This window comes from Dasypus novemcinctus, chromosome 18, assembly GCF_030445035.2.
Source record: "Dasypus novemcinctus isolate mDasNov1 chromosome 18, mDasNov1.1.hap2, whole genome shotgun sequence".
NCBI lineage: Eukaryota > Metazoa > Chordata > Mammalia > Cingulata > Dasypodidae > Dasypus > Dasypus novemcinctus.
The window spans coordinates 7,719,300-7,863,478 of NC_080690.1; the positions used below are offsets into that span (position 1 = coordinate 7,719,300).

Consider the following 144,179-nt stretch of genomic DNA (forward strand, 5'->3'; position numbering starts at 1 on the left):
TCATTTCAGGAGTAAGTCTGCAGGCTTCTTTGCAGCTTGCTGAACCTTAACACTAACGGTAGATTTTCAAGGCTCTTTGCCCCATGCCTTCAGTGGAGATCTGCCTTTGAGGTGACTGTTCTGGGCATGGCAGCAAGAAGAAATGACAGAGATGGAATTCTGTTTTCCACAGATGGAATTTCCCCAGTTATTGCTAAACCCTTGATATCAAGGTCATCTATTCCCGCCATGTCTACGTTCTCTCTTCCAAGAAAAGCAAGTTTGAAACCAATTTGAAGCAGTGAGGCTGTGTGGAGGCTCACCTTGGCAGGGTTGGAAGAGACTAAGGCAACGACTGGAGAGGCCGTCAAGGAACGGACCTTCCAGCACAAGCCAGGCACCCGGGTGCTGCTGCCCGGCCTGCTGAAGTCGTGACACAGCTGCCAAGTAAAAATGACACTATTCCATTCATAAATCAGGTCACCCTGTATCAATGATAATTTAGCAAGAACCAGTGTAAAAATCACAAACCATCAGAAGGCCTTTCCCATTAAACTGTTTTATTAGGTTAATGAGACAGCATAAAGACAGTTCATTTTGTTTGGTACCCTTCTAGAAAATATTTCAAATTTTAAATGAACTTCCAATACATAAAACAATTACTTTACCATACACAAATTTCAGGTCAAAATACAACACTCTGTTTCTGTTTTCTTACAGTTATAAAATCCAGTCAATACAAACTACATAAAAAAGATAAAACACTTTCACTGATCCTTGGTACAGGAGAACAGCACAACTGCAACATGTTCCCAGAGCACAGGTTCCGTGCTCATGAAGGGGCTGCCCTTTAGTCACCCCACAATATACTTAAAGCATGTCAACAAATAGGTGCTACTTAATTTAGAAAGTCAACACAATCCTTTCTGCATCAGCAATACTTATAAACCATAAAGCACTTTTGCAAGAAAGGTGACTAAATTTCATTTCTGACTTTGCTAAATTTCATTGTTGCAAAGGAATAGAAAATTACTCCACAAAACAAACCAATACACTTGGACCCCAGGATGTAAAACATGCTGTTTCAACTGAATCAAGTTAGCACAATTTCTCTACTCTCCCACTGAATTCAGGGAGTACAATTTTACAAGTTGCAACCTTCTGGGACTTTAAATATTTCAAACTTTCTATATAATTTCTTCTGTTGTCCTTTTTCTGTTACAAATCCCAGTTTTTCAGTAGTGTATATTTCTTTAAAGATTAGGATACTTAAATCACACACAAAATAACTTCATATGAATACCCATCTAACTAGGATTCTCAACTTGGGGATTTTACTAGTTAATAAAAGCTGTAGGAATTACATTTTAAAAACTAATATTCTGTATGTAGCATGACAGAACATATGTTAATTATGTGAAGATTTGGGTTCTATAGAATGACTTGCTTTTGTCTCAGAATATACTGTCCTGATGGTATTGAGTGCATTAAAACGACAAATCAACAGTCTGCTAGAAACTGACAGGGTGACGGCAGTTTGTTTAGGGCCAGGCACCTCGGGGACCACCAACGGCAGAGACGCTGGCCCTTCTGCTGTGCCACAGCCTGCTGCAGCGAGCAGCCCTGACTGTGGGAGAGGCAGACTGAATTGGCAAGGCTGTGCTAAGGAGGTTTCCTTGACAGTTAGTTCTCCCTCAGAGGAGACAGATACCCGTGATAGAAAACAAATGACTGTACATGTTTATCAGGGATTATGGATGGATCTCATTCACAGACAGATAAACCAAAGTCCTCGGCAGCAGTGACACTCAGGGGTAAACGCACAGTATAGCAGGCCTGCTCGTGGTGCTTGTGCAGCAGCCTCTGCCGTGAGGAGAGTGCATCTGGTAGAGGGGTGTCTGTGAAATCTGTTGCTCACTCCTCATTCTTTGATGCACCTCACAGAACTGGTTGCTATGGTTGTTCAAAATGTCTGCTGAGGCCACAGTGATTTTTTTTATGGATGTCACAACTCACAAATGGTATGATACAAAACAAAACAACTGTCACTACATCACTGAGGACCGAAGGGGTAGGAGTAGGGAACCAAATGGAAGCTGTTATTGAGTTCAAAATGAAGAGTCCCATCAGCAGAAAAAGGCCACTGATTATTTAATTCACCAAGTTTTGCTAAATAGCCTGTGCTTTTCTCAACTGAAGGCCACTTGATAGATTTTCCAACTTAAAAGTATCTACCCCATGGGATTTGGTTGATCTGTTTTCATGCAGATAGGAAGATGTTATAAACCCACATATACTGAAGGTTTCTTAAGCTGATGATACTCTACCCTTTGTCCTATCTACCAGACTCTACATGACTTTTTACAAAGCCTAAGAGTCTAACACAATGATTATATGCTAGATTAATAATAATACATTTCTTTTCTGGAGTTTCTTCTGCACAAAAATTCCTTCGGAAAAAAATATGAGAAGATGGTGTCATTATTGTAAGTAGGCAATTCAAATTTCTGATTTTATTCACAAAGTGGATTGCAGTATGTTTTTAAGAGCTAAATAGAGGAAAGGAAACAAAGGCCTTCCTTTCATCTGTGCTAATAGAAGCTAGAGTGGTACAGAATAGAGTCCACCTGGAGATGTCCTGAAGTGGTTCTGCAGACAGCGCACAGGAAAGGGGGGTTTATACCAGTTTCCAGAGGCTCCCTGGGCCCTGCTGCATCTCCCTTGATCACTGGGTCTGCCCAGGGCCATGGATGGATGCTGAGGTAGTTTGCTGGCCTGGCGCCCCCTGGGCAGGCCCGGAAGGTGGGACTGACCTGGGTCGGAGGTGGGCTGCTCTAGTCTAGCCTGTGGGAGGCACCCAGGACATGGTGATGGGGCTGGTTCCTCGGCAGCCAGTGCCCCTGGCCATGCAGAACGCCAGCCACAAAGGCGCCCGTTAGGGGCACCCAGAAGAACGCGTTGCTCAACAAACAGGTCTACAGATCGAGGCCTGGACAACGAAGTCTGGGCCACCAGAAGTCTCTTCTTTTTCCTTTTGGTTACACAATTCAAGCAGTGGGAAAGCCAGGCTAGGGGTAGAGAGGGGTGGAGGCCCAGAGGGTAGGGTGGGAAAGTGACCGCCAAGAAGAGGGGACAAAATGTGAACATGACTCAAATTACCTCTCCCCATCTTGACTAAAGGTCTCCCCAAACTGGCACAGAAAGAACTGTCAGCTGTGGGAGGGGTCAATTTTCTCAAAAAGATCCCAACTGGCAGGATCCTGGGTAACCAGAAGACACAGGCAAGAAAACCGACACTGGCTCAAACAACAGGCTATTAATAAGTGAAGATGACTTAGGAAACGGGAGAAGACAGAGTAAGAAAAACTGGCAACTCCAGACAAGGGGGCTCGTGGCGGCCTGGACCTTCTGCCCAGTCTGTAAGCTTGAGCACTGAGCGCCTGTCCGTGGTTTCTGGGCTCCTCCTTCCTAGTTAGGGGTGTCAGGGGGACACACAGGTAGCCACTGAGATTTGCCTGCAACCTCCAGAGTCAGAGTGAAACTGCAGTGAGCTCTCAGAGGAGAAGATGACCCGATCAACCCATGAGAATTAGAGCCTTTGGAAATCCTTCTCAAAAGATGGCAAAACCATCCACAGCAAGGCCACTGACACCCTGAGCTGGAAGGCTGGAAGAGATGAGCCGCTCCAGCTCCCCCGTGCAGGATGCCCCTCGACAGTGTCCCAGGCCATGGCATCCAGGCCCTGTGTCAAGGGATATTTTTACCGAACTCTCTTAGATCTGTAGATGCACTGAGATTAAAAAATATGTAATGCAAGAATCACTATTCTAGCTGACATTACAGTTTTAGGAAAATCTCTAGATATAAGGGTATTTCTGAGAGTTCCATGAAAATCAAACACCTACGTGCAAACGGCAAGGATGGCTGTGGCTGTGCGCCTTAAGGAGCAGTCGGCAGAATGAAGTGGTAATGGGTGGGGGGGGGGGGGAAGAACAGCTTAGAGAGGGAAGGCTAAAAAGGAACAAGTCTTGATGGGAGTACCACGGAAGGCCCATGTTTTATCATGAGGCAGCTATCTGACGGTCCTAAAATTAATTTAAAATCTCTCTACAGGTCAAGAGTCCCACCAGGCTAGCCCCCCCTGCCCAAGGCCTCCAAACTTGCTGAGGTCCCTCCAACAGCGGTACCTGCAACGAGCTGCTCAATACAGAGCTCCAGCGCCCGTCCACTGGGGCACAGGGAGGAAAGTGATGTAACTAGAGCCCAGCCCCCCCACAAATATGCTCATTTTTTTCCTTCAAACAGCTGGCTATGTTCAAATTATTGATGACCGCCCCACACATTTTTTTCAACTTCATGTGGCAACTACCCTTTTTGAACCTAGATGTAAGAATTCACATTTAGCCATTGTAGTTGAATGTAAATCCCCACTTCTGTTTTCTACATTTTCATGAAGTTACTGATAAAAACATTAAAAAGCACACTGTTAGAAACCCTCACTCCAAGCTAACAGGGATCCATTCCCATAACCAGCGGTCAAGCTGAATGACCACGCAACCAGCTCTAAGTCTTACTTCTCAATCTTTTCCCAACCCTATTTCTAAATTCTCTTTCTTACTTTATCAAATATCACATTAAGATAAGCTGGGTATGTCACATACTGCTAAGTCTACTGGTCCCATAATCAGAACTGGGAAGGAAATGATATCATAGAAGGCTTAAGTAGCTCACTTTTGTATCACTTTAAGTAAGCTGCCTTTGTCGAAATGTAGAAAAGTTCTTCACACACACTTGTAACACAAATTGTTTGTTTGCTTGTTTTTAAGTTTCACATAACATCCAAGTTAAGAAAGCATAGTTGAGGTCTCCTAATCTCAGAGATTTAGAAAATGTCCAGTTTATATGACCAATATAGATTACTTCACCTTTGATATTTTATTGAAAAAAAGAAAAATTCAACTTTGGTAAAGTTAAGCATTATTAGAGAGCTTAAATTAGGCAAACTATGAACTCAGACTTATTTATAACAATTCAGTATTCTTATTTTTTCCAGACACATCTCCCTCCTGGCCAGGATAGTGCAAAGCTCAATATTCGAACTATGTATTTTGGAATGATTTTAGCTATCTCGAAACAGCCTACATTCAAGTATTAGAGATGTAAAGGGCAGTGGCAGCACAGGTCTAGAAAGTGAATCATTTCATCAACATAAACATACCTTTCCTTGAGAACACGTGGAGGCTGAAGGTTTCACCATGCTGTCTACTCCCAAGGCTGCACTGGCGCCTTCTACGGCCCTTTCTCTTCCTACGTCCAGGGCTGGCAGCTAGATTAATGAGCCCGAAAGACAACACAGACAAAACAGAGGGTCAGCAGTCAGAACACACAGTCCGAGAGCTGTGGACGTCGGGCAGGCAGCTGAGCCTCTCACAGCCTCAGTTCCTTCCTGTAGAAGGAGGAGCAGGACACCCATCTCTACTGGGTGGAAGTAAGGACGAGAGGGACGTCCTGGGCCACAGGGGTCGTCCAGCAGATGAGCTGACTGGGCTGCTTTCTTCCTTCCTCCTTCAGATGCACAACAAACTAACCAAACTGTCAACCTCCTCAAAAGCTGTGGGGCTGGGGTCCAAAATCATCTGAACAAAATCTAAACCTACACGGTCTAGATTAAATAGCTTTTTTGAACTAGGTAGTTCCCCCCCCCCCAAATTACTAATTTTATAGAACTATCACAATATTTCCCCCTCAGACCAAGAGAGGAAAATACCCCAGTCACATACATTATTTCATGTATATCTCCCCACTACTAAACTTGTGCTTGAGGAGTTTTTCTAGGCAGAAAAATTTTCAGAATTTAAAACAAGTTAATTATTTTCAGGGTATCAGCCAGGTCTTTCTTGTAAACAAATAAATGATCCCTTACATGTTAAAAGTAAAGAAAGAGAATGGCTATAATTACTATACAAAGGGCATTTGTAAATGGGGATGCTCTTGAAAAATCCCTCAACCAGCTAACCCTCACACTAGAGTTGTATCTTAAAGTGCTGGTAGAGCCTCACGTAGCTAATGACAAGGGACTGGGAACAAAGACACAGTCTAGGAAGTAAGCAAAAGGCCCAGAAACAACTAAGATTGGTCTTCTGAGTCTATACAATTTTACACAGCCTGATACTCATGGGAGAACCCCTTATATTTCAATTTTAGGCTTACTAGTTTCAGACCAGATTCTAATAGTCCTTGGGTTTTTCAGTAAAAGGATATTGGGACTTACAGTGAAGGAGCAGAGAACCTAAGCGAGCGTAGCCATCATGGAATCCAGTGAGGGGACAGACCCCACCCACCAGGCCTCGAGGTGCCTCTGCGTGCAGAGCAGGGGCTGTTATAACAGCAGCCACCATTTGTGTGCAAGATACTCCTCGAGCCCTCACATTCTTGTCTTTAGTTAACCTGCGCAACAACCCTAAGAGGTAGCTTCCCGTTATCTTATTTCTACGGGTAAGAAGCACTTCTGCAGGCCTCCAAGCCCTAAGTGGTAAGGCTGCAAACCCAGGTGGGCCGACGTGGAAGCCCGTGCTCTTCTCCACGGGGCGCCCTCAGGGAAGGATTTGCAATATGTACAGAAATTGTCCTCAGAATAATAAAAATAAGAGAGTTGGAGTTTTAAAGGCTTAGGTAGGCCTTGGTTCTCCTGGAAACTACTTACAGGAAATGTCTCGTGTCCTGCTGCTAGATAAACATGGTGCTAATGGACTGCCACTTGAGGGGAAGCTGCCACCCCGCGCAGGAACAAGCCCTTTTCTCTAAAAAGCACAAGCATAAAAATTACATCTTACCAACGCATGAGAAAGCAGTTGGTTTAGAGTTAACCTGGCCCTTGCGCTATTCCTTGTATGACAGGTGTAAAACTGTAAACTGGTGCCTGGAAGGGAAGAGCCTCTCCCAGAACCAAGGCTCGCAGCCTCCTCACCTCCTGAGCAGAGGCGCGGAGCTGCCGGCAGAGCCAGCAGTGCCAACCTGCAGCAGCCCGGCCAGGAGGAGGCTGCCCGGGCCGATCAGATCCCGTGCCCTCAGGTCCAGAGCAGGCCTCTGTGGCAGGGCCAAGCCCATGCTTAGGGGACACTTTAAGAGCTCCCCCAGGAACTAACAGAGAGGAGGAACTTAGTAATGGCTCTGTACTTTCACCAAAATTAAAGACTACTGGGAAATAAATTCTTAAAAAAACACTTAAAAGATCCTTAAACTGCTATAATAGCACCTCAAGAAAAAGAAAAATCAGTAGCCCCAAATATCTAAATTCCAAACACTGGATCAAATTACAGATAGGCAAGCTTCCCAGTCTGATCCTAACAAGGATGGAAATTAAACCCTCTATTTTCCACAGCAGTTGTATTTAAATATATTACTTTTCTATGTTATGAAAACACAGCCTTGTAAATACTCTTTAAAGTTCAAGTTGAGTTTCAAGTAATCACTTAGCAGCAGCGCTAGGAGAATAATTGTTCCTCCTGATTAAAAGTGCCTATTTTTTAAAAAAGTAGTAAAATGGAAAAAAATGCCTCAGAGAATTGTATTCCTCAAGGCCGCTTACTGCTTGCTTCCAGGCTTTTGTTAAAGGACAGAATGTGTTGCATTCTTCTAAATTGGCAGGAGATCAAGCACAACACTACATAATGAGGTAGGTGAGAACAGAGCTTTTCCTATAAACACAAAGAACAAGGGAATAAATGCATGTAATTCTCATTACATTAAACAGGAAACATGATAAAGCAAGCTACATATAGTTATATTTAAGCCTCGTTCACTGGTGTAACTTTAAAAAATTTAACCCAAAGTTCTAAGGTACATTTGTAATAGATGAATAAGAAAAACAAAAATAAGGTACTTAACCTAATTTTTGAACTGAAATGCTAAAAGTAATAAATAAAAATAACTCACCAACAAGAAAGAAAGATGAAACCACAATCATTTACTTGTGATCTGAATTATTTAAAATAGTCATTTATTTTCATGGGTGTCTGGGAGGGGTGCAGGGGGGCTCCCAGGCTCAGTGGCTGTCATTCTCTCAGACTCTTCCCCACCCCCTCACCCTGTCCCTAACTCAAATCACAGTGATTTAAGAATTTACAAGGCATGGCTTGGTTATTACAGGTAGGAAAGAAAGTTCCACAATTTTGTTAGCCAAGAGGACCTCGATAACAAAAATTATAATTTTGTCCAAATTTCAGTTGTACTGAAAGTTAATAAGAGTAGCTTTTACCTCAATATAAAAAAGACAAACATCAACTGTAGCAAAGATAGCACACCAATGCAAAATGTTAATAACAGGGAAAACTGAGTGTAGGGGGTGGTATATGGGAAATCTGTATTTTCTGCATGATTTGTCTGCAAGTCTACAATGGCTCTAATTTTTTTTTTAAAGCTGCCTATAAACAAAAATACAGGGTCAAAAATTAAAAAATTAAAAAGACAAGAAGGCAACAGATTTCTCACTACAATATTACATTATGCAATGTAATTTTATTTATTAGATATTAAAGGGAAGGAATTTAATAGTCTAATTACTTACAGAACTCCAATGATAGAAGTGAAAAAGAACAAACTTTCCTAAACTGTATACACTTGACCAAAGAATTTGGAATCATGATTGAATTCATGAGACAAAGGTGCAGATATTTTAAAAATAAGGTAGTAATGTAATTACTTCTGAAAAATACAAAACTTTAAAAGGTTTTATCAGGTGGCTTGCCAAAAATATGAAAAAAAAATATATAGTTTAATGCTACTGAGCTTTCATAGCCAGCAGGCAGGGCAAACACTCGACTGAGGCCACGCCTTCTCAAGTTTGGACAAGGGAGTCACTTCACATCCTTACCATTAATTTCTATAATTTTTTAATCTGCTGTAAAGAATACTTAAAGGCTGATATTGCAGGGACAGATGCAGGACATTCTATATCCTGTCATAACCCACTGAATGGACTGGGAGAGAGTGTAAACTACAACATAAACTATAATCCATGCGGGGTAGCAGTGCTCCAAAACGTACTCATCAAATGCAATGAATGTACCACACTAATGAAAGAAGTTGTTGATGTGAGAGGAGTGGGGGGTGGGGGGAGTGGGGTATATGGGAAGCTCTTATATATATATATATTTTTTCTCTTATATTTTTTAATGTAACATTTTGTGTTATCTATGTATCTTTAAAAAAAAGGATAATTTTTTAAAAAAAGAATACTTCAAGGATTACTATTAAAACCAGCAAAATGTTTTCCTCAACTTTCCAAGAAAATTTCTTTTCCCTCATTGGTTGTATGTGCTATAGAGGAAACTTCAACTTCTTAAAAGTAAAAACAGCTTCTCTTTCAAACACAAATGCTTACTTCAATTCTTATGACCTTAGGAAATTCTTAAATTTCCTATAGCGAACTGAGAAAGAAAACCAATGGTCTTTCAGTTTTTATTGGTACAACTTGCAAAGATTATTTTGGTGGCTTACTCTGCACTACAAATGACGATTTTGTGATTAATAGGAAAATACTTGTACGCCTAAAAAAATCAAGTGAGGGTCTGGTGAGCTGAAGAGTGAATTGATAATCCAGAGACATGAATTCTGCTCCTGGCTTGAACTTGAATCTAAAGTGAGAAGTTAAATGATTTGCCTGGGCCTCAAAAACCGCTATATAAAGGGGATTGTATCTGCACCCCTCCCAGAGATGGGAGGAGCAAAGCATTCACCTTCTGGATAAGATTTTGAGCCCCACTTGAGGAAAACAAGCAGCCTTAAACGCGATCACCACCATTAGGTGTGCCGAGTTCTCAAAGCCCTTACAGAGCACACGGCGACCACGTGGCTGTGCATCATGGGTCAGGCACTTACAGGATTCAATACCACTTCCCATGCTTGGAAGCCAGCCCAGCTACGGACAAAGTTTTCTCCTTTAAAATTCCATAAAACGAGTCACTCCCAAAGAGCACTTTTTAACATCACAAATACACTACATTCAGTCATCAAATATTTACAGGCTACCTACTACAAGCCGGGTGCCAAGCTTAGTAGATGACTAAAATAGAGCCTGGGCACACAAGGAGTTTACCGCCCAGGGGCAGGGAGTCCCTCCTCGGGGTTACATTCCCAGGAAGCCACACACGATTCCCTGCCCCGTCCTGGGTGCTGATAAACTCTTGTTGATTAACCTAGGGCAGGCATGACTGCGCCGACCAGTCACATCTCTTGCCACTCTTCCCCCACTCATCTTCCTCAAGGGGAAGCGACAGATGAAGAGCTGCCTCACCTGTCCCTTCCATGGGTGCTTTTTAAGGGGCTTCCAGCACCTTTTAAGTCCATACAGTGAAAAGTCCGCCCATTCCTACCCCAGCTAATCAGATGTCACTGTTTGACCACTGAAGACGCCTCTTTTATCAAGAGAGCCACCGTTCTGGAAGGCAGTATTGTAGTGTTTTCGGCACTCCTTGGAAAATGCCTTGGGATCCCTGGTTCAGGACACTGAGTAAGAATGTACCCAGTGGAACCTGAATGAACCAAAGTAGTTTATCTGTATCTTTAAACACCTAACTTACTACCCATGGGTAACTTAGGTGCCACAGCAAGAAGAGTCCTATCATTGCCATGTCTTGATATAAGGAATTTACTACCTATGGATTATCTGGGCAACTGCCCAACCCCCAATTTATAAATTATAAACATGACACTTCCAAACCACCAGTGAGGAAAAGATCATTAAAGTGGGAGTGCAATGTAACAGTTTAATACATACAATATACTGTCCGACACACCCTCAAATATCCTTTTTTGGGTGCTGCATAGTTTGAAAAAAGCTTACTGTGAGTTTTCAACTCTTCAGAGCAATAAATTAAGCTAAACATTGAACTGGAGCATTTCTTAGGTCAAATCTTTATAGCATACCAACTACTAGTTGGTCAACACTGTTTTTAATCCCACTAAAGAAGAGAAGTGCAAAACACCAAGTAAAACTTATTACAAACTACACACATTTCAATATTTATACTCAAAATGAGTTTAATACAGTAGTATAAACTGAAGGTCAGCAGGCTCAGTTTATCTGATGTACCAAAAAAAGTAATATATGTAGTTTGGAATGACAATTCAAAAAGTAAACATATATACAGATCCACTAAGCACACACACATACACACACATACACACACTCACTGACTCATTTGTATCCAGGATAGAAACACTATCCAAAACAAAACATAACTTCATTTTAAATTAAACACCTAAATCTTTGAAAAATCTACATTTGGATGTATTAAACAAAGAAACAAACAAACAAACCTACTTTACACTGTGGTCTAGAAGAGATCCTTTAAATATTCACTCACTATAACCTGAGACAACTTTCCTTCTGTTGATGAAATAATGAAAATATAAATTGCACTCCCCCAAAGATATTTATAGTTAAAATTTTAAAACCTATCATCAGCTGTCAATTGCAACATACACCTGGTGAAAGTGCCTTACAAAGAAAAAAAATTAAAAAATGTATCTAGAAACCATGTTTCAAGGCATAAGTGGAATGTTAAAACACAAACCTGCATGAAATGAGTTAAAATTTATTTCACGTTACTGAAATAATTTACAAAAAAAGTCATGATTTGGGAACATAATAAAATTAAATACACCCCTATACTTCAACACAATATTTTTATATTTATATATAAATATATAGTAAGATAACAGTTTGGCACTTAGCAGCTTTTACTGGTTATTGCATCCCATATTGTGTGGCAAATTTATTTTATAAAAACATTATCTAATTTCTGCAGCTACAGTGTCAATGAACTGAGTTAAAAAAAAACAAAACTATTTTTATAAAACGATTTTACCAAATTACACAGGCACTGATAATATTGCAATAGGAACCCATTCACTCCAACACAATGAATTGACTCCTTTAAGGGGGCTGATGTAGACTGGGAAGAATTTTAAACTTCAGAAATTAAAAAAGAGAATTGCTGACTATCATGGTTTTAATAGATTATCTGTTATTACTTTAAATGTACCTCAAATGCAGCTTCTGAATGAATGTACAGGGTATTTCACCAAGGAAAACTCACTTTTTGAACAATTTGTTTCTTCTAAAACGAACAGCTAATTGTAAAAAGAAATTATTCTTTCTTTGCAGTGGCCAAGAGGCTTGCTATAATTAAAAGATAAAGTCTCATTGGGAGAATGTGCAGAAAACAGCTGACTGACACCTAATAGAAGGGAAAACACCTGGCTTTGCTATACACATCAACTCTGACTGTAGTACCTGAACGTACAGCAAACCTGGCCTCTGGTATGCGAATGTGAAACCCTCACAGCTCTCTTTCCAAGCATCTTTGGGCCAGAGTGGAGAGTTAGGTGCCCACACGGAGCACCTTCTGGACCCTGTGGGCACGGCCTCTTTCAAAACAACTTTTGTAGAATTGTATTGACTTCTAACAGTTGGTGGATGGGAAAAACAAAAGCAATGTTTTATATGCATGTAACAGCATATAAATATTTCATACAGGAAATTTCTAGAAGAAATTCCTGTTCTTCAATTTACAACCAAAGGATACACACATACATTTATTAATAAATCATTAAGACAAAATGCTGCCTTGTGTCACTATATTCTAAGAGAAAGAAAAGCTGTAGAAACAATTAAAAAGTGAAGTATTGTATATTAAATTGATTAGAAATTTGATATTGCATAAAGTTCAAATTATGACACAATCAAGCACTTTGAAGTCCCTGATTTCACACTGAGGTGGTATAATTTGAATGAAAAACAGCGGTATCGTACCAGAGTAGCTCCACTACCAAAAGGCTTTCCCCACCAACGGGAAGTGGAGTAGAGTGGGCTGAAGCGGGAGCGAGAAACAGGAAAAGGAGGGAAGAAGGGCAAGATTCATTTCCTCTACTAAGAACAAAATGAAATTAAGTGAGGTAGTTTATTCTACCAGCCAAACTTTACTTGTAACATAATTGGTCTAAAACTCTTACCAGGAAACACTGGGAATATTCTACTATAAAGGCTAGATACTTAACAGAGATTTGCATTCTAAGACAAGTAATAAACAAGACTTTGTGTGCTTTCAGACAGATTATTTAAAAGGTTTTGATCCCCATATATTTTGTCTGGACCTTTTTTTTTTTTTTTAAGTCATGGCAAACCTTTATTATTTGTCTGACTCAGAGCTTTCTTTTATAAAATTTCCTACTCACTAATGTCTTCCTACTTACAAAATGATTTTGATTAATTGAAAAGGAAGAATGGCACTGCATGAGATCCTTCACAACCCCAAACGTCCTTCCTCAGAAATTACGGAGTGACATATCTTAATCTAAATTAACAGAAATTAGCAGCTCCCTTTAAATTCACATGAGGACTGCAACCTGACTCATTCATCGAATCTTTAGATTCCTAAGACAATATTATAAAAGAGAAATTTTGTTATCTTAGTTTCAATCCATCATAATATGATTAAAAAAAGATTCTTAGGACAGAGCACTGGTAATAAATGGAGACTAACTGGCACATAGTCCAATCTAATGCTTTAGGCACAAACCTTAATTTGTTGGGCAGAGGGAGGCATAATATTTCCTTCCAAGAGCAGTAGAAAAGCTATCTTGGTATGTCTGGTTATGTTGATTTGCATATATGAATTTTTTTTGTTTTTGTACCAAAGTCAGGTACATGACCACAGCAGTCAGATAGGAGGTCCCTTCACAGCCACACCTTAGTATTTTAACTTTGCTGTTTTACACTGTACCAATTCCCACTTCCCTTCTCCTTTTGACATTTACTAGCTTCCACTTGTCTGCAGACACATCTAACCAGAGGAACTGATTCCTCCCAGGTATTTCTCCAATAGTTAAATGTTCTCACAAACAAAAGCTGAGACTCAAGCTTTTTTAAGCATTATAAAACCACCAAAGAAGTTACCATCCAAAGCACAGCACAGTAAGTTTCAGCTGCTACTCTGAACTCCGTTATGGAAAGCTACGTTGTGGCGCACATGGGCCAGGATCTCTGATTCTGCTCTGCTTCCTCTTCAAGGTGAATGAACACGGATACGGAATAAGCCTTGCTGAAGCTGCAGGCGGAAGAGCTTGCAATTTGCAATACGTAAGGCTGCACAACCAGTGCGGCGGAGGTCGGATGGAAGAAGTGGTTTAGTGTGGTGCCAGGTTCCTGTGCTTCTTTTAAACTCACGCACATAGTCATAATTGGTACCTAAAACATGAAAATAAGCAAAGGTGAGACAATATGCTGGGAAACAGTTCCAGCAAGGTCACCATAATATTCTTACCTGTATCAAGATCTCCAATAACGTATATACTAGCTCCTATAGGTACAGCTCCATAGACGAAAGAGGAACTGGCAGGGATGCATAAATTCTGGTCATTAAGATAGATCCACCTGAAAACAAAAAAAGATAAAATTAAGGAAATCAAAACAATGGCCATGCCATCTAGGAAGATTGAGACAGCGAAACTTAATGAGCCACAAACAAGTACTAGGCACTGTGCCAGCCACTGATGGCACTTCCTTGAAACAGACAAGATGCTGGGGGGAAGGGGAAGAATGACAGAAAATTACTAATAAAAGGCTCCATACAATGACAGGTGCTCACAGGCAGCAAGACAAATTTGGGAGAAGTTCCCAATGTGTCTGAGGTGCAGGGGCTGAAGCCACAAGAGTGGCAGGAAAGAGGCTCGGCCTTGCTGCGAAGGGACAAGCCAAAGAGCTGAAGGAAACGAGGAGCCACAGGAGGTCAGCCGTAAGTGGAAACAATTCTGAGGAGGATCCTCTGGGCAGTCCCACCGTGGTTGTGCTGGAGCAAGGCAACGCCAGCAAAGACCAGCTAACGGGATTCAAGAGTCTGGATGAGGTGAGAACTGAAGACCAAGGCAGAAGCAACACGGACGGGAAAGATGGGCCAAAGGCAGAGAGCTTTCCAACGGAGAAGAAAAGGACTATTTTTCCCTGGATTTGGGGGCTGAGACAGAGGGAGGAGTCAAGGACGACAAGGTTTCTAGCTCGAAACACGGACTGGATGGAGACACCATTGTGGAGGCAGACAAAAGAAAAGGCAGAGGAGGGAATAAAGGGAAAGAAAACCACTCCATCTACGATAGCCTAAAAATTTAAGTTGCCCATGGGACAACCAGGTAGGGTCTTATTGGCAGGTGACGAGACAAGTTTACAGGTCAAGGCAAAAGGAAGCCAGAGAAACAAATTTGGTAATCTCAACCTAGAGATACCTAAAGTCAACAGAATGGTTGGCAACAAGGAGCCATGCTGAACAAGGAGGACCCCGGGGAAAACCAAGGCTTCTTTTTAAAGCTGTCAAAGAGTTAATACATTACATGGTTCAAAAGTATAAAAATCCAAAAAGTTAGAGAGCAAAGTCTCTCTCCCATCTCATCCCCATCTGCTCAATACCTGCCTTCCCCCAAACAGGCAACAATTGTTATTCATTTCCTGTATATTCTTCCAGTTTCTTTATGTATATGCCAGCAGGTACTAGTTTTTAATTCCCCCTACTTTTTAAGCAAACATTTAACATACCATACACATTGTTCTATTCTTTCCTTTTTGCCCTTGTAATTTATTATATGGGCAAAAGAGACAGAGAAGGAAAACTAAAAGTACCAGGACCAGGAGAAGTGAGATTATAGAAGCCCAAAGGTGAGTTTCTGAGAATTAAGTTGTTAACAATGTCAAATCTGCAGAGGTCAACCAGGATAATAATGAAAATAGGCTGTTCCACTAGAAAGTGCACGCACGCGTGCACACACACACAGAGCACAATTATGAGGCCTAACACTGGTCTTAGGGCTTCACTGCTCCTAAGTCCTGATGAGGCAGCGATTAGTATTATGAACCCAGGAAGGATGAGGAGTTGTCCAGAGCAGGTCCACAGCTAAGGTTCAAAACTAGGTCTGAGACAGACCTTTAACTTTATCCCCAACTCACACACATGGTTTTCCATATTATTAACACTTTGCATTAGTGTGGTACCTTTGTTACAATTGATGAAACAGTATTAATATAATTTTAACTTTTAACTACAGTCCATACTTTACATTAGGGTTCACTGTGTTGTATGGTTCTATGGTTTTAAATTTTTTTTATTCCAGCAACATCTACACAACCTAAAATTTCCCTTTTCACCACATTCAAATATATAATTTGGTGGTGGTCACTATATTCACAATGTTGTGCTACCATCAACACCACCCATTACCAAAACTTTCCCATCACCCCACACTCCCTGCAATACCTAAATAATTCATACGAGGTGCTAAGCACCCATTCTGCATATACCATCCAATGTGTTTTGGCCAATGTATGTAGCACTATAACCAACAACAAGAACATGTCATCATGCCCAAAAGTTCCCTCCTGCCCCTCTGCAGTCAATCCCGACCCCCACACTCCACTTCCAGGCGACTTTATTTGCTTCCCATCACTACAAACTACTTTAGCCTGTTCTAGGATGTCATATATATTGAATCACAAATGAGAACATACTTTTCAATTGTGTCTTTTGCTCAGCAGTGTTTCTGAGATTCATCCGTGTTGCTGCTTGTATTCTGTTATAGTGATAAACCAGATTTTGTATATTTATTTACCTGTTGATGTTTATCTGGATATCTACCAGTTTTTGGCTATTATGAATAAAGCTGTCATAAACATTAGAATCCAAGCCTTTTTATGGCCTTATATTTTCATTTTTCTTGAAATGGGATTGCTGGGTTATATGGCAAGTGTATGTGTTGTTTAGATAAGAAACAGCCCACTGTTTTCCAAAGTATTGTGCCATTTTGCATTCTAATTAGCAACATATGAGAGTTCTGATTGCATGGTGTTACTGCCAACTCTTCATATTTTCAGTCTTTTTTATTTCAGCCATTCTGGGGGTATGCATTTCCCCAGTGACTACTTACTGGTCATTCTGTATATCTGAAATATCTGTTTAAAGACTATTTTTTAAGTTGTCTTTTTGTCTTATTGTTGAATTGTAAAATTGTTCATATTTTGTGGGTACAAGTCTTTTGTCATAACATATGTATTATGAATATGTTTTCCCAGAATGTAGAATGCCTTTTCATTTTCTTAATGGAGTCTTATGAAGAGCATAAGGTTTGAATTTTGATGAATTCCAAATTATCCTTTTTTTTTCTTTTCTAGCTCATGTTTTTGTGTGTCCTTCTAAGAAATCTTTGCCTAACCCGAGGTTGCAAAGATTTTCTTCCTATGCTCTCTTCTGGAAATTTTATGGTTTTAACTTTTACATTTAAGTTGATGATATATTTCAAATTAATTTCTGTGCATATGATAGTTCATTTTTTTTTCACTATACAGATAGCTAGTTGTCCGAGCACCAATGTTAAGAAGACTTTCTTCCCTACTAACTTGCCTTGACATCTCTCTTAAAATCAACTTAATAACTGATAAAAAGGTCCAAGGTTCCATGAAAAAAACAATTGATCCAGGGCTGCAGCAGGGAAAATACAAGATACCTTGGAGCATTTGTGGTGCCAGAGAGCAAGTACTCAAGAAAGGATGCGGCCATGTCCAGAAGACACAGGGGTCAAAACAAAGTCGTTCCCAATGGCGAAGTGGGAACAATTTGAGCAAAAAATTAAAATTAATGACTCTACTAAGTCCATTATTTTTATTTATGAAATAAAATAAATATCCATGAGTCTATACCTAACATAAATAATTGAATAAGTTAAAAAAAAAAACAGCAAAGAGACAGCTCTTCTTTACAGAAGAATTCCAATTAATAAATGTAGAGGAAATGAGGGAAATACAAAATCATTGCATATTATCTCCTCTCAAAGATACTTATTAATTGCAAAAGGAAAATCAGCAACTTTTTGTGGAGAAGCCCAACAGATAACACCATAACCCAACGATCAGGGTTATCACCACCAGGGATAAGACACACCCCAGCAAGTTCACCCTGAAACGAGGCAGCGCAGGGCACAACCTCAAGGTGTAGTCACAGGCCAATCGTGAGAAATCAGTAGGCACGCGTAAGTTAAGAGACATTCTACAAGAAAACTGACCAGTATTCTCCAAGAGTTTCAAGGTCATGAAAGACAAAGAATGACTGAGGCACTGTCATAGATTAAAGGAAACTTAGGAAATTCAACAACTAAATGCAAAGTGGGGTCCTGGACTGGATCCTGGAACAGAAAAAAGACAGAGATGGAAAAATTGGTGAAATTTGAATAAAGTCAGCAGTTTAGTTAATAAAATTGGGTAAATAATGTTCACCAATGCAAATGTCCTGGTTTTAGTAACTGTACTAAAATATGTAAGATGTTAACATTACGAGGAGCTGGGTGAATGGCAATGAGAATTCTATTGTTGCAACTCTTCCACAAATCAAATTATTTAAAAATAAAAGATTTTTTGTTTTGGTTTAAAGTAACTCTAGGCCCTTCTAGGCAATAATGTTCTCTCAGGGTAATAAGAGCAAACAATCCTCCAAATAGCTAATAGGCACAGAAGGGCCCAGCAGACCAGGGAGACCTTGGGACGTAGCTAAACAGCCTGAAGAACTACCCACAGGCAAGCCTACACTCACTGCTGGCACACATGGGTACACTGGTATTTTTTGTTTGTTTGTTTTTTTGTTTTTTATTTCTCTCCCCTCCCCCCGTCCCAGTTGTCTGTTCTTTGTGTCTATTTGCTGCATGTTCTTCTTTGTCCACTTCTGCTGTTGTCAGCAGCATGGGAATCTGTTTCTTTTTGTTGTGTCATCTTGCTGTGTCAGCTCTCTCTGTGCACGGCGCCATTCCTGGGAAGGCTGCACTTTCTTTCGCAATGGGCAGCTCTCCTTACGGGGCACACTCCTTGCGTGTGGGGCTCCCCCACGCGGGGGACACCCCTGCAAGGCAGGGCACTCCTTGCGCGCATCAGCGCTGCACGTGGGCCAGCTCCACATGGGTCAAGGAGGCCCGGGGTTTGAACCGGGGACCTCCCATGTGGTAGGCGGACGCCCTAACCACTGGGCCAAGTCCGCTTCCGGTACACTGGTATTGATCCCATAACTAACTCTAGCCCACGAAGCACCCAGAAAGCCAGTGGCTTAAGCCCAGAGCATTTTGATGTTAAATACAAACATAAAATTATTTCACCAAAAACACCACAAACATCATTTCAATGAACACTTTTCCAGACTCTCATAAAGTACGTAGCTTCCATATTTTGAAGTCCAAGAAATATGGAAACAAAATGATTTGTTCAAGATCATATACAAACTCAGAAACTAAGCTAAGCTGCCATACTTCTAATATATTTATCTAACATTTTATCTGTCTGACATTTGAATGTTGATTGGTATCAGGCAGTTTGCTGGAGCTGGGAATACAAAGATTTTGGCCCTGCTTCCCAAATGCCTCTAATGAAAAGGAAAGGGAAAAACCTACAAGCTTTCACTGAAAAGAAAAAATGGTGACCTGAATAGGCCTTTGAAAGAAAGTTTGAAAAATGCCAAACCACAATACAGGTTTATTTGCATTATATTTCTTCAGGGCTAAAAATGAAACCTTGGCATCTAAGTTCTTCCCAGATTCTGAATAAAAAAAAAGCTGATGAGTATCACTACATTTTGCTTCTAGCTGAACCAGAACATCCAGGATCAACCGCACTGGAAAGATATACACAACTCTTGTAAGCAAATCCATTAACTATAGTTCATGGCTCTCCTAAATTAACTTGTATGAGTGATTATCTACTGAAAAAGCACATTAGAATCCAATGGCATTGCAGAATAATTTTGTAGAATTGAAAATTTAATATGATCGATCCCTAGAATAATTATACAATGCTGAAGAAACTGGCTTATATAGATGATCTACCAAATCTGGTCCTAACTACATCAATAATTCAAAGTTCCTGGGTTTCAGAACTATAAGGCTAGATGATCTATCTGATTTAATTCTGCTAAGATCTCTAGACCAAAGATTTTTTTGGCTAAGATTTTCTAGCCAAAGGGTGGATGTCTATCATCAGATGAATGGATCATCAAACCATGGTATATATATACAATGGAATATTATTCATCTGTAAAAAGGAATGAAGTGCCGATACATGTGACAACATGAACCTTGAAGATGTCAGATATCATGGTGAATGAAATAATCAGACACAAGAGGACAGATATTGTATGATTTCATGTACATGAAATAACTAGAATATGCAAATTCAAAGACAGAAAATAGACTACAGGTTATCAAGGGCAGGGGCAAGGAGAATTTTTTTAAAAGATTTTATTTATCTTTCCTCACCCCCTTGTTGTTTGCACTTGCTATGTCTGTCTTCTTTGTTTCTTTAGAAGGCACTGGGAACCGAACTCAGGACCTACCAATGTGGGAGGAAGGAGCCTAATTGCATAAGCCACATCTGGTCCCTGTTTTGTGTGTCTCTTGTTATGTTTTTCTTCTGGTGTCTTGTTATCTTGTTGTGTCAACTCACTGTGCCTACCCGTTGCACCGGCTCACCATCCTGCTCATCCTCTTTAGGAGGTATCAGGAACCTCTGCTCCTGGCTTTGTTGGGTCTCTCATTGCTTTTTTCTTTTCTCCTTGTGTCTCTTGTTGCATTATCTTGGTGTGTCAGCTTGCTGTGCCCAGCTGGCATGCCAGCTCGCTGTTTTCTTTAGGAGGCACTGGGAACTGAACCATGGGCCTTCCATGTGGTAGGCACTTGAGCCACATCCGCTTCCCAGGAATGGGGAATTAATACACAATGGGTACAGGGTTTTTATTTGGGATGACAGAAAAGTTCTGGTGCTAGATGGTGGTGATGGTAGCACAACATTGTTTTTTTAAAAAAATTTATTTATTTTTAAAAATTACATTAAAAAAATATGAGGTCCCATTCAACCCCACCGACCCCACCTCCCACTCCCCCCACAGCAACACTCTCTCCCATCATCGTGACACATCCCTTGCACCTGGTAAGTACATCTCTGAGCATCACTGCACCCATAGTCAATGGTCCACATCGTAGCCCACACTCTCCCATGTTCCATCCAGTGGGCCCTGGGGGGATCTACAATGTCCCGTAATTGTCCGTGAAGCACCACCCAGGACATCTCCTCGTCCCGAAAATGCCTCCACATCTCATCTCTTCCTCCCATTCCCCAAACCCAGCAGCCACCATGGCTACCCTTCCCACACCCATTCCACATTTTCTCTGTGGCCATTGGATTGGTTGTATCCATTGCACAACTATGTCAAGTGGGGGCTTAGATTCCACATGGATACTGGATGCACTCCTCCTGCTTTCAGTTGTAGACACTCTAGGCTCCATGGTGTGGTGGTTGACCTTCTTCAACTCGATGTTAGCTGAGTGGGGTAAGTCCAATAAATCAAAGTGTAGGAGTTGAAGTCTGTTGAGGCTCTGGGCCTGGGTGTCATATTATCAGTCCAGAGATTCAAATCCCCTAAATATATCTAAAACCCCAGCACCAATTACAATTCCATTAAAGTAGCATGCAAGTCTTGTGAAAAGAGATCCCCTCTGAGTTCAATTCCATCACGCAGAAACAGCAGCTCCAGAGAAGGGCCATCTGCCATGGCAGTGAACCCCATCTGCCATGACCATAGAACCCGTGGGTCTCTTTATTCCTCAAAAGAACCAACACCTGGGGTTGTATCTACTTTATCTGTCTCTCAGACTCTGCTCATTTGTGCATAAGGGCATTCCTTCTGACAACCTCCAGACTCTTTTTAAGAGACTCATAGCCTTATATTCTCATTTCTCCTTTCCATTTCCCCCTTACATTAGGTCAAACAGCATTTTGAAGTCATGTTATTATATGTAGACAGGGATATTCTGCTGATCCGTGTTTAACCTTTAATTCAAGGTCCTTTTCTAGTTGTATCTTCATTGTTAATTTAGTTAATCACACTGAATTGCATGCTTGGGAGTGGTTGATATGGGGAAGTTTATGTTGTATGCATGTTTTCACAATTTGAGAAAAGAGAGACTGAAGAGAAAATGACAGTTTGTACAATAAAAAAATTGAAAAAAAAAAAAAAGGGATGGGAAGGGAAGGAAAAACCACCAAAGAGACAATGACAATTAAATATAATACGTGATCCTAGGAGGCGATTTAATAATGGAGGAGAAGGAAGCAGACTTGGCCCAGTGGTTAGGGCATCCGTCTACCACATGGGAGGTCCGCAGTTCAAACCTCGGGCCTCCTTGATCTGTGTGGGGCTGGCCCACATGCAGTGCTGATGCGTGCAAGGAGTGCGCCCCGTAAGGAGAGCCGCCCAGTGCAAAAGAAAGTACAGCCTGCCCAGGAATGGCGCCGCACCACACGGAGAGCTAACACAGCAAGATGACGCAACAAAAAGAAACACAGATTCCTGTGCCACTGACAACAGAAGCAGACAAAAAGAAGAACACGCAGCAAATGGACACATAGAACAGACAACCAGGGCGGGTGGTGGGAAGGGGGAAAAATAAATTAAATAAATCTTTAAAAAAAAATAATGGAGGAGAAAAGGCTCAAAAGTCATTATTGGGACATATAAAAAACTGGAATACAGCATGTAAGCATCTTATCAGTATTAAATTTCTTGAACTTGAAACTGCACTTAAGATGGTTATATAAATGAATGTCCTTGTTTTGAGGAAATGTACAAGGAAATGTTAATGTGTTCAAGGAGTATGATGTGTGCAACCTGCTCTCAAATGTTCAGAAACAGAAAGAGGATTTATGTATGTATGTATGGATGGATAGACAGACAGATAAAACAAATGTGGCAAAATTTTTAAAGTTGGTATATCTGGGTAGGGTGTATATTGGAGTTCTCTGTATTGGTTTTATATTAATTTTGCAACTGTCCTGTAAGCGTGAAATTACTTCAAAATAAGGTTTTTTTGTTTTGTTTTCAAAAAGACCTCAAGACCAGCAAAGCATACAGTTGCAGGGACAAGACACTGAAATTTTGCTAGAAGATAAATGAAGGTGGAAATGGGGGTGGCACCACATATATTACCCACTAGCAAAATGTGTGCTTTCCGTCCCTGCAAACTTAGGCTCTGCTAGCCTAGAGGTCTTCATTCCAAAGGAAGGTGCTTCCACCAGGAGACAAAACAATGATTCCACTGAACTGGAAGTTAAGACTGCCACCTGGCCACTTTGGGCTCCTCACACACCTCTGAATCAACAGGCAAAGAAGGGCGTTACAGTACTGGCTGGGGTGACTGATTCTGATTACCAAGGGGAAACCGGATTGTTACCATACAGTAGAGGTAAAGAGGAGTTTGCCTGCCAAAACATGAGATCCCTTATGCTGTCTCTCAGTATTACCATGCCCTATAATTACAGTCAATGGAAACCTGCACCAACCTAATCCAGACAAGGCTGCTAATGGGTCACACTCTTCTGGAATGAAGATTTGGGTCATCCCACCAGGCAAAGAACCACAACCAGCTGAGATGCTTGCTGAGGGTAAAGAGAATATGGGATGAATAGTGGATGAAGGTGGTCATAAATTCCAGCTACAACCATGTGACCAGTTACAGAAAGGACGTAATTCTTGTATTTCTTAATTTTGTTATGAATATGTGTATGTGTACATATACATTGGCAGGTATCTTTCTTTCCCTCCTATTCTTATCTCCTTAACACATAAGTTGTATTAACTTTACATTGTAGTATTTAAATTACAAGATATCATGGATAAGAGTGACGATCACCTGAGGACTTGCTGAGTGCAGATACTAAGTTAATCATCACAGTCCACCCCTCATCAACCCAGTACCCATACACATCTCCTTAAGCCATTCTTAATCTCCAAATAAAGACAATAACAGTTACGGTTCTGCCTAACACGATACAACTGTCATGCATACAACCAGAAATACACTAACCCTTTGCCCAGAAAGTTAAAATATTGAAGCAGCCAAAGAAAAGCAACACATCAAAAAGATAAGATCCTGAAAGTAGCCAGAGAAAAACAAGGTACTACAGAGAAATAATGATGTGAAAAACCACAGACTTCTGGTCAGACCTAGGAAACCATGGAGGCCAAAAAACAGTGGAACATTTTCTTAAAGTCCTGACAGAGAAAGAAACAAACTCCTGCCAATCCAGAATTCTAGCAAAAATATTCTTCAAGAAGAAAATTGTAATGAATGATTTTCAGGAAAAGGAAAACTGAGGGAATCTACCAGACCCACATTTCAAGAGAGGCTAAAGGAATTTCTTTAGACTGAAGGGAAATGACTCCAGAAGGAAAATAAAAATTATGAGAATGAAAGAAGAGCATCAAAATGTAAGATATGGGTAAATACAAAAGATTAATTTTTTCTCTCAATTTTACAAAAAGACATGATTGTTTAAAGCAAAAATTCTAACACTGCCTTATGGGGTTTGTAATGTACATAGATCTAATGCATTTGAAACTACAACAAAGGATTGCAGGGGCAGGTAAATGGATCTACATGGTTTTTTATGTATTATGTGAAGTGGTAAAATATTAAGTAGTCTGTGAAAGATTGAGAATGTATTTTGTAATCCCTAGATCACTAAAAAAATAATGCAAAGAGATATAGCCCAAAAGGTTGAAAGTAAATGGATAGAGAAAGATACAACATGCAAAGGAAGCCTATGAGAGTTGGAGTGGCTATATTATTACTGGACAAAATTTTTATCAACTTCAAGACAAAGAGTATTAGCAACGGAAAAAAGTATACTTGACAATGATAAGAGTCAATTCATCAGCAATATATTATAACCAAATGTGTATGTATATAACAACAGAACCTCAAAATAAATGAAACAAAAATTTGACAGTAGAGGGAAAAACAGATAATGCCATAATCTTAGTAGAAGCTTTTAACCTTCTTCCAGCAACAGATTGAACTAGAAAAAAACACAGCAAAGCAAAAAATGACAGTAAAACCATGGGGGGGCGGGGTATAGGGGGTGGAGATAGGGTTACCTGAATAACACTATCAACTACCGTGAACTGATATTTACAGTGCAATATACCAAACAACCACAGAAAACATTCTTTTCAAGTGCACAAGCTCTATTCATCTTCTGGGCTATAAAACTAGTCTCAATAAATTTAAAATGACTGAAATCATATATATAGTATATACTTTCTGAGATCAGTAGAAGTAAATTAGAAATTGACACTGTCAATAAGATATTAAGGAATAGTTTAAATATTTAGAAATGAAACAACATACTTCTAAATAATCCATGGGTTCAAAGAGGAAATTCTTAAAAATACATTTTACACTGAATGACAATAAAAATAAAAAACAGAATTTTCTAGGATATAGCTAAAGTGGTACTCTGAGGGAAAATTAAAGTTTTAAATGTGTGCATTAGGAAAAGTAAAAAAGGTCTAATATCAGTGATCTCAAATTCTAAAAGAAGAAGCTAGAAAGAACAAAATAAACCCAAAGTAAATAAAAAGAAGGAAATAATAGAGATAAGGGCAGAAATCAATGAAACAAAATGATGGAGAAAATTAACAAAATTAAAAACTGGTTCTTTGAAAAGATAAACCAAATTCATAAATCGCTAGTCAGTCAGTCAAGGAAAAAACCAAACCCACAAATAATCCATTTCAGGAATTAAAGAAGGATTATCATCATAGATCTTATAAACATTATAAAAGAATTTTAAAAAGATAAAAGAATATTATGAACAACTTTGTTTTAAAATTTCAACAATTTAGATAAAATGGAAAAGTTCCTTGAAAAATACAAACCACCAAAACTCAAGTTTGAAATACATGACCCTAACATCTTTATTAAGTCAGAATTTATTTTATAATATAAGGGTAACCTGGCCTTTTAAAATAAGTTGGAAAGTATTCTCTCCTCTTCTACTTATTGGAAGAGTTTGTCTAAAATTGGTATCATTTCTTCCTTAAGTGTTTGGTAAAATTTACCAGTGACTTCATCTGCTTCTTTCCAATCATGGTCATCTCTATGCACAGTCCATATAATTTTCACCCCCCTGAAAAGCCACCTAACTGGCTTCCCTGATTTTGTTCCGGCACCTCTAAAAACTATTTTCTAAGAATGGCCAGTAATATTGTCCCCTGATAAAAATAAAATCCCTTAAATGGGTTCCCACTGCATTTAGAATAAAATTCAAATTCTTCCTACCATAACGGCTCTTACTGGCCAGAGAACCAATATGGGGATTCTGCCAGATGTAAGTATGTTTATTCCATTTTATCCCAAGTCCAGTTTACAGTGGCCCAGCTGGTCCATGGCCCTACCCTGAGGTTAAGACTCCAACGACCACCTGCCTACTATAAGCACCCTCTGTGCCAGGAGGGCCACAGAGACATTTTGGGTCCCAGAAATTAGAATGCATTCGAAAGCCAGTGCCTAGTAATCTCCAAAGTTCTGGCTATTGCCTCTGGGGAAGGCTTGAAAGAGAAGCTGAGGCCCACACTGAAGCCCGGCTGTACAGTCCTTACTAAGGGGACCTGCCTCCCGTTCGGTCAAAGGGCTCGGGATCTGGGAGTGAGCCTACGTCTGGAAACTGGGTGACCTTCCCTGACCATCCATCAGATGTGCCCCTCCAGTGCTCCCCATTCCCCTTATCACCCTCTATCACCTCATCTTGCTTCATCTCCATCTTGGATTTATCACTATTTGAAATTAGTTATTTGTGTAGTTGTATGTAATAAGGGGAAGGACCACGTCTGTCTTTGTTCCCTGCTGTATTCCTAGCACCAAGAATAGCAGTAGGCACTCAATTATTTATTCAATAAAAAGAGTTGAGGGAAGCAGAGGTGGCTCAAGTGATTGGACTTCCACCTACCATATGGGAGGACCCAGGTTCAATCCCCAGGGCCTCCCAGCAAAAAAAGAAAAGGTGTGCCCGCGCGGCGAGCCACACAGCACGATGATGATGCAACAAAAAGAGAGATGAAGGGGAGACTCAAGGCAAGACACAACAGAAACCAGGAACTAGGTGGCACAAGTGACAGGGAACCTCTCTCTACATTGGAAGTCCCCAGGATCGAATCCCAGTGAATCCTAGAGGAGAAAACGGAGAGAGGACAAAAAGAGAAACAGACACAGAAGATCACACAGCAAGGACACAGACAGCAAAATCAAAACAAAACAAAACCAGTAGGGTGGGGGGGAAGGAAAAAAAGGTTGACACAAAGAGTGCTAACTCTATACCAAACACTGTTACATTAAATGCTTTGCATATACTGAATCTTTACAACAATCCTATGAAATAGATAACATTATTTTCATTTTACAGATAGGGAAAATGAGACACAAAAAAACCCTTTCCCAGGATCACACTATGAGAATAAATATCCAGGAAGTGTGGTTCCACAGCTCATCTGCTCATATGCAGATGCTCTGCTTTCTCCTGTATTTGTTAGAAGAATAAATGAAGGAGAGTGATTAGAAAGAGATTTCAATTGTTCTATGAAAAGACATTAATGGTCTAAACCAGAATAATGTCAGTAGGAAAATAAGTGGAAGGAATGGATCTGAATATTTACTGAAGGTCTACTATAAAGGAACAGAAGGGTTAAAAACCAGTTATCCTGAACAAATGATATTCCCCATCCACTCAGTAGAGTAAAGGTGCTATAACAATTTAACACTGTGACATTGTTAAGGTATTGAAAAGGGATGTAATTTCTTAAACCACAGAATTACACATCTTTTTTCTAGAAAGTAAATTACCAAAATAACAATAGAAATTGTACTTGTTCACATTTTATTTTTAAGGAAAAACCTACAAAAGGTGAGAGAGTTAAAATACACCAAAGGTTATTATTCTATGTAGCACTCAAGTTCAATTGAGAGCAGGAATTGTAGACTAACCTCGCCTATGACTTTCAAGTTCTGTAAGCACTCGTCCATGCCATTAACAAACACCTGTAAAAGTCTACGTTAAGCATACTTTGGGGCTCAAAAGATGAGAAAGACAGCTCTTGACACCAAAGAACAGTTAACATGATTTACATCTATAATAAAAATGGGGAGGGTTCTGGGCTGAATATACAAAGGGCAGTAAAACACAGGATGGTTAAAAGAAGTGAGTTGGAGTACAGGACATATGAAAAGAAGGAATAAAAAAGCTAAAAAAATTTTTCTTGACTTCAAATTATAGAGGACTCTGAGTATAAGGAGAAAGACTATTATCTGAATTTGGAAAGCAATGGGAAAACAGTGAAGAATTCTGAGTAGGAGAGTGAAATAGTCAATGTTTTGCCAGATTAATCCTTCAAAAGCAGAAGCAAGTAAAAAGTATTAGAGAAGACTAAGGATAGAAGGCTCATGAAATTACACATATGAAGGGGTGTCTACATTAGGGGAAGAGCAGAGAAATGAAGGTGAAACACTTTTACAGAGTTTTTTTTTTTGAAAAAAGACAGACTTGGCAACTGATGAAATGTGAAATACAAGAGGGAGTTAAGGGTGACCCCTTCTGAGTGTGGATAACTGCGAGGGTGAGAGGAAGAGGAACTCAGAACAAATAGACATAGTCAAGCTGAAAGATTTTATTAGCACTGAGTAATAATTTATGGCAATTTCTTTACTTTCCTTCTAAGTTTTGTTTTTAGTCAGAAACAGAGAAAATAATAAGATATGGCATTTTTCCAGGAAAGTTTTCACCTAAAAATAGGGAACAAAGACAGGAAAGACGAGATTACTTGAAAACAATTGAAATGGTCTCCAATCTAACACAGATTGCTCATCTGGCAACAGTTTCCATAGTATGTAAATATTCTTGGAAATATCTGATCTATGAGTTACTTCAATGTTTTTTCCCTACAGACAGACATGGGAAAACCTGTTAGGGAAATACAGCACGGTAGTTGAAAAGTTGGATTCTGGAGCCCGACTGCCTACATTCACACGCGGGCTCGTCCAGCAGCTACCTGCGTATCCTCCCCTTGCCGCATTTTTTAACCGCTCTGTGCTGTGCTTTCCTCCGGTGTAAAATAGGAATACTGCTCCTACTTGTCCCTCTTAGGGTTGTTCTGAAGATTAAATGAGTCGATACATGGCACTTAGAAGCACTGTAATGTGTGTTTAGTGTCAGCTAAACAAGCAAGAATGCTATATATTAAATTGACAAGAGAAATTAACTTATAAACCAACACTGGAGAGGTTAGAAATAAGGAAACTAAAGATACATGAATTTTATTTGGAAGTGCTTTTAAATAACAAGGATGGCACAATAGTCTTACGTTTAATAGTTATGAACTTAGAACAGTAATACACTTATATTTAAAGTCTATCAACTACAAATGTGAAATAACTCAATAGAAATATAAAAGGTCCTAAACAATCTATGGCACATAAAAGGCAGACTGAGAATCTTTACAGCCAGATTTACATATTACTCATCAAAATTGGGAAAGAAAATGGTAAAAATATAAATGAATGATCCCTTCAGCAAGAGAAGTTCAAGCTCCCTAGCCTATACTGTCTAAACAATAATTCAGTCACAATGAAAAAGGTTTATATAAACATTTTATCAGAAACCAAACAAATTAACCACTGTTAATGAAATTGGGCAGTATATCTCAAGACTCATTTGGCAGGACATTAATATACTACTTCATACCTTGGGCAGTCAGGCCTTCCAATGCTATTTAAATTAAGGAAAGAGAGATGAAGAAAGACTGAAATTCTGTCCTCACCATAGCAAGCATCCACTAAATTGCTCTAGCAATTTTTCCTAAGATAGCTCTAACCCTATAATTGGGGAAAAAAACAAACAAACTTAATTCCATAATACATTAAAAGTCAAGTAACATTTATATGTTTTTCTAAAATCTTAGAAACTCCTTATTGTTTGCCCCATTGAAAATAATATAAAGTTAAACATTACATTATAGCACCCCCTTCTGGTAACATGACTGAAATACTATTTATCAAGACTAGCTTGGCAATTTTCCTGTAGGATTCAAACAAATCAATGCAATAAAGATACTATTTAGCGGTTATAACAATAAAATGTGTGTTTTTGGGAGGTAGTTTGGAGGGATATCAAGTACTCTATAGGACAGAACAGATGATCAGATGCTTTCAGAACCTCCCACATCATACTTCATTTAATCAACATTTTATTAAGTGTTTAACCCTGGCGAGGTATGATGCTGAAAACCAGGATACAAGTTGACCAAGTTGGACCTTGCCTGAAGGAGTTGTTTTTGTTTTCCTTTTTCTATCTGAATTTAATCTTTGAATAAGGGTATCACATAATAAAGGAGGGCAGAGGACAACATATTTCTACCCAAGTAACTAATCTATGATTTCCCTACTAAAATAATTATTTTTCAGGAAATATTTGGGATACTGGATAATTTTAAGATGTATCTTATGCGGGGACAGTAGCTGGGGAAGCTTCTGGTGTGGCAGAATCACTTTTGAGATTTTCTGGTGGGTCCGCACGTGTTGGTGGTACGTGGATGATGGCAGTAGCTTTCTTTGCAAAGGGAACACACTTAGGGCTTATCTCCAAAATGGATTCTCTCATGAGCTAGCAAGTTACTACATTCACGTAAGTTGGCTGAAGGATCTTTCACACAACTGCACCTAAAAGGCTTCCCTGCCATGTGAATCTTCTGGTGCACATAGAGGTCTGATGTCTAGAAGAAACCTTAGTGACACTTGGCGCAAACAAATGGTCTCTCACTCATGTCTTCTCTGGTGGGTGTCTAGCTGAGAGGGATACCTAAAGATCCAGGGACAGTTCTCACACCTATATGATTCTGGGGGACTATGGACTCTTTCTTGGTTTATCTCACACCTGGAAGTTCCATCATTGCTATAGTTGGTAAGGACAGGCTTAGGGCTGGCTTGATCTGTCCTGCTGAGAAACTGTGCTTCCACCTCCACAGGGACATCTTGAGAAGAGGATTATCCTAGGATCCTTCTTGGGATGTGGGGGAGCCGAGCTCTGCTCTTCTGGAGTTATGCAGGTTCTTCCAAGAACCACTCCCCTCTTTAGGCTTAAGGCCATCACCTTCCTGAATAATAACCAGGGAAGGTACTTTATTGTCTCACCTGGTAATACTGACATTTATTTGATTACATTTCACAGAAATGTTGCTGCCATCTCTATAGTCATCTCCATGTCCTGCTTGAAGGGGACTATGTTGGGGACCTTGGAAGAGTGTCCTCATGCTCTCTCCTCTTGGGGTTCCTGCTGGCATTTATTCCATAAGGGCATATTCTCAGAGAAGAGGGCTTCCTGTTCCTGCATGTGGACATGGACAAAATCAGGTGACTTCATGAAATGATCAGTCAGCTCTTCCATGAGTTTCTCCAGGTTTCTTTCACTTAAATCCCATTTCTCTCTCAAAGTGGACCTCTTCCTGCAGTATCCATTCATCATAAGCTATTCCAGGACCAACTGAGAAATAATTTCTTCCTTGCTGTGTTTTTATGGCTACAGCCACAAGTGAAATAACTTATGAAGTCTTCTTAGTTCCTGCTTTGCAAATGAGTCATTGTTGGTTTGATATAAGCTGAGGGCCCTGAAACTTTGAGTTCTCCTCTTTCCTCTGGACATCAGGTTCTTGGGTGGGTTCAAACTCTAGATGGTCTGACCCAGGACAATCACTCCTGGATGAGTCATGTCAAAAGGAGGTTCTGAGATCTAAAGCCATGCTTAGTAAGACTTCTCAGAGAGACTCAATTTCAAGGATTCAGGCTCTTCTGATTTGTATCCCTGGGAATCTCTTCTAATAACTGGGGGACATTTGAAGACTGCAAGCTCTTTCTGGGTTGACCTTCAAGGTGGTGATCCCAGGCTGAACACTGATCAGTGTGGGACCTGAAACCTGCACTGGATTCATCTGAAGGAGTTTATAGTTAACAATTACAACCCAAGAGAAAGACATGCACAGGGTGCTATGAGGTCATAGAGTAAGGTTTCTAAATCAGACTGGGATACATGAGTCTGATAAGTAGTGTTAATTAAGCCGAGTTTTGGTAGAGTTCAAATTAACTAGATAAAAAGAAAGAAGGGAAATTTTAGGTGAGGAATGACACAAAAGAACAGAGTTCAGATAATCATGACATGTTTGGGGGGAAAGGCGGTTTCCCCTTTCACTTCCTCAAGTGAAACATCTGCTTTGGAAAGGAGCAGAAAAAATAAAGGCAATATTACAAAAGGCTATACATGCGAAAATGAGTTTAAACTTTTTCTTAAAAGATATATGGATGGGGAGCAAATGTGGCTCCAACAGTTGAGCACCTGCTTCCCACATGGGAGGCCCCGGTTTCGTTTCCAGTGCCTCCTAAAAACAAAAATAAACAACATGCAAACAAACAACTCAGGGGAGCCGACATGGCTCAGTTGCTGAGCATCAGCTTCCCACATACAAGGTCCCAGGCCCCCCCCCCCCCGGAAAAAAAGATATGGAGTCAGTGAATGATTATAAGCAAGAGTCCAGACCTGATCTACATTTTAGAAACATAATTTTTATGTGGTTTTCCTTTAAGTTACCAGTACTTCTGAAATAAATGATTAAATATTTAGTAAGCATTAGACATATCTCTTAAACAGATGAAATAATTTAATGACATCACTTTAAAACAAAACTAAATAAAGCTAAAACATGATGTTAAAAACAAAAAGCAGCAGCTATAAAAATGAACTCAAAACCACTCACAATTACCTTTTAAACTCGTCATGGTAGAATTCAGACTTGCAAGTGACCATCTCACTACCCTGGATGTCTTCACGACTTCTGACTCCCCCAAACACATAGAGCTCCATGGCAACTCCACAAGCTACAGCTCCAAATCTTAAAAGCCACACAGAGTATGCATTAGATATTGGAATTACAACTCATGACCTGATTCCCTAATTACCTCTTATGCTGGTTTTAACTCTGCAACATTCAATCTTCCATGAATATGTGAGCCTACCTTTTACAGGAAATAAGATTGTTCACTTAACTTTACATAAACCAAATGCCAAGTCAAATAAAAGGTTAGTTTGAAAGAAAGAAGCAGCAAAAGGCTCAATTTTCCTGTGGCATTAGATTAAGTAGAAGGCATGAGCAATCTGACAAAGGCTAAATTCTAATAAGCCTAAGGGCATAGAGGGACAGAATGAAGACAGGGATGAGATGGACGGCTCTAGATACCCAAGAGTACTCAAAATTTCATGGGGTTATTTCATACAATCCTTTGTATATGCACTGCTTACAAGATTCCTTTTTAAAAAGCCTTATTTGATCTGGAAAGTGACATGCCCTGGGAGGAGAGATTAGCCTTATGCCAGACTACAGCTGAGATTGGAAGGAGCTGGGACCATGGAGCCTTAAGAGTCCTGGAAGGCTGAGCCCTTGTAGACATCTCCTGCCATCTTGCGTCAACATGTGGCAACAGACTTTGGATGAGAGAGCACCTCTGATGGTACCTTGAGATGGACTCTTTAAGGCCTGGTAGTAACTGTAAGCTTCTACCCCAAATAAATACCCTTTATAAAAGAAAAAAAAAAAAAAGTCTTATTTGCTTTATGGCAAAAACCTTAAACTTCCATATGGATGCACAGAGATTCCAAATGAAGGTGCTACTGGCCTCAGGATCACCTGCTTTATTGGTGTGTACAAAGGTTAGATGCTTTAAAGGATGCAACAGTTTCATGGACTACTAAGAAATTCAGTGAGGGTGGAATCAAGATGTGAAGGAATTAAAGCAAATATGGGAAATGAGGGCCATACGTCATAAGGGGGTGGGGGGCTTTTCATACCTAAATGTACCCCTTGAAATTTAGCTAAGTTGCTATAATAATTTTCTTCCCAGGAGAAGCTATAATTACAAAAACATTTTGACCATCTGCCTCATTGTCTAATAAAATTTCAATTATTCCTTATTGTACCAAGAAATTTTATTTCTGCTTAAGGCAATTTTTTTTTCAGTGTCACCTTTGTGAAGAGTGATTGCAATGGCTTTTCCCATCTAACTCCAAAGATATCCATAAACTCAAACACAGTTTTAAAAATATGAACTCTAGAGCTAGGCTGCTTCAGTTCAAATCCTGCCTCTGCAAAGTGAACTTGGGCAAATTACTCATCCTCTCTGTGTCTCTAAAGTGGGTAACAAACAGTACCTGCCTCCCAGAGATATAGTGAAAATTAAAAGACTCATGTGTCTGACACATGGGAAGAATTTTCCAAGTGTTTGTTATTATTGTGAGGTTTCTCTGATTTTCTCTTTTCTAGAATAACTGCTTTACCTTCCTTAATTTTCAATGATCTTTTGTGGAACTTTCAATATTTTTTTTCTAGTTTAAGGTAAAATATGACTTATTTTACTGTTCTTAAAAAAGGCAAAAAGTGTTAATATATCTAAATGCTCAAAATAAGTAATCTACTATATTCATGTAAGAACTGTATTTAACACTTCTTTAAAGCACACACAAGTTCTCATAAAAGGACATTTAATTTAGAAGTTTATCAAAGTTAAGGGGCTTCAGACCCAACGAACACATAAGGAATGTACAAAATCCATATCCACACTCATTCACCTTCTCTCTTTCAGTGGGCAAATAGCAGTCCATTGCTGGGTCCTCGGATCATAACATTCCACAGACTCAAAAAGCTTTCCATACGACCCACCACCCATGGCATAGATTTTTTTTTTCATAGCTGCATAGCAGCCAATCTGAAAAAAAGAAAACAATGTTGAGGAATGGCGCCATTTATTGTTAAAATTTGACTAATGAAAACTAACTTGTCTACAAAGAACACTTTAAGATATTTATAAAAGGATTTGACTTCTAACAGTAAAGCTAAGGTGCTTTCCAATATTAAAACACAGGATTTTAAAAATGAGAAGAACAATGTAATCCACATATTGTTAATCCTCAGAACAGGAGTTCTTATTCCATCTAATACTATTTCACTAAGTGAAGTAAATAAATATCCTAATTTTTAAAAGAGATTTTCAGTCTCTATTACACCAAACGAAGATTTCAATTCCATGGAACAAACTGCCATGCAATGTCTGCCCAATATAATTTAGTTGAAAGGGCACATCTAGTGAGCAAACATAATATGAGTATATCCCACTACCTAAAGATGTAAAATAACCACAGTGCTGGACAAAGAAAGCTTTGGGTTGTTAGTGGATGAATTCCAAAGACATGACAGGGAATGTAGACAAAGAGACACTATAATATCCAGTGTGAGCCATTTGTTTTCACTCTACTCAGTGAACAAAGGTAGTTCTCTACCTGTAGATTACTTTTTCTCCCCAAATCCCAATCCTGCATAAAACGATTAAGAATATAACATTTGGAAGATCTGGTTCCTCACTAGGTTAGTGCATTCAAAAGCATTTATCAAGTGTACAACTTGGGAGAGGGCTTTGCAGCATTCAGTCAGGGTAAATTCTCACACACAGTTTTCTATCTTGGTGCATGCCCTCAGTGAAGGCAAGCTACCAACACAGAGAGAATTCTGTGATGCTAATTCTTTTAATACTATCAATAGTATTAAAAGGTGTATTTAGGAAATGAAGACACATTCACTTTAAAATCCAATTTTTAAAAAAACTAGCTCTCACCTTCCTAACCATGGTCAAATCAGGTTGCTTTGTCCAGGTTTTAGAATAAATATCATAACATTCCATGGATATTAGTTCCTTTTCACCATCCTCTCCTCCTAAAATGTACAGCATTCCATCTATCTCCACAATTCCAAAGTTATGTCTTGCCTGTAAAGACATTAAAGATCTTTGTACACAAAACACTATCATTTTGAAAGGAGATATGCATATATTTTATAAAATTGTAATTTTGTTCCAGTGTTCTAGCAAAGAAGTGCCATGCTCAAGACCACTTAGGGCTTTTAAAAATATTTCTGATTTCCCTAGCAGCTTATCCTTCCATCCCAACAAAGAATAGACATCCAGTAATTTCTCAGAACAAGAGAATTACATACTTGGTGAATTCACCAGCAGAATCTTTACCTTTCACTCACAATAGCTCACAATAAGAAAAAAATAAAGTATCACCTTCACAGTCAATGAAATTATTTTTGTGTGGCAATGGGCAACAAGTTGTTTCCACGCTGACATGTGAAAGACTAGACCAGGGCCACAAGGCAGGTCTGTGGCTAGCAGAGGCAACGGGATGACTTCCTGCAAAGGCTATCTGAAATTACACAAGTCTCGGGGTTAACACTGGTTCATCAACAAATATTTGCTTGGTGCCCTCCCTATGCCAAGCACTATTCCAGGCACCCAGAGACAGAGCACCAAACAAAACAGGCACAAGTCCCTGCCTGCACAGAGCTTGTGTAAAAAATTTAAACTATCTAATGTATGGAAGATGACCCCTGGCATGATGAGAAAGGAAGCAGGGAGGGAGACAGCAGAGCTGAGGGACAGGAGGGAAGGCCTTGCTGGAAAGGTGCTAGAGGCACAAACACTCAAAGGAGGCAAGAGGGGAAGATCATTCTAGACAGAGGAAAAGGGCCCCAAAGCCAGAGTATTTCAGGACAGTTTGAGAAACTGCAAGGAGGAAAGGATGAGCAAGGGGAGGGGAAAGGGAGAGGAGGCTGGAAGGGCAGGCAGAAGCATGCTGGGCAGCGAGCCCTGGCAGGGCTGCTACTTCTCTTCCTGTTCTGAAATGCAAAACAGACAAAGGTGCTCAAGGGTAAAAAAAAAACAAAAAAAACTATGGAACACACAAACAATGCAGTTTGGTACCTCATGCATTGGCGGCAATGTAGTCCATGTATTTAAATCTGGGTCATACTTTTCTCCTGAGCTCAGTGTCTGCTTATTTTCATCTTGGCCTCCAAATACAAACAAAAATCCTTCTGCAAAAATCAAGGGAGACACAAAAACCTGAAATGTAAGTCATTGACACCTATCTCCTGTTGAATATAACTTTTATTTATTTATTTTTAAAAAAGATTTATTTATTTATTTCTCTCCCCTTCCCCCCCGTCCCCTGCCCTGGTTGTCTGTTCTGTGTCTATTTGTTGCGTTCTTTTCTTTGTCCGCTTCTGTTGTTGTCAGCGGCACAGGAATCTGTGTTTCTTTTTGTTGCATCATCTTGTTGTGCCAGCTCTCCATGTGGGTGGCACCATTCTTGGGCAGGCTGCACTTTCTTTCGTGCTGGGTGGCTCTCCTTATGGGGTGTACTCCTTGCGCATGGGGCTCCCCTACGTGGGAAACACCAATGTGTGGCACAGGCACTCCTTGCGTGCATCAGCACTGCACATGGGCCAACTCCACACGGGTCAAGGAGGCCCAGGGTTTGAACTGCGGACCTCCAATGTGGTAGACGGATGCCCTAACCACTGGGCCAAGTCGGCTTCTCAAATATAACTTTTAGAGATAGTATGTGGACACACCTTCCCACGAAAACAATCTTTGCTTAGAACTTGGGATCCTAAGCACATTTTATTTGATGGTTGGTGCCAAAGGCAACACGTTGAGTCACTCTGACTTAAACTACCCGGCGCTTCCCACTGCGGTCACCAGGCAGCTCTGGGTTATGTGAGCTCATCTAGTCTATTCCCCTGGCCTCTGTGAACCACTGCCTACATGTTCAGTCAAGACCCCAGGAACATTCAGATCTGGGGCACCTGTGTAAAGGCAAAACTGAAGGGAAAAGCAAGGAAACCAACTGTGATCTGAGAGCATTTGCCAAACTGGGAAAAAACTGCAATCTTCTTTTAGTGGTTTTCTTTGAGGGGAATGAAAGAAGCAAAAATCTAAATTCCTAGATCACAAAAAGTGGGGCTTCTGGCAGGAGATCCTCCCAAAAATTCTATACATTCAGGATGAGGACCAATCAGAATTAATATCCAGATCTAAACCTCCTTGCTTGTGGAGAGAATCTCAAGCCTGAGATTATGTACATAACCTCAGATAGTAGTGTCTTCAGGCAACTGGCAGAAACAAATGCAAAACTTCTGGGGAAGAAAAGAATCTTCATCTAAACCTTATATTTTAGAAATTCTAACATTTTAAAGGCATCAAATTATTCTTACAGATAAATTTTTAATAAAACAACCAACACTCAGCCAAAGATAATCAGGCATACAAAGAAACTAGACTCTCTGGATTTAAAATTAAAAAAACTTCTAGAAATTAAAAAAGGGAAAAAACGGATAAAATGAATAATTTAATGAATGGATTCAATAGTAGATTTGTGTCAGTTAAAGAGAAAATTCATTAAAAGGAAGACAAATCAAAAGAAATTATAGAGCGCAGCATGAAGACACAAAAGATGAAAAATAACCCAAAAGAAGGCAGGCAGAGGATAGAGTAAAAAAAGTCTAGATAAATGCAGAGAGAGAAGGAAAACTAGAACAGAGGCAATACTTGAAGAATGGAAAAGAGTTTACCAGAAGTGATGGAAGGCCAAGCTACAAAGACAACAAGCCCAATAATTTCAAAATATGATAAAAAATTTTTTTAAAATGCAGACCTAAACACAGTAGGGTGAAATAGCAGAAAAACAAAGACAAAAAAGAAATCTTAAATACAGCCCAGAGAGAAAAGGGCGATTTTAGACTGACAACTGACTTAACAATGAAAGCCATAAGTCAGTAGAAAGACTTCAATGAGCTGAAAAAAATAAATATAGCCTAGAATTCTATACCTAGCAAAAAAATTCCTTTAATAAACAAGACAAAATTAATGACACTTTTAGACAAATTTGAGAGTTTGTAACCAGAAGATCCACATTAAAGGTATGAGGTGTGAGAGAGAAGAACGAAGAAAATGGTAAATATGGGAGTTAATATAAATGAACTTTCTGTCTCTATTTATATACATTTAAAAACATACATATATAACCTATATTGATTGCATATATATAAAAATTTATTTATTTATAAATTACAGTAAGACTGTAGTACATGAAAAGATGCAGTTAAGCTGTCCTGAAGGAGAATAAATATACTGATGAGTTTGACAACTGAAGAATGTATGCTTAACTTCAAAGGCAACCGTTAAAAAAAAAAAAGCTTTGAAAATTAGTGACATAGAAACCTGTGACAGATTTGCATGGGTGAAAATTATGACGATGTATAATGTCATGGGAGGAAAATCTAAGGGAGCTAATTCTGAGAATACAGAACAGGGAATCTTGATCCATATCCTGTTGCCCACACCATTCTGTCCAGCCTTTATTACTGGCACTCCCTTAAAAAATGTTGGAACCCACAAAATGAGTCCATCTTCATAATACAGCATAGTGTTAGCCATTTCCATCATATGGTGTAGTCCTGGATGAGATGTGGCAGTTTTCACAATTTAAAAGGTAATGTTAGTGGGCAGGCAAAAAAACTTAAACAAGAAGGATTCCAGGAGAACTGCTGACAATCACCAGAATCAAATGAAATGGCCTTTTTGGGGTGAATCGAAGGGCAGGACCAAGGTGAAGAGAAAACCAGTGAACAGTGGGGAGGCACCAATGACAATCTTCCCTCTCATCACGTGAGCGCCTCAATAATGAGGTGCCATTTTCAAACTTGGAAAGGTCAAGTAAAAGATACTGTCTGTAATAACTAATTTTAAGCCATTACTAATTTAAGCAATAGTTTGTAAAGTCTCATATGAAATGCCTGCTTTTGCATAGCACTTTTATTTTTGAAATAGCTACATATTCTAATTCTAAGTTGCATGAATTTCAAAGATGGGAATATCACGGCTCAAAGAAATTTTGTGTTCCAGGTAAGTCTATTCAGTTAACTGATGGTAAGAATCACTGACTTTTGCTCTTCTATCAGTTTAAGTCATCAGGTAAATGTTCCATTATTAAATCCTTAAAAATAACTATATATTAAAGATTTGGGAGCAACAACAACTGATATAAAACACTCTTTCCCTTACCACAGTCTTGAAAAGCTAGACATGTGGTCTAGACATGGAAAATGTCATCACGTAGCGATAAGAAAAAATGTATCTTTAAAAGGTTCTGCTGCATACTGTACAACCCTGAAATTACATGACTTGATCTTGTGCTTAAGTAAAATTTACCACAGAACGTTACCTGCTGAGAGAACCCCGTGGTTAATTCTTGGCTTGCTTAAAGGGGCCAGTTCAATCCAAAGCTGCCTGTTAGGATCGTAAAGAGGGCACATACATCGCATCGCCGCTGTTGGTTTCCGTGAACTAAGGAAATAAATAACTGATTAGCAGTTCTGCACATAATAACTATTACTAATTTTATTGCCAGTAAAGAATGTATAATAAAAGATTTTAAAAACTGATTGCTATTATACTCTAGATACCAAAAAGTACTATGAATTTTTGTTGACAGGGAAATATTTCTTCTCTTACATCAATTTTCAAGCAACTCACTCCCATACTTACACTCTTTCTTCTCCACCAACAGTTACAATACACTCAGAATAACCCCGGGGTTTGAAATTTGCTAGCATTGCCTCTCCTTGCTGTGGTTGGCTGAGTGGTATATTGCTGCACTCTTTGACAATTTCTCGTACCAATGGTTCATTCAGCATCTGTTCCCGTAAATAGCTGGAGTCTAACCCGGAGACCCACAGTGCTGACATAACATCCTTCATGTGGACCTGAGGACAGAGAAGAAAGGATGAAGAGGAAAAACGGAGAATGAAACAGATCTTTAGAACATATATTCTCCCACTCACGGAAAACTAAAATTGCTCAAAGTCAGATTATTAACAAACAAGTAATAAGTGCCAGTATTTCTCGAATATGCTTCACTGATCCCTTACCCTTCTACTTCCCATAGCCTTGATAAATAAAAGTTTAATTTTTAAAAATCATGAGTTTGGATTTATATTTAATCTATCACTGCAAAGTTTTAAGCAGCTTTCTTCATACCCTAAAGCATTCCCACAAATAAAGCCTTTGCTTTATTTCAAGTATTTGGGTGGGCTGTGGGTTAAATCACATTTATACAAATATGTATAGTAATATCTCAGTACAATATGGTAAATTTAGAGAATTTAAATGCTTCCATGTTAAAATTACAAGAGGAATATTAGGAAAGCCAAAGTTCAAAATAATCCAGAGTACTATATAGTCATTTCTGCTATAATTTCTGTTCAAAAATATCTAACATGTATAATAGAAACTATACAATCTGCTACTCAATTTGCACCAACTAGAGGATTTTACATCTATAAGGCAAAACTCTTTAATCACTATTTATTAACTGGTATATTTAGGAAATTTTTCTTGGTATCAAAATAGCTATTTTTTAAAGATATACTCTTACATTCTAAGTAATAAGAGCCAACCAGTTCTTAGCATAAAGTTCAGATTAACCAAAGGGAAAGAGCTGCCTCTTGTTTCCCTAGCAACAAACTGACTTTAAGGCAAGAAGTTCAAGGAAGAAGTACCTGAAGAGCAATGTTTCCCCAACTCACACGGAAAACAGAATATTCAGCTTACTCTGCTAAGACTACAAAGGTGACTTCCAAATGTATATACTCACAGGCTTACAGAAGTATAAAAAAAAATTTACAAGATAATCATTAAAACATCAATCAATAGTTACCAAGAATAAAAACCTAATAGAATAAGTATTCTGAATACAGAAACCGTAGCTAGTCCATTATTTATAAATATTAGATTTAAAAACAAAGTGTTGTGATTTTACTTCCTTCCCCAATGTATCAACAATTTGGGTCTAAAACCTCACATTCTCTAAGACCCTTCCTTCCCAGGTTGTCACTCCTAGGAATCTCCCTTTGGAACTAACTGCACTGCCACAAAAACTCCAGAGGGCTCTCCTGCTCCACCCTGCTCTCCTGCTGGTGTTTACTCTAGGGGACCGCCCACTCCGGGAAGCTCCTCAGGATGAAGGCTCCTTTACCCCTCTGCTAGAGCTTCATCTGCCACCCTCTCGCCTGCCATCTGCATCAGAATCCCCGAAGGAATTAGCCCAAAAGGGTGCTAAAAGTAAGGGTGGGGGCACTGCATTTCTATAATCCCCAGTTTAAAGGTAGAATGCATTTCTCCATTAAAAACAATGTTTGAAGGATAGCATGATCCTTATAAGCATCCATATTTTAGCTGATATATTAGGAGTTAAATAGGTTTTTGTGGAATGGGCTAGAAAATTAACCTCTTTAATGATTTTAGGGGAGACATTTTACAAATACTTTTGAGGTCACAACCTTTTAAGTCAAGTTGAAATAGAAAGATAAAACATTTATCATTTACATTTTAAAATAAAGACAAAATTTGACTGTGTTATAAACTATAGGTACCTTTCTTATTTCTGAATCATGTGCTATCCATCGAATTACTGCCTCGAATACATATCTTTCATTGCCAACATTTAATTTCTCAAGAGAAATCACTTCTTTAAGCTTTTGAGGATTCAGTTCTAGGAATTCTTCTGTACTGCTGACATCTCGGAAATGAGTTTCCAGGTATTCCGTAGCAAGGTAATGTACGTGATGGAGGCAGTAATGCAGTGCAAAGTCACGGATCCCAATGCAGTTCTCGGCAGCAATACAGCCTTCCAAAAACTCACAGCACAGAGTCTTAAGATCTGTTAGCAGTAGCAGATCTGCTGCCTGTACAACATCTTGGATTGTATCTTCATTTAGTCTGATCTGCAGGAATATCACAAGTATTTCATATTTGAATTTAAATATTTAAAACCCAAACCACAGATCTATTAGGTTGACCACATGAAACTTCCATTTTTATAGGTCAAAGATGAGTGAACATTGGCAACTGTGCATGGTTTGACCGAATCAGGTTTTTCAAGAGTCTGAGGGCACCAAAGATCCTGTGAATGACACACGCAGTGTCCGCTTAAGCAGTGCATGCCTGAGCAGAGTACACTGGTCCACTCCCTGGCTCTAACGTGGTCATGCTGCTCACTTCTAACTGATAGAACCCTGGATGGCTGAAATGCTTGGGAAATGTGTGGTTCTGAATTCTATGGGAAACAAAGGATGGTTTCTTTAAATACTAGCACTATTGGAATTCTTGCCTCCAAATACTTTAAATTCACTTCTCTGCCTTGGTAAAAGAATGGTTTGGTGAACTGAGTGTAAGCCCTTTGAACAGAGAGGGTCTATGTTGCCTCAGAAGCCTCATTTTGAACACCAAAACACTGTGCACAAAGTCCTAGGTACAATCTGGTCTTAAAACTACTTTTTGAAATAAATCCCTAACAATGGATTTTTTTTCCTCTCATTTTGAACGTTTCCTTCTCCTTACTTTTCTTCAATTTTCTTGGTGCTTTTTCCTCTACCCACTTAATGTTTTTTTCCATAAAACAGGGAGATAACGTAAAGAAATCGGCCTACAATATATTTCACAATTATAAGAAGTCCAGGCTCTCGCCCCAACAATGGGTACTTAACCTACATTCAGAAATATAAAGAAGAGATTTCTTGGATAGTAGAGCCAAAAAGATTTTTACCATTTTTCTCACATATACAAACCTAAAGTAAAATTGCCAGTCACCTTAGAAACTGGGCAACAAAAGTGTAGAAAGAAGTATATTGAATAAGCCACAAATAAGGAGAAACTTGTTTTTAAAAAATATGACATTAAATTTAACCAAAAAAGAGCAGATAGCTATAGACTGTTCAAATATAGGCATATGAAAAAACACCAAACTGCTTCACAATAAAACTATACCACCAATTCAGGGGATTATTATAACATATGCTGCAACTGTGGTTTTACATTTAAATTGGAAACAAAAGAAGTCAATCTGTAAACAAGGTTTTAAGTGTCAAATACAAGCCTGAACATGAATATGTTCTTATAATATTACATTAATCACTGCTGAATTGATTTTACAAGTTAGACAAGAGGTTGGTCCAAAGCCTGGTGAGGTAATACTAGAATATCTCCAGTTATGTTAAGGGCAGTCCCCAAATTAATTTAAATTCATTTATTTCAACAATCATACACATACACATACCCTTACACCCATACACCCACCACCTAGCATTACCAAAATCTTCAAAAAGGATAATAATCACCAAGTTTGACTCCAGACAGAATGAAAACATTTAGGGAAAGTAAGCAATATAACTCAGAATACTTAGAAAATACATAAGAGAACTAGCCCTTACAAAATAGAAACGGAAAAACAAGAAGAATGAAGAAGGAATAAAGGAGAGAGTAGGAAATAAGATCTCAAAAATAGAGATCAAGCACATTCCTAAAAAACCAAATGTAAAATACACTAACCTCTTTCTCCCTGGTGTAAAATTAGCCCCAATCCATGCTTAAGATTTTGTTAACACCTAGGATTTTTCTTACGAGTCCTCATGCAATACTTTAGATCATATAATAAGTAGAGGGTAGAAGGAGAGCAAAGGGAAGAAGTCTAATTCTGTATCACTTTCTTCCCTGGGTATCAATAAGTCCCCAGAAATGTAAGTAGGTATAAGGAGTGAAGGAAAATCTGGAAGAAAGAATGGGGGTAGGAGAGGGTGCTGGTACTAGTGAGGGTGCCCTGTCATTTGCATGGATCCCCTTACTTGGGAATGAGCTACAGGGAACTCTAGTTCTACAAAGTAAACCCCGAAGTCCAAGGAAGCTCCAGGCCATGGAGACTTGTTCTAGGTTCCACAATTACTATGGGTACAGAGCAAGATGGGATGCAAAACTTAAAAACCCAAACCAAAAAGAGAGCAGTGAGGGGAGATCCCATATTCAAAGCTCACGCTGGGTGCTAGAGCTACAAAACCTGGGATTCGGGTCTAAGATCTTACTTAGCCTGCTTCTCTTTTAAGAAAAAGACACCAGAAGAATGCATTTGGGGTGCCACTGTCAGCAGGAGACAACAGCCAAGCACACAATGACACAGGATGAAGATGACAGATGACAGTAACTGAGTTACTTTGTCATATAATGGATGAAAGGAGACCCTCACCCTGAGCTTGAGAAGTCTCTACTTAGCGCGTCCTTCCTTTGTTTCTCATCATACCTGCCCACTGAAGATGTAATCCAGGATCTCTCTCATAACCATTACCGATATCCCTTCAAGTTCAATCTTATAAGTTGATCCATCATCTTTTGGAGGATTATAGTTTAACTTTGTCCTAAGAAAGGGAAAAAAATGTAAAATTTCTATGAAAGAACTTAAATAGCTACAGATATTTATACACTAAATACTCTAAAGTATATGGCACTTATAGTGTATGAATCCCCACCTAGAAATTGAATTTTAGATCAATATATTTTTTATAATTTTTAACTACAAAACATTTGTTCCAGAATTTAAACTACTACTTCTCAAAAAACAAAACAAAACAGATTCAATCTCTTATTTCACTCTGGAAATCCCATCCCTTTTAGGCCTTTTTCTCCCCTCTCATATTTGATTACCTAATTATTTTTGATAATATAATAAGGACTTAACAAACTTATCACCCAAAACAAAAAGCTAGGGCCTTGAAAATACCCTGCTTCTAACCAAATGGTCCTCCCTACCAAACCATTCCTCAGCCTCCCCCCATCTAAGATAACTGTTGTCCTAATCCCATGTGCAGTCTTCTCCTGCTTTCTTATTACTGTACCCATGAAATACTTTTTGTTTTTAGTTTTATAAAAAAGTGTTTCTTTCATGCTGTATGCCACCTTTTAGTGCTGACTTTTTCATTTAATATTATCTTGCTAAGAATCATCCACACTGTTGCACATCTCACTGGCTTTTTTTTTTTTTTTAAACTATTGTATAAGATTCCATATTCTTGCAGATGGGCCTGAGATTTTTCCAGGTTTTTGCTATCGTGAACAGTATCACAATGACTATTCTTGTATGTCTTCTTTTGTACTGTGTAAAAAAATGTCTTGGTTATACCTCCTTGGAAAGGAAATATTCCATTTTTGGAAGGTGATACTAACTTGTTCTCCAAAGCAGTTGGACCAGTTTTTAGCCTCTTCTGCAATGAGTAAGAGCATCTATGGATCCACAAACTCAATGACATCTGAATCTTCAAACCTCTTCATTTTTGCCAAATAGGTGAAATATAGTATTACATTGCTGTATGATCTGTATTTCCTTTATTGCCAAGGTATTGAACATCTCTTTATGTGTTTGTGGCCACTTGCATCTCCTTTTCTGGGAAACACCTAGTCAGTTCAAGTGTATTGCTATTTTTTTTTTTTTAAAGGAGGTATAGGGTATTGAACCCAGGACTTTGTATCGTACATGGGAGGCAGGTGGCTCAAACCATTGAGCTACATCCGCTCCTCTCATTTTTTAAATTGAGTTCATTGTCCTCCTCCTATTGAGGTATAGGAATTCTTTACATATTCTTAATACTATTCCTTTGGCAAACTTTACACTTTTTAAGGTGATAAACACTTTGATGAACAATTCTTCATTGTTAATGCTTTTTGTGTATTGCTTAAGAACTCTTACATTACCCAAGGTCTAAAAGGTTTAAACTAAGAAAGTTTAAAGTTTTTATTTTTAATTTAAGTTAAATTTTAAAAGCAACTTTGAAATATGCTGCTGATATGAATTATAAATCTGCTAAATTTCACCGATGGTATCATGTTAACTGCTAACTAATAATCAAGCTATCTAAGAAAAGCACACCAAAGAATGCTAGTAGAAAAGTAGTAACACACATCTATTTTTATTTTAATAAAATACCTAATGTTAAGGTAGAACATTTTAGAAACTAAACATTTAAATTCATCCTTTGTATTCAGACTTTTCTAACAAAGTCAATAGAAAATCAGACTTTTGATAGATGGACTAAAAAGAGAACAAGAAACAATATTAACAAAATTTCATAACCTAGACAACAGACAGGAATAACAGACTTGGAAGATCTGGAGATGCTTAATCCTAATACAACAGTGAGGAAAGCAAGACACAAAATAATTTGTACCTAAGAACTCTCAGCAATTGACTGAGGTAGCTGTGGAAGTAGGGGTGAAAGATGAGCTAAAAATAGAAGATCTGACTGACAAAGTCTTAAGAAACAGCTGAATTCCCAGATCCTCCTTTACTGTATATCTATAACTTCACTGCACAGCTCAGTAAGGCTCTCCCAAACCCTAGTGGAAGATAAGCACTTACACTCTGAAGAGTATAAGATTGAAGGGTAGGGAAGCAGAATTGGCCCAATGGATAGGGCATCCATCTACCATATGGGAGGTCCATGGTTCAAACCCCGGGCCTCCTTGACCCGTGTGGCGCTGGCCTACACGCAGTGCTGATGCGTGCGAGGAGTGCCGTGCCATGCAGGGGTGTCCCTGCGTAGGGGAGCCCCACGCGCAAGGAGTGCGCCCTGTAAGGAGAGCTGCCCAGCGCAAAAGAAAAGTGCAGTCTGCCCAAGAATGGCACCGCACACACGGAGAGCTGACACAGCAAGATGATGCAACAAAAAGAAACACAGGTTCCCGGTGCCGCTGATAAGGATAGACACGGTCACAGAAGAACACACAGCAAATGGACACAGAGAGCAGACAACTGGGGGGAGGGGGATGGGGAGAGAAAAAAAAAATTAAAAAAAAAAAAAAAGATTGAAGGGCTTGGGAAGCGGACTTGGCCCAGTGGTTGGGGCGTCCATCTACCACATGGGAGGTCCGCGGTTCAAACTCTGGGCCTCCTTGACCTGTGTGGAGCTGGCCCACGCGCAGTGCTGATATGCGCAAGGAGTGCCCTGCTACACAGGGGTGTCCCCGGCATAGGGGAGCCCCATGCACAAGGAGTGCACCCCATAAGGAGAGCCGCCTAGCACGAAAGAAAGTGCAGCCTGTCCAAGAATGGCGCCGCACACACGGAGAGCTGACACAAGATGACGCGACAAAAAAAGCCACCGCAGATTCCCAGAGCCTCTGATAAGGATAGAAGGGGTCACAGAAGAACACACTGTGAATGGATGGACACAGAGAGCAGACACCTGAGGGGGTGGGGGAAGGGCAGAGAAATAAATAAAAAATAAATCTTAAAAAAAAAAAAGATGGAAGGGCTTTAGACCGGAAGACATGGCACACATTTGTGCATGGGTATACTACATACCAAAAGCAGGACAACAAGTAAGTGTTTACATACTGAATGCTGAGATCACCAGTCTTCAGAATTTATTTCCCAACTTCACTTCTAAAATGCTGGAAGCCAGACCTATATCCTCCAGGCAAGAAACTGGAAGACTTTTCTGGGAAATTTGGTTAGCCCAAGAGGAAAGACCTAAAAATGTAGATATCTACCCTAAGAAAAAGACAGCTTGATCATGTTACAGTGAAACTCACAGTAACACACCAATCCTAGAGGCTCCAAGCATCCAATACCTTTTGGAGCAGCACTTTTGATGTCACACCACATGCAGAAAATATAGTATTATTCTGGGATAAACAGGTGAGGCTGACTGTAGGTCTGAGGCTAGACCAGGGCCACAGCTTCCTCAGATGCTACCTAGTCACTGTGGGCTGATGCCATCAATATCTTCACACTCCTGCAATGCTTCTTTTTTTTTTTTCTTGCATACTGATTAAGAAACACTGATGTTTTAGATCCCCATTCTTACAACTGAGCAAACAGGAATCACTAGATATCTGAGAAAGAGAAAAGATAAAAATCAAAACAAAGAAAACCTCTTGCTAATATTCCCAGAGAGAAGAGAGGATACTGTACCCACGAAAACAGAATAGGATACTATAAAAGGGCACTCTGAGAACAACAAAAATTAAATAATTGTCCAAAATTTTTTTAATGTTATAAAAGGGTCAAAATAAAAAGTTAAGGAAATCTCCCAGAAAAGAGAAGAAAAAAAAAGAAAGCTAGAAATTAGGAGAGCTAAGTTAAGAAAACTGGAAGATTGATCCAGAAGGTTGAACATCTTAAAAAATAGTAATGAGAGAGAGAAGACTATAAAGTAGTGCCCATAGCCATGGATGTAAACAGACCCACTCCAAGGCACACCTTCCAGGCATTTCAGAATACGGAAAGAAGGGGAAACGGACTTGGCCCAGTGGTTAGGGTGTCCGTCTACCACATGGGAGGTCCACGGTTCAAACCCCAGGCCTCCTTGACCTGTGTGGAGCTGGCCCATGTGCAGTGCTGATGTGCACAAGGAGTGCCGCCCCACACAGGGGTGTCCCCTGCATGGGGGAGCCCCACACGCAAGGAGTGCGCCCCGTAGGGAGAGCCGCCCAGTGCAAAAGAAAGTGCAGCCTGCCCAGTAATGGCGCCGCCCACACTTCCAGTGCCGCTGTTGTCGTCAGCGGACAAAGAAACAAGACACAGCAAATAGACACAGAACAGACAACCGGGGGGGGGAATTAAATAAATAAATCTTAAAAAAAAAAAAGAATGCAGAAAGAAGAAAACAATTCTTAACTAACTTCTGGGAAGAAAGAGAAGTGCATAGGAAAGAAAAGGAATCAGAATGGCTTCATACTTCTAAACTGAAGTCAGTAGGTGATTCTAGCAGATTATTCTTTCAGAAAATGAAATTGATGGAATATATAAAGTATATGAAAGTACTGAGAAGATACTTAGGCAATTTTGACTTCTCCCTACTTTTCACATCTACTATTTCTATCTCTACATTTTCTTTTGAAGGTTTTGATTTAAAAGGCATTTCATTCCTGCTTGCTGCACCCTAGGTTTATCTATATGTCTGACACTTTTATAAGATCTAAGAAAAAACTTCAGTTAATTCTCAATCAAGAAAGAAGTAATATAACGGGTAAGAATGCTACCCGAGGGGAGTGAGGCTGATTGTAGGGGAGGGAAAAGAAGCAAAAGGGGATGATTCCAAGTATCAAAAACTTCCTCCTGGGATGAAGCAGCAGCACTCCCAGCAAGGGCACCTCTGGTGGGGCAGAAGGTGATCAAATTACTCAGATATGAAGATCATCCTCTAGATTTTGTTAAAGGCCATGGATAGTTGAAGTGGCCATTTTGGAATTACAATGGTTCTGGATAGGTTTGCCCCAGAAGTTTTTAAAATTGGTATGATCATCCTGAAGTAAACTGATAATAGTGAACAATTCAACAAGCTACTTAAAAAGAGACTCAGGCATGTCTTCAGTATTTTGGTTCAAATTGATTACATAACTGGTGAAAGTATTTCAGCTGGTGGAATTTGTCACCCAAAACTTTAAGATATGTTTATCTGTGTACTGAGTAATTTCAGCAGTTTCAAATTACTGTTTAAATACTGCTGAAGTTTCGTGGCAGTTTTTTTTTACATTTATTAAAAGTTTTAGGAATTTTTAATTTCAACCCTGTTCATATCACAATGGGAAAATTTTTCTAAATGAAGACATTGAAAGAGTACATTTTTCCCCCTTTCATCTTTTTTTTACATGGAAATTTAAGATGTTACAGTTTTCCAGCAGCATGGTATTTTTTTTTTTTAAGATTTATTATTTATTTCTCCTGCCCTTTGTTTTTCACTTGCTATATCTGTTTGTCTTCCTTGTTTCTTTAGAGGCACTGGAAACTGAACCTGGGACCTCTGATGTGGGAGGGAGGTGCCCAATTGCCTGAGCCACCTTCTGTTCCCTGTTTTGTTGTGCCTCTCATGTTTTTTTCTCCCCACGTCTCTTGTTGCATCATCTTGTTGTGCAGCTTACTGCGCCTGCCTGTCACGTCAGCTCACTGTCTTCTTTAGGAGGCACTGGGAACCTCTGCTCGCTGCTTTGTTGTGTCTCTCATGATGCTTTTTCTTTTTGTGAATCTTATTGTGTCAGCTTGCCATGCCTGCCGGCCAGGGAAGCTCTCTATCTTCTTTAGAAGGCACTGGGATCTGAACCAGGAACCTCCCATGTGGTAGGCAGGAGCCCGGTCGCCTGAGCCACATCTGCTTTGCAGCAAGGTAGTACTGAGATAGCTCTTTGTCTCCCTGTATATATTGATATTTAGGAATGCTTTTTAGACGTGAAATTTTCTTTCTGTATTTGCTTTTTGACTCATAAACTGGATATTTCATCTGGAGTGGATAAGTATAAAAGTGATAAGTACATGGAATAATAAAAAAGACAGGCTTCTTTAGACTTTATAATCTTAAATTAAAGAAATTTGGCTAATTCTGGAGACAGACATATTAAAACTTTAAAACATAAGAAAAATATACTATTAGAAAAATGAAATAAAAAAAGACATAAAATTACTCTGAAATTGCTATGAGTTTCTAAACTCTTCTCTATTTTTCTATTGACATTATTCTGGACTGGTAAACAATTAGCAGACCATGATCAGTCTGCAGGATACCTTTTGAGTATCAACAGGCTAGATGATCATCTGTCCGTTAAGCTGAAATAAAATGAAAGTTGGGGGAAAAAAAAGATCTCTATTTTTTTCTAATCTGAGATTGTAAGAGCCATTCAAATCTTTTTTTTTTTGAGGTACCAGGACTGGAGATTGAATCCAGGACCTTGTATGTGGGAAGCTGGCACTCAACCACTGAGCCATGCCGGCTCCCCTGAGTTGGTTTTTTCATTTGTTTGCTTGTTGTTTGTTTGTTTTTTTAGGAGGCACTGGGAACCAAACCTGGGACCTCCCATGTGGGAAGCAGGTGCTCAACCGCTCCAGCCACATCTGCTCCTTCTAATCTATTTTTAAATTATCTTCCTTCATAGCCTATAGTCATTCACAGCTTCTATTTCTTTCTTTCATTTCTTGGGTAGTTGCCATTCCTTTTTAATTCTGTAACTTCATAAATGTGTCTTACTCTCCCTTTTTAGTCTTTGTATCTCCCCAACTAAAATTTCAATATTTCTTTAGTTTTGCATTTCTTTCCTTCAGCATACCCTCATTTTTCTACCAATCTACTGTCCTTCTCATTCCTCGAGCCCAAAACATTTTTCTCCTTAGCTTTCCCTTTTTTCCTCCAGAGTTTTCTCATCTTGCACATCATTCCTATCACCTTCTGCCACACAGCACTGAGAATTCCATGAACTGAACCGAATGCAAAAAAAAAAAAAGAGGCTAAACTAAATGGTTAATGACTGATAATTCTGTTTCTAAAGTTAGCCCATGTTAAATAGGAGGTGAATCAACTATTCTTTCCTATGTTCTTTATCTCCATCCTTGGAAGCTAGAGTCATATGTAAATTTGTTAGAAGTCACATCATCTGTGTTTGTGATGTCAATTTACAAACTCTGTCCAAGAATATGGAGCAGGCTTAAAATATCACTTTGAGAATTTCATAACATTCTTTGAAAAAAACTACATTTGGGAATATTGTAAAAAGTGGGCTTCAGGTGTTTAGATACAAATATTCATGCCTCTCACATTCTTCTCTAGTGTTGTTTCCAAGGTGTGGCAGTTTGAGATTATTTATGAATTCTGAAAAGAGAGATTATGTTTTAAACTGGTCTGTTCCTCTGGGTATGATATCCTTTGACTGTATTAGATTCAGCTGAGATGTCTTTGATAAATTATGTTAAGATTAGGGGTTTGATTGAACCATGACAGTAGGGTATAACTTAGGTTAAGTCCCTGCCCCCTTGGTGGGCTGATATAACTGGGCACTCAAGAAAACAAAGAAGAATGTATATGAGAAATAAGAAAGCGCTCCACAGATTCCAGAGGAGAGAATTTTGCAATGGCAGGGAAGAAGAGAGACCTCTGATCCTGCAGCCCAGGGAAGAGACGAACCCTATGCTGGCCTAGAGCTGAGATCTGAAGAAGCTGGGCCCACAGAGTCTTAAGGAGAGACCAGGCAGAGACCGCTTGCCATTCTGCTTCAACATGTAGCAAATGACTTGGGTGAGAAAGTACCTCTTATGATGCCTTGAGATGGACTCTTTAGGGCCTTGTAACTGTAAACTTTTCCCCCAAATAAATACCCTTTATAAAAGCGAAGAGATTTTTGGTACTTTGCATCAGCACCCCTATGGCTGACTAATACACAGGGCAAGACATTTCCCCTCTCTGGTCCTGTTTCTTCATTTGTAAACAGAAGGGGTTAACGGAAGTGATTTGTGATCTTTTCCATTCCTAAACATTTCTTGACTAAACTACTGAAACAGGCCACAGAGTTACTGCAGAGAATCAGCTCTGGAGACCCATAGTTGTTGAGCCCTGGAGGATAAAACAGCCATCTAGGGTTTATAATATGTCTTTTTGTGGATTCTGCAGTGTAACTTTATTTTTTCCCCAATTACTTGTCCTTTGGGCAATCATTTCTTATAATTTGCTCTATTAAAGTTGAACAGGAAGTGAAACAAAAATAATTTTTTTTCTTGACAACACCGAAAAAAGGTTTCATAAGACAAAAATTTGGCTATTAGCTAATAAAATAGTGTGTATTATTCAAATCATTACATCCATGGGAAAGGTCTACAACTTTTACATAACTATAATAGGGCCAAAGTAAGCTGTTCAGTATAGTCTTGTTTTGATCAAACTGCTGAAAAAGTTCGCTGTGTCTAAATGCCTTAATGACCAACCCAGACAATCTGGCCTGGTCTACTTCCAAGAATCATTTTAGACATTACTGAACAGGATTTGATGTAAGACAGAGTAAGTCTAAGTGACTTTTCCCCCTCTGATGTAAAAGCTTGTGGCCAATAAAAGCAAGGAAACACTCCCAAATAGAATGTAATGTTCAAGAAATCAAGATTTACTGAAATTCTGGGATGATTCATGGGCGTGACTCATCTGATTTCAAGTGATATTCACATCACCTCAAATTGTCTGGCAATCAAAAGCAAGCTCTCTGAGATCTACGCAGAGGAGCTTGGGCTTTCCACATCCCTTGCTCACTTATACCAAACTAACAATTCATGTCCTTTTGGGGATCTTGTTTTACGAGTGTAGATGGTAACTCCTCCCCTTTTTGTCTTCATAAGCTCCTAAATACCACAGGAGTAAAAAAATGGAACTTTTTTCTTTCCATTCAACTTAAGCATACATTCGCAGTTAATATTTGCATCAATAGATGGCATTCTTTCACACAAGGCCTTTCATGGCATACTTTCATGGGTGGGAAAACAGGTGCCCATCTATCTCACAGTTCCTGCCATCCAAGAATTCCATCTACATGGGAAGAAAAGCACTTACCCAGATTTACATATGCGACCAGAGATCCCAGAAGAAAGCCAAGGAAACCTTCAGGCAAGTGGTGGGATCTGAGCTGGGTGCCAGAGACTGTATTTAAGCTTCCACTTTTATGGCACCATGACCTAACTGGCTAACTCACAAATCGGCGCAGTGCTCTCCCAAGGTGACAAGGTAGGGGGAGTAGTGAGGAGAGCAAACAAGAAAGCACAGGGATGGCACAGCAAGGCCTGTGGGATAGCTGCCAGTCTGAAGTATCATGGAGAACAGAGAACACAAAGCAGGAGGTGTGCAAGAAGGAGAAGCCACAGCTGGGCCACAACCCTCCCAGGGCTGGTCTAAGCTGAGCTTTACGAAGAGAGTGGTCTTCTCAGAGCTGCAGGACTTCTTCTTTTCCTTCCTTATTTACTTTATTTTCCCTCTATTTATTTCTCCCTCCCCGTCTTCTAAGTAATTTTTCTTACTTACTTTAAAACTTTTTACTTCACCTATACCCTGAAACGATTTATAATTTGAATAATAATAATTTTAAGAGTAGTTCCCAAACCTGGGCTTTCCAGAATCTCCTGGGGAACTTTTATGAAAAAGCAAGTCCCTAGGTCCCACCCCAGACCAATCAAGTCAGGACCAATGTTATTCCAAGACATTGCCTCCTGCCTGGAAAGCTCTCTCTACTCCCACTCGCCTATTCACATGGTTTAATCCTTCATTGAGGGCAGGCCTCTACTCCAACAACATCGCTGAAAAACAGCCTCTGTAACCATCCATGGCAACTTGGTACTGTTTTTGTATCCCAAAAATTGATATTGGCACGTGTTTGTAAACTGGTCTGTTCCTCTGGGCATATTAGATTGTATTAGACTCAGAGGTTTCATTTATATTTTATTAAATCAAGATTAGCACTATTATTTGACCATGTTATGTGACTTGGTTTGAGCCCCTGCCTACAGCTAGACTACAGCTGTGGGCTATATAAATGGATGCTCAATAAAGACAGGGAAGTAGGGAAGCGGACCTGGCCCAGTGGTCAGGGCATCTGTCTACCACATGGGAGGTCCGCGGTTCAAACCCTGGGCCTCCTTGACCCATGTGGAGCTGGCCCACGTGCAGTGCTGATGCGCGCAAGGAGTGCCGTGCCACACAGGGGTGTTCCCCGCATAGGGGAGCCCCGCGTGCAAGGAATGCGCCCCATAAGGAAAGCCGCCCAGCGCGAAAGAAAGTGCAGCCTGTCTAAGAATGGCGCCGCCCACACGGAGAGCTAACGCAGCAAGATAATGCAACAAAAAGAAACACAGATTCCCGTGCCACTGACAACAACAGAAGCGGACAAAGACAACGCAACAAATAGACACAGAGAACAGACAACCGGGTGGGAAAGGGGAGAGAAATAAATAAATAAATCTTTGAAAGAGAAAAAAAAGACAGGGAAGTAAATACATGGAGAAGGAGAATACAGAGTTTAGTTTTGGATGCTGGAGCCCTGGGGAGAGAGCTGAGCTGTTCACCTGATAGTCTGCAGCTGAAAAGACCAGTGCCCTTGAACAGCTGAGAAAGCCCGGAAAGAAACCAGCCTCAGGAAGAGAGAATAGCCTAACACTAGCCTATAGCTGAGATCAGAAGGAGCTGGGACCACCAAGTCTTGGGAGGAAAAGGAAGGCTGAACCCTCACAGACATCACCTGCCATCTTGCTCCAACATGTGGCAAAAGACTTCAGAGAGGGATTTAACTTACACTTTATGGTCTTGTGATTTTAAGTTTCTACCCCAAATAGAGACCCTTTATAAAAGCCAACAGATTCCTGGTACTTTGCATTGGCACCCCTTTGGCTAAAACACCACCCATCTGAAATACCACCCCTCCTGCTTTATTTTTTTTTTCATAAAATTTATCACCGTCTACTAAACTGTACTTGTTTAATGTCTACAAACATAAAAATAGGGTCTTTGTTTTGTTTATTGCTCTATCCCCATACCTAATAAAGTATCTGGCACTGAATGGGCACTTAATTGATACTAATTGACAAATTTTATTAAAGGTGTGAAGAGCTTTGAGTATTCCTGGACTACATCCCACTGATTTATCCACAAGGATGGGAAGGTGAATGCTTTCCCTCCACGTCCAATTTCCTAGGTTTGCTGGGCAGGCAGCAATTCAAGGATTTATGTAGGGAAACGGACTTGGCCCAGTGGATAGGGTGTCTGCCTACCACATGGGAGGTCTGCGGTTCAAACCCCGGGCCTCCCTGACCTGTGTGGAGCTGGCCCTTGACCCGTGCGGAGCTGGCCCATGTGCAGTGCTGATGTGTGCAAGGAGTGCTGTGCCACGCAGGGGTGTCCCCTGCGTAGGGAAACCCCATGCGCAAGGAGTGCACTCCGTAAGGAGAGCCGCCCAGCGCGAAAAAAAAGTGCAGTCTGCCAGGTGTGGTGCCGCACACACGGAGAGCTGACGCAGCAAGATGACGCAACAAAAAGAGACAGATTCCTGTGCCGCTGATGACAGCAGAAGCAGACAAAGAAGAACACGCAGCAAATGGACACAGAACAGACAGCTAGGGCAGGGGCAGGGGAGGAGGGAAGGGGAGAGAAATAAATAAAATAAATCTTAAAAAAAAAAAAGGAAAAGGATTTATGTAAAAATTTTCAACTATTCCACAGCTACCCCAATGATGCAATAATTCCCCTTGTGCTGAGGCACAAAGGTAAGCTGTGCTATGTGGTTGGTGAGTGAAATGACGTTTTTAGTTTGTGAACAAGGCTGCCCAACTGTCAGTACACCTACCTCACCTTACTTCACTGTTTTTTACCATTTATGGTTTCATCACAGTTCCCAAAACGGGAAAATGAGAATGGGCAATGGCATATAAAAATGTGAACATTAGGAAAGGTTTCAAGAAACTCAAGAAATTACTATCATGCCAAGCAAAAATGTAATAATGAAGCCAAAGCAAAGCCACGTTTACAACAGAGGATGCAGAAACAGCTCAGGAGAGGCCCCAACCACAGCCCTGTACACCCCTGACAACCTCCTTTCCCCAAACTATGCAACACAGAAGCATTCACAAAAATTTTTCCAATTTTTTCCTAGATAGCACACCATCCATTTTGAAGATAAAATACAGCATTTTGTACTTATATTATAAGTAACTGTGTCCAATTATGAGTATCTGGAAGAAATCAGAAAATAGCAATTGTATGCCTTGGATACTTAGGCGATTTGAACAAAGGAATGTTATCATAGGGTAGATTATGCTTTCTGAAAAGAGAACTTGGAGAGTGCAATTTTATACTTTACACACGGGTAACTCAAGGAAACTTCTACAGTGTATGTAGGTGTGTGGAGGTGAGGGAGGAAAAGGAGGCAGAGAAGATTTCAGGGATTGTGGAGATGCACTACTCCAAGTAGCACTCACCAGAAATGTGGCAAGCCCCAGAGAGAAAGATATAAAGTGTGACCAAACAGGTGAGGGTTGATCCTGATCCCCAAAAAGACATGGTCAAGTCTTGTGGGTGTGACTCACTTGGAAAAAGGATCTCAGAAGAGCCTGCTAAAATGAGGTCAAACCGAATCAGGGGAAAGGGGGTGCTTAATTCAGTATGATTGGAGTTCATAAGCAAAGAAAACTTGGACACAGAAGTGGAAGCCACAGGAGAAGACAGAAAGTGACAGATGGCCATGTGATGGAGGCATAGATTGAGATACGGATTGCCAGCAAGCCACCAGATCATTAGACTTCTGAGAAAGCATGGACTGTTGATACCCTGATACTAGACTTCTAGCCTCCAAATTGTGAGCTAAGAAATTCCTGTTGTTTAAGCCTACCAGTTTGTGGTATCTGTCATGGCAGCCTTAGCAAACTAAGACACAAACTAGTAGAAACTATAGTGGTAGACAAGTGGGTTTGGTTTGATTAGCCAGTCCCTTCACTGTAGCTGTCACAGTATTAGGTACCAGGTATGAATTGTGAAATCCTATTTCAACTAGTTGGTAGTTCCTGCCCTTGAGGAACTAACATATTATCACTTCCAACCATGGGTTTAATGTCAATAGACTGAAATGTTAGAAATCATTTCTAGGAGTTCAGGGGTTATCCAATTCATTTGAAGCCCCTGGCTTTATATTCCACAACACGAAGAATCCATGTTTTTCCAGCCCACTCAAAGTCTATTCCTCCCACAGTGGCTGCCATCTTGGTAAATGATATTATTTTCTACTCAGTTGCTTAAGACTAAAATTTAGGAATCCAACTAATAAATACAGAGGGAATAAATGTGTTACAAGATTGAATCATCATGATGCTAAAACTAGTGGGTAAAAGTCTGATGAAGAATGAAATATCTACATAGTTTCAAAGTATTTCCTCACAAGTTACTTATTAGTAACAAAGAGGAAGATGGTGGAGAAACTTGGTGGATGCAACACTATCTTTGACCACGGATCAAACAGAACATTATCAGTGTTGGGACAAATTAATATCACATGCCTCCTGATGTGAGACACCGAGGAGGACAAAACACATCACACAACACATTACTTCTGTGCTGTTCTTCCCAAAAATGCATAACCTGAATCTAATAATAAGAAACCAAACAAACCCATGTGAAGGATATTCTATTAAAAAAAACTGGCCAGTGATCATCAAAAGTGTCAAGATCCAGACAGACAAGGAAAGACTGAGGAACTGGCACAGATTAGAAGGGACCAAGGAGACATGACAAAAAAATTATTATACATGCTGGGTAGCAGGTGCTACGCTGAGTACAAGAGTGGGCAAAAAGCCAGCTCTCTCGGGAGAGCTGTCAGAGAAGACTTCTCAGCAGAGGCACTTCAGCAAGCCTTAGTTAAATATTTTACAGGCACATTAGGAAGGAGAAGCGAGTATACCAGGAAGAAAGACAACAAAGACAAGGAACAGTAGAGCACTGTACATTCAAGGAAAGAGAGAATACATGCAATTCCTAATTCCGTAAGGCTGGAAAGTAGAGTGTGCACCTGCATATGGGGGGCGGGGAGGGTGCAAAGGGAAGGTGGAGCAAAGGCCAGCTCTAAGAGGGACTGTGCACAGTACAGAGGAATTTGACTTCATGGTGATAAATTCAAAGTTCAAAAGTTTTCCCCCTAATTTTTGTCCTCTGTTCTGGGACCCAATCTAGGGTCCCAAACTGTATTGAGTGGTTTTGTCTCTGTGATAGTTCTTCAGTCTTTTCTTACCTCTCATGACCCTAACCCTTAATGAGTTCTGGTCAATTATTTTCTACAATGTTCTTCAACTTGGGTTTGATTTCCCACAATTAGACTGAGGTTATAAACTTTGGGCAGGAACACCAGTGACGTAAACTGTCCCCTTTTTTGCATCCCATGGGGGGAGGGGGGGAGGATGCCGTGGTGTATCCCAGCACTGGTGACAGGAACCCTGCCCACTGGGTTAAGGTGGTTTCTGTTGGGTTTCTCCTCTGTAAAGTTACCACTTTTCCCTTTTTAGTTAATAAATACCTTGGAGGAGATAATTTGGAAATATGTGAATCTCCTCTCTCTCCTTAACTGTTGTCCACCAATTTTAGCAACCACTAGTGGATCTTGTCTGCAACCATTATTACTCTGGTGTTTCAATGATCATTTTCTATTTCCCTCATTCTGTCTACATTAATTTATTTATATATTTAATAATTATACTAATTAAGTAGAAATCTTCTGTAAGGAAGTTAACTCTTTTTTCCCTTTTAAAAAAAATTTAGTCATACATAGACACATGGATGTTTATTTTAATCTATGAGTTATAATCCAGTATTTTTTTGTTGCTCAAATTGTTCCATCCTTGGTCATTGAAAGCTCTTTCAGGTTCGCCTCTGTGCCTTTATGAGATCCTCTATCTTCTCTTGACCACCTCCTTACTTTCCAGCACCTCAGACGCCCCAGGATCTTGTTGTATTTTTCCTGCCACAGAACTGGAATCAATCATGTCTCAAAGGACATTAAAGTTTTAAACACGATCAGATTACATTTTAGAAAAGTCACTTTGGTAGCACCAGACTGGAAGAATAATGGTAAATGAGCATAGAGTTAGGTAAGAGACTCCTGTCACAATTCAGGAGAGAAATAACAAAAGCTACAGCTTGACAGAGGCAGTGGTAAAGAGGAGACAGATCCCAGAGATTGGAGAGGTAGAAATTTCAGGTCTCAGCATCGATTACCTGAGGAACGAGGGAGGAGGTAGCATCCCAGAGGGGTGCCAGGTCTCTCTGCAGGAGTATGGTGGTGTATCTGCCAGAACATCAAATGATGGACAGCCTACCCGAGGGGAGAGGAAGCTGAGTCTCACTGGGCTCCAGGCAGCTACGTCGTAAGTGATGAAGTAGACCTGGAGCTCAGGAGAGAGGACAAGTACAGACTTGGAGCTCAGGAGAGAGGACAAGGTAGCAGCATCACTGCAGATGTAGTTGTTGTGGGAGAAAGCCAGGGTGAGGACAGATTCTTGTCCAACATCTGGGTATAAGGAACAGATGGGAAGCGGAGTCAGAAAAGCAGACCAGAGTGGAAACAGGACAAAAGGAGATCATGTGTCACTGAAGCCTAGAGAGAATGAGTATCAGAAAAATGATCATCGTGATAAATACAGCAGATAAGCAGATAGGTCAAATAAGATAAACACTAAAAAGCTTTCACTTGATTTGGCAAATTATACCATTATTAATTTTTTCCTATATTCCATCTTCTAAAAATATATATATATTCTATTTTTAAAAGATACTTAGACCATACAAAATATTACATTAGAAAAATAGAGGCAATTCCCATATGCCCCACTCCCCACACCCCCCACTTCCCACAACAACTTCTTTCATAAGTGTGGTACATTCATTGAAACCGATGAATACATTTTGAAGCACTGTTACATAGCATGGATTATAGTTTACATTGTAGTTTACTCTCTCTCTCAGTCCATTCAGTAGGTTATGGTAGGATATATAATGTACTGCATCTGTCCCTGCAATATCATTCATGACAACTCCAAGTCCTGAAAATACCTCTATATTATACCTCTTTTTCCCTCTCCCTGCCTTCAGCAACTCCAGTGACCACTGTCTCCACATCAATGATATAATATCTTCCACTGCTAGAGTCACAATAATTCTGTAGTAGAATACCAGTAAATCCACTGTAATCCATATTTTATTCCCCAATCTTGAGGACTCTGGGATGGTGATGCCCACTCCACCTCTTAATTGAGAGGGACTTCGATCCCACATGGCTGACAGATGGGACTCTCCTGCTTGCAGATGTAGACTCTCTTGGTTCCTTAGTGTGGTAGCTGTCCATCCTCACCTCATTGTTAGCTGTCCTAGGTGAGTTCAATGAACTGGAAAGCAGGTGTTACAACTCTGCTGAGGCTCAGGGCCCAACTGGCACATGGACAGTCCAGAGATTCAAGTCTCTTGGACCTACACCTACCAACTCCAGCACTAATCACAGGTTCAATAAAAGGTACAGAAGAGGTATGTGTAGAGAAGTCACATCTGAGTACAACTCCATCACACTCGGGAGCACAAACGCCAAAGTAGGGCCCACTGACAAGGCACCAAACTCTGGAGCCATCTGCTATGACCATAGGACAGGGTGTCTCCGTAGCCCTCAGGGGCACCACTACCTGGGGTTGTATCTACTTTGGCTGTCTCTGAGATCCTGCTGAAACATGCGTAAGTGCAACCCCTCTAATGACCTCCAGACTCATTTTGAAGACTCTTAGCCATGTAAACTCATTTGTCTTTACCATTTCTCCCTTCTTTCAAGGTTCTTTTCCAGTTGCATCACCAGCTGGTGCTTGGTAGTAATCCCTTAGTGCCAGGGAGGTTCATCCCCAGGAGTCATGTCCCACGCTGGGGGGAAGGTAATGCATTTATTTGCCAAGTTTGGCTTAGAAAGTGGCCACATTTGAGCAACATGGAGGGTCTTAGGAGGTAACACTTAGGCACCCTGCAACACTAGGCCAAGTTGAAATTTCAAGCACAAAAGGTGCATAAGCAGAGTCATCAGTATCATCAATTAATTTTTAAGACAACTTTTAAAGGAGTGATAAGATAGCCACCCAAATGCAGAGTAAAGAAAACACAGGAGGTGAGACTGTGGACATAGTAAATAGAAACTATCCTTTCAAGAATCTCAGCTGCAAAGGAAATGCAATTGTACACTTGTTAGAAGAGGATGCAGCTTGCTTGCTTTTAACAGATGCATTTATTCACTATTTGCATCTCCCATACACTTAGCACTGGAAAAGACTTAAGCATACTTTTTTTTTTTTAAAAGGAGGTACTTGGAATTGAATCTACTTCATTAAGGCATTAAGCCTACTTTTATGCTGGGAGAAAATGTGCCAGATGAGTAGAGAAAAAAATAAAAGTTACAGGAGAAGGAAAAGGACATAAGATAGAATGATGTTCTAGAAAAAAAGGGAGAATAGAGGGGACAGGGAGAATTAAGACTTGTTCGTCAATCTTCTCTAGAAGACTGGCACACAAATAATCATTATATTACATTTAAACAGCATTAAAAGTGATCTTCAGAGTTAAAAGTTTGTGTGTCTGAATTGTAAAAAATCAGTGGTCAGCCTGCAGCTGGACCTGCAGCTTGTTTCTGTATGGTTGCAAGCTAAGAGTGTCTTTTTCATATTTTTTTTAAGGGTTGTTAAAACTAAAACCAAAACAAAGAAGATATGTGACAGAGACCACATGTGGCCTGCCAAGTCGAAAATATTTACATTCTGTCCCTTTACAGAAAACATTTGCTAACCCCTATTTTTTTTTTTAGCAGCAAATAGGACATTTTAAAATTTAGTCTAACAGGTACACAAAGAAAACAATTTTGAGAGATCATGTGCAAAAATGACAAAGCAATGGTGAAAGACCAGAAAATAAAAATCAGATTCACACTGTCAGGGTTTTCAATAACTCAGGCTTCCTAGACAGTAATCTGGTTTCATGTGACAAGAAGAACAAATGTGTTTCTGTTCTCTGACCCGGGATGATAGAGTATCAAAGTATGTTTACCTACACTCACAAAAAAAGCACAAAGAAAAAAAATAAATCTGTGTTTTCTGGTTTGTATATAGAGCACTATATAGAAGAAAAAAGAACTGGAGATTAAAATGTCACACAGTGGGGAAATGGATGTGGCCCAAGCAGTTGGGCTCCCCTTTATCATATAGGAGGTCCAGGGTTCGATGCTCAGGGCCTCCTGGTGAAGGCAAGGTGACCCACATGGTGAGCTGGCCCACGCGGAGTGCCAGCTCACACGGGAGTGCCCCCCTGCACAGAAGTACCGCCCCGCAGGAAGTGCTGGCCAACGCAGACAGCTGGTGCAGTAAGATGACGCAACAGGAGACACAAAGGAGAGATAATAAGAGATGTAGCAGAACAGGGAGCTGAGGTGGCACAAGAGAATGATTGCCTCTTTTCCACTCTGGAAGGTCCCAGGATCGGATCCTGGAGCCACCTAATGAGAATACAAACAACAGAAGAACACACAGAGAAGAGACACAGAGAACAGACAACAGGCAGGAGGAATAAATATTTTTTAAAAAATGTCACACTGGGGAATGATGAAGCAATGTATGTGCAACAGCAATATGATGTCATAATAAAGCTATTAGAAGTGATTATTATATCTTATTACATTGAGATGTAAGGAAATAAGGATATGAAATGACTTCAAGTGAAAAGAGGAACCCTAAGTATTTATATATAGATAAATCAAACAATTTACTGAAAACACTGTTTAGAACCAGAAATTAATTTAGTACAACATAAATAACTGAACTCTCATGTGACTTTCTATAGTTTTTTGTGTTTAAAGTAGTTTTTAAATTTAAATCTAGTTCTTATAATTTTGAAAGTAAAGCAGACAAAAAAACTGCCTTAAAAGACAAGGTTTGAAAAAGCATGTTAAAATTTTAAGATGAGTTCAAAGACAGAACCATATGTAGCAACCTGTGAAGCAAAAAATTCTTCTAGAATGAAACAAGTCTGGTTCCTTGTTCTGGTCACACCCTGACCTTTTGGAAACACACATGAAAGAAATTCATGCCACAACCTGTCAAACAGTTCCAGATTTTCTGCTTATGTATTTTTCAAATGTTATTTAAAAGAGGCTCCTTCTATAACTTCAAGACTCCATGTGAATGATCAGAAAGCTTCAATTAAAAACGAGCTGAGCTGGTTCTTTTGTGCTGCAGTAGACAAATGGTGCTAAATACTACAGAAGCTCCGTATTTCAGAAAGAGCTCCATATTTCTACTCACTTTCCATCTTCTCTTTCCTACAATAAAGAGGTAAAAGGAAGGCCTGTGCCTTTCAAAGACAGAAAAAGTGGAACTTCTGAGTAAATCCAAACGGAAAGTAAGAACTTTATATTAATTTAACATCCTTTCAAAATAGTTCAAACCAAAGCATTAAGTGAATGTAAAGAAACTGCTTCTTTTTTCTTTTGTAGAAGGAGATAGTGGGAGCTGGGAAAAAACTTTGGCCTCAAGCACAGCCCCTTCCGTTCAGTCCCCTTTAATAAATGAAAGCCATCTCCAGGATGAGCTTTACTTTAGTATCTTTAAACTCAATCTCAAAACCACCTTTCCACTTCTGGTGCCTCCTTAATGTATAGTCCTCAGATAACCTTTTCCAAACAACTTGAAACTGAAAATGGCTCCAAAATGCTGCCAGGGAAATGAATACTTCTCAATTCTTTAGTAATGTTGGAACAAAAGCTCTCTCATTGGAGCTACTAGTTCTGAATAAAGAATTTGGTCCCTTCTTCTACTGCGTTTCTTAGCACCAGAAATGGACTTTAATGGAATGGATCATACTAGGTAAGATGGCACAAAATTAAAGATTCTCTAAAACTATACTGTAAAATGGTTTATTTCATCCCTCTCTCCCAGCTCCCAATACATATTCAGAGATACAGTAAAATACTATAGCAAAAAGTTGACTCTTATTTGAAAGCAGTATATACAGCCTCCTGAACTCTGGTCTGTTACTTCTTCAAGAGTACTTAGAGGGAAACGGACTTTGGCCCAGTGGTTAGGGTGTCCGTCTACCACATGGGAGGTCCGCGGTTCAAGCCCCGGGCCTCCTTGACCCATGTGGAGCTGGCCCAAGCGCAGTGCTGATGCCCACAAGGAGTGCCCTGCTACACAGGGGTGTCCCCCGCATAGGGGAGCCCCATGCGCAAGGAGTGCACCCATAAGGAGAGCCGCCCAGTGCGAAGGAGGGAGCAGCCTGCCGAGGAATGGTGCAGTCCACACTTCCCGTGCCGCTGACGACAACAGAAGCGGACAAAGAAACAAGATGCAGCAAAAAGACACAGAAAACAGACAACCGGGGTAGGGGAGGGGAATTATATAAATAAAAATAAATCTTTAAAAAAAAAAAGAGTACTTAGAGACTGAAGTTAACTCAGTTCCCTTATGTATGGAATTTCTACTCAAAGACTTAGTGCCTCTGCCCTGGAGATAAAAGGTGATAACCTTTAAAAGCACCCAGTCCACTGTTCTGTTTCTCCCAACTAAATAAAAGATAAATTTCAGTGCATGCTATGCTGATGGTATATACCATAATTAAAGGATTCCTTAGATGGGAGTAATTAAGAGTGAGCTGGGAAAAAAATTGTTATACAAAGGATATTGGATTAGACTTTATTTTAGAAGTTCTGGATCACAAGTCACAGAGGGATTCAACTGTGGCAGGGGAAGAACACTGATGTGGGGTATCACTGATGAGGGATGCATGGGTGGAAGGGGGTCCTCCAGGGCATGCATATAGAATATATAGATATGTTCGTTGGGTACTGACATAGGGGGTAGAGTTTCACGTGACAACTGAGGGAGTGCTGAGTTCCCATTCTGGGAAATTCCGTCACACTCCCCAAGGGAGTAGCAACAATCCCCCAAGTACAAGGGCAAAAACCAGTGAAGAAGGATGGTCCAATGATGGGCCCTTGATACTGATGATTATGCTTATGAGCCTGTGTGCTTGAAATTTCAACTAGGCCTAGAGCTGCAGGGCACCTAGGATTTTCCTCCTGAGAGCCTCTATGTTGCTCAAATGTGACCACTCTTTAAGTCAAACTCAGCATGTAAATGCATTACTTTCTCCCCAGTGTGGGACATGACTTCTGGGGATGAGCCTCCCTGGCACCAAGGGATTACTACCAAGCACTAGCTGGTGATGCAGCTAGAAAAATAACTTGAAAAAATGGGGAAATGGTAAAGACAAATGAGTTTATATAGCTAAGAGACTTCAAAATGAGTCAGGAGGTCATCAGAGGGGTCGCACTTATGCACGTCTCAGCAGGATCTCAGAGACAGGTAGGGGTGCTCCTGAGGGTTACGGAGACATCCAGGTCCTCCAGTCATGACAGATGGCTCTGGAGTTCAGTGCCTTGTCAGTGGGCCCTACTTTGGAATTTGTGCTCCTGAGTGGGACAGAGTTGGACTCAGATGTGATCTCCCTATGCATGCTTCTTCTGTCACTTTTACTGAACCTGGGGTTGGTGTATGCTCCAGAGACTTGAATCTCTGGACTATCTATGTGCCAGCTGGGCCCTGAGCCTCAGCAGAGTTGCAGCACCTACTCTCTGGTTCATTGGATTTACCCAGGTCAGCTAACAGGAAGGTGAGGATGGTCAACCACCACACTAGGGAACTGAGAGAGTCTACAGCTGCAAGTTGGAGAATTCCATCCATCAGCCATGTGGGATCTAAGCCCCTCTCAATTTAGAGGTGGAGTGGACATTGCTATCCCAGGGTCCTCAGGATGAAGGAATAAAATATGGATTAGAGTAGACTTACTGGTATTCTACTATAGAGTTACTGCAATGCTAGCAATGGAAGAAATTGTATCACTAATATGGAGACAGTGGCCATGGGCATTGCTGAAGGCAGGGAGAGGGAAAAGGAGGTGTGATATTGGGGAATTTTCAGGACTTGGAGTTGTCCTGAATGATGTTACAGTGATAGATGCAGGACATTATATATCCTGCTATGGCCCACTGAATGGACTGGGAGAGAGTGTAAACTACAACACAGACTCTAATCAAGTGCAATGAAAGTGCCATACTAATGAAGGAGGTTGTCGATGTAGGAGGAGTGTGGGGGTGTGGGGAGTGGGGTATATGGGAACCTCTTATATTTTTTTTTTTCAAAGATTTATTTATTTATTTAATTTCCCCCCCCTCCCCTGGTTGTCTGTTCTTGGTGTCTGTTTGCTGCGTCTTGTTTCTTTGTCCGCTTCTGTTGTCATCAGCGGCATGGGAAGTGTGGGCGGCGCCATTCCTGGGCAGGCTGCACTTTCTTTTCACGCTGGGCGGCTTTCCTCACGGGCGCACTCCTTGCACGTGGGGCTCCCCCACGCGGGGGACACCCTTGCGTGGCACGGCACTCCTTGCGCGCATCAGCACTGCGCATGGCCAGCTCCACACGGGTCGAGGAGGCCCGGGGTTTGAACCGCGGACCTCCCATATGGTAGATGGACGCCCTAACCACTGGGCCAAAGTCCGTTTCCCCCTCTTATATTTTTTAATGTAACATTTTGTATGATCTATGTATCTTTAAAAAAAAAAAGAGAGAGATAATAATATTAATTTAAAAAGAAAGGATAATGGAACCAGGTCTTGAAGGATGAATATGAATTTACTGCAGAAACATAGAAGGTTAAGAAAGGCAAAGACAAGACACAGAGGCAAACACAGAGGATGAAGATCAAATAAGAAGCCACACGCTTGAGAAGCACTCTATAGAACTGTGACGTTCTAAAAGAGCATAATTAAGGTGTTTCTGCAGCACTGTTAATTCAAACTCAACACATCTAAGACAGAGTGCTAAAATTCCCACTTCTTAAGCAGCCAAGCTCCAACTTGCTATCTCTTTCTTCTTCTCCCTTATAAACCACATTCAATTACCAACCAGCTGATTTCATCCACAGTCCCTGGTATCTGCCACTACTGGGTGCCTAAGCCATGGCCACTGTGTCCTATTCTGGATCAAATTAACAACTCCAGCTTCATCCCCCATCCTATAAACATCATCAACGAAATTGCCTTTTAAAAGTAGAGCTCCATCATATTACCAATACTACTATTTAATAGTTACCAACTGATGACTGAAAATCTAAATGAGTTAACCTAGCACTCCATACTACTGTTCTTTCCTGCCATCCATCCTCTCTCCCACCAGGCCTAGCCACACCCTGAAGTCCAGTCAAATCAGTCTGCTCCCTGACCTGAGCACAGACCTTATGTTCCCGCATTTATACCTTTGCTCTAACTGAATGATCCTCCTTGGCCATTCTCCTTATCACCAAAATCCTACTAGCCCTTCCAAGGCCTTGCTCAAACATTGTTTCCCCTATAAAACTTTATCTGATCATCTGAATAGTTCCTCCTTCTCAGAGCCAGAAGTAGCTATACAATTAAAATAGCTTTTATTGTACACTTGGCTTTTCACAACAAAACTGTAAACTTTGAGAAGAGATGCTGCTACTTGATACCTTTTTAACCCATCCCTAATGCTCATAGTAACTGATAACCACTGTTTACTGATGATAATGAGGATGTCCACAGTGAACGTGGAAGTCATCCTTTTCCTCATCAACAAGTCCTATTGCCAAAAATCTTCAATCCAGTCACTTCATGCCAACTCCAAAGCCAACTCTTAGTCCAGGTCATCCTTATTTCCCACCAGAACAACTGTAGCATCCTAATTGGTTTCTCCTCCATTCTTGGCTCTTGTAACCCACTTTCAACGCTGCAGCCATAGTGACCTTAAAAGAAGTATACAAATAAGACTGTTCATTTCCCCTTCTTAAAATCCATCAATGCCTTTCCATAACCCTTAAAGTAAAACCTAAACTCTCTATCAGACACTAAACTACGTTGTAAGGATTTTTTGTTGTTGTTCCCACTCTTCCACAGCCAGCCCCCATACACGTTCAGGGAAATATTTAACTTTATTTGGAAGCAGTATAAAAATAGAATTCAAGGACTACAAATCCCTGCCTACCTCTTACCCCCAAGAAAGTCAGTTTCCACCACTCAGGACTCATTATCTCCAATCATGCTGATGTTCTTGTTCTCCAAATATGCCAAACTGGTTTTCCTCTGGACCTTAGCACTTCTGTGCCCTGTGCCCCTGGCCCCCATTCTTCCCATGCCTAGTGCATTCATCCTTCAGCTGTTAGAATGACACCTCCTAGAGTGGTGTTCTCTTTGCCCTGTCTATAGCTGCAAGCACTCCAGTGCCTCCTGTTTATTACATTTAGAGCTCTACAACTCTGTAATTTGGATTTTTCTTTACTGCCTGCCTCCCAGTGAGACTCCACAGATGCTGAACTCTGTCTATAGTTTACCACCATAACACAGTGACACACATAAAAAAAATTCAATGAATGATTGAGCATATTAGAGAACCTTGACCAAGAACTTGCATTCTCTACTTAAAATTGTTTCTGTACATGTGATTAATTGGAGTCACTAATATAGCAGTGAATGTTGGAATGAGTCAATTAAATATATATATACATATACACATACATTCATATATATATACACATATACATATATAAAAGAATGTATCAGTCAGTCAAAAGGGGTACTGATGCAAAGTACCAGAAATCTGTTGGCTTTTATAAAGGGTATTTATTTGGGGTAGAAACTTACAATAACATCGCCCTAAAGAGTCCAACTCAAGGTACCATAAGAGGTACTTGCTCACCCAAAGTCATCTGCCACATGTTGAAGCGAGATGGCAGGCATCATCTGCCAAGGGTACAGTCTTCCTTCTTCCTCTTAAGGCTCCATGGTCCCAGCTTCTTCCAGTCTCACCTGTAGGCAGGCATAAGGCTTTTCTCTTTCCCTTGGGCTCATTTCTTTCCGGGCTCAGCTGCTCTGCTCTTTTCACAAGGTCAGCTGTGGACTACCAGGCTCATCTCTCTTCCCAAGGCCTCTAACATGTTTAATGGAGACGTCTCTTTTTTTTTAATGTATCTGTTTCTCTGTGTATCAACTTCCGTGAGAGACTATGTTTTACCAGCCCACCAAGGGGATAGGGACTCAACCCAGCATGCCTTAATGATGTGGTGGAATCAAGCCCTAATCTTAACATAATTTAGTAAAAAACAGCTCAGCTGAATCTAATACAATCGAAGTGTATCACACCCAGAGGAACAGACCCATTTACAAACATAATCAAGTATCTTTTTTTGGAATTCATAGATACTATCACACAACACTAGAATACACAGTGTTGAAATATTAAGTGAACATTAAAAAATAATTTAAAAATCCTTAGCTTTATGTTTATTTCCTTCACCAACAACATAGATGCAGGAAAAATAAAATGACTGATTAAGGTTCGCAGGTATTCAGGCTTAGATCTGGAAACTGTGGGAGACTATGAATATATGCTCAAATAGCATGCAGCAGACAGACAAGAAGATGGTAGTCTGGGAGCGCTGGGTCCTAGATAAACTACTAAAATGGAAGCTCCATGACAGCTGTGGCCTGGCCTATCTCATTCACCACCATCTCCCCAGCACCTAGCAGTTTCTGATATTTATTGAGTATCCACCATGTATTTGCTGATTGAATGACTAAACTGGTAATTAATCCCCTGAATAGTCAACACTAATTACATATAAGGTCTCTTTGCTGTGAACTGTATCTGTGATAAAACACAGTTCATAGTAAATTTCAATACTTTTAGACAATGCTAATTCTTGAGCTGTAATTTATTATGGTAAACACAATCCCACAGGCATATGAGCTAAGGTGGTGATGACATTTCTAAAGAATACAGCAAGCTAGCAATAGGTGTGTGACAGTGCTGAGTATTTTCATAATCCCCTTTCCTATTAATACAAAAGATGACTCTAAATAAAGGAAGCATAACATCTACTTTATTCCTGTCCTCATAGCAGTCAGTGAAAAAAATCAGAGATATTTTATCCCCTCCCTGCCAACAACAGGGATAATTTCTAGGCAGAGGACAAAGCTGGTAGCTCTGCTCACATAGGGCAATAGCTATTAAGGAGGCCAGGCAGGAAAACAAACAAACCAGATACACAAAGACAAGTCTCGAACAATCCCACAATAGCTTTAGTGTAGAAGGAAAGCTGAAAGTCTGGGAAACTTATTTCTTTTACTGACCAAACAGAAGACTATGCAAGAAGACAGTGGGTCCTGCTGGCTTCCAATTCTATCAGTGGAGTAGAAGGTGGGTTACAGCAAGGAGAGAAGACTGGAGAGCACAATTATCAGTGACCTTTCTTTCTAAGGAGTCTCTCTGCTCTTCAAAATCCCATTTTCCTCACACTTTTGGTTACGTCTAGTGAATGTACTCTATGTGTTAAAAGAGACCCCTACCAACCTCACATTCCTAAATGTGAGGTTTCAAAATGAGTTTCCTCCAGTTTAGGGCCTGATAGATTCAACACAGTGACAAAAAGCCTGAAAACATTTTGAGCCCAATAATAAAAATGTATAATTATTCATACCACTGCTAGGGAAGACTTGCATAGGCAAGTGGTTACCAATGAATGCTGAGTTTCAAAATATTTCTACTTTTTTGTGTGATCCATGCATCTTAAAAAAAGAGAGATAATAATAAAATTGTTAAAATTCTACTCATCTTACCATATTAACATTAAAAACACAAGCACGAAATGATCTTTAAAATTGTCCTAAAACTACAGAATACCTCACAGTTCAGAGAATCCAGATACTACAAAACACCTACAAGTAAAAATATATTGTTTATATGCCCATTAGCACATTACTGCAAAAAGGAAAAAAAAGATACCTTATGTAGCAGTTCAATATGGTTATGAATTCCAAAAATAGATACTGGATTATGTTTGTAATCTGGTCTGTACCTGGGCATGATTAAGTTATGATTAGGGCTTTGATTGGGCCACATCATTAGGGCGTTGAGTCCCCACCCACTCTTGGTGCACTCTTGGTGGGTGGGGACTCACAGATAAAAGGCATGGCAAAGGACAGAGTTGAGGGTTTTTGATGTTGGAGTTTTGATGTTGGAGTCTGATGCTGAAGTCTTAAGCTGGAGCCCCAGGAAGTAGGCACACAGAGGAAAGAGAAGCAAGCCCTGGGAAGAGAGGACCTGAGCCAGGAGAAGAACACAGAGGAATAGAGACAGCTCCTTAGACACAGCAGAAACCCCAGGGAGAGAAACAGAGTTGTTCACCTGATAGTCTACAGCTGACCTTGTAGAGAGGGGCAAAGTCTAGAGAGGCTCATAGCCTACAGGTGATCTTGTGGAAAAAACAGGAGCTGTGAACCCTCACAGACGTCGGAAGCCATTTTGCTCCAACATGTGGAAATAGACTTTGGTGAGGGAAATAACTTATGCTTTATGGCCTGGTAACTGTAAGCTCCTACCCCAAATAAATACCCTTTATAAAAACTAACCAATTTCTGGTATTTTGCTTCCCACTCCTTTGGCAGACTAATACACCTTTATTATTCTCTATTCATTATTCAACGGTCTATTTTTTAAACCCAGTACTTCCCATCTTCCATTTATGCTACACACTGCCCCCTCAAAGCTTTATTGCTTGAAGGATAAGTCTCACCTAAAAAAATATTTCACCAGGGTTGTATTTTCCCTGGAGTATTCAATTTTTCTAATGTTTTTCAACAGAGGAAAAAAGCAAACTATGTAAGACTTCTTTTCTTTGAAACTGAACAAATCTAATGTTACAAGATGTTAGTATCAGGTTAAAAAAAATTATGCAAAGTGAAAGAAACCAGACACAAAGAACATATTATATAATTCCATTATATAAAATGTAAATATAAATCAAGTTATATATATAATAAAAGCAAATTACCAAAGTCGTAAATGACAAATGCTACATATTTATACTTCACATTATCCCTATAATAATTCTGTGACAAGTTAGGACATTCACATTTGTTCCAGTCGAGAAATGGAGGCAACCATTACAGTAAACATTAGACTATCATTCTATGTGTAAATCAGTCTTTGGCAATAAGAATTTGGAAGATGATTTAACTCTCCCATTTTCTGTACCACAGGGGCCAAGAACTCTGAATGAGTGTCAGAGGGCATCTTAGTGGAAACGCAACTACCAATCCTTCCAGGAGCTACAGCTGACCTCTCTACCCAAGACGTTGCTTTCCTTTCTTCTTTGGACTCCTCATATATTAGAAGGCAGACAGCCTATGGAACTCAAGGCTATAACCACAGCCTGCCACTTGCCACACCCAACACCCCCACATCCCCACCCTTAACCCAGAAATCTAGCTTACAAATTATTCATTTATATTCCAGCTTTGGTATACAAATGATACCCTTGGTCCTGCAGAAGGATGATGCAAGCTCCCTAAAGGACTTACTGCATGGTCCTCATAAGCAGAATGACTCCGTATTTGTCCTAATTATGTCTTCATTATGGATTATAAATAGATTTTAAGCATCACTTTGATATCATGAGAAAAACTGATGAACACTTTAAACAATGGATAATGCTTAGCCTATACTATTCAAATCTCAGTCCTAAGGATCCAACATTTCTATGTGAAAAAGCACTTCACTTGAATCTAAATTATGTAATAAAGATTACCTAAAGAACACTTAAGGGAATTTACAGGGGAAAACACACAGTATAAGATTAGGCAGAATGCAAAAGGGTTTAGGAAAAAGAATAAGATCTTATCAAATACATGGTATTCATTAAAGCTAGGTTATACCTATAATACATTACTATTACTCAAAGTAACAACAAAGAAAGCTTTGTAATAAATCTGAACTCTCAACACTTCCCTTTTTGTTAAATTCACTAGCCTAATAAGAATCTTATTGCTTTGTCCTCATTATTTGAAACCTTCCAAAACCTCTCCAGAATTAGAGCATTTGCTACTACTGACAATGGCAATTGTTATCTTGTATAAACAAACAAATAATTTTAAGCTGAAATGAGTAATCAGTGTTAAACAGCGCTCCAATTTAGAAGTGCTTAGTTTCTTTAGAAACCAAGACAAAGAAGATCAAAATATTTCTCTGATCTTCTGAAATGGAACACACTTGAATATCACTTTTGAAAACTCACATAAGAGCAAAGTTTAATCAAATAAAATCGCAAAACTTACTTCCCATAGCCATAAGAGTACAAAAGACAGGTGGAGTCACCTTGATTTAAGAATGCTCGAAGGTTCATTAAGGAGACCCAGAACCTGGGAGGTTCTAACTGAATCATAAGGTATATAGGTGTCTACTTACTGAAAGCAAAAGAAAGATTTTTGAAAATATCTTAAAGAAAGCAAAATGCTATTAACTGAGAATTACTCTGAAATTGCTCTATTCCAGAGCCAGATTTTCATTGTTACCAGGGAGAACACTTAGTGGCTGCTACTGCCTAAGTAGCATATCTCAGCACCCAGTAACAAAGAAGCAAACAATCTGATACAAGCTTGTTCAGTTATACACTTAAATTATTCAAGAAAAGGGAGCCAGGGACTTGATAGCGTGCCCTACACACAACAGACAATACTAAGAGACTGAAGCACCCATGTAGCATTAAACTCTGGGGCAAATTTCAGGTATCCCAAGAAAAAAGAATGACAATTTCTGTGTTATTATGAAACCTGACCTTCTACAGAGATACTAGTCTCAAGTAGTTTTACCAGCACCATCTATGAGTCAAATTTTAGATTTAAATGGCAAAACAGACTCATCAATAATTAGGCCTTGGAACATACCCAGATTAAGAGCATTAAATGAATGCTTGTTACAACACACCTCTGCTGGGCTGGATTTATACAGCATAATACCCAACAAAGTCCTGGAGGACAGAGGAAAGGAAGTCCTTTAACATCATAGTACAACAAAACTTTAAATGATGCAATAAAGCTCTAAAAACAGAAACAGACATCCTCTACCTCACCCCACATAAACAACATCTACACACGAAGCACAACAAAAACAGCATAGAACCACACTATTCAAACTCAAAGGAATTTGCTGTTCATGTAGCCCAACCATCTCACCTCTAGTGAGGATACTAAGTTACAAAGAAGTTGTCCAAGGTGACCCAAGCTGCACTCTAGGCCCAAGGTGTCCACCCCACCTTCACTAGACCGGGTTTCTCTAAAAATAAAATAAAATAAAATAAAATAAAAGAGAAAGGGCCATTTGACTTTTTGTCATACTCATCAGGGGATCCAAATATTGTGCAAATCTTTCTGTCCTTGACTTTCCAAGACTAAAAGCAAAACAGATCAATCATCCAAGAGGTTCCTAGGAAAACCTAAGCTCTCCAAAGTGAATACAGGCCTGGGAATCTGTAAGAGACCCGCCACAATGTCAATGCAGAAGCATAGCAATTCATTTTCAAATCCTTCTCTTTACTCCCCAAGAACCACATAGCTGATGAGAGAAAGGGGTCTGAACTCTGCATCAAGTCAATGGAATTGTGCCAGAATGAGAAGAGTCTCAAACACGAAGCACATCAAACTTAGCAATATTCAAGAGAAAGGGAAATTTCCTATATGCCTCAGGGAACCTTTCCCAGAAGATCTCAAGGTTGCTAAAAAAGGAAAGACTGCATCACTGTATCTGTGATGCAGTTTCACCATTCTTAAAGATGGTCAGCTATGTTTAGATTTAGTTTTCCCAGCAAAGCAAAGGAAAAATGTCACCCAGGGATCAGAATGAGAAAAGGCTAGGAGAAGGGTATGCTGGCCACTGACTGGGCTAAAAGATAAATTATGGAAGGCCCTATCTGCCTTCCTATAGCATCTATATCCTAAATCTACATGACACATACTCTACACAACCCAGAAATGCCAGCCCTTTTTCAGGTTACCATCAGAAGCTTTCGTTGCTGAAGTTGAGCTTTCTGGCTTTTTCCTTTTATATTGAAGGTCTTTCTAATGTGTTAAGATTGCTAAGACTATAAGGAGGAAAACAATTCCTAACCCAAAGATAAAGCACAGATAAAAGCACAGTAAAAGATCAAACCAAAAAGTTAAGGTGAAAGGCTTTTCTGAATTAAAAAGAAACTCATTTTATTAAATAAGTTGCTTTAACTCCAAATGTGACAAAGCTAGACAGGCTTCTTCTGGTTGTGTATGCATACAGCAGTATAAAGTTGCTTCTAAAGCATACAGCTTTAGATTGTTTGTGACAGTTATTAAAATGAGACTAATTAAAGATATAAAACAACTCAGATTTTTATAAAACTTCAGAGATTACCAAACATTTGAATGACATAACAAACCTAATTGCTTAACCTTCAAAACACCAACTTTTAAAACATACCAATTTATTTTGTTTCAATATAATTCTTTAAAGTTTCTTTTAAACAGATATATTATAAAAAGCCCAATATTACTGGAATCAAAAATTACTAAAGTGTTGCCAAGAAGTCATACATATTAGTCAAATTAACTGATAACTTTAAAAGAATCCCAAGAAGACTCTATCACTTCAATAGTCAAGTAAAGTTAAAGCAAGTAGTCACTGAAAAAACTTTAAACACTTAATGACTGAGATGTTTATCTGTAAAATTTTAAAAAATCAGCCCTACCCACGTAAGGTGGATGAGAGTGAAAATAAACAAAGAGACATGCCCAATAAACATTCAGTTATAACACAATGTAAGCCAGCAAGTGGGAGAGTTTTACACAAAGAACAGTTAAATACAAGTAATGCTGTAGCTTGATATGATAAAAAGAGCATGAAACTAGGCATCATTATCCTGGTAGGAGTCTAATTAATCTACTTCAACTACTAAGTACTAGTAACCTCATAACATAACACAAGTCACTAAAGTTCACGGAGCTGCTGTTGTCTTATTTAAAAAGTAACAGGACTGGAAGAGAGGAGATCTGAATTCCTTTGGGCTCTGCTACTACGACAGTATTATTTCGTACCTAAATTACTGTTCTTATACATAAGCAACATTTCACATGACTAAATTTTCTTTTTAAATGCCAGCATGTCATAAGCAGATACCTGACTTTTCCCAGCTCAGGGAGAGAGCAGAGGATACCACTGCTTTTGTAGCCCTACAGGTAGGCCTATGAGTTGTTCAAGAGACTACTACCCTATACCTTCACAGGGTGGGTCAAGGATTAAATGAGATAAAGACACATGTTATCCTCCATTTACCAGATCAGAGAACCCAAGTTCAGATTAAGTCATTTACCAACAACTCAAACCAATAAGAGTACAAGCTGGATGCAGAAAGCAGGTCTTCAAATGTTGAGTCCAGTGCTTTTTTCAACTAGGTATTGTTGAACTCAAGAATGGAGATGCAACAGCCAATTCTCACTAATGTCCATGTCCAATTTGCTGGGGTAAAGAGGAAGGCAGTCATTTGTTCAACACATTCATTAAACCACAAGGCACTGTTCTGAGTGCTAGGAATATAGCGATAAACAAAAGAAAAATCTCTGACCTCATGGAGCTGACATTGTAGTTGGGGAAGATGACAAAGCAAATGAGTAAAATATGGGGTCTACTGTAGTGGTAAATGCTATGCACAGTACTTTGGCTGATTTTCTTCTTTTAAATCAACTGAATGCCATTTAAAGAACTACTACAACAATAAGGCATCTAAAGTAGTTTTCTGTGCATTTCCCCAAACAGGGACTACTCGGGATACAAGGAAGACTCTGGCCTGCTGATTCCTATTTAATATTGACTATTCAAACTCTGTACTGTCAACTACGAAAGGTGTCTGTCACAGTGACAAAACTCAATCTAAATTCCATATTAACAAAGACTTCCCCCCATCTTTAAATCCACAAAAGGAAAATGCAAATGGATTTACAGAAGAGAGCCAAGAGAAGTTATAGGAGCACCTGATCTGAGATAGCACAAATGTCTCCTAATGCAAAGTTTAAAATGTACTTTGCAGGAAGAGGACTTGGCCCAGTGGTTAGGGTGTCCATCTACCACATGGGAGGTGCGTGGTTCAAACCCCAGGCCTCCTTGACCCAGGTGGAGCTGGCCTATGCGCAGAGCTGATGCTCGCAAGGAGTGCCCTGTGATGCAGGGGTCCCCCGCGAAGGGGAGCCCCACGCGCAAGGAGTGCCTCCACCCAGCACAAAGAAAGCGCAGCCTGCCCAAGAATGGTGCTGTCCACACAGAGAGCTGACACAACAAGATGACACAACAAGATGAAGCAACAAAAAGAAACACAGATTCCCATGCTGCTGACAACAACAGAAGCAGACAAATAAGAGACAGCAAATAGACACAGAGAACAGACAACGGGGGGGGGGGGGGAATAAATAAATCTTAAAAAAAAAATGTACTTTGCTAAAATGCTCTAAGAATATTGTGCACATCATTTTGCCTTTTCTGTCAATTCTAGTGACAGCCTCCAGTAACATATTTAATCAGTTTACAGGCAATTTCTCCAGCTTTTAACAAATTTTTTTTACATTAAGAGAGCAACCTACAACATTTGTATAATGGTACAAATATGAGTGTTCTTCTGTAAACTATAACGAATGTACAATACTAACACATGGTGTTAATAATAGGGGGTGTATAGAAAAAATATACCAAATGTAAGCTATGGACCGTAGTTAGTAGTAACAGTCTGATGAAGTTCCTTGAAAATCTGTAACAAATGTTCCACAACAATGTAAGGTGTTGGTAGACGGGGTGTGTATGGGAATTCGGCACATTACGCACGACTGTTTTGTAAGCTCACGACTTCTTTAATAAAAAATATATATTAAACAAAAAGAAAGCAGCATTAAAAACCTAGTTTGCAAAAAAAGTTGCTATAACAAAAGATAGCCTGCTGCGAGATTCCATACACTTGTATAAGTACAGTCTTAAAGTTTAATTAACCTGGCTGGGTTGGTAAATCATGCTAAGATGTTTACTATAGCTTTAAAATCCCCTTTTAGTTGCTCGAACTTCACGGTCTTCGGAGTTGCACCTGCATCCTAAGAATTACGGTAAGTCTTTTTTTAAATTCACTGCAGCTTGCTTTTATTGTGTGTCTATAACGCACAACCCTTGTTTTCAACGGTGCTCCCACAAGGGAGTTGAGAGAGGCACGTTTACCAGTGGAAGAACCAGCTTCAGGGTCGGCTTACCTGTCCTAAAGTGAAGATCCAGTGGGGCTTTCCGTCTAGACACACCAGGGATGAGGTGTTTGTTTTGGTGTCTCCGCGGGCAAGGGCGCTTCCCAGCCGGGTTCGCGAAGCTGGGTCCCTTGCGTGCGGACTGGGAGGCGACCCACCCACCCGCAAGGTTCAGCCGGGATCCCAGGCCGGGCCCCCCGCGCGGCCCCGCCCTGTCCGCCGAGGCGGGTCCCGACCGGCCCAGGACGGCCTTTGGGGGAACTTGCGAGGTCAGGGGCTCGGGATTTCGCCGTGGCGGTGGGAACACGGAGCGGACAGAGCGGGGAGTCGCGGCCCGGGTCGGGGGTCAACTCCGAGGGGGCGCGGGGTCCCGCGCGGAGCACGGGCCCAGGCCCCCGGGCGGCCGGCCCGACAGGCGCTGTCCTGAGGGGCGGCGGCAAGTGAGGCCCAGCCCCCCAGATCCCCAGGAGGGACACTGGACTGAGCGACGACAAGGCGGGTCCCGGCGCCTGGGGCGGCCCAGGGGCACGCCCCGCCCGGCCCGCCCCCCGGGCTCCGGCAGCGCTGCGCCGCCCGGCCGGTCGCGGGCCCCTCCTCACCTGATGTACGGGCTGGCCGCCGCCAAGATGTTCTTCTGCACCGGGATCTCCTCCCCGTCGAGGACCAGGTGCGCGTCGCAGAAGCGGGACTCCTCACGGAAAGAGCTGAGCGCTCGCAGCAGGCGCGCGGCGTGCTGAGGGTCCGACACGGCGCTGCCCTCGGCCATGGCGCCGCCGCCACTGCCCTCTGCCTGCGGCGCCCCCTCCTCGGCCGGCAGGTCCCGCTCGCCTACGGCGCGGAACCCCTCGTGCAGTCCACCGCGGCGCGCCCCCACCGGGCCCGGCTCTCAGCGCTCCAAACCCTGGCGGCAGTCCCCGGAACGCGCCTGCGCCATCCGCGGCCGGCCGGGCAGGCGCCTTTAAGGAGCCGCGGCGTTGCGTCATTTCTCCGCGACGCCCCCGCTGCCGAGCTCTGCTCCCTATTGCCCTGCGTCGCCGGAGGCAGCCAATCAGAAGCCTCCTTTCTTCGGTTTCGGCCCCGGGGCTAGCAGTGTGCAGTGGCTGGGTCTAAGGCTAAGAGTCATCTTTGCGGCGGTGGAGGGGTGTGCGGGCTGGCCAGGACTCTGGTTGAGCGCGTGAGCTCTGGATCCGGCCTGTCTGAGTTCGAGTCTCAGCTCCTCCACTTACTAGCTGTAGGGCCGCGGGTCAGGTGCCCATCCTCAATTTCCCCATCTGCAAAAGGAAGGTGATGATACCTTGGTGTTGTGGTGGACTCATGTGAGAGAACGGATGTGAAACTCCGAGGACGGTTCTTGGCCTATCACAGGGGCTCAATAGACGTAGCTTTCATTATTTATGAGAGAAAAGACTTGCCTAGATAGGAGCTTTCAGGACAGTGGAATAAAAGCACACGGGCCCGAGAAAGCAGAACCTGAATGAGGGCGTTTTGGTTCCGTGCTGGGGAGAAGAGGTAGTGAATGGAGGTAAAGAAGTAAGCAGGAAGCCCCCAGAATGTACACAGCCTCTTCCACTATGGTGAAGAGGTTGTTCTTGATCCTATAGGTGTTGGGAACTATGGAAGTGTTTTAAAGCAAGGGATTTATAAAGATCATTCAGCTGCTACACAGAGAATGGAGCGGGGAGAGGGGGTAGCTAAAGGCAGGAAAATGCTTAGCTATTGCAGTACTTGAGGAAATGGAATGGTGGCTTGGATGAAAGGGTGTTGATGGAGGCAGACAAAAGTGAACGGCTTCAAAAGAATAAAATGTAAAGGGCAAGAAGTTCAGAGTAATGTTCAGATTGAGCCACTAACTGCATCGATGTTGGTACCTTTCAGGGAAATCTAGGAAACCCTGGAGTCGTGGAAGATAGAGAGACTCCAGAGCTTCAAATGGGAACCAGGCTTCCAGCTCAGCAAAGATCTAGGTTGTGACAGAAAGCATTCCTGGGTCAGTTTAGCAATCCCTCAAACTCGAATGTTTTCACATGGGAATGTGGAATGTAGCTAACATTTTGTGCAAACATTAAGTACTCTATAAGCTTCCAATAAATTTTCAACTTGAAGACAGAGGGCCAGAAGAATGTGGACAAGAGCATCCCAGGCAAAGCAGGATGGGGTTTCATTGTATCAGCTCAGTCGTCTTCATCCAACTGAAGGCTCAGAGAAAGTCTTGGGTCTATACCCTGCACCAGTTAAGGTTTTGGGGTCACTTGCAGGAATCGGAATATGTAACTGCTTTCGGGAAGTGGAATAGGAGGGGGAAAGGATGTTACTAGCGGAAGGTCCAGACATTTCCTTTCTTGTTTAATATGCAGCTCAGTAGAATTTGCTTCAAAATAAAAGGATGGTGGGGGGTCAGAGATGAATCAACAGTGGCCATGATTTGCTAATTGTTGAAGTTGGATGATGAGAATGTTGAGGATACATTGTACTCTGCTCTGTATTTTAGTGTATGTTAGATAATTTCATAATTAAATGGAAATAACAAACAAGATTAGCAGCTCAAGTTTATCTTCTCCATGATACCTGCCCCACACCACTCTCTGGGAGCAGTCAACAGTCCTCTTTCCAAACAGTTGCTGGACTTTGAATATTGCTCCATCAGGAAGCTTATTGTAATAATTTGTTTATCCTTGTCACCTGCTACCTCTCATATTTTATTTTATCTCAATTTCCAGGTCCCAAGCACAGTGCTTGACACATGTTGTCCTCAGTGAATGTTGACTGGATAAAGGGATTGGAAAAACTAGACGCTTAATAAATATTATCTGAATTGTAGTCTCTGTGTCTTCTTTCTCAACTGGGCTGTTGTTGAGGTAAAAACTGACATATATGACTGGGCAGTTTTCTGTACAATGTAGGTATTTAATAAATACTTTTTGATTAATTGCTTTTAGTGCTGGTCTCTTCTTCAAATATCAGAGATTCCAAACAAAGCAAAGAGCTCAAATAACAGAATCTCAGTGAGGTAACCAATTATCCCAGAATGGGAGTGTCACCTTAGTTGAAGTAACTGTAGGTGAGTGGGGATTAGTCAGGCAGGCTCTTCCTGGTAGAGGTATAAACCTTCTCTGTTGTTTTGACAGGAGGAAGGAATGGGATGGTGTGGGGGTTGAATTTTGTACCCCAATGTCAATAAGTTCTTGGTCTTGCTGGGTGTGAACCCATTGTAAATAAAATCTCTTCAAGATGTTACTACAGTTAAGATGTGGCCCCACTGAATCAGATGGGGCTTTAATCAGATCACTAGAGTCACTTATAAACCAAATGAAAGTTAGACAAGGAGAGAAGGCACAGGGACCAGTCAGAAGCTGGAAATCGATGGAACCTGGAAGATAAAAAAGACACTGCCATGTGCATTACCATGTGATGGAAAAACCGAAGAACCCCAAAAATTGCCCCACTGCTGGAAGATACCAACCACAGGAGGAAGTAAGCTTTCTAGCATCTGAAATCATGAGCCAATAAGTTTCTGTTGTTAAGCCAATGCATTGTATGATATTTGTTTTCATAGCTGAGGAACTAAAACAGATGGCCTGGGAAGAGGGTCATAGACAGACCTCTATCACTCAGGGAAAGGTAGTTGTTGGCGTGAAAGAGTCACATGTAGTAGGGAGCTAATCAGCAGAAGACTCTTTATATACTTTTAATACCACACCACTGTTTCCAATACTCCCCATCACCTTCATCTGCCTGGTGAACTCTTAACTCATCAAAACTTCAAAGCCCAGCCCAAACATGACCTTGAGGAAATCTTCCCCAACAACTTCTCAGAGCTAAGGGATTAAAGTCATCCTTAACTATCCTGTGCTATGCCATGTTCAGTGCTTTCTGTGCTGCTCTCAACACACTCTGTAATTTGCGGGTTTATAAATATGCCCCCCTATTGGATTGTGAGCTCCTCTACTGTAGGAGCAGGTTGTATTCATCCACATTTCTGATGCCTAGTAGGTACCCCCCACCCAAATGCTTTGCATAATTAGAACAGAGGTAGTTCTCTCTACCAGCGGAGAGACCCAATAGTACCAGAACTAACAATTTTTAAAGAAATTTTGAAAATCCAGATTGACAATTAGAATGTCCCAGTGTTTCAACATTAGCAACTAGAAAAAAAATACCCGTGAACCAAGCATTGTCCACAGAAAGGATCTGGCTTTAATTCATTTCTGGAGGTAATCAGAAAGTTGTCTTAATCAAAAGAATGCTGGGATCTCAGTAGAAATTGTTGAGGTGAATTCAAATGTCCCAGGAAGACTCGTCCTGGTGCCGTGAGGAAGGATTTGGGCGCAGAGCCCACCCTCCCAGCTGCCACTGCAGCCATTCCTGCTTGGACCATGTACCATGTTGCAGCTTTTCTTAATGTTGCTCAAATTAAGCAGCCCTTGATATGATTAGGCCCATCAGAATGGTGTATTTTGTTATTGTTTTCCTGCATTCCATAGATATCAGACATCAATTGCAGTTGTGAAATGTGTAATTGAAGAGATCTGATATTGTCCTGGCAGTTTCAGTTTCTGATGACTGTAACTTAGCTCTCTTGGTTTAGAGGCTAAACAAGCACCAGAGAAAGGGGTTGGTTGTTGTTGTTGTTGTTGTTTTTAGTGCCTTCTTTTGACTTGTGGAAGGGTGTTCACAAAATAGTAGTAGTAGTCAATCAACAAAATATATTAAGTACTTTCTAAATGATAGTTGCTGCAGACAATGGTGAAATACAAAGTTATCTCAGTGGTGCAATTATAGAGGCTTTTTACTTCTTTCTACTTTTCTCTATTGTTCATCTTTTCTGCACTGAGCATGTACCATTTTTACAATCAGGAAAAACAAAAACCACAAGAAAGCAATTTCCATTTGAAAAAAAAAAAGGTGCTTTCTTTAACTTTGAAAAATGAGCACTTGAAGAAGAGAAGAGTCACCTTGGAGTTTGGGGTTTTATTTATGTTTTAATAAATGTTGGAAAGAGGAGAGGCTAAAAAGGAATCCGGTAAAAGAAATAATGTAAAGAAAAAAAAATTAACATTTGGAATGCTCTTTAGATAACATCGACTCCAACAATGCTCAATATTTGCTGAATGTATGAGTGTTAAGAGATAGGGAGAACTGAGATTTTTCTATCCAGCATAGCTTATTTCTGAGGTTAGTTTCCATAATTTCCCAGTGTACTCTAAAACTGTTATATTCAACAGCTTCTTCTAATTCATTCTCCAACTGAATATTAAATAAACACGTGGAATGAAACATGTCAGAAAATAAACTCCCGGTTTTATCCCTTAAACCTAATCCTTAGACTTATTTAAATGTCTCTGAAGTCCTTTGAATCCCTTTAAGTCACTGCATTTCCTAACCATCTTCCTCTAGGTCTCTTTCTCACATCTCTTGAATAAGACTTGCCCAACCCAGGAAGCACCAGCTTCTGGTTGACTTTCATGTCAATATTCAGCCTCTTTACCTCTGTCCCCAGGGCCCCCACCCAATTTTATTGCTGTGAGTATACTATTGTGTGAATAAGCCCCACTTTGTTTATCCATTTTCCTACTGATGGACATTTGGATCATTTCCAGTGTGGGGTTGTTATAATAAAGCTTCTATGAACATTCTTAAACAAGTCTTTTGGTGGACAGATACACTTTTTTTCTCTTGGGAACATGCCTCAGAGTTCAGTTGCTAGATCATAGGGTAGATCTATGTTTGGCTTTAGTCAATACTGCCAAACAGTTTTACAAAGTGGTTGCACCAAACTGTACTCCCACCAGTTATGCATGAGAGTTTCAGTTGCTGCACAACCTTAAGTAATTGGTGGTTGTCAATCATTTAAGTACAGCCATTCTGGCAGGTGTGAAATGATACCTTGTTTTAATTTGTACTTCCCTAATGAATAATGGAGTTGAGCGCCTTTTCCTATACTTTTTGACCATTTGAATATCTTTCTTTTCGTGAAGTGCTTGTTCAAATCTTGGGCTCATTTTTTTTTCATTGGAGTTTTGAATTGATTTTTAAGAATGGTTTATTATATAAATACATAATCACAATTTCTTCTACCAGTCGGTGGCTTGCCATTTTGCTCTCTAAATGGTGTCCTATGAACAGGCATTTTTGAGGTTAATGTAGTTCAATTTATCAATCTTTTCTTTTATGGCCAGTTCTTTTCCTGTTCCACTTAAGAAATCTTTGGGATCATGATGATATTCTCTTATGTTTTCTTTTATGTTTCCCCTTTCACATTTAGGTCTATGATCCACTTCAAATATGTAGATTTTCTTAAATCCAGCTCAAACTTCACTTCTTCACAGTCTCATTCATTCTTTCCTGCTCTTGATCACTCATTCATTTAACAAAAATGTTAAGCACCTACCATATGCAGAGACCAAAAGCAGGCAGGGAGTTGACGTTTAAGGAACTTACAGGCTAGTAGGGGAGAGGGTGAGACTTGCACGTAAATAATATCAGAGAGTAGTAACTTAGATGGAAAACACGATATGGTCTGACTCTCAAGCCTCTCCTCTTTGAATGATGGATTACATTCCCACATGCCAGGAATCCTTTCTTTGCTATTGTCATGGCTTCCCGTTTCCTCCAGGAAAAAGGCCAAGACCTGTACCTGGGATGTGAGGTATTCCACCCTCTACCCTTCTCTCCCTCCCCACCCTCACCTTCTATACCCCACTGCCTTCCACCTGAAATCCTGAACAGGCCAAGCTGTTTCACCCTGTTAGCTCTTTATGATTGTTTTTCCTTCCTGCCTGGAACTCCTCTTCCCTGAACTTGATGCCTGAAAAACTCCTGCTTGCTGCTTCAACACCATGTCTGGGAAACCTCCTGGCTTCTTTTTGTCTTCACTGAGTCTTGGGATCTACCTCTGGAGCCAGATTCTTGAACCCCAATCCTGCCTCTCTCATTTACCAGCTCTTTGACCCTAGATATGTAACAACCTATTTAAGCCTCAAGTTCCTCACTGGGAATAATCATGGCCCCTGCTTTATATCATTTTGTGCAGAATAAATGAGAATTATCCACGTACAATTTCTTACTATAGTATCTGGCACATAATAAGTGCTCACTAAATGTTAGCTTTAAAAAGTAGTCATACTCATCATATGACATTTATCGTTTAACATACTGGTCTTTTTACCAGACTGGGAGTTTCTTGAAATGAGAGATCATTTCCTTAATTTTTCTACAATTGCCACTTCTTGTAGCTCTCTGTTGTGGAGTTCTTACTCCATGCAACTCCCTGTACCGGGAGCTTTATCTCCATTATCCCCAATGAATTCCTCTAACCTAAAACAGAAGTCATAGGAACTCTGTAGTAAGGTTTAAAAAAACTGAGCTCTGAAAGGTTGAGACCTGCCCCAAGTCCCTCAGCTAATTCGTGGAGGAGACAGGATTGAGGATCCCTGCCTCCTGGTAAAGCCTGTGAGCCTCTCTGTGCATACCTGGCATCTACACAGTGAGCTTAGGAAATATTAGGTGAACAGAGCTGAGTTCACTAAATCCAGAACCTTCCCAAGTTTGTCAGAAAGGAACATGGGTTTCCTCGGACCACTCAAGTTCTGAGTGTGCCCCTCAGCGTCCAGGCAATCAGAGATGGAGACTCTTCTGGCAAAGCAGATAGCATCTAGCTCAGGTGACTGTGTTTTCAACTTTTCCGTCTTGGGAAATGGGGATTTCAACATCAGTAATTTGTACTTTGCGACAAATTAAAATTAAAGAGGTGTGCTCTTTAAATGACACAAGGCTGTCTTTCCAGAGGAACAGGTCGTCACTTTTCACAAAATTTGTCCTATTTAACGAAGCTTTTTGTTTGGTGTCTAATTACCTGCCACTGCTTCTGTTGCCATCTTACAGTCCCAAGCTTTTAAAATGCGTCAGACAGGTTCTGAAAGCACAGTTGTAAACGAATCGAAAGCAGGGACCACATCATACCTGTCTGTATGTCCTATGGCACCTGACCTTGTTTAGGTAGGAATTAAAAAAGCACTTGCCAAAGTCATTTTCCAAGCACCTGTTGCATGCTGAGCACTGGGCTAGGCCTTGAGAGGGAATAAAGAGGAATCGGGCACCTCCGGTCTTGCCCAGGAGCTGATATTCATGCATAAACAACTAATATCTGATATGGAACGTGGTTGGTGCCATGGGAGTGTAGCAGAGAGCATCTCTGGGTAGCCTCCCTTGCCAGAGCACCACTTGTATTTAAAGATTAGTGGGGAAAGGCTGATATTAAAGCAAGCATAGGTATAATATGGAGGACACTGCCACATGTGCATGCATTTTAAGGTAAAATACACAATTTCACGGTGCTATATTTGGCAGACACTCTGTCTTCCCCTCTTCTGCCATTCAGAGTGCTCTGGTGTGGGAGCGGATGTAGCTCAAGTGGTTGAGCGCCTGCTTCTCATGTACAAGGTCACAGGTTTGATCCCTGGTACTTCCTAAAAACAAACAAACAAATGAAAAAACCAACTCTCATTGGGGAGTGGATGTAGCTCAGTGGTTAAGCACCTGCTTCCCATGTAATGAGATTCTGGGTTCAATCTCTTGTACCTCTGGAAATAAAAAAGACTGTTCTGGTGGATGGCAGAGACAAATGTTGTTGTTTCCCTCAGACAGACCAAGGTTTCGATTCAGGTCTCAGTCCCCCACCTCTAACCGTGTGACTGTGAGCAGGCGGCATGAGCTATCTGGACCTCAGTTTCTTTCATGGGTTCTATGAGAATTAGAGTTTCATATAAAGCTTTATCACATACAATGCAGTTTTTATATTTATTTTGAGGAAATTAGTGTGGGTGGATGGGTGGATGGACGGAAGGACGAATGGATAGATGGATGAATGGACAGATGGATGGAGTAGAGAACAAACTAGCCTGTCACCACATAGCAAAAAAAAAAAAAAAAAAAAGGCACCCAGTCCCTGTGTCCTTAATGCTTTATAATTCCATAGCATTTTGTTCCCTTTGAGCACTTTCATATTCACAGAAAAATTAAAGAAAATTGAGCCACCCCTGTTTTGTCAATGAAAAAAAAAGTCAAAGTCTCAAGAAATGGTCAGACTCCTGCAAAAACTGAGGCTGGCCCATTGGAGCTTTGACCCAACCCGTGGCCGAGAGTCTTTACCACAGCAGCTCAGGGCTTTGCTGCCGGGGAGAGGAGGCACACCTTCCAGACCACGCACAGCCTTTCCTTCCCGAGCTGTGTACCGCCTGCTCATTCGAGCCACGTGTCATGGGCCAGAGAATCACAGAATCCTCAACGCTGTGCGTGCACAGGTCCTCTTTTCCCTGTTGAGAATCTGAAGCAAGTTATGGATTCTCCTTCCCTACACGCGCGCGCGCGCACACACACACACACGGAAATTCCCTCGCGGTTTCAGGACATCCACGGGCTTGTGGAAGTCCCTCCATGGCCCCTCAGATGCTCGAGGCTCTCTCCAGCCAACATCCCGAGCCTAAGCAGCCTGGAGAAACCAGAACAGCACAACCAACATGACACACCCCAGCGGTTCCAGCCCGGGACCTCTTACCATCCCAAATGTGTAACGTTTCAATAAACGTGCAAAGCCAAAGCATTAATTTCCCTCCCAGGCTTTCACAAGTTTTGGTGGAGATGAGACTTGAAATGATCTGTGTTTTATAGGCCAAGCGTGCCAGTGTATTACAGGAACGGGGTGGAGACCCGTGAGCAGGACGATGCAGAGATTACCTAGGATTGATCGGCCGCGCCACGGCCAAGCCTTCATCGTTGTGAAAGTCAAGATTCTCCTCCATAGACAAGGAACCAGGCTCAGAGCTGAGAGGGGCTCAGTGAGGACATGCAGTTCAAAGGCTCACTCAACATACATGTACTGAGCATCTACTGTGTGCCAGGCACTGTTCCTGACCCTTACGATACACCTGAGACTAAAACCAAGAAAAATCCTTACCCCCTGGGAGCTTACATTCTAGTGGGGAAACAGACAAATACCAATAAACATAATAAATAAGTCTAGCAGGATAAAAGGATTCGGACTGTGTGCAATGGAGAACGCAGGCTATAACATTCCGTTAGGGTCAGGAAAGGCCTAATTGAAGATGAGATTTAAGCAAAATCTGAAAGAGGTGATTCTATCCAAGTTGCTGGAGGGTGATTCCTAAAAATGAAGAGCCAAGATGCTTCCAATAATAATGCTGAATAGTTAGCATCATTCATCCACTCAACACGTATTTATTGACTACGATATGAGCTGGGTGCGTGTGGATGGCTTATGGATGATCCTAATTCCTGGAACTTGTGACTGTACCACCTTAAGTAGCAAAAGGGATTTTGCAGATGTGTCCAAGTTAAGGATCTTGAGATTGTCCTGTATTATCCAAGTGAGCCCAACATAATCACAAGGAAGGGAGAAGGAGACTTGACTACAGAAGAGGAAGAAATGATGACAGAAGCAGGGGAGAAAAGGTGAGATGGTGCAGGGCCGTGAGCCAAGGAATGAGGAAGCTGGAAAAGGCAAGGAAACAGATTCTTCCCTGGAACCTCCAGAAGATGTAGGCCCTGCTGACACCTTGATTTTATTCCCATAGGACTCATTTTGGACCTCTGACCTCAGGAACTGTAAGAGAAGAAGTCTGCGTGGTTTTAAGCTACCAAGTTTGTGGTGATTTGTTACAGCAGCAGTGAGGAATTGATACAGGGCTGATCTAGACACAGGGGATATAGTGATGAACAACACAGATGAAAATCCCTGCCCTTGTGGACGTCCTGTCCTTGACTGCTCCCTCTGCCTGGTTCTGGCCTGAGCACTTGATATGCAGCATCCTTCAGTCATCACAGCCACCCTAGGAGGAGCTCTGTTCTCTGTGTTGGATGGACAGGGAAGGGCTCGGAGAGGGGAAGGTCTACAGGTCAAGGTCTACAGGAAGAGGAGGAAACAGGATTCAAACAGGGGCAGCGTGGCTCTAGGACCCCAGCTCTTGGACCATCTGAGAGTCTTCTGGGCACGCCCAATTTTGTGGGTTTGTTGAGCAATGACTATTTTGGGTGTGCCAGTGATCTGTTTGTATCATCTGTGATGCCAATGATCACCAGGTGGCCTGGGCCACTTTGGGTCCCAGGGAAGCTGGTTCCTTCCTCTCTCATTGTGCTGGGGGCGAGGCCCTTCTAAAGGGAGGAGAACTGTCCTTGAGCCAAGATTCTATGAGTAGTAGCATCTTCTGTGAGATTCGTCCAAATCACCTTAACACTTATATGGCAGTTACTAATCAGCAGGACTGTTCTAAGAGCTTTAAAAGCATTAATTCATTTAATCAGAGTAGCCCTGTAGGTGGGTTCTGCTATTAACCTCATTTTACACATGAGGAAACTGAGGAACAGGAAGGTTAAATAACTTGTCCAAGGCCATAGGACTAGTGAGGGTCAGGAGCCAACTGTCATCTTGTTTCCTTTTAAGGGCTCGTAATACAATATCTAAAACCTACTGAGCAGCTACTATGTGTTAAGAACTTTTCACTTAAGCTTCACCACTCTTTGGTTGAGGGACAAGTGCTATCCCCATTTTAAAGATGATGAAACTGAGGCCCAAACAGGATCAGGACCCGGGAGTGAGACTGGGGCCTTGCTCTTCACCTACTGTCCTACCCTTTTATGAAGCACCCACGTTGTCACAGACACTGTACCAAGCGCCAAGGGCAAGGCATGAATGAAATTAAAACAGTGAAGCTAGGGACTCAGAAGTTGGATTCTGGAATCTCAGAAACTATCAATCTGATCTCGGACAAGGTACTTAACCTTTCTGAGACTCAATTTCCTCATCCATATTATCATTAGTGTTTTTGTTACAACAGGAAAGCTCAGTTCCAGCCCTTAAGGAGATCAAAGATTAGAGAGGATGTAAGGAAACAGTGTGGTTATCACTGCCGCACCCACATTAATTCCAATGGCAACTTAAAGAACCTTGAACTAGGCTAAGGCCTCTCGATTGTCCAGACCAAAAGGTACAAGGTAGACAAAGTCAGAACGTGATGACCTTCAGACAATTCCTGCCTTCCATGGTTCCCAAAGCCCCCCACGGCTCTCCTACCTCTGGAATGGGGTAGGGTCTATAGGAACATCAGCTGCCCTCAGCCTTTCAGAACACACGTGGATGTACATGGATAAAGAAAATACTGATAAATCCCACCAGGACGTATGACTGTGAATGGAGCATGGATAGGCTGGACTTACCTAGAACTTTACCTGAACCCAGTGATGACAACGGAGGGAAATAACAAAATCTCCACTGAAGGGGGAGCCATGCCAATCCCACTGCCTTAGGTTACCATCTTGGTTTTCTGGTCTCTGGACCAGAGCCTTGCTGGGGCCAGCAGAGAAGCTGCCCTACAGTCATTCCTTGCTGGACAAAGGGGGCATCTTCTAGGTAATGATGGAGGAAAATGGGATACACTTTTCCTTTTTCTACCTAGAGGATTTATCAACCCCCAGAGATGATCATCAAGCTGAGACAACTGGGTATCCACATGCAAAAGAATGAAGTTGGACCCCTGCCTCACACCATTTACAAAACTTAACTTGCATGGATCATAGTAGTTGTACTGAGTTTCTTTGGGCAGTGATGAAAATGTTTTAAAGTCATTTTGGTGATGGTTGCACAACTCTGTGAATATAATAAAAGCCACTGAATTATACTCATTAAAAGGCTGGATTTTATGGTATGTGAGTTCAATCTCAAGAAGGCTATTATTAAAAAAAAAAACATGACTGTTAGCCCTTGATTGTCCTTGAAGAAGCCATTGAAGACTTCTCTTTAGTTGAGTGCAGATAAATTGGGAGTCTGGCAGAAATTTCATCTTTTGCTATGGCCCATCTTCAGGTTTCCCAAACTTACTATGTCCTCTTCTGACCTCAGGCCTCCACGCATGCCCCTTTCCCCATCTGAGTCGTCAGTTTCACCTGGCTACCCACCTGCTATCATCCTGAGCGTATCAGCCTCCCTGGCTCCCAAGATGGCCCTGGGTGCCCTCAGGATGCTCCTTCTTCTGACCCCCATTCCACTGTTCCGTGGTGGTGTGTTTCCCTCACTGTGGCCTTCACTATGTTGTAAGGTTCCTGAGGACAGGTGAGGTACTGGTTTTGTTCACCATTATATATCAACATCTATCACAAGGAAAGAAGGAAGGAGGAAAGGAAGGAAGGAAGGAAAGAAGGAAGGAAGGAAGGAAGGAAGGAAGGAAAGAAGGGAGGGAGGGAGGGAGGAAGTGAATGTATGTCTCGAAACAATATGTATCTATATGGAGTGGAGGGATTTGGGGGATAGGAAAAAAACAGGGAAAAGGAAACAGGGAAGATTTGGACTAAAGTCATAACAACATGTATTCATTTTTTTTTTCTGTTTCTTGAGATATGTGTTTTCTCAGCCCTGTGGTCATTTTGACCATTTGACCACTAAGATCCTTCATAGTTTCCTATGAATCAATCCAAAACCTTATGACCTTTGAAGAAAATGCCCAAAACCTTGTTCTTCTACTCCTTGGCTCAGAAATCCCACTTTGGGAATCTAGCCGAAGCAAACAATCACCTTGATATTGGGTGCGGGAGGGGAGTGAATGCTGGAATTTTATGCACAAAGCTACATACCTTGGCATTATTTATATTAGGCAAAAATTGGAAACAACCTAAATGCCCAACAGTCGGGGAGTGGTTGGTTAAACACATCTAGCCATGTCCCAAAGATGCGAAAGAATTTAATGAGCTGGGGAAATGCTTGTATCATATGTTAAAAGGAAAACAAAAAGCAGTTTATAAACTGATGGGGAGGTATATAACCTGGTCCCTGATATATAAATCTGTGTATAGAAAGAAAATTTTAAAAAACCCCTGGTAAAAACACCAGGACGATTTCAATGGTTTTCTCTGGGAGGTGGGACAACAAATGTCTTTCCCAACTTCTTTCTTTTTTTTTTAACTTGCCCAGATTTTCTACAATGAATACATGTGAATCTTATAATCAGACAAAAACAATGCTCCTACTTCTCTCACTCTTGCCACTGCTGTTTCTTGGGAAATTCACTCAACACCTCCTTTGGTTCAGTCAATTCACACCCGCCTCGTCCCCAGCTGCACCCAGCTGCACGGACCAGCCCCTTGCCAGGTGTCTCTCCGACCCCTCGAGCAGCTCCTGAAGTCCCACCTCCTCCGAGAAGCCTTTCCTGATGAGCAGGAAGAGGCTTCCTCCGCCCTGCCCAGGCACGGTGCTCCCACATCTCTCCTGGCCGGCCATGCCCAGGAAAATACCTCGGCCTCAGAGGACGCTTCCTGAGGAGGCCTGGCTGGTGCTGCCCGCCCGGCAGATGTTTCCCTGTGACTAAACCGCCAGCAGGAAGGTGGAGAGTGGAGGCCACCGATTGCGTCACTGTTGAGTGCTGAGGACGATGGAGATGACTTGCCCATCTGCATGTTCTGATTTGCCGTGGCAGAGACGTCTGCCGGCCATTTCAAAACCACCCTGGCCATCTGGAATGGTCAGGAGGGATCCGAGGTGTTTGTACACAGCCTGGGCCAGCACTGTCCCGGCGCTGCTGACCTTGGTGGGGAGGAGAGGAGTGTGAGGTGACCCTGCAAGCGTGACTCTAGGGCACTTAAGTGTCCCGTAGAATGATGTGACCAAGTACATGCCCGGTCTATGCCTGAACTGGAATCGAATCAGAGCAACCTGGACGGGGCCAGTTCTTGTGGTTCGCAGATTTTGGAGCACCTCCCACATGGCCTTACAAAAGCAAGAAACCGAGCCTGAGTGATTTTTTTCCTGCAGAACTTCCTCATCAAAGATTGTGCCCACGTGGCACATAGCAAGGAAGGCTTGAAAGATCAGAGGGACTTGCGTGGCTCCTTCAAAACCGGAGCGGGCACCTCAGATCTCGGGGGGTGGGTGGATTTGAGCGAATCTCCCCTGGTCCGCATATGAAATGTGATAGACGTAAGGATCAAGAGAAGCCTCAACCTTCACCTGGGGTGTTTTTGAAACAGTAAAAGCTTTGGTGAGCCAGGCTTCCTCTTTTTACCTGCAGCCTCGAACAAGGTAGACAAACCACAGACCTATTTTTCTTCCCCACAAAACTGCACCCTCTTTCAAGATTAGATCTGGGGAACTGTTTGGCCTTGGAATTGAGTAACGTGGAGGTGGGAAAAGCATTTAATTTTATTCCACCTTCTTCTCAAATATTTAAAATAGAAGAAGAGGTAGGTGTTGAACGTCTTTCACCTTTCGCGGTTTTCAACTCTCTTCCCTTCCGGCAACCAGAACGCCACCTCCGTGAGCCTCTTCCAGGCCGCTGTGCTGGAGGCTTCCTCCTGAGCCGTCGTCAAGTGCCTGGAGGGACTCGGTTGCCCAAAGCAGATGCTGAGAAAAAAGCAGGCGGCCCCTGCACCGCCACCTCAGGGTCTGGATTTCCCTTGGGATCCACGAGAGGCGGATGAAAATGGAAACGCTGGCGAGGCCGGGCAGAGGCCCAGGGAAGAGAGGAGCGTGGAGGGCTGCACGTGGCAGGTGAACGCGCTCCCCGTCTTCCCAGATCTTCAGCAAAATGCCCGTTCCCTGCTGGTGCCTTGGGCAGCTGCATCTGTTTGTTGGGATCCATTCATTCATTTCATAAAAGGCCCTGCATTGTGCCAGGCCGTGTTCTAGGTGCTGAGGATAAAGCATTGACTAAAGCACACCCATCCCCAGGGAATTCTGCAGTAGGAACGCCCGTCCTGAAAGGTTAATACTGTATGAGTATATCGGCATAACATTTTTGAAGTAAAAAAAATGTTTAGAATGGTGGTTGTCAGAGGTTGGGGGAGGTGTGCAGGTTGGGAGGGCAGGGGCGTGGTTTAAAAGAACAGTAGGAGGGATTCGTGATGGAACTGTTCAGTGTTTTGACGTGGTGGTGGATATAGGAAACTACACATGATAAATTTGTATAGAACGTAATATGCACACACACACACATGTAAATGAGTGCAGATCAAACTGGGGAAATCTGAATCAGACCAGTGGATTATGTCAATATCAATATCCTGGTGGTGGAAAGCAGATTTGGCCCAGTGGTTATGGCGTCCGTCTACCACATGGGAGGTCCGCGGTTCAAACCCCGGGCCTCCTTGACCCGTGTGAAGCTGGTCCATGCGCAGTGCTGATGCGCGCAAGGAGTGCCTTGCCACGCAGGGGTGTCCCCGCGTAGGGGAGCCCCACACACAAGGAGTGCGCCCCGTAGGGAGAGCCGCCCAGCGCGAAAGAAAGTGCAGCCTGCCCAGGAATGGTGCCGCCCACATGGAGAGCTGACGCAGCAAGATGACGCAACAAAAAGAGACACAGATTCCCGTGCCACTGACAAGAGAAGCGGACAAAGAAGAACATGCAGCAAATAGACACAGAGAACAGACAACTGGGGCGGGGAAGGGAAAGAAAATAAATAAATAAATCTTTTTTAAAAATTAAAAAAAATATATATATATATCCTGGTGGTGATTTTGTAAGATGTTACTATTGGGGGAAACTGCGTAAAGGCTAATGGGGTAGCTCTCTGTATTATTTCTTACGACTGCATGTAAATCCACAGTTATCTCAATAAAAATGTAAATTTACATAGAAATAAAAAAAAACAACAACAGCATACCCACCTCCCTGTCTTCGTGGAGCCTACACCCGAGCAGAAGCTAGGTATAGCTTCGTGGTGGCTGCAGGGAAAATGCCCAGGCTCTCTTGGAAAGGACTGCTGGTATTCCACCCAAGGCCACCAGAGATGCCTTCCTAGCCTTGAGACACATCATGGAGTCCCCAACTGGTGACAGAACAAAACCCAGGCTCGGGGAGGAGGCAGGCGCAGAATCAGGGTGCGGGTCTCCCTCAACCAATGATGGGTGCCTGGGAATTGTCCAGCCTGCCACGCACCGGGCACCCACTAGACTATCACGGAGAGACCCAAATGCCCATGTGACTCCAGTTATCACATGGAGCCTGGCTTGGCTTGTTCCCAACTGCGTCTGTCCCCATTGCCACTTGGCGAGCAGACACACCAGGCTCCTTTCAGCTCTGCCCAAATGCCCAATCTAGCCTGCCAGGCACACAGCTTTGAGAACCTTCTTTCCCCTACAGTGACTTGGCTCACTGCTCTGGTTCTCAGAGACTCAGGCAAGAGCTCCTGTTGCCAGCCTCCCTCCCGGGACTTGGTCCTGGATTCCAGCCCCTCAGCCCCGCCTGCCAAGGGGCAGTGCCACACCCATCTGTTAGTCCCACTCATGGGTTGTACGGTGGAGCACCTTGCTGGCCACCAGCCCTCTAGCTCGACAACTCTGTTTTCCTGCCTTAGAAGAACTTCAGAGGAAAGAAGCCATGTAAAATGAAGTGAGGTCTGAATTGACTTGTAAGTTTTTATTATTTTGCATTAGGCCATGTCTTGCACAGAAGGACCACCAGGCAGCACGCCTTCCTGGCCACATAATTTACGGGTTGAGAAAGCTACAATTGCCAGATGCCCCATTTAGTCCATTCGAAGGAAGGAAGGGAGGGAAGGGAGGAGAAAGGGAGGGGAGAGGGAGCAACGATAAATATGGATCTGCCTCTTCTCTCATAACACGGTGGTCCGCCATGTCACCGTATCGTCTGTGGCCCTGTCCTGCTGCTCCTTGGGAGGGCTCTGCTGTCCCGCATTCCAGTCCGTGTCTGGGATGAATAACCCGTGCAGATCCAGGTGCATTTCCACGTCGACGGATGCGCGAGCCAATTCTGTCAAGCTTTTGGCATCCAGAATAAGCAGAAAAGGTGGTTTGTGGGGATCAGTAGAGACAATGACTGATAAGATAATTCCTTTGGGGAAAACAAAAAGAGACACTTAGTAAAAAAATATGCCCTTGAACCTCTTCTGGCTGGAGGGATAATTTTCTCAGTTGTGATTTCCTGTCCCTTTTCTTTCTTTAATTATCTCTTTTTTTTTTTTGTAGAGATACACAGATCACACAAAATATTACATTAGAAAATATAAGAGGTTTCCATATATCCCACTCCCCACACCCCCCACTCCTCCCACATCAACAACTTCTTTCATTTGTGTGGTATCCCTGTCACTTTTGAATTTAAGTATCTCATCAAAACAGAAGGGAAGGGAATTTGATATACTATGTGAGAAGAAGGGAAAGGACAGAGAACTAGGAATCAGAAGACCAGTCCCTTTGCCTCTCTGAACTTCAGTCTCTTCATCTGTGGACTGGGGATAATTGGTGCTAGCCCCATTCAGTGGCTGGGAGCAGCTCTGGCCCTGACAGGTCATGAAAGCACATCATGGGTTACAGCATATGCTGAAGAATGGCTATTTTCCTGCTTTGTAGAAACGATAGAGAATCAGTGTCGGTGCCGCACTTATTCTACTGTATGCCGTTTGGCCAGACTTGGGTTAACAGCACTCAAGCGGCACTTGAACGAGCCCAATTCCCCTCTTGTGCACACAGCACACTAGTATCCTTAACTTTGCCCTCCTTAGCATGGAAATACTCCAAGTACTCAACCTCAAAGGAGAGAAGGTTAAATAAAATAACCACATGGACTTCTAGCAGGGATGCAGCATCTAGAAACACTAGGGTTCCTCCAGGCCTCCCAGGTTTCAGAGCCGTCAAGCGCAGGTGCAGTCAGATTGGCCTGGATTCAAATTCTGCCTTGGGTGGATGGCCTGGGCTGTGTTATCTTGCTCTCTGAACCTCCCCTCTGGGTAAACGAAGACCATGGCACTCCCTACCCACTGAGAGAATGTGCATGAAGTCCTTGCCCAGGGGAGAGGGGCCCCAGCAGGAGGGAGTGCCAGGCCCCCGCCCCCACCTCTGAGAAGACAGTGACATGGGGTCTCCGGCCTGGCGTGCCACGCCTGCACCCGCAGCAGACCAGGCCAGGTGAACGCCACGCCTCTCTCGCCTGCGGTGTAGGCAGAACATTTCTGAGGCAAAGGCAGAGGCAAGGAACATTTGGTCTTAGGGAAACCTAGAAAAAAGAGGGCGGCCACAAAGATGCACTTCCAGGGGCGCTGCAGGAAGCTTACAGACATACAGACTGTCTAAATTTGGAGTCCAATTTCCACTTAATAAAAGCATGGGAGGGAAGAGGATGTGGCTCAAGTAGCTGGGCAACCGCCTACCACATGGGAGGTCCTGGGTTTGGTTCCCGGTGCCTCCTAAAGAAGACAAGCAAGACAGCAAGCTGATGTGACGGGCTGACGCAGGGAGCTGATGCAACAAGATGATGCAATGAGGAGACACAATGAGGAAACACAACAAGAGACACAAAGAGCGGGAGTGGAGGTGGCTCAAGCCATTGGGTAGCTCCCTCCCACATGGGAGGTCCCAGGTTTGATTTCTGGTACCGCCTAAATAAAAGACAAACACATAACAAATGGATGCAGAGCACAGACAGCGAGCACAAACAGCAAGGCGTGGAGGGAGAAGTAAATAAATGAAATAATTTTTTTTTTTTTTAAAGAATGGGATGGGAAAATCAGCAAACCAGAACACTTCCTTTGTAACTGAGGTCAACAAGGACAAAGAGAAAGGAGAGTTTGCCATACTTATGGAACATCAAGGGGTAATGGACAAACTCAGAAATTAAAGGGCCAACAGTTCGACTCTGACTGCTGATTCTGTGCCCCGGGAGCCCTCCTGCTGCTCCGAGTGGGATGAGGGCTTTGGACTCCGACAGAACCAGGGAGCCCTGCTGCAGCAGCCCTGTGAGCCCAGGCCAGCTGCCCCCAAACACTGCTCGTGTTTGGGGTGATCACAGCCTTACCATCATCCTCTTCCCGGCTGCCTGGCGCCGGCACGAACAGGGGCTCGGCCGGCCAGCAGTGCTCCTCTCCCCACTTCAAGGACGACTTGGTGAGCAGGTCGTATTTGAGGATCTGCATCAAGGAGGAGAAAGGTGGTAACACCTGCTAGAGACCAGGCTTAGCTCTCGCCCATGGGAAGGCACCAAGGCCCACGTGGCGGGTCCCCTCCAGCCGGGGCTTTTGACGTTATCCCCCAGTGGCGTCTACTCCAGACAGCAGAGCAGCAGCAAAGAAAGGAGCTAAGCCCGTCCTCCAACTTTTCACTGTGGTCCTTTTGCCACCACAAAGCTGACACTGCATAGGAAATTCCTTTAGAAGTCAGAATGCTGAATTTATCTGGTAATTGGCACTACTGATGTATGCAGTGCAAACCTTTACAGCACAGTGCAATTGCCTTGTTGTTTTAACGTGCAAGTTCCTGGGTCTCTGTCTCTCTTAGGCCCGCTTCCCCCAGGCTGTGGGATTAGAAGGGAGTGACTGGGGTGTGTGCATTGCATGTGTGGGAACCTTAATTTTTGCACATTTTTGCAACAATTTGTGCACTGTTGGCATTTTTTAAAAATGGCTTTCCATTTTATCAATTGAAAGTGAACATTTGAAGGAAAATGTTAGCACAGGCCTTGGAACCCAGAGAGTGCTCTACCAAGAAGAACTTGAAAAACAAAATGAACCTCCAAGTTTCAGCTACACCCTCTCTACTGGTGATTTGAGAGGGCGATTGGCAGCCTCCAGTCCATTTCCTTCTCTTCAGCACCTACTACCTGTTGCACATAGTAGGTGCTCAGTCTATATGGACTGAAAACGGAAATCAATAAATGAACTCCAGCCATGACCTCTTGCCTGAGCTTCAGCTGGTCCAGTATGGCACCCTTTCTTGGGGGACTCCACTGCCTTCATTGTCTGACCAATGCCCTGTCCCCAACAAGACCTGTCTCCTGGTCTCCCCTTTTCTGTTCAAGGCCCCAGTCTGCAACCCCCAGGATTCAGCCCCGTGGACAGACACCGTGTCTGCAGGGAAGGGCAGCCCGTGGTGACCCAGGAAGGACTACCTTGGTTGGGATCGGGCTCCACTGGACTTCTGCAGCAAAGACGTAGCGGTATGGTTTCCCATTGTGAGCGTAATTGATCCGAGGCAGTTCTAGGCCTAGAGAGAAAGGACACAGCTGTGAAGTCACAGTCCCTGAGGTCTGGGATCATTTCCTCAAAGACATCTCCCAATCCCAGAACCCCTGAAACTGAGCTAGGCCCAGTATTGCCCCAAAGGAAACACGAACTCCTCGTATGAGGCCACCAGAAGGTGGGGAAGGGAACTTCCGCTAGGGACCCTGGGCTCCACGAGTAGATTCCGAAACAAGGTAAGACTGACTTGGGTTTTGTTTTTTTTTTCATTTTTTCAATTATTATTATCATTTTTTAAAGATACATAAATCACACAAAATGTTACATTAAAAAATATAAGAAGTTCTCATATACCCCACTCCCCATACTCCTTCCACATCAACGACTTCTTTCATCAGTGTGGTATGACCTAAGTTTTTAAGAGCAGGGACATCTTTAGTGATACAAGATAAAAATCAAAGAAAACTGCATGATTAAAATCAGAGGCAACTGCAATTTCTCAATGCTCTTTTAAAAAAAAAAGAGTACTATTATGTATATGTGCATGGGTGTGTATGTGTACGTGTGGTAAGTTGATGGGTGGGAGAGAAGCCATTGAAAGGAGCATCTGTAGGGAAGCGTTAAATAAATTTGGTGAATTCATATAATAACATATTATGGAAGAACAGTGTTTACCAAGTATTTTTATTAACATGAGCAAATGTCCATACAATAAGTTTCCTTAAATACGAAGGGCTAATTATAGAATTATCTCCAAAATGAACAGAAAAGGTCTAGAAGTATTGCCAGGGTTATAACTTCCATGTGTATATTTTATATGTACCTTCTAAAATTTTCAATATGTGTGCCTATTACTTTTATAATTAAAAAAAAAAAAAGCTTAAAAAATGTTTCCAGGCAAATTTATATGTATTTATACATGCCTGTTGTGTCACATTAAATTTCTGAGTCTGAATGCTGAAATAAAAGTCCCCCTACAGCTTCTTTTGAACTGTTGCAAGTAATTGGAGTCAAGTGGTGATGCCTTAATATCCAAGGCAAGAGGAAGTAGAGCTGGAAACGTCCACCATGAAAAGTCCTCATGCTAAGGACCTGGGAGTATAAGCAATCAGGAGGCTCAGCTGGGAGTCAGTGGGAATGGAATGCTGAGATGGGAAGAGGTTGCCCAATCCCACAAGTCAGTAACCAAGAAGCTTCCAAGAACCAGGTCAAAATGAAAATGAAGAGAAGGAAACACCCAGAGATTTGAAAAAGGGAAAGATGCCCACAGGTGGCCCCAAAGGAGACCTGAAACTTCTCATGATGCTCTTGGGCCCTGACCTGGGACCCCCCACCCCCACCCCAGACCCCATAAATGGCCAACCTTAGGCTCTTGGCCAAGTAAAGTATGATTCATCCTGGCGGTGAAATTCTGTGCAGCCATTTAAAGCCAGGTTCTTGAAGAATCTTCAGGATGTGGGAAAATGCTCATCTTTTACTGGTTAAGTGAAAGAAGCAGTTCCAGAATGCTCTAGCTGGTGTGATACACATTTTGTAAAAGCGTAAATGCAGAGAAACCTGGACTCCCATCCTGGCTTTTGGCGAGTCACCTAATTGCGCTCAGCTTTGCTTTCCTCATCATTAAAACATTAAGTAGCAACCCCTACCTCTTAGAGTTGTTATAATAGCAGCTACGGTTTGTGGAATCCTCTCTTACGTCCGGCCTTAAGCTAAGCTTTATGGGTGTGAACAAAGTCTAATGTCAACAATAACAAAATGAGGCCGTTGGGACAAAATGAAAGAACATCTGAGAAACTCCTAGAAGATTGCCTGGCATATGCTAAGTAATTCATACGTGATGAAAAGATAGGATGCATATCTCCAAAGGGTTGTCTTGGGTGTGCAAAATGAGTGATTGATCTATTGTTATGCTTTCCAGCTTGCTCAACATTGCTACAATAAACAAGAATTCTCTTCTCAGAAAAGAAGGCCATAATATTTTTTTGCCTCCATCTGCCCATGTCGAGATGGAACTGGGACTAAGAGCTAACTATTTCTTTCTAGAGACTCCAAGAAGCTGGGGTGCAACCCATACTGGTTATAGGATCCATGAAACACCTTCCTACAGAAATGGATCCTTAGAGGGCAAAGCCAAGGTCATCCTAGGTGGGTCCACAGAGATTGTGTGTCCTTCCAGAACCTGCCTTGGGGCAGCTGACCCAACCAGGCCCTCCAATTAAATCCACACTCTACCACTTCTGGCTGGGCATTCTTGGGCAAGCCAGTGCATTCTGTACATGAGTGTTGAGCGTTCACCCCTCTACACCAGCCATTGTCACATACTGGTTATAACGCTGTGAGCACAAAAACACAGTCCCAGCCATGCTGGGGTTCTCAACCAGGGCGATGGTGCCCCCCTTCCCTGCCAGAGGTCACTGGCAACATCTGGAGGCATTTTTGGTTGTGGCAGTTTGGGGGAGGGCTCCCTGCATCTAGCAGGCAGAGGCCAGGGCTGCTGCTCGGCCTCCCACCAGGTAAAGGACATCACCCACCACAAAAAATTACCTGGCCCCAAATATCAAGGGTGCTGAGGTTGAGAAACCTTGCTCTGGTGCATGGGAATTCCATTCTAGGGGGCTTTTTCATGGGTGTAACTCAATCTCCCATGGCCAAGTTTTCTCTTCTGTAAAATGGGGCTGATGTTTTGCAGCATTCATGTGAACATGCTGGGCCTGGCACAGAGTCGTGTTCAATAAGTCACAACGTTTGCAGAAGACCGGGAAAATCGACTGGTCTGCAATCTTCCCAGGACCTTCCTTTAAGGTGTGTGAGGGCATATTAAAGAGAATGTATCCCAAAGGCTTTCCCCTGGGACATCCCAAGAGCCCTCCTGTCGACCCCTGCCCGGGCACATCCCCCTCTCCGTGGGGAGGGGGTGCTGGCTAAAGAGGCCCCAGGAGTCTACATGAAAGCCCACCCCTACCCTAACTGCAGCTAGAGAGGGTGCATTTTACCTTCATAAAGCAATTCCGGCTGGCAGTAGACTTGGTCATCCTTTTCCTTCAGGGCTGTGGCTGTCGTAGATGCCAGCTTGATTAAATTGGAGCCCACTTCTGCGTTCTGAAAAGAACTGGTTCTCAATCAAATGAAACCTTGTAATCCAGAGCAAACCTTTGCTGTATTGTGTACATTTAAAAGCATGCCATACCTTACATCATCTTGTTTGGGCCATCACATTAGCAGCTACGATGCTGTTGTTATTCTCATTCTCAGTTTAAAAAGAATGAGGACCATGCATCTCTGACAGACCCGGAGTAGTGAATGCCTGCTGCTAAGGTTTCCATTATAGATGCAAGGAAAGAAAGGTCCTTGCGCTTTCTGTCTGGTGGTGGCAGCTAAGATGGAATGGAGGAATACAGAAAATTCTAAAAGCATGGGGAAAGGGAAATAAGCTTTGCAACTCAGAAATATGCTTGTAAACTGTGGGGAGATAAAAGACAAAGAATGAGGATGGCCAAGACGATGTGTGTCCTCCAAGCTTGCAGAGCTGGTGCGTGGTAGGACCAGGACGCCTAAGCCTGTGACTCTTGACCTTATCCTTCAGAGGTAAAATTAATGTGCTTATAGGAACAAGTTCTCACTTTTTAAATCCTGGATGATGCACCTATAAAAAGATGCATCAGTCATTAAAAGAAAGTTTATAAAGAATATATAACAACATGAGAAAGGCTTATGATATAACACTGAGTGAAAAATGCAGCAGAACAGGTTGTGTGTGCAGTCTAAGCCCAGCCATGCAGAAAATTTCACAAAGAAAAGAGAATGGGAGAAATGTATCGATATTAATAGGACAATGGGTGCTGGGCTTATGGGAGATTTTATTTTCTTTCTCTATGCCTGACTGTATTCCCAGTATTTTCTCCTATGCAAACATTTGAAATGAAAATAAATATGCAGAGCGAATTACTTGGTAGAAAAAGATCTTTCAAGGACAGGTTGTTGTCTCAAGTTACAATCAGGTTTTGCTCTGTTCGGTATCTTACTGTCATCATTGTGACCCTAGAGAGGGATTTAATGCAATCGATTATTTACTGAGCCTCTGTTACTCCCCATTTCCCCACATGCAAGCCGTGGAAGCTTGAGCAGTCACTCTGCCTCTTTGTAACTTAGTTTCCTCATCTGTCTAATGAACATAATCATTGTATATACACTTTTAAGTTATCGTACAGATTGAACAAGATGATCCATGCAAACAGTTTACAAGAGTTAATGAGAAGTCCTTGATAAACCTTGGCGGCTGCTGCTGTTGATGATGAGATCGCTATTATTATTGTTGTTATTGTTATTTTGCTGCCACTACTGCTAGGAGCGAATAAGGGATTGGCACTAGAGAACACTGAGGAACAAAAGCCCAGGCCTGGCCTCACAGACAGCTGGAGAAGGAGGGTTATGTTTGACTTCTCCTATTCAAGCTCATCTCTACTTTCCAAATCTTCCAAAATGAGATTTCATTATTAAAACAAATTATTGCAGCTATCTGCTGGGAAAGGAGGAAAATTTACTGTCTTCTACGGGTCGACCTGCAAGGAACTTAGAGATTGGTTTAGTTCAATCCCCTCAATTTATAGAAGAGGAAACTGAGGCCCGGAGTAGGAAAGTGACGTGTTCAAGGTCACACAGGGAGAGGCAGGGCCTGGCCCAGGTCTTGGAATTGCAGCTCTTCTGCGTAGAAGTAAGAGTTTTGCAGGCAGAGGCAAAGCAGGTGCAAAGGCCCTGAGACTGGCCTCTTCCCATTCGGCAGGTTCCTAATAACTCAATCTGCAGTTTCTCCAAGGCACTCCTCTGAGCAAGTCATTAAGTCCTTTATGGAGCTGTTTCCTTCTTTTATGTTTGTCTTCCCAGTGAAAGCAGGGACCAGAGTTTGTTCAGCACATGGCACAGTCAGCTCCCAGTTAACATGTGACTCAAAAAGAATTTTCCTTTCATTATTAAGGGGAAAAACATCTGCTTTGCAGGGGGTTTTGAGAATGAAATGAGATGAAGTGCTTGAAAAAAGTAGCCAGCGCCGGGCTCGGCAGCAGCGTCTTATAAACAGATGCTCCGAAGGCCCCCAACAGGCCCTGCCGGCCACTAACGACGGGGTGCAGGTGCTGCCTGGGGTCCCACGGGGCTGTGACAGCAATATCCACGACCTGCTCTCAGAGAGCTGGTCCACAGAGAAGTCACGTCATGCTAAGCAGAAACTGGTCCAACAGGTCGGGGATAAAAGGCGAATTTTTCCACCAACGTGACTCAGCTGCTTTCGGTGGCCCCTGTGCGCCACGTGGGGAAGAGCTCGCTTTCCCAGCCAGAGCGAGCAAAACCCTGCAGGCCTGCCTTGAACGCCCTGAGCTCCGACGCTCTCCCCCACGAAGCCGCGGTTCTCTGCGACCGCTCAGACTTGGGCTTTGGCGTCGGCAGCCCCAGGTGTGACTCCGGCTCTGCCCCTTCTCAGGTGAGCTGGAGAGGTCCCTCCGCCCGGCTGAGCCCGATTCCTCATCTGTAAACGGGTGAGTCATCGCTGGCGGTGAGTATAGATGCGATTGCTGCGCCAACCCGCCCCTGAGGATTAGGAAGAGATTAACTTCAGCCACAGCCACACCAGCCCTGGTGCCGTGAGAGCCACTGAAGGTCGGAGCCTGAGACGTGTTCAGACCCCGCGAATAATGACTCCACGTTGGGCAAGTCCTTTTCTCATCTGCAGACGAGGGAACAATAAATACCTCAGAGGGATGCGACCAGGATTAGGTGGGAAGTGGGGCACGAGGCAGGTGACAGCTCCCCAAATTTGCAGGGCCCAAGGCAAGAGTGCAAGAGGAGGCCCGTCCACTGTGTGTCCACACAGCCAGCAGATTCTTGAGTGAAGTGTGTTCTCTCCCCTACCTTGACAAACACTGTTCCTTCTCAAGGTCGTGCAACGAGGCTCTCCAACCCAGCAACCATGAGCCGGGTGATTAAATTAAACCAAATTAAATGGATGGCTCAGGTCCGCCATTGCGTTGGCCACTTTCCAGGTGCTCGGCCTCACACGTGGCCAGGGGCTGACGTACTGCACGGTGCAGAGAGAAAAGGCTCCCGTTATTGCAAGAAGCTCTGCTGCACGCTGCCCCCAGTTCCACCCCTTGCTTGCAGGCTGTTTGGAGGCCCAGCGGGCACAGCCATGCCAACGGCCAGCGCTGGCCATCAAGTGCACTTGGGGCGGGCACACAGGTGGTACAGCCTGCCTGTGTGAGGACAGAGGCAACCGCAGAAGCCCGACTGGGGCCCCTGGGCAGGGGAGTCCCAGATCCCAGGCACCTGGAGCAGGGTCGGTATGGGGCAGGGTGCCGCTCTGGATGGGCACGACCCCTTGGCCCAGTGAGCCCCGCAGCCTGGGGAGAAAGGGCACTGCAGGAGAAAAGCCAGAGCAGGGCCCTCTGAAGTGCCAAGCCCAGGGCAGGAGCCCAGGGCCACAGCGAGCTTTCCATAAAGGGCGGCTCCTCATAACCACGTCTTCATTTTTGCACTTGGAGGACAAAAAGCAAATCTCCTCAAGAGGGAGTTGAAGCCACCCCCTCCAAGTCCCTTCTGCAGAGGGTGTCAGGAGGGAAGTCAAATGCTGACAAACCCACCGGCGAGGAGCCCGCAGGGAAGCTGGTTCCCAGCTGCCTGTATGTGCCCGTTTTCCTGCCTGCCCAGCTCCCCCTCCCCAGGTGAGCCTGCCTTGGGCACCCCCCCACCACCCTACAGAAACAGGCTGAGAGTGCCGAGAGGCTGTTCCCGGCCCACCTTCGCGTTGGCCCCAGCTGACGTGAACCTACCAGAGAATGGTGGGGAGGTCTTGGGCTTGTCGAGATAACCCACACTCGCCCGCTCTACGGGGAAAGCACCTACTACTTGGCAAATGTTCCGAATGCTGAAGGCAGACCGGTGTCCTCTTAGGGACCCTGCCTCCCATTTTCCCTTTATCCGTTCTGTCATCAATATATTTATGAGCTTAACGAGCAACCCTCTGAGCGCCAGGCTGTGCGGGCACCAGGAAGCAGCTGCTGAGCAAGATCCAGAGCTCCTGCCCTCTCGGATCCGTGTGCCGCGAGGAAGCGGGGCTGGGCAAGTTAGTTATTTCAGAGGTAAAAGTCGAGCAAGAAGCAACAGCTCGCCACGGCAGTGTCCACGCCAACCGATCCGGGTCTGAGCCGTGAGAAGCGATTTGCTAGACTAGGGCACTCTCTGGGTCTGCTGTCGCCTGGGAGCCGAAGTCACGCTTCAGCCTTGGAAAGAGGGACTTCATTGTCGGCTACCGGCTCATCCCATGCTGCAGCCGGGATTGGGAGCCAGCGGACGGGAAGGGCGGCAGGAGCTGTGGAGGAAGGCGCAGGCCAAGGTGACGGCCACCGAGCCCCTGCGGCCACTTCCTTCAGAAATCCCTGACTCGCAGTGTCAGAGCTGCGACTCAGACACGGAGGCCCTGCCCGCCTGCTCCACGTCCCTTTCAGCAAGCAGGTGGGGCCACTCGAAAGTGAAGTTGAGGAGGCATTTTTAAGGGACAATAAAGAGCAATTTAAAAGCGTGGCCAACGCTTCCCTTCCCAGAATCACTCTCCTCTGCAAGCGTTCAAAGCGGCAGACGGCGCGGCCTTGAAAATATGCGGGCTAAACTTCTGAGCTAGGTTCCAGGGAAGCAAATCATTTCTCAACAGAGCGTGACAAAAGTCTATAAAATCCGGAGGTGTGTGGGCAGTGGGAGGCAGCCTGCGCCTCTGTTGGCTGAGGTCAGCTGAGGCAGGGACCGGGCCGTGGGGTTTGCTCTGTGACACCCCCACTGCTTTCTGGAACCTGCAGCGTGTCCCAGAGTCAGGGATCCGGAGGCCGAGGGCTCACACGACAATCTTATCGGGCGTGGTCATTCATTCCATGGCCCTGAATCCCACTGGGGAGAAAGTTAATTCCTTTTTCAGTCTTTCAGGCTGTGTCCTGGCGAACGTCTCTATTAGGTGCTACTATGTCTTTAATGCCTGATATTTTTACATTTTTCTTTTTAGCAAAGAGACCAGGTCCTGGCAAACTATGGTATCTGGCTAGAGCTTCAGAGCTGCTTTATCCCCAGCCGTTGCCTTCCAATTGCAGTAGCGATGGCAGCTTTCCATGGGATGCTGAGATGTTTCCTTCCAACGAGTGGAGTAAAGAGTGAGTTGATTTTACACAAAAAATGGCTCTGTGAATGTTAATAGAGGAGATGTGGAATATGGCAATAGTCATGATGGAGACACACAGTTGACTGTCAGGAGAGATCAGAAAGAACCTCGACTCAGGGTCAGTCAATCCTGCGTTCAAATCCTGGCTCCTCCGGTCACAGGTTGGAGCATGACTGAACCCCGTATTGAGAGCCCACGGTGGTGTGAATGGGAGAAGTGTCCCCCAGGCCTGCGGGGCCCCAAGAAGAGCCAGCATGACCAACGCGGGCTTGTTCCAGCAGTCAGGCATGGGGGCACAGAAGGCGCAAACCTGGGTGTGGAGGCAGACAGCTGTGTGGTCTTGGGCATATTCCTTAACCTCTCTGAGCCTTGGGGTTTTTTTTTTTCATTTGTTTAAGGAGACTCATGTGAGGACCTTGTGCATAGGCTGTTCTGATCATGAAGTGAAGTAAGGTAAAAAAAAATGCTTAGCAAAGTGCCTGGTACGCTTTGAGCCCTCAAAATTTAATTTCACTTAATTTGGTTTCGTTTACATCAATTAAGTCATGAAGTCAGTGGGTTCTGGAGCCAGAAGCTTCTGTAGCCTCTTTCAGGCAAGCCCAGAGCCTTGGCAGCTTTCCCTGATTGAGGATGACATCTTGCCTGGTGGTCATTTTTAATGCAAGAACAGGACGACTCGAGAGCGGGGCACAGGATGAGCACCTGGTGGTATATCCCTGCCCCGGACACCACACAAGTGTTCAGAGTGATGTCGGAGATGAATATTTAATGTCACAGAGATGGGCTGAGATATACAAATAGGTGAGAACAGCAATACATGAAACAGCGTGGACATATTGGGCCATAAAAAGGAATGAAGATCTTACACATGCACAGGGGAGGTGGATGGACCTGGAAATCATGCTGCTCAGTGGCAGGAGCCAGACTCCAAAGGCCACAGACTGTATAATTCCATCCATACGACGTGTCTGGGATGGGCAAATCCATAGAGAAAGAAAGTAGATTCATGGATGCCAGGGGCTGGGGGTAGGGGGGTGGGAGATGGTGAGGGTGATGGCCAAGGGTGTGAGGTTTATTTGGGGAATAGTGAACACGTTTTAAAATTGATGGTGGCAATGGCTGCACAACTCTGAATATGCCAAAAGTCATTGAATTGTATACTTTAAATGGGTGAATTATATGGTTTGTGAATAAAACTGTTAAAAACTATGTATGGCATAATTTCTTTTTTAAAATTAAGAAAAAATAGATAAATATATACATGCATACATATGTACATAACAGACACACATATCCATGCATATATACATCTAATACACATACGTAGACATACACGTAACAGACACACATATACATACATACATAAAAAGATTGGGGACAAAACAAATATTCCCACAACGATAATATTGCACTTATATGGATTTTTACATTCTTACCTATATTATTACAAGTCTCTACCATGAATAGGCACCACTTTTTAAAAAACAAATTCTGCTCTTCTTGCAGGACAAATCCTTTTTGAAGTCGAATGTCAACCAAGTAATTGCCCCAGTGACTTGCAGACAAGGCTAAGGGCCAACCAGAACTACAAGGGACTTTCTCTGCAACCTTTACCTTGTCCACGTGGAGGGGCACAGCAAACCTCCTGAGGGTGGGGATGGAGGTGAGCCTGGAGTTCTTCTCAAAGTCCTGGTTCAGGTTCGCCAGGTAGAAGAGCTCATAGAGGCTGTTGTCCTCATAGGCGATGACGTCGAACAGGACGCAGCCGTCCTCTTCGTAGGCGTTGACGTGGTGGAAGACCACCATGGCGTCCGTGTAAAACTTGGTCGAGACAGGCTTTCTGGTCCTTTGGTCGATGATGTGAATGTAAGTCTGGAAGAAGATGGGCGTGGGGTGCTCGGCTCTCGCCCTTCTGATGGACGATTCCTGCTCGGCCCTCCTCTAGCTGGCTGACCTCGGAAGTCCCCACGTTGAACCTCTCTGTCTTACCCTCAAAAACCCAGGCACAGAAAAGCGCCCAATAAATGGGAGCTGTGCCTTGGTGCGTTTCCATGATCCTGTCTTTAAGATGGGGAGGAGGGACGCTTTGCCGCTGTGTCCTCTGGAGGCCCCACCAGGACAGGGTTTGGGGAGACCCCCGAGGGTGCCCTGACCTCGTGTGCCAGGAGGCTCCCTGGCACTGGACGCGGTGGGGAGGGCCTGCCGGGGCCCACGAGGCCTCCCTGGGCTCCATCCAAGGCTAGACTTAAATCCCCAAAACCACCTCGGCTCGTCTGGGCTCCCGAGTCTGCCAAGACTTGCCTGGCATAGCGATGCCAAGCGCACCTGCCCTGGAGGGCTGCAGGGGACTGGCCTGGGGCTATGCTCACGAGCCCCCGGGGTTTCAGCTCCTTGGGGCTCTGAGGCACCTACCTCTCTGGGTGTCAGGGGCCGGGATCCCCCTGGGTCACCAGCTGTATCTGCTGCCCAAAGGGGGTGGGGGCATTTTTCTTTTTTCCTTTTGGCAGCTCCAGCCTAACCTTCCTCTTTCTAACGCGGAGGGCCCCTCCAGGCTGTTCTTGCCCCCTCCTCCCCGACTTGCTTGCCTCTTTCCCCCTTTCCCTAGAATCAACGTTTGGATTTTAAGAGGGGTAGAGAGGAGAAGGCTTTGATACGGGGTGGGAGTGGGGTGTCTGTTAGGGGAGGTCACCCGAGGGGTGATTATTTTAACCTTTTCTTCTCCGAGGCCTCAATCCCTGGGTCACCCACATGGACTTTTCAGAAAGTTCTCTTCCAGTGCGTTCTAAAGCCCTTCCCAGGGCTCCCTGCCATGCCCTCAGGGGCTCTCACTCTTCTTTCTGTGGGACTTTCCACAGGCGGGGGAAATCCCCAGGGCCCCAGGCGTTGCTCCACAGAGGTTGCTGGAGCAATGGCTGCAGAGCAGACTCAACCTCAGCTGGTCCAGCCCTCCCTTGGCACCTGCACATGCACCCTTCAGGCCCTACTATGCGTCAGACACTTCTTTGGAAACTGGAGAGACAAAACAAGCCAAATGTCTGCTTTCATGGAGTTTATGTTCTAGTATGGCCAATAACAACCAACAAAATATAGACTGGGTGAGTCAGAGCTTGATGAGCTCCAGAGCAGAACGAAGCAGGATGGGGGTAGAAAAGCCCAGGGGTCCTATTGTGGAGAGGGTTGATCAGGGGGTTGGAAGGGAAACCCAGAAACCCAAGGAGAAAGCCAACTGGGGGAAGAGCATTCCAGAGTGGATGAGGAATGCAAAGGCCAGGGGTAGGTATCACTGGAAGAGTGGAACGAGCTGGGGAGGCCAAGGGGGATGTGGACATGTAGGAACTTGAGGGCTGTGGTGAGAACTTTGGTTGTTTTTTTTTTTATCTATGTTATTTTATTTATTATTATTTTTTTAGAAGGTACCAGGGATCAAACCGAGGGACCTCAGGACATGGGAAGCAGGCGCTCAACCACTGAGCTACACCCACTCCCCACCTCTGGATTTTATTCTGAGGAAGACGGGAAATCTCTGGAAAGTTCTGAGCAGAGGAGGGCCCTGACCTAACCCCAGGGTTCCCTCAAACGCCTGCTTCTCCTCCCTGAGGGGGGCCAGCCACAAATGGGGTAAATTCTTATAGATGTCCAAAAAAAGTGTCTGTGAACACATTAAAAAAGGCATCGGAATGACACTATAGCAATGGCTTTCTCTGGAGTGGCAAGAGGGACTTCTGTTACACTCACATACTGTTTGAGTAGATAACACTGAGAATCTACCTGATGTTTTCTTAAAAAAAATAAAATAACAGCAAAACATAAAATGAAATGCAATGAAAACTGAGCTCTCAGGTGTATCTGAACTAGTGGCACGGCCTGTCGCTGTGATGTCTGGCCGGTGGTCCTTGCTCCCACTAGATGTTCCACGGTGGTGGCAGAGATGCTGGAAAAGGGCTTGGGAACGGCAGGCGGCTGCTGTGAGGAGACTGGCTGGGCTGGTGAGAGCCACCTTGCCTGAGGATGCACCCTTTCCCTGGGAAATACAGAGGCCCAGTCCCTTTGCCCCAACTCAAGACAACTCTGAGGGCCCATTCCAGCTTCAGCTGTCTCTGGGGCCTTGGCCGATGCCTCCCCTTCTGCAGGTGTTGATCCCGAAACCCACCCCAACAACCCCCCCGCATGCTCATCTCTCCCTCTGGGCATCCTCTGGTTGTACCTGGGCTAGACGTCCTGGCCAGGCCTCACCTTGTCCTCCTTGTGGAAAGCCAAGCAGGAAGCCCAGCTGGCTCCCCGGATGTACGCAGTCGCCATCTTGAGAATATCCATCTTGAAAGGCTGCTCGAGGAACACGATGTAGTTCTCGGTGACTCCGAAGCTGTGGTGGTAGCTCGGGGAAAGGAGGGAGCGGGAGGGGATGGAGGACAGCACCTCTGTGTGCTTCAGCGGGTTCTTGCCCGCCTTCTTGTGCTCTGGAGAAAAGCAATCCTTGAGAAGAGTGCAGGACTGCCCCTGAGACAACAGCCCCCACCTACAGGTGGGCCTCTCAAACCGACCTCAGGGCTGAGAGGAACTTTGAATAAGAGCCAGTAAGCAAGCCAGGTGAAAGGGGAGCTGCTGTGGCTGATGGAGAACACAGAGGCTCAGACACCTTTCGCCCAGCACTGCCCTGGCCCCTCCTACTCTACCCCCACCCCCCAGCAGGGGGGACCTGGTTCCACAATCTGAAAACCTCTGGCCACAGAGTCTTAGGCCTCTAGACCAGGGGCCTGCAAACTATGGCCCAGGATCCAAATCTGGCCCTCCCCTTGTTTTTGTAAATAAAGCTTTCTTTTTTTTTTTTTAAATAAATAAAGTTTTATTGGAACATAGCCATGCCCATTGATTTAGGAACTGTCTATAGCTGTTTTTGTAACCAAGCAATAGGAACAGAGTTGAGTGGGTGCTCGAGAGGCCATAGGGTCTGCAAAGCCAAAAGAATTTACTATCCGGCCCTGTACAAAAAACGTTTGCTGGCCCCTGTCACCTGGGGATCACGCTCAGATGAGGAGTGTGACTGGGAACACTGGGATGGGGCCTGAGATTCTGCACATCTCTCAAGCTCCCAGGTGATAGGTGAGCTACCCAGGATTCAGCTGGGACCTGTTTGTCATATCCCTCACAGGTTTTCCATGAATTTCTCTTAGCATTGACCATTTCCAAAGGACAGTCAACGTAGGCTTTACAATGCCCATTTCACAGATGGGAAACTGAGGCTTAGTGGGATGATCTATCATTATGGCCAAGGTCATGGGGATAAGCCAAGGAGACACATTCCCCTTAGCCTTGGCTTCCTCCTCTTTATGGGGGATTATAACGCCCATATATATAGATAGCAAAATGAAATAATGTAGAAGCTCAACCTCTCTGCCAGTGCTTGAAACACGGGGAGTACTCAGTGCCTGCTCCTTTTGCTCATTCCTATACCAGCCTGAGTCACCGCTGGCCTGGGGCTTGTTTATAACAAGTTATCTGCAAGCGTCCCCACCTTTCCTGTGGCCACCTGGGCACCGGTAAACAGCTGGCTGGTGGGAGGGATGCTGTGGGTTTCCGCGGGGTAGTTTTTTTGCTTTACAAAACAAATCGAGCCCAACGCAAACTGCAATGAAAAGCACCCCAGTCTGGATCATGAGCGTGAACCCCACTGAAGCAACCAACAGACCAGGTGCTCCGAGGACAGTTGCTTGGAAGGTGGTGACTCCCACAGGCTGTGTGACCATCGGCATGTCACCTGGCCCCCCAGGGACACAGTCTTCCTCTGTGATATGAGGTGGCAAACTCAAATGCCTCAATGAGCCCCTGGTCTGACATTCTAGGGTTCTGAGCTAAACACGATATTTCCTTTATTGGCTTAACGAATGGGAGTTCCTTTTAATAAGAATTATTTTAGTATCTGCCAGTTATACTCCTTGTACCTTCTGACTTTGGGAGCTCTTTTCTCCCAGCAGAACCCGGTAATTTGCTCAGGAAGTTCTACAGGACTGGGGGTCGGGGACGGGCAGCAGGGATCACAGATGGAAACCAGTTTTCCGAAGCCAGGTCAGGTCAAGACCACACATAGTTTTGTACTGTGTCTCCTGTGTCCTGCTCGGTTGCCCTGGGAGGGTCCTGAAAACCCATGGACTAGGTGCCTTGCCCTCCTCCCCCTCACGAATGTGCAAATACAATCAGCCTGGGCTTTGCTCCAGGATCCGGGCTCTAGATGGAGAAGGTCCAGGAGGCCTGGAGAACAGGGTGGGGATCTGGAGTGGTTCCCAGCAGGGTGGAGCTGTCTGCATGACTCTGTGAAGCTGGACTCAGGGGCTGGGGATGAAAGTGGGTAGCATGACCCAGGCATACAAAAGTTTGTCAGGAGACTAAAAAAATAAATTAATGAATGGCTGGCTGGCTAGAAGATGGATGATGGATGGATGGATGGATAAATTAATGAATTAATGAATTATTGCATTAGAACCAAAAGGAGGTTAGAATAGGATAAACTGATGGATGGGTGGATGGATGGATGAATGGATGGATGGATACGTTAATGAATTAAAGAAACTGTAGCCTAAAGAAAATGAAGTTAGAAGAAGAAAGGGATTCCCTTCTTTCATCTGCCCCCCAAATGAAGCCCAGCAACTCCTCGTTTTCCTAGTAGAAAAATAACTGTGTTTACAGTCATCTAAATAATGGGGGAAAGTGTCAAATTGAATCTTGTGTCATTAACAGGTTCAGAACTCTTCAGAAAGCGTCATCCTTGGCCATTTGTGCTTTATTATATTTCCCAGAATGACAAACATTGGGTCAGCTCCTACCTGGTAATGTAGCAGGGACCTTAAATAGCACATATTTGGTCTTCCCCTTGTCCATAATGGATGTGCCCATGTTGAGAACGTTTCCAGCGGCGTCATAGTGAGGATGTGCTGTTGCTATATTTACGGCCACATGTTTACGATAATCAACCTGCAAAATATGACAGCCATCTAGTTTTAAAAAGGAGGGAAGGTGAAATCCTGGGAAAACCTGATTTATTAGAGGTTCAGAGAGATTATAGTTATTTTGCATGTCTCCTGACATGAAAATAAAACAGAATTCACCTTGAAGGGTACGTTCACACTTGGGAACTGACATAACCTCACCAGAGGCTTCCTTCAATGAGAGGATTGCAGGAGAGTTAGTGAGCTGGTGGTGTTTGGGGTGGCATTTGTCCTGCCGCCTGGCCCTGCTGGGTGTTTTCAGTCCTGGAGACAGGGTGCCTTGCCACAGAAAGTGCAAAACCATGACCCGAGCCAAGAGGTAGCCTTGGAGCTCATCTTGGCTGCTGTTCTGTGTCATTCAGGTTAAGTCACTTAAATCTTCCCCTTTTGAATTCCACAGAGGCACAAATCTCCAGACCTCTCTCCTAGGATTATTCTGGGAATGGAGGAGTTATAAAAACATTTGGCAAATACGAAATTCGGCTAATAAGCTGAATAATGAAACCCGTTCCCAAGAGGCCAGAACCATAGAACTATGGGGCGACCCACTTTCCTCCCCTAGAATAAATAACACCAGCTCCAGCCAAGACTCCTGTGAGCTCTCCATTCTCTCCCAATATCTATTCTCTGTAACTCTGGGAAAATGTACATGGGTCGGATCCATGCCAACTAGCTTAAAGGAAGCTGGACATAATTTCACAGCTAAGAAAAGCATTCTCTTTAACAGATCGTTAAACTGCATCGTGAAGGGCTCTGAACAGCCAGCTGGAGAAAATTGAAAGTGGGTCTATTGATTTTAATGAAAATGTTGACTTGATTTTTCCCAGGAAAGGTATTTGCTTGGGCATTTGTTTTTGTGCCCTTGCTTTCTGCCTAATGCCTCCCTCTTCAGGTCAATAAAAGGAAGGGCTGCTGAGAATCATGGGCATCCAGCACCCTCGGTGATTGAAACTCCCATGGAGCTCCTACAAAGATGACCACAAAGATGAAAACAACATAGTCCCCCTGCCCTAAAGGAGCTTAGAACCTAGGGCTAAATGATGTGTGAGAAGAAGCCCAGGATCCAATGGAATTAGAAGAGGTCTCCTCCAGTGAGCCCCAGCACACCAAGCAGGGCCCCCCCAGGGCACCCCATTCTTGAGTCAGGAACTGAGGCTGATTGTGGATTTGCTGTTACTTTCTCCAGGGTTTCCAGAGTCTGTGGGTTGATTTTCCTGATGTAGTTGGTCTCTGTGGTGGCATAGAAGTCTTCTCCGCACTTCATGATGTTAATCAGGCAGTTGTCTGTGAAGTCTGGGATGGTGTGGGACAAGTAGGAGAAAGCTCTGGGGAGAAAAGCAAATCGACAGAGTCAATGGCCATGTTCATATGCTGGAAAGTTCTGCCCTAGATGCCTTTATTTATCCTACCACTAAAAACACTTTACTTCAACTAAGGGTGGAAAAGTACTAGGTCCCCATGGGTCATTTGAGGAATCCTGAGAACTCAGATATCAAGTTTACCGAAAATACCACTATGTTGAGTCAGCAGAGAAGTGAGTTGGCTGGAGCAACATGGCAGCCAATGAACCACCCCAGCCCCCCAACCCCACCCAGCGTTCAAAAACTCGAAAGTCTTCAATACCCAGAGCCAGGAGGAGCTGGCAGGTTGCTCTGAAGTATTTCAAGAAGTGCTACAGAAATTATACATGTAACCACGATGGCCCACAAAAACTAACAAAACTGCTCATCACAGCTTTTATCAAGAATGTGAGTCCAAACTGATTACCTCAAATCTGTTTAGGACATTAGTTTTAAAAAATTGAAAAACAAAGGAATCATGAGTTAAAAACTCATGATTAGGGAAGTGGCTGTTGCTTAACCAGTTGGCCTCCCATCTACCATATGGGAGGCCCTGGGCTCGCGTCTCAGGGCCTCCCTGTGAAGGCAGGCTCGCCCGCACGCTGCCGAGTGCCACTGGCCTGCAAGTGCTGAAGAGAGCCGACTCAGCAAGGTGACGCAACAAAAAGGGAGACAAGCGAAAACGCAGAAGAATGCAGCGAATGGACCAGAGAGCAGACAGCAAGCAAGCTGCATGGGGGGAGGGGAAATAAAATAAATAAATACAGACATAGAAGAACACACAGTGAATGGACACAGAGAATAGACAGCAAGCAAAAAGCTGCAAGGGGGGTACAAAAAAAACAAAACAAAACTCATGATTAGTTTGATCAGAAGGCGCACTTAAAGCAGGAAAAAAAGGAAAATCGGAGGAGGGAATGGTGGTAAAGTTGTCAAAGATTGGATTCATGTATTGGTTAGCGCATCCCCTGATGCCCAATGGTGCAACAGCAAGGGATGCCTCACAGATGGTGGTTTTAAATTCCTTCCTTCCCTCCCTCTTCTTTTCCCTCCTCCATCCCAACTGCAGATGTGAGTTCAGTGCCTGCTCTGTACCAGCCCTAGCACTGGCTGCTGGAACTGGGGGGGTTATCCCAGTTTTGCAGAAGGAGAAGCAATCTTCTGTCTCCAGACCAGCCTACCCTAAGGCACTTTGTAACTCACTTCTGTGTCTAAGAGTTTCAGGAAGGAAATACTGAAGGCTGGCCTGACCCTCTGGCCAACAGTTTAACTGTTGAATATGTAATACATCCACGTACATCACAACACAGATGCTTTCAAAGGTGTGCAGCAAAACATGTCCCCCATCCTTGTCCCCCATTTGCCTATTTCCCACCTCCCTTACAGATCCTTCCAGAGTTTCTTTACATATAAAAAAGTAAAAATCAATCTAGATTTCCTCCTCCTTCTAAACATAAAATATAGCATATTACACGCTCATTCTGCCACATCCCTTTTTTTAAATCGCTTAATATATTTTGGAAGTCTTTCCACAAAGACAGAGAGAACATCATCATTCCTGTTTATTTCTGTGTCACATCTCTTGCATAGTTTTACTATTATTTATTTAACCAGTCCCCTGTTGATGGACATTTGGTTTGTTTCCAGTTTCTTGGTATTAGAAAAAATGCGGCCATGAATAACTGTACATTCGTCAGTTCAGACACAAATGAATATATCTCTAGGCCAAAGGGAATGTGTCTTTATAATTTCAATACATAATTCCAAATTGTCCTCTCACCAGCTATGCGGGCAAGCATCTAATAATCTGTCAAGCGCTCTTCACCTCGCTTGCTATTGGTCATGAAGAATTGCGCAGCACACACGGCCAAAGACCAATCGTGAAATTTTTAATCAGAAGAGAATTGTCAGAGGAGCCAATGCTAGTTGTTCAGGCCATCAGGAATATTGAAAACCACAAGCAGATTAAAAAAAGGGCAGGTACTTAGAAAAGATGTTTTTGCAGGGGTCCGGATAGGCCATGGTTCCAAACTCTGACACCACGATCCTGTTTGCCTCGATGTTGGCATTGTAGGTGTCACTTCGCAGGTATTTGCTCCTGTAATAGACTTCACCTGCAAGACAAGAAGCAGTGGTATCTCAGGTGGACACCTCCGCAGGGCTTCGAAGTTGATTTCAGCCTTTCCAGGGACTTTCTGGGCACGTGGGGTAGTATGTTCCCTAAGACACTCCCCTTTAATATTTGTGCCCGACACAACTAGTGTTCGTGGTGTGCGTTCCAACCCGTTTTCTAACTCGAGGCTCATCACGAAGTTAGTGGTCCCAGCCTTAGCTAGGAGGCCCAGGAATGTCCCACCCCTTGCCCAGCACGACCCAGCCGAGAGGCGCCGGCCGTCTGCTCTGCCACAGTGGTAGCCCTCCAGGAGAAGTCCAGATGCGGAGGACTGGTCCAGGAGGTCACAGTCTTGGGCTGGATTACCCCAGGCCCCATCTGACCATTTCATCCTCCGAGTGACATTTGATATCTGCTGCAACCAGCGGGTGGCCTAACACCCAATTTGGTGAACATTTGGCAGGGAGGCTGTCGGGATGTGCTTAATGTCTGATTCCTCTAGACATTGGAGCGAGCCCGACTCATCCATAAAGGCAATGTTCGGTCTCTTGAACAGCCCGTCAAGACCAACCTAAACTATACCAGATGGTTCCCAGAAAGCATCTGTGGCTCAGGTGACTGAGCTCCTGCCTACCACATGGGAGGTCCGGGGTTCACTTCCCAGTGCCTCCTAAAGAAGACAGCGAGCTGGAACGACGGGCAGTTACAGCAAACTGACACAACAAGATGACGCAACAAGAGACACAAGAAGAAAAACAACTAGAGACACGACAAAACAGGGAAGGGAGGTGGCTCAAGTGATTAGGTCCCTCCCTCCCACATCAGAGGCCCTGGGTTCAGTTCCCGGTGCCGCCGAAAGTCACCGCACACAGCAAGTGCAAACGACGAGGGGATGGGGAGAAGTAAATAAATAAATAAAATAACTCTTAGAAGAAAAAACCCAAAAAACCAAATTCTTAGAACCTTTCGTGGCTTAAAACAACACACATTTGTTACCTCACTGTTTTGTAAGATACAAGGGTGTGGTGAGAGAAGGAAAAGACAGAAAGACAGCAGAGCAAGAGAGGGAGTGAGCCTGCCCATCCAGGAGGGGGATGGGGGAGGCTTAAGGGAGGAAGCGGCTGTGGAGATACCCCTTCGGGGGTGAGGAGGCTCCTCCCACAGTGGATGGCGGAGGGGGAGGGGGTGAGGGGAGGGGCTTCCAGTCACCTTTCCCAGGCGCTGGGTGAGCAAAGGCCCAGAGGTGGGAAGAGCAGAGCACTTCCTGCAAGAACAGAGTCAGGCAGGGCTGGCACATCAGGCAGGGGTTTGGGGGCAGCGGGAAGGAGGCACTGGCTGGGGGACCTGGGTCAGACTGGCTCCTGCAGGGCAGTAAGTGCCCAAGGCTCTTGCTCTGCATTCGGGAGGCAACCGAGACCTCTGAGAGCTGTTTTTAATTTGGTTTTATTTTGCTGCTAATCAGCAAATGACACCACGTTCATGTTTTCTAGAGAATGCTTTCTTAGTGGTAGTATAAGGTGTGCTTCCAGGGCGGGTACCACCACAGCGTGCAGAGGCGTTGGGCCCAGGGCGCGCTGACATTCTGCTCCAGTGCAGGGGGGATATGCAAGTGATCAGAGAAATACCCCATCCTCTATTCACTGCCACAGTCAAGTAGTTATTAGCATCTCTGATGGGACAGAAGTGGGGATGACATGGTGAGCAGGGCACGCAAGGGCCCAGATCCCAAGGGGGTCAGCATCCCCATGTGGTCCAAGGCTCTGGGCTTGGAAGCCATGCTTTGCAGGCCCTCCACCTCTTTCAGCCTCAGTTTCCTCATTTGCATCCCGGAGGGCACAAAGTCCTCCCCTCATAGTTTTTGCACTTGGAAACTCACAGCTGCTATAATCCTGGATTGTCCCACAAAATCCTGGCAACAGGAAAGCTTCCCTGGGGGCCGGCGGGACCACATGGGGTGGGCCTCAGACGTGAGACCCAGAAGCAGACACCTGTTTTAAGGCCAGCCGGCCTGTCCTTTCGGGTCACACCTGAGGGACCCCACCCACAAGGCATTTTTCAAGGGGCTTTGGCCCCGCGGGTACTTTGTCAGAAATGCCGAGTTCTGTTCACTTGAAATGTAAACATGCAACCCAGCCGGCTGGTCAACGAGGGGTCCATTTCCTGTCAACAACCAGCCACGGGGTGCAGCGCTCCCTCCCGGGGCCACGGGAAAATGTGTCTCTGGAATTGCTCAAGGCTGACACTCAACTTTGAGGTTGAGATTAAGGAAGGAGCCACCTCCCCCCCCCCCCACAGGCACACACACCGCTGGTGGGGGCCCAACTAGCCACATTCCTTCCGAGGGAGTCGCTAAACAGACATGCTGCTGCCTTGGAGCTCCCAGAAACCGGTCATGCTTGGTTTGGGTGGTGAGGAGGGAAGGCCTTTATCTAACAAAAGAGCACACTTTCCAAAAGGCTTCTTTGAAATTACATTGGGGAAAAAGACACTTAGCAAAGGCGAAATTCTTAAGCTCTCTTTTTGCTCCAAATTGCAGTGGCTCTGGTCCTTGCGATTTGTGTGTTTGAATTCTCGTGGGACACTTGCTGGGCCTATCAAACGTCACAGCTGAGAGAGACCAGGGATCGCTAATCTCTATGGCTACTTTTTAAAAAAAGATTTATTTATCTGTACCCTCCCTCCCCTTGTTGTTTGCCCTCGCGTCTGCTCTCTGTTCGTTGTGTGCTCTCTGTGTCTGCTTGTCTTCTTCCCTTGACCCGTGTGGAGCTGGCCCACGCACAATGCTGATGCGTGCAAGGGGTGCTGTGCCACGCAGGGGTGTCCCTGCATAGGGGAGCCCCACGTGCAAGGAGTGCACCCCGTAGGGAGAGCCGCCCAGCGCAAGAGAAAGTGCAGCCTGCCCAGGAATGGCACTGCACACAAGAAGAGCTGACACAGCAAGATGACGCAACAACAACAAAAAAAGAAACACAGATTCCCAATGCTGCTGATAAGGATAGAAGCAGTCACAGAAGAAGACACAGCAAATGGACACAGAGAGCAGACAACTGGGGGGGGAGGGGAGAGAAATAAATAAAAAATAAATCTTTAAAAAAAAAAGGAGACACCAGGAACTAAACCTGAGACCTCCCATGTGAGAGGGAGGCACCCAATTGCTTGAGCCACATTCACTCCCTGCTTGTTGGTGTCTCTCGTTGGGTCTCCTTGTTGGGTCTCCTTGTTGCATCATCTTGTTGCTACAGCTTGTCTTCAGCTCGCTGCACCAGCCCTTTGCATCAGCTCGCTGTCTTGCTTATCTTCTTTAGGAGGCACCGGTAACTGAACCCAGGACCTCCCATGTGGGAGGCAGGTGCCCAACTGCTTGAGCCACATCTGCTCCCTATGCCTGCTTGTAAAAAAACTTTCTATTTTAAAATTATTTTAGACCTACAGGAAAGAATGCTCCTATATAGCCTTCACCCAACTTCCCCTTCTCCATCCTGCCTCCTTCATTCAAATCTTTGGTATTTTTAAAAAGGCATCAACTAGCAATCAGTAACTGCTGAAGGCCACACAAGGCATTTTTCTGCCTTTTCACTTTGAGTCCTTACCCCAAAGTAAGGACTCTTATTTTTTCTTATTGGTTGGCCATTAAGTATAATTTCTCCACCTGGTTTATTACAACTCACCTAACCCTAGGACAATTAGCAATGTTGGAAAATAGTATAATATTAGTATTATACTAGTAAGTAAACTACAGAACTAATTTGAATTTCCGGCTTTCGCTTTTTCCCGAACGTCCTTTTTTGTAGTTGCTGTTCCAGGGTCTGATGCCAGATTCCACCCTGGTCTCCTCCAGCCGTGACAGGTCCTCAGTCTGCCATGACACTGGCACTTTTGACGAGCAGTAAGGGCTCCTCCACCACACTGGGGGTCGTGTGCATGGGTGTGTCTTACGGATGATGTAACTTTGAGCACTTCGAGAAGGTAGTGTCCTTTGGGTTTCTCCACTGCAAAGTGACTATTTGTCCCTTTTTAACTGATAGGTATCTTGGAGGAGATGCTTTGAAACTAGGCTAATATCCTGTTTCTTCTCAAGCTTTTGCCCACTAATTTTTTGCCTCCATTGGTGGGTCCTGCATACAGCAATTATTACTGTGGCGTTCTAGGATGATTTCCAGGATGATTTTCCATTTTCCTCATTCCTTCTACCTGTATTCATTGGAATTCTTCTGTAAGGACCAGCTGTTCCCTCGCCCCATCTATTTATTTACTGAATTATTGAATTATTTATGTCATTAGGGACCTATGGATTATTTATTTTATTCCATGGTTTGTGACCCAATACTATCGTTAGTTACTTTGTTGTTCAACTTGTTCCTGCTTTGGCCATTTGGGGCTCCTGGTTGGATCCTGTGTCCTCTTTTGGGCACTACCTTATTGTCTTCTCTTTTAAAGGTTGGAAAGCTGAGGTTGCTTGGGGAGCGAACAGGCTCACCGAGGGTCACTCCACACGTTAGGGGGGCTGGGACTAGATCCCAGGCCTGCTGCTCCCCAGTCAGCCTTCTTGCCAGCCTCTGTCCTGCCTCAGTTTAAACCTTTATTATTACCTTTGGAAAGCATTAACTTCTGGCTTCTGCCAAAGAAGTCCCTTTTTTTTTTAAAAAAGATTCATTTATTTATTTCTCTCCCCCACCCCCACCCCCCACCCCCTGCAATGAACCGGTTGTCTGTTCTGTGTGTCTCTTTGCTGCATGCTTTTCTTTGTTCACTTCTGTTGTTGTCAGCAGCACGGGAATCTGTGTTTCTTTTTGTTGCATCATCCTGCTGCGTCAGTTCTCCGTGTGTGCAGTGCCATTCCTGGGCAGGCTGCACTTTCTTTCACACTGGGCGACTCTCCTTATGGGGCGCACTCCTTGTGCATGGGGCTCCCCTATGCAGGAACACCCCTGCGTGGCACGACACTCCTTGCACACATCAGCACTGCGCGTGGGCCAGCTCCACACGGGTCAAGGAGCCCCGGGGTTTGAACTGTGGAGAGTTGACGCAGCAAAATGACACAACAAAAAGAAACACGGATTCCCATGCCACTGACAACAACAGAAGTGGACAAAAAGAACACGCAGCAAAATGGACACAGAGAACAGCAACTGGGGCGGGGTGGGGGCAAGGGGAGAGAAATTAAAAAAACAAAACAAAACAAAAAAAGTAAACCAAAGTGGATGACTTCCATCCCTTGCGTGTTTAGCCTTCAAGGGTCTTAGTGGATCACAGTATGCTTCCTCCCTAAGACAGACATTTGGACAATTTGCCCCCCTCGCCCCAAGCTTCTCTTGTCCTGGTGATCTGAGCTGTGAGGGTGCCCCTCAAATCCAGCTTGTAAATGGGGTCCCTTCAACCATCTGCCATTCCTTGGGTAGTTGGAATATATGCATGTTAGGGGGAGAACACAAGCTCAAGTCCCAGCACCAGTGAAATGACATTGACTGTCACTCAACCCCCCTAAAGTTTCCTTTTCCTCATCCACAAAGAGGGGACATGAATACCTCCCACACGGCTTTAACATGAGCACTGGAGGGAGACTGTGAAGGACCTGGGGCCCTGACGAAGCAGAGCCTCCAGGGAAGGGAGCCATTGGGTTACCTTCTAAGCACCTCCAGACCAGCATTCATTCCCCCAAGAGTCATTGCCAACTTCTGTTTAGGAAATGAGGGTACTGGTGAGGCTCAGTATGATCAGGAAATACGGCACCAACAGCTCAATAACTGAGTCACAGTAAACTCTGCAAATTTTTGCCAACTCAGAGCTAATGCCCCTATTTGTGAAATGTTAGGGCAAGTTGGTGGCATAGAGTATGAACTCAAAAAATAATTGTTGGGGGAAACGGATGTGGCTCAAGCAGTTGGGCTCCCGTCTACCATAGAGGAGGTCCAGGGTTTGATGCCCAGGGCCTCCTGGTGAGGGCAAGCTGGCCCATGTGCCAAGCTGGCCCATGTGGAGTGCCAGCCCACGCAGGAATGCCACCCCATGCGGGAGTGCTGCCCCGTGCAGGAATACCACCCCGTGCAGGAGTGCTGGCCAATGCAGAGAGCTGGCACAGCAAAATGACACAACATGAGACACAATAGGAGAGAAAACAAGATGTTAGCAGAAAAGGGAGCTGAGGTGGTACAAGAGAGTAATCACCTCTCTCCCACTGCAGAAGGTTTCAGGACCTGTGCCCAGAGCTGCCTAATGAGAATACAAGCAGACACAGAAAAACACACAGCAAATGGACATAGGAGAGCAGAGTGTGAACCTAATAGCTCAGACTTATTGAGCTTAACTACGTGCCAGGAATTATACAGAGCTCCTTACATGTGTTTCATTTAAATCTCCCAACAACTCTATGAGATAGGCTACCGATATGTCCGTTTTACAGATGAGACGACCGAGACCTGAGAGGGTCCTTAACCTGACTTTGAAGATGGCCACAAGCCAAGGAATACAGGCAGCCTCTAGAAACTAGAAAATGAAGGAAATGGATAACCTCCTGGAACCTCTAGAAAGAACACAGCCCCGACAACCTGCTTCAGACTTCTGACCTCCGGAGCTATAAGAGAATAAGTCTCCGTTGCTTGGCACCACTAAGCATGAGGTGACTGGTCACGGCAGCAAGGGGAAGCTAACACAGCGCTCTCACCGGCTCTGATGGTGAAGCTGTGGAGCAAGGCCAGCCCGTCAAACCAGTGGTTGTATCTGGTCTCCCCCACCGTGTGCATCCCAGGTCCATTGCGAAGCAGGGTTCCCTGCAGCCATGTTGGAATCTTGCCTGTTAAGAGAAAGGACGTTTAGGTTCCAGTTTGCAGGACCACACCAAAAAACTAGATGAAATGGCTATGGAAGGGAATCAGGGCCCAACATCACTTGCTCACTCATGTCTTCAGCGGTCATGTCTGGAAAATAAAAAACCACATAGAGGACGCCTGGCACTGCGCTAGCCCTGAGGGTGCTGAGATGAATGGAGATTGTGCCTGTCCTCACATTGTTCACAGTCCACTGAGGAGACAGAGAATCAAAGACACTCAAAATACATGTGGAAAGGGCAATGCTAAGGACTCAGCAAGGGGTGCTGCGGGATCCTGGAAGAGAATCTCACCCAGGGTGGGGTGAGAGCAGGAGGATGCAAACTGCTTCCTGGAGGAGGTGGCTTGGCTGACTCTTGAAGGACAGTGGTGTTTGCCTTGCAGAGGCATGAGGAAAAGACTTTGCAAAATTGAGCCATCCAACATGGCAGCCACCAGCCCCAAGGGCGACTGAGCACTTGAAATGCGTCTAGTCTGAACTGACGTGTGTGTAAATGTAAAATATACACACAGGATTTCTAACACTGAGCATGAAAACAAGAATTTAAAATATCTCGTCAGTCATTTCTTATACTGATGCCATACTGAACTGATAATCCTCTGGAGAGGTTGTGTTGAAGTAGATGATTACCATTAATTTCATCTGTTTCTTTTTATTTCGTCAAATGTGGCTACTAGAAGATTCAAAAATTACATGACTGCCTCTAGCAGTGTATTTCCTTTGGAGAACTGTTGGCGCCCCACCCATGTCCCCTTAGCTTCCCCTCTCCCTGAAGTCTGCTTTCTGGAAATACCTGCAGCTCTCTTCCTGGGGTTTTTTGTTTTTTTTTGTTTTTTTTGCCACTGGAGCATGTTTCAACCACACATCAGACAATCTAGATGCAACATGGAAGGAAGCAGAGGTGGCACCAGCAATTAGGCACCTCCCTCCCACAGGGGAGGCCCCGGTGTGGTTCCCGGTGCCTCCTAGAAAGATGACAAGGAGAGAGCGAGTGCAAACAATGGGGGGTGGGGGGGAAGGAATAAATAAAAATAAATAAATCTAGATACAACATAGAGAGTAAGGCCCCCGGAGGCAGTTCTCAATCAATGATGGAAGCTGAATTGGTGGGCAAATACCAAATAACCACCACTTTTTGCCCTCAGTTGGGATAACGCAAGCATATTTAACACTGTCCCTACACCTCCCAGCAGGTTTGAGCTCTTTAGCCCATGGTGGTAAATGGCCTGATAACACTTTTTTCATGACCTTCATTGCCAGTGTTTCTTGGGATCACCTCCTAAATAAACTACTAATACTTGAATCCTTGTCTTTGCGGGAACTAGACCAAGACAGATGCAGTCAGTTCAAAGACCAGGAGATGAGTAAGTGAGGCTAGCTCATAATTTTTAACTGAAGAAGTAATGAGAAATGAGGCTATAGAGTTAAGCAAGGACCAGATGATGAAGGTCAACAAGACCACACTAAGAATTCCGATTTCATCCTAGGAAGAATGGAGTGCTATTGAAGATTAGATTTCTTTTTTACAAGTTTTTTTAGGAGGTACAGGGACTTGAACCCAGGACCTTGTACATGGGAAGCGGGAACTCAACCATTGAGCTACATCCGCTCCCCAGTGAGAAAGATGGTGTATTAGTCAGGGTTCTCTAGGGAAACAGAGTCAGCAAGGAATATCTGTCAATAGTATGCAATTCTATAAGAGTCTCTCATGTAGCCGTGGGCATGCACAAGTCCAGGTTCCACAGGCAGGCTGCAACCAGGGGTTGCAATGAAAGTCCAGAGAAGGTTCTTGACGAGTTCTGGGAGATGTTGGCTGTCCAAAGACAAGCTGGGAAATTCTCTCCCAATGTTGGAATCACTTCCCCTTTTAAGGCATTCAACTGATTGGGTTAAGCGTCACTCATTGCTGATGACAATCTCCCTGACAGATGTAATTATAACCAGCTATCTGTGATTTACCACTGCAGTAAAGTCAATGGTGACTAAACTCCATAAATGCCCTTGTATTACAGTTAGCCCAGTGCTTGCTTGACCAAACATCTGGGCACAATTACCTGGCTGAGTTGACTCAATAGCCTGACCATCTCAGGTGGTTTTTCATTTGTTTGTTTGATTGTTTTTAGGAGGTACTGGGGATTGAACCTGGGACCTTGTACATGGGAAGCAGGGGCTCAACCACTTGAGATACCTCCACTCCCCTGCAATTGTTTTAATCAAGATAAAATTCACAGAAAAGTCATCATTTTAAAGTGTGTGAGCCAGTGATTCTTGGTATATTCACATGATGTAACCATCATCACTATCTAACTCCAGACCATTTACATCACCCAAAAAAGAAGCACCATACTCATTAGCAGCCACCCCCAATCCCATCCACAGCTCTGCCCCTGGCAACCACAGATCTACTTTCTGTCTCTGTGGATTTGTCTATTGTGGACATTTCATCTAAATGTACTATGGTCAGATTTTCAGTTTCAAAAGTTGTTTCTGGCTGTGGGGTATAGAAAGCTGAGAGGAGGTAGATGAGGAGACTGAGGGTCAGGGTAGGAGCAGTAGGAGGGGGAGAAACTGATGGAGCAAGAGACACGGAGGAGGGAGACCTGATAGGACCTGGAGGGGATTGGACATGGGCGTAAGGGTAGGGGCCGACTGAAAAACGACGGCTGAGTCCCCTGCCTTGGACAACTGAGTGAATGGAGGGACTATTTGCAGAGTCCGGGACATAAGAGGAGGAGCAGGTTTGCGGCAGAGCAGGGAGAGAAGATGAAGCTGAGAATATTATAAAAGCCCTAGATATAATAACAGCAAGCGTTACAGAGCACTTGCATACCCAGCACTGTGTTCTAGGTAGAATGGGTCATGCCATACTTGAGGCAACCCTACACAATAGGTATTTTACATCTAGAGAAACTGAGGCTGGGAATGGTTAAAAAACTTGACAGCAGTTCTCACAGCCAGTAATGAGCAGCTGGATATGAAGGCAGAGTGTTGACATGGCCTCTCTGAACAAAGGGTGACACAGGTGCAATCCTTAGTTAGCTGTCTGCCCATGGACAGTGACCAACAGGGCGGGCTTGACCCAGGCCAGAGCCCTGGACTGAAGGTCAGGAGGCCTGTCCTCTGCCGGTTCCTCTCTAGTCCTCAGTTTGTATCTGTTAAGTGGCACAGTGGCTGTAACATCTGGGCGGCTCCCCTGGGGGGAGCTGTGGAAGTGTCCCGGCCGGGCTCCATTTGCAGAGGGTCTGATTCATGGGGCTCAGGGTGAAGGCCAAGAACTTGCCTTTCTAACAAGCTCCCAGGTGACGCCGATGCTGCAGGTCTGGGAACCCCACTTTGAGAAACACTGATCTAAATGTTCTTTGGGGTCAGTTCAGTCTCTTGATTTCCGTGACACTCTTTTTCTAAAATTTCCAAGGATTTCATTAAACATGACACGTAAAGGGAGAGATAACGACATGGCAAAACGTGGCTGCCAGTAGCAGAATGTTAAATTGTGGTCTATATACTTTTTCGCATTGTAAATAGTCTTGGTTGTACATTGTCAGTATAATAAAAACAGAATCTCTGCATATCAGAATTGTGTAATTGGTACAAAATATGGGAGGGATTTCTTTACAGTGTGCTATAATTTTGTAAGGCCAACTACTTACAAGTTTTAAAAATAACCCTGTTTGTATATTTACACTTCGGTTAACATTAAAATGTGACTTGGTTAAAAAACACAAAATAGTGTGTACAATAGGATCCCTTTTTTAAAATGCAAAATTAATAGTAAATTTGTATTTGCTTTTTGAAAAATATTTATATATCTGTATAGTAAAGTCTGTCTTTAACACTCAAAGGAAATATACCCAAATATGAACAGTGCTTAAAAGATGGGAGTACAGTTGATGTTAATTCCTTCTATGTTTTCATTTATGCTCCCAAATTATATATATATGTATACGATTATAGCACGTTATCTTTGTAATCAGGAAAATATATACATAAAAGCATCTTTTCTTGCCAAAGTCTTCCAAACCTGTTCCTAAGATGCCGTCTGCCTTTCTCCCAGGCAGCGCTGCCGTTGCCCTCTCCTTGTGAAAACTATCCAGGCTTGGAAAGATGGAAATGCCTGGGGCCAGCTCCTTGGAGGTTCTGGGGAGGTGGGGGGAGGGGAGGAGCGCCACAAGATGCGGGTCCTGGAGGGCTCAGACCCCGAAAGCACCCTCCAGGGTTGCAGCAGCAGGGGCGTGGCAGCCCAGCAGCCCAGCAGAGGAGAAAGAAGGCAGGAGAAGGGGCAGACGGTGGAAGGCTCGGAGCCCTGGGGGGCCTGAGGCAGGCCCTGCGGCTCACAGCTGAGCATGCCTGTGGCCGGGTCAGCAGGGCCCTGCGGGCGCCTCCCGGGTGCTCTGTTGGCTCTAGGACCTGTTGACATGAATTTAGCATACAGGCGTTTGCCCCAAGGGAGCACACAGCTGGCATGGACACGTCACAGTCTAATCCCTCTTTTAAAGCCTAAGGACATTTATATCACTAGAAGGAAAGCTTTAAAAAGTAACAAGGGACTGTATAACCTAGTGAAACCTCATATAAAATATGAATATTGGTGATATTGCATATACAAGATTTTTACAAAATATAAATACAAATGTACTAGAGAGAAGGAAACAGAAGAGCAGCTATGTACAGCAGGGGAAGCATAGATGAAGAGGTTATGAGTTTTGTTTGGTTTTTGTACTTTACTATTATTACTATTATTATTACTACTGTAATAATGAAAACACTCTAAAAATGATCAGGGTGATGAATGCACAACTACATGATTATACCAAATACCATTGATTATACCCTTTGGATGGATTGATGTTTTATTAATATGTATCATTAAATTGATTTGTTAGGGAAAAAATCATGGTAACACATAAAACCTAAAATTTGCCATCTTAACCTTTTTTTATTTTTATTTTTTATTTTTTTTAGGTACCGGGGCTGGGGATTGAACCCGGGACCTTGTATGTAGGAAGCAGGTGCTCAACCACTGAGCCACATCAGTGCCTGAGTTGGCTTTTTCATTTGTTTGCTTGTTGTTTGGGGTTTTTTTCCTCATAGGAGGCACGGGGAACCCAACCCGGAACCTCCCATGTGGGAAGCAAGTGCTCAACCGCTTGAGCCACATTCACTCCCCATTTTAATCATTTTAACCATTTTTAAGTGTACATTCCAGTGGCATTAGTTACGTTTATAATGTGCTACTAATATCACATCATTAACAAAAGTTTTTCATCACCCCAAACAGAAACTCTATAATGGATATATGGCATTCCTGGGTCTTTTCTCCTGAAACTAGTGAGAATGACCCTCTCTCCTTGGGCACACGGTCAGTTATAATGTTTATAAGCACACGTAGATTTTCACAGAGACTGTGTCTAGATTATGAATCATTTTCCAAATAGTCATTTAATCAGAAAAAAATACATGCATATGAACATATAAAGAGCCCATCTTTTATGCAAAAGTGGCTCATGCTCACCTGTGACTTTGGCCCTCACAGGCTCCAGCTGTTCCGTCTTATTTCTGCCAAATATTATATCCATGGCAAGGGGTGCCGAGCGAGCACCCAGCAAGCAGCGGCGCGCCTGCCCTGGAAGGGACTGCAGCTCCGCTCCTCCTTGCTTTTCCTTTGGCTCTTCTCCCCGACTCCCACCCCCAGGCCACCTTTATATCCTTTCCTTCCTGAGGCTATTTATTTCCCTCTTTTGCTCATGGCCACCTCTGATATTTCCTTCTCCGAGGGCCTGTGTCTCTTTGTACGCTAGGGAGGCTGTGCTGGCGTAATTTATAAGGGCCTCTGGTTGAAGGTCAATGCCTCGCCGGGTCAGAGCTCATCTTTAATCCTCTCTTACTACAGCCCAGCTCACCCTTTCCAGTTTCCTTTTTGGCTTAACCAAGAGAAGAGTGATGTGGAGACAGTGGCCACGGGAGTTTCTGAAGGCAGGGAGAGGGAAGAAGAGGTGTGATACAGGGGCATTTTTGGGACTTGGAGTTGTCCTGAATATATTGCAGGGACAAATGCAGGACATTATATATCCTGCCATAACCCACTGAATGGACTGGGGGAGTGTGTAAACTACAATGCAAACTATAATCCATGCGGTGTAGCAGCGCTCCAAAATGTATTCATCAGTTGCAGTGAATGTGCCATAATGATGAAAGAGGAGGAATGGGGGGAGGGGGGTGGGGTATATGGGAACCTCTTATATATATTTTTTTCTCTTATATTTTTTAATGTAACAATTTGTGTGATCCATGTATCTTAAAAAAAAAGACAATAAAAATTTGCTAAAGAAAAAGAAAAGCTTGGATGAGTTCTGTGTTGGTGGAGATAATTCAATACCTTCTGCTTAATTATGTTGTGGGAAATAACTGGGCCCAAGAGCTGGGTGGTTTGTGATGGGAACAAGAAGAGACCGTGGGATGACCCCCTGACCACTGAAATTGGGGGCAGCACAGAGCTCGGTCAACCCCATGAATTCCCGCCCACTGCAGGGGAGCGCCTCTGGCAGAAATGGGAGATGTTTTGTTTTGTTTGTAGTACAGATACCTGACCCTCCCCCTAAAAATTCACAAGCGAAGAGCACCTTAGTGAGTTTTTTTCTATTTTGAAGAAAGAAATAGATACTGTTTTGTGTACCCATTTGAAAAATAAATACAGGGAACCAAAAACTCTGCTTGGGAATTAGGATGAATAGTCAAAATCAAATTTCAGGTCTACCTTCTAGCCTGGATTTCCTTTTAGGGTTTCCTTATATTTGTACATCTTGTATGTGACGCTGTTGCCTAAAATCCACATTTAAGTTGCTTAAGACTTTGGGTGATGAGTTAGTGAGCAATTGTTGCTTAAAGAAAAACAAAACAACAGCCATCGCCTCGGTGTGTAGGAAAGGAAAAGTGTGTGGTATGGGTCTTTATGCCACACCCAGGGGACAGTCACTGTCCGTTTGGGCTGAGACCGGTGCCTGCCTCACAGGTTGCTTCCTCCCCAGGGCAGAGTGCCCTAGGGGGGGTGCTTCCCTCCTCAGCTGCACTTTCCCATCGCCTGGTTTAGGGTTTTAAAATGCTCGTGCTTGCGGCGCCTCCACTCCAGGTCCACTGTTTAGGACTCTCCAAAGGTGGAGCCCAAGCACCAATATTCCTCCCCACCCCTTGAGGCTTTTTTTTTTGGCGTGCTGTCTGACCTCTGTGTCGTTTTGCTGTGCATTCTTCGGTGTCTGTGCCTGCTCTCTGTGTCCTTTTGCTGCGCGCTCTTCTGTATTTTTGCTTGTCTCCCTTTTTGTTGCATCACCTTGCTGCGTCAGCTCTCTGGGGCATCTGCGGCTGGGTGGCTCTCTGCAGCATGCAGGCGAGGCCGCCTTCGCAAGGAACCCTGGGACACAAACCCAGGGCCTCCCATACGGTAGACAGGAGCCCAACAGATTGGGCCACAGTGCTTCCCCAGGCATCAATATTTTTAAAAAATGTCTCTGGATAATTCTAATATGTGCAACAGATCCAAGGTAAAGATGATACCTGTTGTTGGAGTTGATACTAGATTCAAAGTCCAGCTCTCCCTTTCCTGCTTGTCTGGAGCATATTACAGACCTTCTTTGAGCCTCCATTTCCTGAACTGTAAAATAGGGGCAGAATGAAAGCAGAGTCTCATGGCTTTTGTAAATCCAGGGTCTAGCGCAGTGCCCAACTCCAAACAGACAGCTGTCAGTGTTATTACCCCTTCCTGCCCTTTCCCTTCGACCCACATTTCCTTTGAGTCCCATAACAACTCGCCTGTTTATTATGCTATCTGGTCTAACCATGTACAGCCAGGTCAGATTTATTTACTTTTTTTGTGAAAATGGTGTCCTTGTGAGGTTTCAATGAGAATGTGTGGCCCACACAAAGGGCTCAGGGGAAATCTATCACACTGGGGTGGCAGCCGTGGAGCAGAAGAAACGAGCTCAAGGGTCAGAGATCAGAAGACCCGGTGATTTAATCACACTGTGACTATTGTCACATGACCCCTCTGAACCTCACTTTACTCATTTCCAAATGGGGATGCCAATACACATGTCACAGGGTTTGGTGGGAGGATTATGACATTTTATCAGTGAAAACATGACCATGTTTTGTGTCCATTTTTGTATATAACAATGGCCCCACCCACTGAGCACTTTCTGAGTCCACTGAGTACTTGGCATGTATCAACTTGCTCTGGTTTTAAAATTATCCCACAAGATGGGTGTTCCTAGCACCTTTCTAGAGATGAGAAAACTCAAAGAAGACAACCAGCTTGCTCTAGGTCACACAGCTACTAAGACGTTAAGTTAGAAATTAAAGGCAGACAGCCTGACCTCAAAGTACTTACTCTGACAATTCAATTCTATACAGTTCCTGATGCATATTGGATATTGGGTACTGGCCATATTTTTATTGCACAACTTAATGGATGGATGTGTCGATGGAGGCATGGACCCCGAGAGGGACAATCTTGGGTTCATACCGTTGCCTTGTTACATAATACTGAGGACAAGCTCTCTTTATCCAGGACCCAACCGCACCCCAGGGGCAATTACACTGTGAGCAAAGGTTTTTGATGGTAGTGATGTCAAACTGATCATTTCAATAGATACTATTAAGGCACAGTGAGTTAAGGGGAGATGCTTTGGCTGCAAGCAACAGGATGTCTGGTGAAACCCAGGGATGTGTATGTCAGATGTGAAGTCCTCTGGGGTGGGGGTCCTGGGTTGCTCAGAAGCTCCTCTGAGTCATCAAGTCAGGGCCAAGTTCATCCTTCCATCTTGTTCACTCTCATCCTGGGGCTTGTTCAGTTTTGGTTACCAACGATTGCCTCTACTCCAGGAATCACATCCTCATGTAATATTAGCAAAAGCAGGAAGGTAAAGTAGGGATGAAGGAGGGGTTTTCTTCTTGCATCTCTCTTTTTATGCCAGAGGAAAATCATCCCCAGAATCTCCTGAGCAGACTTTCTCTTACATCTCATTAGCTGAATTGTGGCACGTGACCACCCCTAACCCAACCCCTGGCAAAGAGAAACAAGAGTGCTCTAATTTCTGTAAACCAATCACGAGTCTCCCCTGGGCTGGCACATTGCCCTGAGTCACAGGATTCCATTAGCGAGGAAAAGGGAAGGGGTGAAATGGGAGAGGCAGCCTATGGTATCTGCTCTAGGCAGTATAAAAGTCATTCATTCATTTGTTCATTCAGCATATATTTACTGAGCAATGGCTATGTGTTGAAAATAGAGCAGAAAACAAAACAGAAAAAGAATTTGTGTCTTCTGGGTGCGCACACCTACTATGTGCCAAGTTCTGGGGATATAGAGGAAATTAATGAGACTCAGTCTCTGCCTCTTGGGTTCCCATGATGTTCCTTTTGTTCAGGGGCCAAGGCTGGTCATGCATTTCCCAGAAGGGTTAGGACTTCTGCAGTGATTTACGGGATGCCTTCATTCTCTTTATAAATAGAGATAACAAGAAGCAGCAGCCGCACTTATCCAAGAAGCTCTGGATCCCCAGAGGTCTGCCCCCTGCTTCCGACCTCTTGGTTAACAAGAGAAGAGCAGGACAAGGGACTTGTCTCAGCAGGAGCTGGCTCCAGGACTGCGCAGCCCAGCCTGTGATGACCTCTAGTCGCTGTGTGCTCAGCAAGAGCCAAGCATTGCACCGAGCCTTTTATTAGCAGTCTCAGCTGACCCTACCGCCCCTGCAAGGGAGCCATTGGCAACCTTACATGTACAGCCTCAGAAATATTGAGTCCCTCGGTCACAGTCACACAGGGAGTCAGTGCATATTCTTCCCCACTGCACGGTCATGCTTCCCCCTTTTTTTTTTTTTTTTAAAGATTTATTTTTATTTATTTAATTCCCCTCCCCTCCCCCGGTTGTCTGTTTTCTGTGTCTTTTTGCTGCGTCTTGTTTCTTTGTCCGCTTCTGTTGTCGTCAGCGGCACGGGAAGTGTGGGCGGCGCCATTCCTCGGCAGGCTGCTCCCTCCTTCGCGCTGGGCGGCTCTCCTTATGGGTGCACTCCTTGCGCGTGGGGCTCCCCTACGCGGGGGACACCCCTGCGTGGCAGGACACTCCCTGCGCGCATCAGCACTGGGCATGGGCTAGCTCCACACGGGTCAAGGAGGCCCGGGGCTTGAACCACAGGCCTCCCATGTGGTAGACGGACGCCCTAACCACTGGGCCAAAGTCCGTTTCCCAGCTTCCCCCTTTTGTGAGCTGCCTGTTGGGGAAGAGAAGTAGATATGAGAGCAAAAGTGAATGTCTCACTGGCAACGTCCATCATGTCTTCACCACCTTAAAATGTGACTGGGAATAGAAAAACAAAATAAAAAAAAAAAATGTGACTGGGAACTGGCCAGAGTCTGAGAGGACAGGGGCACCAGGAATGAAGAGGGAAGTAGTGGGTCTTACACAGTGTTTTGGTCCTTTATTGCTGTATAACAAACCACTCCAAAACTTAGTGGCTTAAACAACCACCATTTTTATTACTTCCCACAATTCTGTGGGTTGATTGGGCTTAGCTGGGTGATGCTTCGGCTCTTAGAGCTTGGCGTCCCTGATGTGGCTGCAAGACATACGGTGGCCGGCTGGGATGCTGAGGGGGTAGGTCTGGCCTTCTGCCTCTCCTGGAATGTCTCCTTGAGCCTCTCCGTGGGATCTCTCCAGCAGGGTAGCCACACTTCTTACATGGCTCCAAAGGGCTCTCAAAAGCCAGTGTCTTGGGAAAGAGGATGCAGAAGCTGCCAGTCTCCTTACAGGCTGACCCCAGAACTGGCGTAGTTTTATTTCCATCGTATTCTGTAGGTTAACGCCAGTCACAGGTCCCCCAAGATTCAGTGGGGAGAGGGTGACCCAAGTGTGTGAAGGCCGGGCTCTGGCCACGTGGCTCTTTGGGGGTCACCTTTGGAGACCAGTTACCTGAATAGACCCATCTGAATTTGAGCCTCAGCTCTTGCACTTCCTGAGCGTTCTCTAGTCACTTACTTAAGTCTCAGACCCGCATTTCCAGATCTCTAAAATGGGAGTTACGATATCTGCTTGGTGGGTGCAGATTAAACCAAGTAAGCTTTGTGAGCACAGCAGTTACAGCGCTTAGAAGATAGTAGAGGCTCAAACCATGTTCCTTTTCCTGTCTTTTCTTGGCGAAGAAAGAAGAGCTGGAAAGATCAGCCAATATGACAATCAAAAATATAAATTGTCGCGAGCAGTTACCATACAGAAAGCTCTGGCCCGTCCCTTGAACGAGAAGATACTAAGAACCTAGTCTCAGATTTTAAGTTTCTTCTAACCTGACTATGGGTGAAGACGTGTACACAGTAAGTGGTAACTAATCGTTGCCCCTCTCAGGTGTTCTAGAAGGGGCCAATGGAGGTCAGAGGTGGGAGAGAATGCTCAGGCTGGGAGGGCTCAGAAGGAAGACTTCCTGGAAGAGGGGGTGTGTAGTTGAGCCCTGGAAAGTGGGGAGTATTTGGATGGGCAAAGAGGAGGGGGGCCTTTCTAGGCAGGCGGACCAGTGACAATGGCACAGAGCCAAACTTTGGAGCCGGGGGACAGCCAAGAAGCTAGTCAGCTCCTCCAGGGAGATAGCAAGAGCGAATGATCACTAGGTGAGATTCGTTGAGCGCTCCCTATGTGCCCGGCACCCTTCTAAGCTTTTAACGTAGGAATCACGGCCACACCTATACACAATAACCCTGGGTATAGGTGTTTCAGCCCCATCTCCAGGCGAGGGAAGTGAGGCACAGAGGGTTTCAGTAACCTGCCTGTACGCAGTGGAACCTCCAGGGTCCCGCAGCTGCCATCAGACTCCGCAACCCCTGAGACAAGGCTGGAAAGTGGTTTAGGGATCGGATTGTGCAGGGTTGGTAAGAACGTGGGTTTTCAATTGTAGCCAATGGTCTCCTAAGCCAAGAGATGATATCAAATGATGGCATGAATGTAAGAGCTCAGCTGCACTAGACACATGACTAGTTAAATTTAAATGTAAATTACGGTTGAATTAAATTAAAGCTTCAGTTCCTCAGGTGCTCTGGCCACAATTCAAGGGCTCTTTACCCACCTGTGACGAGGGGCTATCCTAGTAGATGGCGTGCACGTAGAACATTTCCATCATCCTAGAAAGTTCAGTAGGCACTGTTGAGCTCGGAGAGCTGCTAAGATGTCATTTACATGTGAAGGGTGGACAGAGCAGTTATGACCAGCACGACAGGTCAGTTTAGAGGATACGGAGAAGCATGTGGTTGGCAGTGGCAGCATGCTGATTTGTCCATTTGTTCCTTCCTTCACTCATTCATTCATTCATCTGTTCTACCTGGGGCAGCTGTACACTAGAGGTAACCCCAATGGTAGCCGAGAGGCTTCCTGCCAGGAGCTGTGCTTGAGCTGAGACTTAAAGGATCTCAGGAACTGGTCGAGTGGAGAAGATGGCAAGAGCGATACTAATAAGGGGAACAGCCCGTGCAAAGACTCAGAGGCACGACACAGCACAGCTGCCGCACAAGTTGTTCTGGATTATTGGAAGGAAGCGGTGTTTATTAGTTTCTAGGGGCTGCCGTAACAAATGACCACAAACTGGGTGGCTTAAAACAACAGAGATTTATTCTTTCCCATTTCTGGAGGCTGGAAGTCTGAAAGGAAGGTGCCAGCAGGGCCGCGCTCCCTCTGAAGGCTCTAGGGGAGGATCCTTTCCTGCCTCTTCCAGCTCCTGGTGGCACCAGCTGTTTCTCACTTTGTGGCAATGTCACTCCACTCTCCACCTCCGTCTTCACCGGGCCTTCTTCTGTCTGTGTACGTGTCTCTGTGTCCAGATGTCCCTTCTGGAAGACACCGGTCGTCCTAGGTTAGGGCCCACCCTAATCCAGCATGATTTCATCTTAACTTGATGGCATCTGCTAAGACCCAACTTCCAAATCAGGGCACGTGCACAGGAATCAGGGGTGAGGACTTCAAGATCTCTTTTTGGGGGACACAGTTCATCAACCCGTGACGGGGTGTGTTGTGTGGGGGCCATGGTAGGAGCGAACAGGGAAGGGAGGGAAGAGGCGAGGAGGTTAGGACTGGAGAGAAAGAGCAAGGAAGGAGGGTAGAGCGGCAGGGGGCTGGTGTTGCACGGCAGGCTTGACCCATGGCCCTGGGCATCTCGGAAGCCTCCTCCCAAGTCACACATACATGTGCACCAGTTGACCGTGCTGCTTCAGTCGCAATCCAGAGCCTTGGAGAAGAGGATTTGCTTCTCGAGTGTGGAGGCTTGCGTCAGAACCACGCACCATGGGCCCTCGGAGGCCCCAGATGCCCACAGGGAAAGCAGGTGGCCTGCACGTCCTCCCTTTGAGAGAAAGGAAGAATGTGAATATCGGGGTTAGAGGAAGAAGGGATTTCACATGATGGCATGCTCCCTGCTCTGTAGTTTACACACATGACATCCACCGATATTAGCACAGACCCTGTGATGCAATTATCCCCATTTTATAGACAAAGTAAGGGAAGCTTGGTGAGGTTGTGCCCCTCGTCCAGAAATGAGAGGTCAAATATGTGAAAGTGGGATCCCCTTACCCCAGTAATTTTGGGGAGGGAGTGGGAAAGAGGAGGCTACCTTTCTCTGGGATGGCTTTTTCCATGGAATGGATTGGGACTATACATTATTCATGTGGTTAAGAAGCAAAAGCTAAATCCAGAACAAAAAGCTTTTTGTACTATAAAAAACAAGTCTTATTTTGCAAATCTGTATCTCCTATTACAAAGTTGTTATCTAAAACAAGTTAATATTTCCCTTTTGTTCATACATTATCATATCTAAATTATTTTACAGTTTTCCAATTAAGTTAGGCTCTAAATGATGCCTCTAATTAGCCAGGGCGATAAGGTGAGCAGATAACATTGAAATCATGGATAGCAGGGTTCACGGTGACAGGCAAAGTCCCCACAGTACAGAGGTGGCAGCAACTTCCTTGAGGAAAAAAGAGCATCGGTGCTGAACTCCACAAAGAGAATCTGTGCTCTCTATGGGCCTGGCTCAGGAAGCAGGATTTACGGAGTGGTTGGAGAGACTCCCTGGGCCTCCTGGAGAGAAAATGTCCCCACAAAACAAAAGTCCTTAAATTATGTCACTAACATTTAATATAATCCATTAATTCCACAAAGTCCTATCGAGCAGCAGAGACTGACATCATGTTAGGCATTAAAGATAAGAAAGTGGGAAGTCATAGCTCCTGACCTCAATGAGAGCAAAGTCTAATAAGGGAAATAGAAGTGCAAATAATAATTACAGCAAATTATGGTGAGTGCTATAGTTTACATAATAGTAATGAATACAAACAATATGCTGCACTTAGGAGATAGAATTGGCAGGATTGAAATAAGAGGGTATTATAGTAGAAAAAGAAGTGTCTACTAATGCCCAAGCTGGAACCGTCTGACTTTCCACCAATCAAGGAGGCTTGACAAAAATTCACTTTAAAAAATAATGTTTGGATTCTTGTCTGGACCATAACCCTGGGATTTCTACCTCCTAAATAATCTTTCAGACTGTTCCTCTCTTCTCCAGCCCCTCAGTCACTAACCTCTAGGAAGCAGTCTCCTCCTGCCTCAGACCCACCCCTCCAATCCTCCTTCTCTGCTGCCACCAGGTAACCTGGCTGAAGTTGGACCCTGATCATGGCACTCCCCCGTTTAAAATCCAGAGTTCAGTGCAGTGCCTGGCAAATATTTGTGCTAAAAAAATATTTACTGGATGAATGAAGGAACAAATGAATGAAAATGCACTGCAGCGGCCTCATTGTACTACATAGTAATTTAGCAAAATAATTTATTTGGTAATGGAAAAGGCTGTCAATGGATTTGTTCTTTTTACAGACAAGTTCTGGTGGTTTCTCTTTCACTCCCTTTTTTTTTTTTTTTTTTTAAATTTTTTTATTTTTTATTGACTTTGTAATAATATTACATTAAAAATATATATGTGAGGTCCCATTCAACCCCACCCCCCCACCCCCCCTCTTCCCCCCCCCAACAACACTCGTTCCCATCATCATGACACATCCATTGGATTTGGTAAGTACATCTTTGGGCACCTCTGCACCTCATATACATTGGTTCACATCATGGCCCATACTCTCCTCTATTCCATCATGTAGGCCCTGTGAGGATTTACAATGTCCGGTGATTACCTCTGAAGCACCATCCAGGGCAGCTCCATGTCCCGAAGACGCCTCCACCTCTCATCTCTTCCTGCCTTTCCCCATACCCTTTGTCCATTATGTCCACTTTTCCCAATCCAATGCCACCTCTTCTATGTGGACACTGGATTGGTTGTGTCCATTGCACCTTTATGTCAAGAGGAGGCTCAGATTCCACCTGGATGCTGGATGCAATCCTCCCATTTTCAGTTGTAATCACTCTAGGCTCCATGGTGTGGTGGTTGTCCTTCTTCACCTCCATCTTAGCTGAGTGTGGTAAGTCCAATAAATCAGATTGTAGGTGCTGGAGTCTGTTGAGGCTCAGGATCTGGCTATCACATTGTCAGTCCAGAGATTCAAATCCCCTAAATATATCTTAAACCCCAACATTAACTGCACCTCCAGCACATTAGCATGAAAGTCTTATGAAGGGAGATCCCATCTGAGTCCAGATTCATCACACATAAACACCATTTCCAAAGAGGGGCCATCTGTCCTGGTAGTTAACCCCATCGGCCATGACCATAACTCCCATGGGTCTCTTTAGCCCTCAAAGGAACCAATATCTGGGGGTTGTATCTGCTTTATCTGTCTCTCTGACTCTGCTCAGTTGTGCATGAGGGCAAACCTTCTGCCAGCCTCCAGACTCTTTTTTAGAAACTCGTAGCCATATAAACTCATTTCTCCTTTCCATTTCCCCCTTACTTTAGGTCAAACAGCATTTTAAAGTCATGGTATTTTATGTAGACATGGATATTCTGCTGATCCGCATTGAACCTTCCGTATAAGGTCATTTTCCAGTTGCATCATCAGTTGGTAGTTGATAGTGGTCCCTCGTTGCCAGGGAGGCTCATCCCCGGGTGTCATGTCCCGCGCTGGGGGGAAGGCATTGCATTTACATGCTGAGTTTGGCTTCGAGACTGGCCACATTTGAGTAACATGAAGGCTGACAGAAGGAAATTCCCAGGCACAAAGTTGCTCTAGGCCTTGTTCTTATTTTGGGTTTATCAGCTCACAAGCATAGTCATTAGCATCTGGGGCTCACTGTTGAACCCTCACTCCCTCCCGGTCCCCACCACTGTACCTGGGAGACTGTCGCTGCTCCCCTAGGGACCACGACAGAGCACCACTGGCCAGGAACCCAGTACCCCCCCTACTGTGGTTTTTAATTGTTGCCACTATGAGTATATCCAAACATTACCATGCACCCTGGACATATGTTCTGTACAGCTCCCTGTCAGTCATATATCATCTGTCATTGGTATCCCATACCAGTATCCCTCCATTGCCATTGTTGAAACACTCTGTGATCCAGAACTCCCCGAAATTTGAAGCCCAATATAATGTCATGGTCCCTTACTAGGGAATGGCATATAGCGATGAGTTTAAAGGATAGATAAAGAACTTGGATAAAGTTAGATAAAGAACTTAGATAAAGAATGTTGACTTGAAAAAATTCCACATCCTATTTTTTTCTTTTTTTTTTTTTTTTTTTCCCCCCCCCTAATTATTCAGCTTTTCTTCACAGGAGTCCTAGACCACAGCAATGTATATATATAATATACAGCACTCCCACACATCCACCAGAAAACCTTTTCCCTTCCACAGTGATACTCTTACGCCCTATTCATATCATATTTACTTAAAGTGATGTACAGAGTCTGAGACATTAGCTTTCTAACAAGGTGACATCTGTGTTTACATTATGGTGCATACTTTAGGATACACAGTTCTTTACATTTTTAGTTATCCTATGTTTTACATTATGGTTTACATTATCAGTCTGTCATCTCCTATATGTTATGGTGTAATATTACATGTTTTATATCCATCCTTGTGTACTCTCAAGAAACTCCTCTCTTACCCCCCATTTACTTTGGTTCCACACATTTAACGTCCATTTTCCCTTCCACCTTGGTGCCCTCAGTGATAGCCAACCTCCGTTTCCTGAGGAGCCACTTCCAGAGATAGATGGAATAGTGTTCAGGGCCTAACTTGCTCAACTGCCCCAATGCCCTGGGAGCCACCCTTTCTCTCGAGGGATACAGTTCCCTCTATTGGATGGCATTAGTCCTCCCCAGGATGTGGGTCCACCCCCACTCTCACTACTAGGGTTTCTACCCCATGGTGTCACCCACTCTGGCAGAATGAGCATTTAGACATTCCCCAGGAGCCCGTCCTGCATCAGACCCTCCCCTCCGAGCATTCTAAACAGGTAACCCTCTTTATTATATTTTGATATGATTTTCTCGGCATTTTACTCTCCACCAACACCTGACCCTCTCCTGGTTCGTATGCTACCCCTCCCTCCCCCCACTTTTGGGCAACGTTACCCACCCGTCCCTCCCCAGCCACCCTCAAACCCGCAAAGCCCCAAGCAAAGGCAACCCCTTGCCCCCCTTTTATCTCTTCTTTGTGTTCATACTTACCACCATCTCGTCTTAAATTCCACCCCTGCAGACATCGGCTCATATCCTTCCTCCACCCTCCGATTTCCTGCAAGCCTATCGTTCAGTCTCTTGCTATCTAGGGCAGCTTGTTTATTTCATATCATTGAGGTCATGTAGTATTTGTCCTTCAATGTCTGGGTTGCTTCACTCAACATAAGGTTCTCAAGATTCATCCATGTTATCACATGTGTTTGTAGTGTGTTTGTTCTTACAGCCGAGTAGTATTCCATTGTGTGTATATACCACATTTTATTGATCCACTCGTCTGTTGATGGGCATTTGGGTTGATTCCAACTTTTGGCAATAGTGAACAATGCTGCTATGAACATTGGTGTACATATATTGGTTTGTGTTCTTGTTTTCAGTTCTGCTGGGTATATTCCCAGCAGTGGTATTGCTGGGTCATATGGCAAATCTATGGCTAGTTTTTTGAGAAACCGCCATACTGTTCTCCAGAATGGTTGGATCCTTCTGCATTCCCACCAGCAGTGGATGAGTGTTCCCCTTCCTTCACATCCTCTCCAGCACTTGTATTCTTCTGTTTTTTTCATAGCTGCCAATCTTATGGGTGTAAGATGGTATCTCATTGTGGTTTTGATTTGCATTTCCCTGATAGCTAGAGATTTGGAACATTTTTTCATGTGCTTTCTTGCCATTTGTATTTCTTCTTCGGAGAAGTGTCTGTTTAAGTCTTTTTCCCATTTTTTAAATGGATTGTTTATCTTTTTATTTTCAAGATGTAGGAGTTCTTTATATATGCAAGTTATAAGTTTCTTATCAGATATATGATTGCCAAATATTTTCTCCCACTGTGTGGGCTCCCTTTTTACTTTCTTGACAAACTCCTTTGAGGTGCAGAAGGCTTTAATTTTGAGGAAGTCCCATTTATCTATTAGTTCTTTTGCTGCTCGTGCTTTTGGTGAGATATTCATAAATCCATTACCTATTACAAGGTCCTGTAGATGTTTCCCTACACTGCTTTCTAAGGTTT

At 43.4% G+C, this 144,179-nt stretch overlaps 2 protein-coding genes, 2 long non-coding RNA genes and 1 other non-coding gene across 6 annotated transcripts; 2 read left to right on the forward strand and 3 right to left on the reverse strand.

Annotated features, from left to right (window-relative positions):
• Positions 1–520: 520 nt before the first annotated feature.
• On the reverse strand, positions 521–80,204 carry GAN (gigaxonin). 2 transcript variants are annotated; one of them, XM_004449490.4, is made up of 11 exons: positions 79,713–80,204; positions 44,942–45,056; positions 42,246–42,596; positions 40,360–40,577; positions 40,037–40,158; positions 36,733–36,845; positions 35,587–35,736; positions 34,547–34,683; positions 32,688–32,816; positions 14,307–14,416; positions 521–14,230 (listed from the first exon to the last, which is right to left on the reverse strand). In XM_004449490.4, the coding sequence occupies exons 1-11, from the start codon at positions 79,877–79,879 to the stop codon at positions 14,049–14,051; spliced, it is 1,794 nt and encodes a 597-aa protein (XP_004449547.1). In that variant the 5' UTR covers positions 79,880–80,204; the 3' UTR covers positions 521–14,048. The 2 variants fall into 2 exon arrangements, with proteins under 2 accessions (XP_004449547.1, XP_071065148.1); XM_071209047.1 differs by lacking the exon at positions 79,713–80,204 and adding an exon at positions 79,126–79,565.
• LOC139436847 (uncharacterized) lies at positions 80,026–82,039 on the forward strand. The gene is made up of 2 exons (XR_011646268.1): positions 80,026–81,100; positions 81,831–82,039. It is a non-coding gene; the product is annotated as an uncharacterized lncRNA (long non-coding RNA).
• A 14,451-nt stretch (positions 82,040–96,490) lies between these two features.
• BCO1 (beta-carotene oxygenase 1) lies at positions 96,491–131,331 on the reverse strand. Its single transcript, XM_004449491.3, has 11 exons — positions 131,041–131,331; positions 125,365–125,493; positions 118,575–118,704; positions 116,428–116,575; positions 115,089–115,236; positions 112,504–112,727; positions 109,885–110,142; positions 103,073–103,178; positions 100,010–100,104; positions 98,921–99,032; positions 96,491–96,961 (listed from the first exon to the last, which is right to left on the reverse strand). Exons 1-11 carry the CDS (start codon positions 131,102–131,104, stop codon positions 96,723–96,725), a joined length of 1,653 nt encoding a protein of 550 aa, XP_004449548.1. The 5' UTR covers positions 131,105–131,331; the 3' UTR covers positions 96,491–96,722.
• Positions 103,351–103,479, forward strand: LOC111760302 (small nucleolar RNA SNORA31). The gene has a single exon (XR_002794039.1). It is a non-coding gene; the product is annotated as a small nucleolar RNA SNORA31 (small nucleolar RNA).
• A 6,818-nt stretch (positions 131,332–138,149) lies between the features above and the next one.
• LOC139436940 (uncharacterized) lies at positions 138,150–140,201 on the reverse strand. The gene is made up of 3 exons (XR_011646446.1): positions 140,127–140,201; positions 138,736–138,892; positions 138,150–138,383 (listed from the first exon to the last, which is right to left on the reverse strand). It is a non-coding gene; the product is annotated as an uncharacterized lncRNA (long non-coding RNA).
• Positions 140,202–144,179: the final 3,978 nt, after the last annotated feature.

Bases quoted from the DNA above. Each gene is read 5' to 3' on its own strand.
- GAN (XM_004449490.4), bottom strand. From the start codon at position 79,879: ATGGCCGAGGGCAGCGCCGTGTCGGACCCTCAGCACGCCGCGCGCCTG. The intron at 45,057-79,712 runs GTGAGGAGGGGC...TCCCTTTCTTAG, and splicing joins GCGGCCAGCCCGTACATCAG to GACAAAGTTAAACTATAATC. The intron at 40,578-42,245 runs GTACCTATAGTT...CTCTGTCCTCAG, and splicing joins ATGATTCAGAAATAAGAAAG to GTCCACATGAAGGATGTTAT.
- BCO1 (XM_004449491.3), bottom strand. From the start codon at position 131,104: ATGGATATAATATTTGGCAGAAATAAGACGGAACAGCTGGAGCCTGTG. The intron at 110,143-112,503 runs GTGAGGCCTGGC...ATCTTCTTCCAG, and splicing joins CTTTCCACAAGGAGGACAAG to ACTTACATTCACATCATCGA. The intron at 99,033-100,009 runs GTAGTCCTTCCT...TCCTTGATGCAG, and splicing joins GGAGCCCGATCCCAACCAAG to ATCCTCAAATACGACCTGCT.